This window comes from Sciurus vulgaris, assembly GCF_902686455.1.
Source record: "Sciurus vulgaris genome assembly, chromosome: 1".
Taxonomy (NCBI): domain Eukaryota; kingdom Metazoa; phylum Chordata; class Mammalia; order Rodentia; family Sciuridae; genus Sciurus; species Sciurus vulgaris.
This window is the reverse complement of record NC_136461.1, coordinates 149783378-149905273: the sequence shown is the minus strand read 5'-3', so window position 1 is coordinate 149905273 and position 121896 is coordinate 149783378. Positions and strand designations below refer to the sequence as shown.

Sequence of the window (121896 nt, the reverse complement as noted above, 5' to 3'; positions counted from 1 at the left end):
CCAGATACTTTTCATCTTCTTTTGGCCAGTTGTGGAAATTGATACTAAGGGCCCTTTACCACTGAGTTACACTCACATCCCTTTATTATTGTTATACTATGTTGATACAGGGTCTTGCTAAGTTGCTGAGGCTGGCTTCAAACTTGTGATCTTCCTGCTTCAGCCTCCCAAGTCGCTGGGATTATAGACTGTGCCACTTAGCCTGGCTACAGGTTTTAGCTTTTTAAATAGCTTTTCTTCTAAGGTTGGAATGTATTCCCTAAAGAGGCTTTACTTGAAGTTGAAAACAGACCATTTTCTTCTTCTTTTTCATCTTTCTGCCTCCCTAATATCTTGGAACTGGGGTTGCTTGCAAATGAATCCAATATTAGAGGCCAGATACAAACAGAAAATACTAGAAACCCTAAGGCTGATTGTGGAACTGACTCAGCCTGAAAGCCTTCAGCGCCAGGAAGCGCACAGTAGACTGATCAGGTGAATCCTATTTTCTGTGTTTTTCTCTAGTCTATCAGAACCTCCTTTCCTTATTAGGTAACATTTAACCTATGTTAATTTATTTTATCTCCTCCATGCATAAAATACTATGTCTTCCCTTCTAAGATAAATCATTTTAAACTGACAGTTCCTCATGGAGAATAAACCAGAATTTCCCAAATTAAACAAACTTCTTATTCTGTGGCTCATTAAGCTAAAATGTAGAGATTTGAATGAACTTGTTCCCCACAGTTCAGTCCCAGGGAAGAAAACCGGGCAGGTCCCTCCTCTCCCGCATGCATTGGACTTCTCTGCTGCCTCTGTAGCAGGTGAGGAAAATGGTTCCTGGGCTTTCAGCTGGCTGCTGGGAAGTCTTTGGGGACAGACTACAGGCGGCGGGAGAGCAGGAAGTCAGAGCAGCTGGAGGAGCTGTGGGAATGTCCCCCGGGCGCAGCTCTTGCTCCTTCCAGTTCCTTCAGAGACAGCATATGCATTTCTTCACTCCCTGGCCAGCTTCTGCTTCCGGCTCTCAGACCTCCAGGGCCTGGGCTGCAGGAATGCAGAGGGCAGAGGATTGGGCTCCAGAGTCATGGGGTTCCCTTCCAGAAGCATTTCAAATACCCTTCAGCATCCTGGGGTAAATCTCAGAAAATCCCACCATGCCAAGTCATTGCCTAAGTCAGAGAAAAGGGGAGGAAAATACAGGAAGACCTCTGGACAATACAGACTTCTATTGTTTTTCTTCTTCTTTTCTTGGTGAAGGATAGGATTTCCATTGTCACTTCAAGCCAGGTGGATACAGGGTTAGACTGAAGTTCTCTTTTTTGTGTGTCTGCCTCAGTGCTTGCTCGATCTTTTCAAAACGTGCCTGATTTCTGTATTTACTCCTCAAGTTTTCCACGACTGACCAGGTATTCTGAGGGTTTGGGAGGACTCTCACTGTTTGGGTTGGGGGCAGATTTGGGTTGGTGGAGCTGCCTTACAAATTTCTCTGGCCTCCCCTTTGCATACAGTTGAGGTTGACAAGAATAAAGGCTCAAAGGGCATGTCAACAGTAAATTCCTGGGGCTGGGGCTGTAGGTCAGTGGCAGAGCGCTTGCTGGCACTTGTGAGGTACTGGGTTTGATCCTCAGCATCACATAAAAATAAACAAATAAAATAAAGGTATTCTGTCCTTCTACAACTACCAAAAAATAAAAATAAAAAAAACCCAGTAAATTCCTTTGTCCTCATAGCTACTTTAGTAGTCACAAAGCAGGAGACTTGGGAAAATTCCTTTGTGGGTAAGGCAGAAGTGAACATATTCCTGTTACTGACAAGAGGACCACCAGGTATTTGAAGAGCATACAGGGTCATGTAGCTCAACATTTATTGAGTATCTACTATGTGCTTGGCTTTCAGGTGTTAGGAGTAGCATTGCTGAGATAAATAAAATACGACCCTTGTCCTCAGATGTACAATTAACTAATTGAAGCATAGTAGGTATTTGTGGTATAACAAAAAACATATTTGGCCTTTGTCTTCAGTTTTTGGCAGAGCTCTTAAAACCCTTGGAATTTTTGTAGCAATAAGAGTGTCTCTTGTTATTCATAACAAGCCTCTTACAACCACACCTGAGTTTATACTATTGAGATGGGCACTCATTTTCAAGGCCTCCCTTGGAGGGTGTTGGAATTTTCAACATCTCCACCACCCCACCTCTGGGGAGAAATGAGGGGATAGAGATGGGATTCTGTCACCAGAGGCCAATGATTTGATCAATCATGTCTATGTAAAAAAATTTGGATAAAAACTCTTGCATAGCGAGGTTTGCCCTGTGTAGCTTTTCTACCTGAACGTCCATCTCTGAACTGTACAGTAAGTACTATAGTGTTTTCCTCAGTTCTGAGCCATTCGAGGGAATTTAAACCTAAGAGGTTTACTGGAGGCCCTGAATTATGGGAGGCCTGAATTTACGGGAGGCCCTAGCAGTCAGCTAGGAAGGTATATGGGTAGCCTGGGGACGGACCCAGTTTGCGACTAAAATCCAAAGTAAGGGAAAGAAGCCTTTTGGGATTGAGCCCTCAGCCTGTGGGGGTCTGCACTAATTCTGGGGAGTGTCAGAAATCCAATGGAATTGTAGGACACCAAGGTGGTATCAGAATCGCAGTGTTAGAAACACAAAATAGTACTATAAACAGGAACTTGGATGTAAGTTCTTGTCTCTGCTCCTGCTCATTACTGTTAGGGTGAACCATATGAAGTAGCCCTTTTTGTAGATCAAAACAGTTGAGAAATGACAATTTCATATGATTCAACCTAATGGGATCTATTGAACACTTACAAGGTGTAGGAGGCACAGTACCAGGGCTCTACATGTATCTTTACACTTCCTCACAGTGCTCTCAATACAAGTACCACTATGATCGCCAACTTACAGATGAGGAGACCGAGACACATGGAGGCAAAGACAAAGGCCCAGATAGAAGGCCAGTGAAGGGAAGGGCTGGATTGGAGCTCATGTTGTCTGACAGCAGACCCTGAGGGTATTAGTTTGCTAGACCTGCAGTAATAAAGTAACACAACTGGGTGGCTAAAAAAGAACGGAAACCTAGTCTTTCTATTAAAACAACAACAACAAAAAAATGCTTTTATTAGTGCATTATATCTAAACATAATAGTTGGGTTCATTTTGACACAAACATACTTGCATGGAATTTAATTTCTTCATTTTAGTCCCTCCACCTATTTCCCTTCCTCCACACTATTGGTCTTCCTTCCATTTATTTATTTATTTATTTATTTATTTTTAATTGGTGTTTTCTAGATACACATAAAGGTGGAATTCATGGTGGTACGTATATTTATACTTGCACATAGTGTGATTTTGTCACATTCCATTCTTTCACAGTTCTAGAAGCTAGAAATCTGAAATCAAGGTGTTAGCAGGCTTGGTTCCTTTTTGAAGGCTCCAAAGCAGACTCTGTGCCCTGCCTCTCCCCTAGTTTTTGGTCCTTGATACAATTCCTTGGTGTACCTTGGCTTGTACCTACGTCACTCTAGTCTCTGTCTCTGTGGTTACATGGTGCCTTCTCCCTGTGTTTGTCTCTTCTTATGAGGACATCAGTTATTGAATTTAGGGCCCACTTTAATCCAGTATGACCTCATCTTGATTACATCTGCAAGACTATTTCCAAATAAGGACGCATTTACAGGCCTTGGGGATTTGGACCTCAACATCCTTGGGGAGGACATGATTCAATCCACAATACTGAGCTCTTGAACAGCAGCTCCACAGGATGCTGTGCTGTTGACATATGTATGTGTGTCAGTGTCCGAGCCAGGACCCCCACCTGCCCATTAGCCACCTGGACCACTCAGGCCCTGGATGAGCTGGGTTGGCCTGGGAGACTGCACACGTGCAGGCAGAGGGCTGGGATGGAGGAGCCAGGCTCCGGTTCCTCCCTTGGGGGAGGGGAGCCTGTGGAGTAGTGTCCAGGTGGACCACCCAGGACGTGTGGGCAAGCAAGAGGGCATTTTTCATGGCTGCTATGCACACACATCTCTCTCTGCAGCATGGTTTCAATCACCTTGACAGGAAAACCTCAAACTTAGAATCTGGTCTGAAGATGCTTTGTTTTTCTTGCTAATCAAGTCTTTTGCTTTTGGCTGGGTGGTAAGAAGGGTTTCAACAGTCACAGCTAAAAAGCTTGTTAGAAGCTTCTGGAAGACATTGTGTAAGTTCACTACAGAAACAAGCAGGATTCTTTCTCTGGCTTGTGTGGCTGTACATCCTCAATGCTTCCCCGAGAGATAGGTAAATCATGAACCATGTAAATGCTTTGAGGAAGCTATTGTATTGTAAGGACTGAAAACCACAGGAAGAGTCATAATAAATAGTAACTGGACTATGGTCATGTACTGCTCTACCTTGACCTTTGGTGGGAGATCAGGGATGTCCAGCTTGACCTGGGACCTGCCTGGAAAAGGGCAGATTTTGACCCTAGTTTAGTGTTACAGAGGCCAGATAGGATTCTTGGAGCAGACTGGTAGGAGTTGGTCCTGTCTCATCTTTTTGGCACATTAGAGTTCATTTGAACTAACATGTATCCATTTGATGATGCTTGAAGTTTGTATTTTGTTTTCCCCCAGGATTCTCATGAAAAGTTGCCTGTGCATTTAAGCAATTCATACTTCTGAGGCCAAGCAAACAAAATTGCCAAAGAGCAACAGTTTCCAGGTTTCATTTAGGAAGGAATTTTCCTTTGGTCGTTTTAAGGGTGGATTTTGTTACTAGAAACCCGAGTACAAGGTTAAAGACTTCATGTGCTATCTGTTGACACTGCCCTTCACCTTCTGGGCCTCTGCCCCAGGGCTGACCACACAGACTCTTTTTCTTGGGCCAGACTGAGGTTTCTTTAGTGTGACTCAGCCTGGGGATTAGGTCCAGGAAGAGAGCATTGTTTCTAGTCTGGTTTCTCCTTGGGAGGAGGAAGTTCCCCTCCTAACCTTATCCCATCACCTTTTATGATTTCTGAGGCTGCTTTAGGGTTCCCAAGTTGGGTCCCTGGATCTCTTCTCAAACTATGCCTCCCCCTCCCATGTTTGCTTACTTCATAGCTTCCATGCAGATGAGTCCAGAATCATAGCACCAACCTCCTCCCTGAGAACCAGAGCCAGTTGTCCAGCTGTTTGTCAGTTTTTTGACATCCTGCATCCCCAATGCACCATTTCTAAGTTGAACTGCCTGTGAATTCTGTTCTTCTCACTTAAAACAACTCAGGTGCTCTTGGGTGATAAGCTATCTTCAGTCACCTGAGCTTACAAGTTCAATCTGTGCCATTGGCTGCTCAGCCTGCTCTTCTTCCAGTCTCAGTGCTTCCAGTCTCTTGCAGGCGTCCATCAGATGGACTACTGTAGTATCTGTCCTTCTTACTGGTGTCCCACTTCCTGTGGGACAGGAAATTGTTTATTGCAGCTTAATGGATTCTATTAACTCACAACTCTGACCATGTTACTTTCTTGCTTAAAAAAAAAAAAAAAAAAAAAAAAAAAAATTCCAGGGCTTCCCTCTTCTCTATCAAATGAAGGACACATTTCTCATCCTGTAATGTAGGTGATTCTCAGATGGGACCTCCTTAGAGAATGGATGCCATTCCCTTCTCATGTTTTGTTTTAATCACAATGAATATAAATTTACCTATTTTAATCTCTGTACCTTTCCTGAGAATCCATTCCCTGGGGTACCCAAAAACCCATTCCCAACCCTATTGATTGCCATCACCTCCAGGATTTTCACCTCCACCTTCCAGGATTTTCTCTCCTCCCCACACTCTCAGGCTTCATTTTTGGCACATACAGGTGTACTTATTTGTATCTAAGTTAACTGCAACGAGTCCTTCAGCCTAGAAGAAGCTTGGTGTACCTGCTAAACTATGGATAAATGCTGACTCTATGCTCCCTGGTCCTGAGTCCCAGTCACTTCTGGTCCATTACAGCTTTGCTGTCTCTATCCTCTTTTAAATCAGTCACGTTCAATCAATCTGGCATGAGAAAAAAACTACCCTCCTTCCCCAACCTCACCGATTTTATATTTTGTTAGAGGCAAAAGCATATTTCCAAGTTACAGGTCAACATCAATTTAGAAGTTATTTCTGCCAGTTGGAAAAAAAAAAAACTTTGAAAAAGACATTTAACTTGATTTTTAAATTTTATTTTAACCTTGGGAAAAATTTGTAAGCTATAGCCTTTCAAGGAAACAGGATACTTAAAACACACACACACACACACACACACACACACACAAACTAGCCTGGCTTTATGTAGTTCAATCCTGTCAAACTAATCTAATCTTTTGTGACAGAGCAGCAGACCTGGTAGATCAAGGAGGAACACAATAGTAGGAATTTATTTTTGCCAACTTCAAAACTTTTGATTCCTGAGTTCCACTCAATATGATTATCATTAAAGTAGTTGAAAGGTTAGAGAGAGGGATAGGGCCAACGCTAGCTGGGGACAGAAGTGGTGCTCCCTGGTGGGGTGGGGATGGCAGCCTTGAACCCAATGCCCTGAACACTCACATGAACAGGAGCCCAGATGAGAGAAAAGAGAACACATTTCAAGTCAGCATTAATGTCAAGGTGTGTGTGTGTGTGTGTGTGTGTGTGTGTGTGTGGCATAGGTACAGGTGAGCCACCAGCTGGAGAAGTAAACTTATGATTATGTAAGTGATCGATCCAAGTAGGCAGAACTAGAAAAGATTTAGTGTTTCAGAAAACACACACACACACCAGCAAAATAGCAAATGCTGAAAATACAATACTAGAATGAAGAAAGACAGCATGTAGGAATCCTGCAGTTCCAAACTTGTAGGAATTGTGTCCCTTTCCAAGCCCCACAGCTAAAGATGGGAAGATTTTGGAAAACATTCAAGGGAGAGCCCCAGAAGTAATTAAACTAGACTGGGATATGGGAATCAAAGACTTCTACCAAAAAAATGAATTTAGTTTATTGAACATGGAGATGGACAATCTTATAAGGGCAATAACAAAAATAGTTATAGGTTTAGATTCTAACACATGAGAATAAAATCAAACGTAAAGAAGACTTTCCTGGTTAAGGTTGATAAATGGGTCATTAAATTAATTTGAACCATTTCTCTAGGATGTTAGTTGGGTGGCAGACCTGGACAACCTGAAAATAATTGCTCTTATGAGGCTACTTCAAAGTACTTATTTAAATCCAAAAGTGAAAATTAAGAGGCAGCCAGGGTCTCCATTGTTAAATGCCTTGGGGTTTGGTTATCATTCATAAAGAGAAATTCAAACATGCAATGAAGCTCTTCCTTAAAACCAGCACTGGAACAGTTGCAGTGACCAGGACCTTTCCTGGATGTGGATCCAGTGAGGTTTGATTTGTGGTGCAGCCAGACAAACACAGGTAATGGGAGTCTTTCTGTTTTCCCACTTTAATTTTTTTTTTCTTTTTTTTTGGTGCTGAGGATCAAACCCAGGACCTCATGCATGCTAAGCAAACACTCTACCACTAAGCCACATCCCCAGCCCCATTTTCCCACTTTAATACAAGCAGCCTTTGATGAAGTTATCTTATATAAGTAGATGGTAACAGTATAAATTTGGGTGTATGGTACCCTGAGTTTTTATGTCTGTTCCCAAATGCTATCCCATTCAAACATTTTACTTTAACCAATTGCAACATACAGCATGAAAGAAAAGAATATAATGATTTTCCTTACAACAATGTTGGTAATAATCACAATCGGTGGTGTGTAATTTAATTCTTTAAGTTTAATCAGTCCTTTATAAAACTTCCCAATTAGTAAAAGTTGGCTTTTTTAATAGCCTTAAACATTGGTCACTATTCAAACAAGACATTAAAAAAAAAAAAAAAGCAATCACATAATAGTTCATAGTAATTTACAAGTGGATGGTACACATTTAGATACAGAGGTAGAAGTTCACTTTTACAATGTTTCACTAATACACATATACCAAATTCAAGGCACAAAATAGTTTGCTTTACAAAAAAATACTGTAAAAATGTCATTTGCTGTTCTACAATGTGAATACACCTTCCAAAGGAATCTTTACACCCTTCCGTACATACTCCATAGAATAAGATTTTCCCCATCACTAATCATAGTTGGCACAAAAATGGGGACTTTTTAATGTAGAAATTCCCATTTTTAGAAATGGGTTCTTTGCAGAGCTGCTGTGTACTCTAGATAAGAGTCCAGCCCCAAACACAAAACGCAGCAACTCCTGAGGAAAGGGCACTTTCTATATGCAGCAAAATTCATAGGTAGAAAATGCATGTCTTTTTGGATAACTAGGTCTCTAGATATTTAATGAAGTATTTCAGAGGTCAAAAAAAAAAAAAATCACCTAACACTTTAGTCAATGTGAGTTTAAGAATGAGACCTGATCATCTGTACTGTAATGCTCAGACATCACTGACTTCAAATGGATGGAGATTTCAAAATTCCTTTTTAAAAAGAGCTGAACATACAGATACCATGAAAAAGCCACACAGGCTTTACACTACTGGAACTTAGAAAAGATGAGAAAATATAGCACTACAGTCCTTGAAGTTGCAAGGATGTCAGTTGGCTAGAGTTTACGGACAAGAATGAATAAACTCTATGGAATTCAGAAAAATCACACATGTGAAACACACTGTAGTTATCATTTCTAGACTTTCTGTTCATTAAAAAAATAAGGAAAGCCCAAAGATGTCACACAGTGCTTGTCTAAAGATCAGACTGGTTTTAGGGTCCTATCTAAAAGGATCCTGTTAGCAACAAGCTTAGCTCACTTTGACTGATCACATTTCCCAAGCACTCTAGTCAGTTAATTTACACTTTATTTTTTTAAAAAGTTGATTTTTTAAAAAAGTCAACATGGGGTTAGAATCCACAGAATGTCAGTAACGCTGATGTGTACTGGACTGAAACATCTTGATCGTCTTCTGATAGAAATGATATTTCATACAAAAAGATTCTTAGATTCCATTTTTCGCTTCATTATTGTTTGTGGCTTGTTTTCTTTGAGCAATAAAAGGGTACATACACTTGTCCGCTCCTAGGAACCGATACATGCACACGACTGCTTCGAAAGGAAGGATGCTGCAATAGAAAGTCACAGTTACAAACCTGAAGTCTCAAGTTAATCAGGGCCTGGGGCAGGCAGGGGAAGGCTGGGTCAGTGAGGGAGCCCTTCACAGTTACCTCTTCATGAAGGTCACGATGTACATGAGGCGGGGGGTGCAGATCATGGGCTGGTCGGTGAGGATGGCCTTCATGGCCTGCTTCACACAGTAATCAGGCTTCAGAGGGGGCAAAAAGGGCTCAATTTCTTTCCTATGTAAGTTTTATGTTAAAAAATGAAATTCAGAATTAACACAATAGTGAAGACTGAAAATACATATTAAAACATTGTGACAGGTATCTGAGTGACCAGATTTGGGGTACTTTTTGCTTTCTTTATGGTGCTTTTCTGTTTTATTTATTTATTTATTTTCAAACTTTTCCTACTATAAACATATTTGATTACATATGGAGGAAAACAAGTTAGAGGAAAAAAAAGCAAAAATGGTCTGCTTTTCTATAAAGTGAGTGATGTTTTTAAGATGCTATAAGATGTATTTCATACTATTTTCTGGTATTTTTCTTTTAGTAGTAGTAGTAGCTGTTTGGTATAGTGAATACTAAACCTCAACAAGAGGCAAAGCATTGAGGATTAGGTATAGCTAAAATGTGGGCATGTAAACACTGGCACAGTCTTTCTGAGAGAAATAACAGGTCTACATTTTTCAGGATGCCTGAACAGGAAAAGCTAAGGTATAGTCTCTAGGGACCTCTGAAATGAAGGGCACACAGATATCCTCCCTACAGTTTAATTCATTATGCTACATGTTGAAATAGCATAGTAACACAATTTATTCCTTTTACTATTTATCCTCTCACCACAACTTTGGACGCCTGCACATGCGACTGTGCTAAATAGGAAACGGAGCTCCTCAAGACCCCCAGCAACTGGTTCTAGATACATAAGGGGAAAAAAGGAAGACCAGACCAACATCCACTGACACACACACACACATGCATGGAAAGGGCAAGGCAGAGCTAGAGTTCACTTCTTTTTCCTTTTTTTTTTTTTCTATTTTTGGTGCTAGGGCTAGAACCCAGGCCCTCATGCATGCTGAGCACATGTTCTACCACTGAGCTGCCCCTAGAGTTCATTTCTCAGTCCAGACTTGGAGTCAGCCTGAGATTGGAATGACTCAAATCACCCTCCACAGAATTTACTGCTTGTCCGGTTCAGTATGTGTTAAGAATGGCTCCCGACCAACAGGGAGATTCACTTAAGTGAAGATCTCAAAGTGAGCGTGTCTTCACAAGTATCTTCTTAATGATTCGTGGTTGTGTTTACTCTGCTAAACGCAACTCAGATGGAACTTGACATTTATATTCCCATGTGCTTCCTTCTAAGTGTGTGGGTCTTTCATTTCATCTTTAGTAAATCTAAACGGTTCTTCTCATTCTGTCAGAATGAATCTAGCAACATACACTTGCTGCAAAAGAGAAATTTCTGAATCTGGAGTGTAATATGCAAAGTCTTTTTTAGAAGAAAGGCATGTTACTCCTCTGTGACAGTGACAGTGTTTCATATCCAAACCAAAGTCACATTAAGGACTTTTCTTCTGGTACTCTTATCTACCAACACTAAGAGTAGAGAAAAATAACTCTGGCGAATGCAGCTTCTAAGAAAGATCCTGAGTATTTACACTTTCTCCCTGAAGAGATGGAAAGCCACTTACTATAGGATGCTTCTTGAATTAACTTCTGAAAGTTACTATTAGTGTGGCACAGGTCTCTCGCTTGCCAAAGTTACACAATTTAATAAACCTTTTGAACCCTGACCAATGAAAACTACAGGTTGTCAAATGGCCATTAAAGTCAAAGGCTGTTTGAAAATGCAATTCCACACATTCTCCCAGGGTTATTCTTTTTATCAGTAATATGTTCCCACTGACCTGATTCGGCAGCCTCTGAACATGCCAGTGTCTACCAGGTAAGGGCAAACTAAGGTTGTTTTAATTCCATCCTTTTCAGCAGCCTTTAGTTCATGGCTCAGGGATTCATGAAAACCCACAACTCCAAATTTACTGGCACAGTAATCCTGAGTTAGAGAAGAGAGAAATGGTAAGAACATGCCCAAATCCCGACAACCTGAAGCTTCCCTGGTCCTATCTTCTCTGGCTAAATGTTTGCTAAAAAAAGTCACAGGTAACCAGGCAAAGAAAAGGAAACCATTTTAAAAGACAGATATCTGATGTGGTTCAGTGCAGAAATAATATTTTCAAAGCAACAGCAGAAACAGATAAATGCTTTTTGCCACATCTACTAAGTATCAAATTACTTTGGGGAAGTTACCGCCAAAGATTCTATGAAGGCTAACAGGCTGAAGTTAAAAATGCAGAGAGGTTCACTTTGAAGTGTCTGGAAAATTTACAAATGGTCTCTTGTTCAGTGAAGGAGACTGAAAAACCTGTTTGTTTAAATTAATGCAAGAAGAACAAAGGCAAGTCTAGCTCAGGTTATAAGTTGTTATGATCTTTCTCTTTAGAGTGAAATTAAAATGAAAATGATAACTAAAACTTATAAACTTAAACTAAGGGCACACAGTTCTTGTCCCTGACCCAAATTTAAGTTACAAATGGAAATATAAATCCCTTGAATGCAGAAGCCATCTATTCTGTGTCCCTTTGCATATATGCATGGAATTATCTTTTCAATATTATAGGTACTCATTGGACAAACAGCACAGAACAGATGTACATATGCTTTATAATCTGAACATGAGGAGGAACAGGGTTTGATGAAGTTCAGTATTATAAACGTAAAATGCGGAGCACCTGACATTGGTCCTAACTACCTCATCTGCTGAGCCAACACAAGGTAGCTCACTTTTGGCAAGATGATCAAAACAGACTGTGAACCTTTGGCCTCATTTATCTGTTTCCCACAGCACTACCCTAGCTCTCTGTGGTTCCATTCCTGACCCTGTGCCTCCCGCCATCATCAAGGCTGCTAATGGACATGGGGTACACTTAGGACTGGCCCATCTACTTCTCTTGGCTGCTACTTTGTCAAACCAGTATAAGTGATTTTATGGCAGAAGAGGTATAATTCCATTTCAACAGCTGGCCCTGGCTTATTTGGAAACATCCTATACCCAGCATGTCAACTGCATGCTTTCATAGATGTACAAGCAGCAGGTACTCTGGTGATGTGTTCGTCATGGGGTAAACTGATTCAGTGAAGGAAATGCTTTATATCCGACAAACCTCAACTCCAGCAGTACTGAACAATCCCAAGGAACTTGCAACTGTCACAATATGACCATGATTAATCTCCAGCATTGTAGGAAGAAAGGCCTTAGTGGTCTGAAAGAAAAGATAAGATTCAAGTTTTAGAACTGATGTGCTGAATTTCCTTGAAAACCCAATCCAGTGTCACAGAACAAACTTTGACCCACCCACACAATATTATATCCCCAATTCATTTAAACGTATTTTACGTTTTCCAAAAAGAGAAGATCCTTTATGTGTCTGGTTAACCTAGTACCATATCATTGGCATGGCAGGTCTATTATAGGCCATGATGAACCAGACTGTAACATGAGGACTTTTGGGGACAATGTCCAGAGATGAGAAGAAAGTCATTAGTAGAAGAGTCTTTATCACCTTTAAATGACAGTTATCTGTTAACCTGAAACAACTCCAGGTCAGGTCAGAGATCTTTTTATGCTCGTGACACTCCAGTGCAGCCATCTGCTCTGAGGATCTCCAGCCTACCTATGAACAGGTGCCTTGTATAAATGTTTACCCTCTGCTACGTCTAATTAGTGACAGACCTGGAAACAAAGAGCTGCTCCACTAGAAAGGTTTACTATTGACGTGTACGCTGGCAGAAGGCAAAGTATTTTAGAATGTAGAAAATGGTATGGAAAGTACAGAACCATTTTAATGAAAAATATACCATGATGCTAATGCTGCACTGACAAGAACATGTAGAATTGTGAAGGACCATACTCCACTGTGGGGATCCCAGAAGTGACTCCACAGAGGCAGGAGACTGGCCACCTAGGGTGGCAGACTATGTGGCAGATCCACTGACATGGTGAAAAAAAGAGGTGGCACTGATTTCTTACTAAACTCTTTCTCCTCTGGTCTCTCGCCTTCATAATGCAGAACTGCATTTAAAAAAAAAAAATCCTTCAAATTACTTAAGATGATCTATTAACTATTCTACCAGGCTCCCAACAGTTTTATAACCTGCTTCTTAAAGGAAAGCAGGAAAAGAGCAATCTGTCCTCTATTGAGTTATTGTCTACTGCCAACACAGTTTCCCATGATTTATGAAGTTAAAAAACAAAGCACTACACAGAAGACTTAAAAAAAAAAAAAAAAGAGTTCCCTTCTCAGAGATTTCCTGGCTAAGGGCTCACTAAATTTTTGGGTGAATTATTCTTCTCCGACAATCTATATTCCAAGTCCCTTTCTATATAAGCCAAAGTGTGATATTGATCATGGAGCTATAGTCTTTTATGCTTTTCAAGACTGAACCTAGGCCCTTGTGCAGGCTGAGCTTGTGCTCTGACAAGGAGCTACACTCCTGGCCCATGCGCCTGCCTGTGTTACCTAATACTACTCTAGACCAGCTTGACTGTCCATCTCTTTCTAAGACACATAGTTGGTACCATTCATCCTGACATATAATTGCAAGTTTTTATCATGTTTTGATTAATTGTTTTATACTTATTTGTCTCAGACTAAGCTGGAAGACCCAGGTCAGTCTTCCAGATTTTAAGGCAGAATCGTGACGCTGGGATTGTGCTCACCTTTCATTACTGCACAGGCCCAGCACACTGCTGATATAAAAGACATGTTCCAGCTGGATTTCTTTGTAGTCATAAATGGCAATCATTAGGGCAACTATCACAGTAATTGTTACTTTGGTCTGCCTGATACCCCAAAAAGCCAACAACTGGTACTTTAGGTCATTATAGGTTCAACTTCAGGCTCTATAACTTATATATGGCCATTGTATTCCAGAACTGAAATCAAGTCACATCGCAAAGGAGCTTCTATATTCCAAGCTAAACTTGAAAACATATCTGTAAGTAATCAAGTCTATAAACTGCCTTTTAAGTAAACCTGATTAAAATGAATTATTCCCAGACTAATTAAAAAGTATAAAAGTTATCTTTGATGTTAACCAGGCATCACCTCTAAGGACAGAGCTTCTAAACTTATGATGGTGTTATGTTGTGATAAACTGACCATAGGTTGAAAATATCCTGCACTTAACACACCAAAACTACCAGCGTTCAGGGCTGAACCTAGCCTACCTCCAACCTATCCAGAGCACTCGCATTAGCCTATAGTTGGGCATCAAGAGAGGATCATGCCACCTATCTCTAGCCTGGTAATAAAGTCACACAGTCATCTATATTAAAATTTTGCTTAGTGTTAGAAGAGAGTCCTTTCTATCTTTTTGTTTTAAAAATTCTTAATTTAGGTAAGTACAGGGACTTAATACTAAATCCAAAGAAATTACAAACAATCTAAAATACAAGTAAGAATTTGTTACCTGGCTACCTGACAAATCTGAACCACTGAGCTGCTTGCGTATGTGGCCAGTGTCCACCCTAACTCCAGCTGGCAGTGGGCTGGCTGACTAGTAACTCACAGACACCAGAGTGGGCTGGTTCTAATGAGTTCCCCATATTCATGTGCTGAGGTCCTGCCTGTAGGTGTTAAATGACTAACCCAGATCCTCAGCAGCACATAAAGGTAGGTGATACAAGATTAACAAGTTCCTAACTGTGTTTTAATTTGTTGCAAGGTTCTGAAACTGATTAAAGTTCTGAAATGAGTCTGGTGGTGTTCACTTCTCTATTCAACAAGTCATTCTTGAACATGTTTATGTGCAGGTACTGTGTCATGATCTGGTTTTACAGTGATGGGTAAAACAGGAGTTAGCCTCATTCCTGTCTCTAAGCACAATTTAAACTCACCGGGATTTAACTGGGTTAAACTGATACATCAAATGTAAACCAGTAATAGTTTCTCTCCCACATAAGCAGAAGGGCTGTACCTTCACATTCCAAAGAATATGATTTGGGTCTGATTCTGTGCCCTTGCCCCAAAGCTGTTTGGAGGGGAGTTAAGTTACTGGTTTTATATTGGGGGGAAAAAAAAAGATAAAGGGAAAACTAGAAAGAAAATAATCCAAGTATCGTTATATGATTAAAGTCTTTTGTAGTTGTGAGTTCTAAACATATTTTTCAGGGAAATACGTTTCAACTTTAAGTAGCTAGTGGAGTGTGACACAGGTTGGTTGCTTTGTTTTAATTCAAAGTTTTTGTTTTGAGAGAAAGGATTTAAAATTTTTTAAAAATAGTAGTGGGCCAAGATTCAGTTTAAAATGTGACTTCTTTGCCTAATCAGGGACAAATTTGATCTTCTTTATAAATGACATCCAATGTGTCTCTGCATATTCTACCTTCGAAGACAAAGACAATATTCTTTATGTAGAAAACCTCACCAATGATAGGTAATTCCACAATCACTACAACTTCTAATGCTGTCAATATGTGAGCTGTTGAGGAAACCCTGCAGTAACGCCAGCAGCCTTGGAACCCAGACTGCTTGTTTTCCAAAACTGGTGCCAGACACTCACTCTGTGCTTAACAAAGGCAAGCTGGGCAAGAGCATCCACATCAGGACCACTCAGGTTTCTCTTAAGCCCATGCTCTGGGTCCTGCTGGAACCTAGGACATGTGACTAAAGCTGTTAATCATTTCTTGATGCCTGAATGGACATGAGCATTTGCTCCTTGTACATTATTTCCACACACAAACTCTTGCCTGGGTTCTAGGGTGCATTATTAAATAAACCTTGATCAACACTAATTCTGTTCCTTACTTTGTAAGAAAAAAAAAAAATGCCATAAATGGGTGACTAGAAAGCACTACATTTCAGGAATTTTCCAAAGTAACCCAACTAGTTTTCCTTTCTAATTACTCCTGCCCTCCACAGTCTGGTAGATGACATCTGAGATAGCACAGCATATTCCGTCCTTGACACAGCTTGACAGAACAAAGAAATCTGGCACTTTGCAATGAATTATTAATGTGCACAAATATTGTAGCATGTACGAGGTGGGGACCAGCAAAAGGTGAAGTTCTAGTTGCCATGACACCAGTCAGTTCAAGCTAAGGTTCATGATCTTTAACTTTGTCTCAAAGAGTTGTTAGAAGAACATAAAGGGCAAATTTGAAATGCACACCCAAGTGGTTTAAGTATAATTTCATGGGTATGCTGCCACAGAGGATCCAAAAAGGGCGAGTCAGATAATTCACTGGCCACAGGATTACTGTATTACATCAACTACAAGGACTGATTACCTAGATTAGGACTTAACAACACATGATGGGATCCCTACAGGAAGGGCATTTAATCAGTCTCTAGAGTTAAATGGCACCCATGGTGGTTGGCAAGGTTTGCTAGATGCTAAACCAAAGCCAGAGAACTGCATTCCATTGCTATGTCCTCTTAGTTGAATGTCTAGAAAACAGAGGAGATCTAGTTCTTCACAAGAAAATCTGAGTGACTCTTGATCTAAGGTGGTGTCTAATGTCAGTAACCTATATTTGAACCAGGAAGATTTAGAGAATTCAGAGTTGGAAGGGATCTAGGGTCTTTCTTATTTGCTAAAAAAGAAAAATTGTAATAATTGACTCTGGCTGTAAAGGGTGAATATATAATTTTGATTATCTGTGATTAATTTTATCTCAAGGTTCACAATCTGCTGCCAGCAGACAGGTTGCTTACGTGATTGAACAAAAGAAGGATGTTTAAATGGACACTGACATACGCTTAGCAAGTCTAACATCTCCATAGCTCCTTGGGATTCCTCTTCAAAGCAGTGGGCCCTCTGAAAGATACCTGTAGAGGTCACGTTTACAATATGGGCAAGAACTTCTCAAACAGAAGTGTAAGTGACTGCACAGAGACATGGCATGTCATAGCTTGAGAAATCTTTGAAAGTTGGGTTTACGCCAAATTAACTTCCAACAGTTCCGACCTCCAGATCACTCCTGCTGCTCTTAATGACAGACTGTGCAGTGCGGAGCCTGCAGCTGCAGTGTCAGGACAAATTAGCTGAAAGTTAAGCAAAAGAGAATGTGAAGAAACATGGTGTCTGGCAAAGTCTGACTTGAAATTTTGAGATGGTGTCAGTAAAACACCCATAATGCATTTTCTGTATCTGTAAACAGCCCCAAGTTCACAGACACTAAGGGAAAAGCACAGTTAAGTTTTCACAGTAGGAAAAAACCTTATACTATATTTTTATGCATTTGCCTGACTATCCTGTGATCAATTTTTAAAAAGCCATCTTTTAAAAGAACAGTTTTGAAGTGTTTAACTTTTATTTGAATGTCCAAGAAACAGACTAAACAATCATTTCCAAAGAGAACTATAAATTATATTACACTGGGAAGTGGCATATAAAGAGGATGGCATGCTGATGTAGGTTTAAAGGTTTCCAGATCTCCAAAATGACAGCATTATGTACAATTTGAAAATGAAAATACAATATAGTCCACTGAACAAAAATATCTAACTGGACGTGCTTATGCTACCCCTCCCAGGAAGGACATTCTTTTTGTTCTCCTGCCTGTGTTGCCACCAGAATAACTTATCTTTATCAGAATCATAATGGAATATTCTCCTGAATATTTACAAGGCTAAAATAACATCTGGTGGTACTCTTCTCTGAGAACTCACTCACTGTTTGGGATACAATGATTTTACCATACAAACTTTTGAAGGTATTGGAAATAGACTGAACTGTGTTAAGAAGGTTAACTGTTCATTAATGTGTTCAATGTATCACCAGTTACCCTGTGAGAGGAATATGAGCCTAAATACTCTTAATTTTGGGAATTTCCAATAATAAATATAATGCTTAATAAATATACTGGTCAAAATTTAGAAGTTTCTCTGACCACAATGTTATTTCAAAAAGGCAATCTTCACTATAGAATTATCTTTAATTGGGAGATAAAGCCTACCTTTGTTTGCAAGCAATATACTGACTTTAACTACTTTAGTTGCAGTTGACAGGAGACATTCTGACATTCATACTGCTGCACAATGGCCTTTGTTCCTTTTCCTATTTGGGTATGTTTGCAGACACAGAAAAATCTCCTGATGAATTGTGCAAAATAGCCCCAAGATGATGAAGTCTGGAACTATTGTTTCTGACTTAAAAGTGTTCATCTTAAATTCTATCAGATTAAGACAAAACATTCTCTTTCTAGATAGAGAGGAGAGACTAAGGAATATGTCATCAGTCAAATTTGTACCAATGTTACATTTACCATCCTTAAAAAACATTATTGTGGGGCTACAGGGATTCATTTAACATTCGAACAGCATCAGCAGTTAATACTTAACACACATGCACAAGAATACTCCTACAGTTGCCCTGCAACCAAGAAGCTAATAAAAGAGCTAGGCTTTTCAAATGAACACCTAGATGATGACACCATTAGTTATTCAGCAAAAATAAATGCTTCATTAACTTGTCTTCCCACCGGTAAAGGATGGGGTGAATCTACCCCAAGGCAGCAAGTCAGAGCCCAACATTCCCTTATATTTTAGGGCTTGCTATGCAGAAATACCAGAAATGAGGTGACTTAAAACTCAATCTGTCTAGAAAGCACACTGGTCTTTGGAATCCAGAAACCCGCATGGTTCTGACTGCCGAAGCCTTAACCTTCTTTGTTACCTGACCTCTCTGAATCTTGGTTTAACTCATCTCCCATACCAAAAGAGGAGATCTCCAAGGATCTGTAGCTAAAAAGTGTTAGCTTTATATTTAAGACTGTTTCAGTTCCTACTGTGCACTCAAAATATAAGTCTTAATACTGAGGTATAACTTGCCTAAGACTCTCATAAATGACTCAATAAGGTATCAGCTCCATTAGTGTGGTTGCCAGCACCTGGTGATTAGTAAAAATATCTACTCGTTAAACATTTATATGTTGTCATGGCTGTGCCTTTTAACATAATATAACTTGAATTCATGCCTCTTATTTAATATTACAAATAATCTGTGCAAAATAATCATTTTTATTTTATTTGAATATATGGCAGTTCAATGTGTGAACGAAACTGTGAACAGTGAACACTGTTTCTGAAATGCTGTTTCCCTTGATCTTCCCCTGAGCGGGTCCAAGATGATCAAAGGAGAGAGTTCAGTGATCTCCCTCGGGCCCAGGCCCCTCCCCCTCTTCAATAATTCTTTATGGAATAATGAAAATAACTCACAAAATTGCAGCCAAATCACCTGCCAAACAAGGAGCTGTCTTTAATCCCTTTGCTTTGCCACAAATGCACATCACTTCTCAGAAATGGTAATAAAGACAGATCTTCCAAAGGGCAGAGGCTTCAGTTCTGCTCTAGTGACCAGTAACCACTTTCGTGAGGCATGTGCACACCAGCTTAGCCACTGCTGGGCCATCTGAAGTGGCAGGACACCTTTGCCCCTTCCAAGAGCACAGCCCAGCAATGTCCCCCGTGATCGTCAGCCCTTGTAATTCATGAGTGCAAATAGTTCAGATTCTTTCCTGCTTTCTAGTGTGCTTACCGTGGAATCTTAAAACAAAACAAAACAAAACCATTTAAAAGTAGAATAAACATAATCAAGAGGTCACTCCTGATAATTCATTCTTAAACATGCATTATATATAATACCTTAGAAGTCAATCAACCCTTATATATAAGGGTTTATGGTACCCATATTGAGCTAAGCATTACTAAATTCAATCAATCAATCTTTGTGAACCCCTCAGAGAACTTTAATGATTGCAGAAGCCATCTTTCCTATAAATAAGTGGTTATCAAACTTTGCTAGACATTGGAATTGCCTAGGGAGTTTTACTCCTGGTGTCTAGGCCATATCCCAGACCAGTTATAACAGAAACTCCATGGGAGAGAATCAGACATTAAGAGGAAACATTCCCCTGGTGACTCAAGTAAGGAGCAAGTTTGAGACCCAGTGTTCTAGAACAGAGTTTCCCAGTCTTAGCACCATTACATTTATTGCTAGGTTATCTTATACCACAGGGGGCTTTCCTGGGCATCCCAGGATATTTCAGCAGCATCCTCTCTTCTCTCCACTAGATGCCAGTAGCAGCTTCACCAGTCTAACAAGAGAAATGTATTGCCAATGTCCCTGAAGGCAAAACTGCCCCCTTAAGGACACTATCTAGTAGGGAGTGGGCATTAGCGAAGCAAGTTCTATAGACCAGTGATGATTTTCCCCTAATCTCTAATTCTTACATTGTAATGACATTTTTCTAGGTTTGAAATACATTCCAAGTTGGGGGGAAAAATCACAACTTAAACTGGGCTCCATATAGCCTGGGGATATGGCTTAGTGGCAGAATGCTTGCACAGCATGTCTGAGGCCCTGAGATCTCCAACACTGAAGAAAACAAATGGACTCAAAATCCTATCACTTTTAGTTTGTAAACCTTTAAACCACTACTCCCTTTAAGTGTAGCCAGACTACGTGGAACCATTCCTTCAGACATCCAACAATTCTGAATGTCCATGATGTGCCAGGTACTGGGCTGGAAGTGACACACAGTAACACCGGCAGTGTCCCTGACCTCCCACAAATTAATTCCATAAGTTACTTTGGTCCTGGGCAGGGAGAACACAACCCTTCACTGCATGGTTCCTACCTTCTGCCATGCTGCTCATGGCTGTGGCCACAGCAGCTAGGGAGAGTAGTGAGCTAAAGAGCACCTGGACCTGAATCCAAACTTAAAAAACAAACATAGATCAGGGTGGGGCCCAGAGTGCAGGGTCTGACTTTTTCCTCATGTACAGAATTTTTTTTTTTTTTTTTTTTTTTTTTTTGTAGTGCTCTATGTCCCCAACCCTTTTTATTTTGAGACAGGGTCTTGCTAAGTTGCTGAGGCTGGCCCAGAATTTGCAATCTTCCTGCCAAAGCTTCCCAAATCACTGAGATTACAGGTGTGTGCAAACATGCCTGACTCATATATAAGATTCCTAAAGGGCTTCAGGAAAAAGAGGGGGAGGTACTGAGAAAGTAGAAAGGAAAAGAAGTGTGGAAGAGCTCTTTCTCCTCAAACATTGATGTGCATAAGAATTGCCTGGAAGGTAACCAAATGCAGATTCTAATTCAGAAGGTTTGAAAGTGGGCCAGAGTCTGCCTTTCTAACAGGACCCCAACTGGTACTGCTGCTGCTGCTGTTGCTCTGAACCACAGGCCAAGAACAGGGTTCTAGAGTGAGCCTGGGGAATCTGTCTACTCCAAACCTCAAGTGGCTTCAGATCAATTTCTCCCCCACATTCAGCAAAACGGGCAGACCAATCCTCCACAGTCTGTTCTTACTGCCCCTTGACCTTCACTGTGTTCATTCATTATTAAGTAAAGAGCCCTCAGCGCTTTGTATGAACAACTGTGAGAATTTGTGGACTGTCTGTATATTTGTCTTGGACACACTTTTAGCAATAGCAAGTTCTCAAAGAGACCTCAGGACTTCAAAATTCTCTCCCTCTCATCCATAGCTATGAAGACAATGTAGACCCCATCTGCCTCAGCATCTCCCTCTTTCACCTTTCCCTGGACAAGTGAACCACAGAAACTTTCGTACTTGGCCAAGTCTGTGAGAAAATCCCACCCAGGAAAAGATTACCCCTTTATAAATCAGATGTTTGGATCAAGCTTGGACCTGTTATCAGTTAGCCCACACTGCACAATTTTGAAAATCCATGGTTAACATTTCAAAGGGGAAGCTTATGGAACTTTTCTGAAATTCTTATCCCATAAGATTATTATATAACGGAATAAAGGGTTAACATTTTTTGGGAGATAAGGTAACAGAACAAGCTAAACTGAAACCACACTGTTATTAAAATTTGGGTCCCAAATACTTATGGAACTTTACATAGCCAGTCCTTGTAGAAGATCCCTTTCCATTAACTACCTTCTCAGGTCCAATTTACTAATGCTGACACACACTAAGAAGAAAGGGAAGGAAACTGAGTGACGAAGGATGCACTATATAGGCCACCTCGAATACAGTCATGGAAAATTACAGAAAAGGCTCAGAAAAACCTCGGAGTTGGTCTTCGGTAATAAAATCTAGTGTGTCATTGCTTCTTCAGGCTAGAATTTTACATGCTTGTCTAATTTATAGCACAAACTTTCTGGGGATATTAACCTGGAGTTAATTGGTTACTGCTAAACTAACCATGCTAATAAAAAAAATCAACATTTGAAGATTAATTTTTACATTATACCACAAAAACCATAAGTGACTCATAGGAAAATTTACTTTACCAGGAGCTTTGAACAAGTAGCCCAGGTAAGTACTTGTACACCTTCTAACCTGGAGCCCCACACTGAGGGTCTGGGCCCTAGCTCCTTCCTTCCCTGGTGGTGACCTTAAGAGAAGTTTCAGGATCTCTTATCCATAAAATTGGGATAATGGTTGTACTTAATTCAGAGTTGCCTGTGAAGCTCAAATGAAAGAAAAGTGCTTTGTAAATTTAAGTGTTACATAAAAAGTACAGTAAATGTACACAAGGCTCATTAAGCATATATTTATAGGCTATTTTAATTCTAAGTGCTATCTATTTTTGGATAGCTTGTTTCTCTCTTCAAGTCCCTGCAGTTCCTGGTTCTTACTATGTATAGCTTCTAGTCCTTCCTTCCCTCCACACAAAGCCTGAACATACTTCCGGTTAAAACCCAGTATCTGACCTCAAAAAGAAGACACAAGAGCATGTACCTAAGCAGTTGCTTCAATCACCTCATCCCTTTCTTCCAGAAGCCTGGATGATGCTAGGAAACAACACTTTCCAAACATACCTCCTTCCTAACTCTTTTCTACTACCAGCAGAAAACAACTGTTTAAGTTATGAACCAAAATGCTTAAAGAAGTGTCTAGTAAATGTAAAAACACTACAAGTAAAAATTATTTAAAAATAATTACACTTTACATTTCTTTCCCCAGAGATTGCAGAACTGTCCCAATTAAAAAAAAAAAAAAAAAAAAAAAAAAAAAAATCCTCGAGAAATCAGTAGGGGGCAGTATGTTAATCACAATTTGCAGGTGGGAAAATTCAGGCTTTGAATTTTAAGTTTCACTTGTCCTCAAAATACCCATGTGTTTACATAAGTTACACCACAAATATTTTCCCAGTTACACTGATTTGGGAAGTGTTATTTTGAGCCCCATGGCTTAGAATATCACTAAGAAGCTGAATCTTGTTAATATTCAAAAATCCCAGTATGAAGGTATTTAAAGGAGAGGTAAGAAATTCACATTTTAAGCAAGCAGCAAATAAGAGAAACCCTTGTAAGTTCCCCAAACCAAAAAACAATGTTTAACACCCCTGTTGCCTTTCACATATCTTTGTGTGATCTTTGAAAGTTTCACAGACCAAGTAATGTTTTGTTTCCAAAAGTGAATTCACTGTAAGTGGCTTGTCATTGTAAGGGGCTAATTTGACAGCACTCAAGGTTTCCACAGTAATTGCCCTTACCTGTTAAATATTCTAGCAGCATTTGCTGCACTGTTGAAAGTTTTATGATCATTATGAGAGGATATTCATTTTCCCCCCTGTGGTTCACTTAATTTTAGTTTCAGAGCATTTAGGAAAATGGTCTCTGACAGGTGTGAACTTCAGTTTTAAGAGAATTGACAAATAAAGTAAAGAAGAAAAAAGAGTAGGCCATGCTGGGTAAAAGGTGTTGGCATTCCTAAAGATGAAGTGCTGTTCCCTCTAGAGCAGAGGTGTGTAATCCTGCACAAACCCAGGGATCCAGGTGACTGAAACTGGTTGGCCAGGTATGTCAGGTAAACACAGTTAAATCCTGAGGCCAGGCTCTGCCAACCTATATTCTCAACAATGGTCTCTTAACACAGTGTTAAGACACAATACAGGGATGTTTGTTTTCTAAGGCTACCCTATTAGAGACTATCAGTATGCTCTACCTACCTATTCTATATATTCAAAGAATCAAAAGCATCTGTCTTTTGAGTTATTTTCCAATTATGCTTACATGGGCCTCAGTCAGAAAAGAGCTTCTAGGTCAGCTGACAGAAACTAAGAGAAGGTGATAGGTCTTTGAATAGATAACTTACTATACGAACTTCTGAGATAAGATATCACTAATTAAACCAAAAGAGATTAACCCATTTTAATCTGATCCTTGGAGTTATAGGCTCAAAATCTTGGACTTATCTCATTCATTGAAGGCAGGGAACAGCTCCCTATTTCTTAATCTTTGGAAATTTTATTATACTCCAAAGATTAGTTACAAAGGGACTTTTCTCTTAGGAAAATAATGGTTGTGTGTAAGAAGTGAGATACAAAAGCACCCTGCCAGTACACCCCCTAGTGGAACTTCAGCATAGCACAGTTTGGGGGTCCAAAAGCATTCTAGGTGCAGGTTGAGTATCTCTTATCCAAAATGCTTGGAACCCAAAGTGTTTTGGCTTTTGTAATATTTGCATCTACATAATGAGATGCCTTGGGGATGGACTCAAGTCTAACCATAAAAATCATTTATGCTGCATAATACCTTATAAAACATGGAAGATAATTTTATACCTACATTTTGACTGACCCCATCATGTGAGCTCAGGCGTGGATTTTTCTAATTCTGAAATCATGTTGGTACTCAAAGAACTTTCAAGTTTTGGAGTATTTAAGATTTCAGAAGGGCATGGTGGTGCATGGTCCTAATCCCAGAGACTTGGGAGGCTGAGGCAGGAGGATTGCAAGTTCAAAGCTTGTCTTGGCAATTTAGCAAGGCCTTAAGCAACTTAGTGAGACCCTGTCTCAAACTGAAAAAGAAGTGTTGGGGATGTGGCTCAGTGGTAAACACCCTGGATCCAATCCCCAATACAAAAAGAAAGAAAAAAGATTGCAGGTGTTTGGATTAGATATGCTCAACATACTTGAATGTATTTTCCCAGTTCCAGTGGCTACAATTGTACCATAGTCATGTGCCTTCTACTTATTAAATATAGCAAAACACAAAGCAAATGGGCAAATCATGTCATCTATACACTTATACAGGCAGATATTAAGATTAGACAGAGGCACACTGGTGACTTACCACAAATGAAAGAGGCTTAATTTTAGCTTCAGAAAAACTAAGAAATTTTAGGTGAATCTATGAATATTCCTTAACTTAAAAAATTAATAAAAAAGGAGTTTCCTACCAAAACTTCAATTCTCAAGTGAGGTTATTAAATTGCTTGAAAATAATTTTCTCAGACTGCCACTATTTATTCACTAGTTACTAAATCAATCTACTGGAACTTGGCAAATATCTTGAAAATCCGAAAAGTGATGAGATTAAAAACACATTTAAGAGAGGAAAATGAATTGAGAGAATGTCAGCAGTTATATTTAGCCTATGGCTTGTAGCTCTTGTTTAGGTTCCAGTGACCCAGTCCTGAAATGAATGGCTAGAGTCTGCTGCTGCACTCTCCATTCAGTCTTTTTGAAAAAGCTACTCCATGTTAGCATTAGCATGGGTTAAAGAATATTTACACTTTGACATGTCCTATAGATTAATTTCTACCTGGTCAGACAATGGATAAAGCCCTAGATATAGAAATAAGGGACGACCAGGGATGTGGTGCAAGCCTGAATTCCAGCAACTCTAGAGCCTGAGGCAGGAGAATCACAAGTTTGAGGCCAGTCTCAGCAACTTAGCAAGACCTTGTCTCAAAATAAAATAAAATAAGGGCTGAGGATATAGCTCAGAGGTACAGAGCTCCTGGGTTCAATCACAGTGCTAGTAAAAGAAAAGGAGAGGAAAGAAAAAAAAAATAGAAAGGGAAGAAAGAACAAATACGACTTTGCTTCCAGGAATGGAGACGAATAGCTCCTGTCACTCTCCTCCAAATAAGAAGGGGCTAATCCTTGAATCTAGAATTTGATGATTATTCCATAGGGGCTACTACCTTAATATAAAGTTATTATCAAGTCAACATGAAAATACTTGCAATTTGTGTTTTTCTTTTGCAGGAGCAGTACACTTTTTTTTGAACTATTCAACTTCTGTTGTCTCCCGATGAAATGGGACTCAAATGGCAGAGTAGACAACCAGAAGCTCTTGCATGAAGCATGAGCATGTAGGGCTCTCTCAGGCAGAGTAAAGAGCAGCCTGCCTGGAGTTTATATTTATAGTACAGCAGGAGGTGGAGTAGGTGCTGAGCTGGGGAGGCAGGTGAAATTCAGTTTTGGAAGGTCCAAGATGCCATGCTAATAAACCTGGACTGTGAGTAATGTGGTCACACCAGAATTTCAAGCAGGCAAATAGCAAACTCAGCTCTGCTAAGATAACCCTAGACTGGAGAGCTAAGAATGGAATCAGGGAAAGAAGTTTAGAGGCTCTTTTGAGTCCAGGCGAGAGGTGATAGAGGTACACTGGAGGAGGTGGGAATGGAAATAAGGGGATTAATCAAAGTCCATGGTGGTGCTGGTGACCCATAGAGAGTATTGAAGATTATGCTGTTTTCAAGCCTTGTGATTTCCAACTGGGGGATGCAAGAAGGGGCAAAGAGGAGTTAGTTCAATATTGTGACATGCTAATTGTAGGCAGTTAGGAAGAGGTGCATAGAGACAACTGGTCTGAGCACACAATACTGAAAAGCCAACATTTCAAAGGTGGGGAAGGCAGCAAGAGGAACAGAAGGAAGGTGACTTTTCAGGCAACTAAGGCACTCAGGATTCAAGGAGATAGTCAAGAGGATCACCTTCTGTGGGAAGACCAAGCTGCACGCTGCATTTGGCAATGAGGGAGCACTGCTATCTGTTCATACAGCTTAGAAATTATGCATTGGTTACTTTGCGGTATTTTCCAAACAACAATGACAACTAGACAGATGAGAACACAGATCAAACACGTGGGGAAGTTTCTTAGACGAGGTAGTGTCTGGTTCCCTGCTCACACCAATTTTGTAAAGACACCTTTCATGTCGTGGATTTCGATTTCTAGTAGCAATAGATTAGGGCCTAGAAAAAATTACATCAAACACAGAAACTCAAAATTAATAAACACATGATCCTAGTTTGTGTATACAGATACACAGTCCCAGCTATCCAGGCAGTTATCACCAAAAGAGATTTTTTTTTTCCTGTTTTTGACTATAACCAACAATTAATAAGACAAACTATGCCAATTTATAACTCAGCTCAAGACTTGAAGTCTTTATTTTGAAAGCTCAAACATTTTTATGCATGTGACATTTACTTTTAACAGAAACCAACTCTAGAGCAGACTTTTAAAAATAGGCCATAAGGGCTGGGGTTGTGGCTCAGTGTTTGTGTGAGGCATGTGTGAGGCACTGGGTTCGATCCTCAGCACCACATACAAATAAATAAAATATACAAAAAAAAGGCCATAAATTCTAAGTTTTTTTAGTAGGTACCTTAATAATATCCTATAGGGAAACAATATTATATAAAATGTTTAGTCTTACAATTCTTAATGTGGTATGAAGGAGGAACTATCAAATATTTTATATGAATATTTTAGAAATGACTTTTTATACATTTTAAACCTAAGAGGACTTGGGAAAAAAATAAACAAAAACAAAACAAAACTAGATTTCGCTAAACAGAGAACAGAGGAATTCAGTATGTGAGATTAAAAACCAGTAAATCATGTAAGAACTTAAACATTAATGATTAGAGACCATCCATGAGATATTAGGTACAATGGTAGCACTAATGCATTTAAGTGCTACATTACTCAGATCTAGCTGGTGGGCTTTTACTTTTCCTGGATGGATTTTAACTAAATAGACTTTAGACATTTGGATATAGATAAATGCCTAATTCAGTAATTAGTATTTTAAAACTGTGAAACCTTTTAAGTTAAGTGGTCTATTAATTAACTACCAATTATCTTGTCTGACTAACATATCAATAGAAGTAAATTACCTACTAGCTATTTGACAGATTTAGTCCTTTACCATGTAAAATTTCTTCAGAACATAAAAGGCCTAGAGTTAAATGCTTTTGGTTCCCCCTTTTGGTTAATCAGGGATCAATGTGCTGCTCACGTATAAAGGCCAAATGCGGCTCTTTGATTGAAAGGATCTACAGATAAACTTTGGCTTTTAGAAATAGCAAACTGAGATTCTCTCTGAAAAAAACATCAAGTGAAGCAATGTTAATAATGGGGGGGGGATATTAACAGTTGCTGTAAGATCAACTTTCTATATTTCAAAGTTGAATGGAGGTATTTTCAAGTTTTTTTTTAATCTCAGTGAGATAAAGAGCATATGTGAATGATTTCTATGCTAGTGTTAAAGTGCATTTGTTCTCCATGGCCTTCTCCTGACTGTGTGCTTCATAGATCACACAAACTAAAGCCTATCCCATATCTATCACTTCTTGACTGGTGACCAAGAGAAGGTTCCTGGGAAATCTGGTAGTAGAACAACACTGGAAGATGAAGTGTCACAGCAGACTGAAAGCCTGTGCAGAACAGTGTAAAAGCTTCCAAAGTGTGCAGAAATAATACATGGCTAAGATGGAAAGAAGGAATTATGGTAGAAGTTGTCTCCTTGAGGCTTAGTTATTTTAAAAAAAAATGGTTGCCATATATTCAATTGGAGCTCGATTCAAACTGGATATCAAGTGTGGCTTTCTCAAAGTCCTCAGCTTCAAACTTAGGAGCACAGTTAACACTCCACTGTAAAATTGAGCACACTGGTGGGGCGGGAAGAAATCCCAAGTCCATAGGAAACAAAAGGAGATACAAACAATAGTGAATGTGAGCTAGCCCCCTTTTAAAGTATCAACCTCACAAGGCTTGAGTTAGTTCAACATAATACTTACCTTTTGAAAGTTCACAATAGACCCGCATGAGGATTCTCTAAATAGGTTATCTTCTAAATATTTCAGCAGAAGCCTATTGCGTATTATTAAATATTTATTGAGTGACTTAAGAATAAAGTTCTGTTTTAGGCAGAGGAACACAAACGGATGAATATAACCAACTACCTTCAGAGAGCTTGCCATCTACTTTGGGATAAAGGGCACATTTTAAACGAAGTTATGCCAAAACGCCTACTATGCACCAAAGGATGGCTATGACAACGAATGCTGCACAAAAAACTTGGGAAGAAGAGCCTTATATGAGTCGTTTAAGTGCAGTGTCCTCGGAAAGTAAGGGGCTGAACCAGAGGGTGTCTAAGGATCCTTGTAACTCTGACATCTGAGAATTCCAGGAAGGACTAGAGTGGGGCGGGAAGGGTAGGCTGACAACCTGGACTAGACTTTAAAAGGCACGTGGAGTAGAGAAAGAGGAAATTCCAGAAGGCGGGACCAGTATGAGGAATGGTTTGGAAGTGGAAGCATCCACAGCTTTTTAGTGAAAGTCCAGATGGTTTTCTATTTCACCATTCATAACTTTTTCTGAGTCAGGATCAACATACTATTTGTTATTCTACGAAAACAGACATTAACTTCTACTTAAAAGTCTGGCTCAAGATGATCGGTTCAAATCATTGAATGAACTCTTTGCTCAGCTGATGTACTTTTTAAAATGTATGGAGCAACATTTCTTCCTCACTCGGACATAGTAAAAAGAAAGACACACTCATTATTTTTTCTGAAAGGAAAACAGTATAAGTCAGGCCAACACATCTTTGAAAAATCATCACTAATACTTTTGCCTAAGAGGACTACTGGAAGGAAGTTGAATTCAGGTGGCTCTCCACAGTACTATTTAACCTTCCCATTCCAATCACTGTGAAAATTATAATATACCTTCTTTTAAATTTTAGTTGCTAAATTTCAATTTCTTCTCAAAAGGTTTTAAGTCCTGGCAAGAAGTCAGAAATTCCAACTCTAAAATGAATTTTCTGACTCAATATTGAAAATAAATTCTTAAGTTTAGATGCTTAGGAGAAAAACAGCTGGAGAATTCAGGAGCCTCCCATATTTTAATATGAAGTGACGTCATTACCGCCAAGGCTTCCAAGAACTCCCTAAATTGTGTGGTTAAGCAACATCTTGAGGCACAGTTAAGACGCTAGAAAGGTACCATGTTCCTCCTTGGTATACAGATTCAGTTCCAGAATAATATTTGCGATTCAATTTTCTCCTTATGTTAGAAAATAGCCTAATGGCTGGGTGCAGTGGCCCACATACCTGTAATCCCAGTGGCTGGGGAGGTGGAGGCAGGAGGATTATAAATTCAAAGCCAGCCCTAGCAACTCAGCAAGGCCCTAAGCAACTAAGCAAGACCCTGTCTCAAAACAAAAAACAAAAAGGGATGGGGATGTGACTCAGTGGTTAAACACCCCTGGGTTCAATCCCTAGTACTAGAAAAAAGAAAAGAAAAAAAAAAAATGTAACCTAATCTTAAAAGTATAGTAAATTAGCTGGGCATGGGGGCACATGCCTATAATCCCAGCTACTGGGGAGGCTGAGACAAGAGGATCAGAAGGTTGAAGCCAGCCTAGGCAACTTGAAACTAATCTCAAAACAAAAATAAAACATAGCTGGGGATGTAGAGAAAAAGAAAAAAGCACAATATTTCAATTTATGTACGATTCCAAAGCTGAGGGTATGGATTTTCTGAGCTTAAAACATTAGCACTCATTTTATAGGAATGTCTAGAGAAGATAAGATGCTCTCCTGTTATAAATATTTAACACAAGATGATAAGAGCTTTCCTTAAAAATCTGGTTATAGTCAGATGAGGTGGTACATGCCTGTAATCCTAGCAGCTCAGGAGGATGAGGCAGGAGAATTACAAGTTCAAGGCCAGCCTCAGCAACTTAGGGAAACCTTAAGCAACTTAGTGAGACCCTGTCTTCAAATAAAAAACAAAAAAAGGGCTGGGAATGCAGCTCAGTGGTTAAGTGCCCCTAAATTCAATCCCTGGTACCCACCCCACCCAGCAAAAAAATCTGGTTACATTTGAAATTTTTTAAGTCAACAAAATAATCAGAATAGTCAAGCTGGTGAAACTTCAGAGTACTTGGTGTAGGTAAAGTTTTTATAGTTAGGAAATCTTGCATCATCTCAGTCAAAGATTATTGGGGAAAAAAAAAAAAAACAAAAACAATTCCCAGTGCCTGTGGTGCACACTAACCTACTGACAGCTGTGTACCTGTTTAAGGCTTGATGCATTGGCTGAAATCAACAGTTTCTATGGCAACTTCACCTTCACCAATCTTCAAATATGGAAACTACATTACACCTGCAGTTTAAGTTTGTCTTTCATTTCAAATAGCAGTTTTTGTTTTATTCAGAATTATAAACACACAAGATTCTTGATGGAGTATACTGCCAAGTTTATTCAGTTGGACTAGCCTTTTCCCACCTAAACCACCCCTTTGATACTTGCTGCCTGAATAAAACAACAACAAAAAAAAAACACCTTTAATTCGGCTCCCCATATGCACTGCACACAATCAACACACACCTACATGCACATACACACACAAGCACATTTACATTCCTCTAAACTTTATCCCCTTACTCATTGAAATATGGACATGAGTTAGCTCAGGTTATTTATGTGTTCATTTCTAGAGGTTATGAAAGGAAATAAAGTTCATGTTTAAAAAAAATAAAACATCCAAATAAGCTTCTTCCAGGATCAGAGAAAAGGCTTGCTATTGGATAAGCAACATTTAAATAAGTACTTCTAAAGCCAGATTAAGTTTTTAAGCAGTTGCTAAAAAATTAATGAGGTTTAATGTGACCTATTTAGGAGAAATAGTTCTTTGTTGTGTTAGAAGACTAATCTGCCTGTGGAAAATAAAATAAAATCCTATCTCCTTATCCCCACCTCCTCTTTTTTTTTTTTTTTTTTTTTTTAACAGTGCTAGGGATCAAACAAAGTCTAACACATGCTAGTGATCTACCACTGAGCTACACTTCCAGCCCCCTCTACCTCTTCTTTATTGGATTCAACCTGTCTACAAAAAGGGAAATACTATGAGGAAAAAAAGCAAAGTGGGTCAACAGTGTACAGAATTACAGGGGAGAGTTTCACATCTGCCTTTATTGAAGATAATTCAGCTGAAAAGTTAGTACTTCAGCTGGTTAGAAGTTGACATTGTTGAAGGTCCCATAGCTCAACAGGTCTTTTGATGCCCTCCCCTCTCTGTGGTCCTATCAAGGTGACTTCTGTTCTCATTTGAGAGGTACCTTCCAAGCTGAAAAAGTCCTGTGATGTCCTCCAAAAAGACAATGCTATGGATCCTGGGTATGGCCAGTGTAGGTGAAGTGACGGCCAGGGTGGCCTGATCACTCCCAATGGACTATAAATGCTGATCTCAGAATCTTTGGCACTTTCTAAAATGTGGCTGAGCAGTAATTTGGAAGCCTAAACCCTGACTTTAGGAATTCATAAGAACAACCAATGTTGTATAAACTCAACAGAAAGTAAAATAAACAAACCCAGGGTTTTATACTCTCTCTTGTTATTTTTATGGCAATTTTTCAAACTAGTTCACGATGTTAAGACTTTTACCCTCTCAAGAAATACTGAATTTGGGGGAGGGGAGAAAGTAATGATTTAACAGTAACCAACATACACTGAAATTCACCATGGGGGAATAGCTCATTAGGAGACTTGGTGGTGGAAGTACAGGTGGCTTCGAGGCTGGCATGAGATCACTCTCCTTCTCAAAGAGGGCCCAGGAGTACCAAAAAAAAAAAAAAAAAAAAGTTTATATTTACCCAGAAGTGTGCATGGCAATTGACCATCATGGTTCTCTCAATGAGCTCATCAGGACATTCCAGAAGATGATGTCCAGAAACCACACCAGCATTATTGACCAGGACTGAGACTTCACCAACTTCTTTGCGGACCCTTTCAGCGGTCAAGTAGACATTCTCCCTCTTTCCCACATCACAGGTGTAGGTAAAAACCTGCAAGTTACAGTGGGGCAGAATTTCTTCTTCACCATTCCCAGCTGTCCTCAGAAGCCCAGATGAGGGGAAAAAATGGAACAGAGAAGGAGGTACAGAAAGTGAGTCACATGGCAATCAGTAGGACAAAGATCACACAGAACAAAAGTACTACAGTGAGCTTCAAATTTCTAACACCACAAGGCTTGCCAATGACTGGACTTACAGCTGCCTTCCTCCCCCCAAAGTCTTTGGAAATTGCAGCAATTTACTGGATAACTTTGCTTAGGGGAAAGTCATGTAATTGTGACAAGCCCAAAACAAGTAGACCACATGGGATCAGCTTGCTGGAGCTAAAGACACCTGCAAAGAACAGATTTCAGCCCAGAGAATAACACATACACATTACACATTCCTTTTTTGGGGGGTGGTGGGAGCTGGGGGAAACTGGCTAGAAAAAGCTCTCAATATTCGGTATGAGCACCATCAAAATAGAAATTAACTTTAAAAGTTTATAAATCAAAACTATAAGTAATAATCTGAATTCATTCATAGCCAAGAAATTAACCTAAAGTTTCTCATGAAAAACAGGGGTTCACTGGCTTGTTCTTACTGGGGTAGAACGTATGTAAATGGGCCACATAAGAACTTGAACAGCTTAAAAAAACAAAATCTCTTCTCTGGAAAATGAACATCTTTATCTTTTGGGTTTTGGAAGTGAACACACACGCACAGAGAAAATCTGTATTTGCTACCCCTTCCCAGTAGCATCATTTTAAAACTTAAATCAAGAAAGCAGGTGCTAAGAAGTCCGTAACAAAAGATGGACAGAGGGAAAGAGTGGCACCCAATATGTAAATATTCACATAGTTCAATATTTTTCATGGACATAAAAACTTCTGTCAAAAAGCAAGAACAATCATCAAATTTCCTGGACCAATATTTATGTTTGGTTATGGTTTCCACTTATGCTTTTTTTTTTTTCTTCTAAGTCTCAGATTCAGGCTAGTTAATAAATATACAACAATGCAGATTGGGGTGACCAGAAACATGAAAGAAATTTACATGAATTTCATGAAGCTGAAATCCTTCAAGCACTTTCTCAAGAGGCAGGTCATCTCTCAATCATGCTAGGGTCTGTAAGTAAACTAAAGCACTTACTTATCGCTGGTGAAACAATGTAATTATTTTCTTCTGGCTAAAGTTATAGTGAAACCATCAATATTGCCCTCTTCTAAGGGGTTCAGACTGCAGTAGTACACATACACTGATACAGTCCAGCCTAGGAACAACTTCTCAAAGACGCTTCTGTTTCCCATCATGCCGCATGCAAGCAAGAGCAAGACATTTCTTTAGGAATCCATCCTGAGGTAACAAGTTCCCTCTGCTTTCCCTAGGCTCAAAGGGTATGGGAAACACCAGTTTCGTCCTAGAAAGGGACGGACCTTCCGTTAAGGGCTGGGTTTGGCACACTTTCCTCCTTCTAATACTGAGGTAATCATTCTCTTTTATCAGAGGATAAATTCCACTCGCTTTCCAGAAGACCGGTAGGGTATTCTTTTCCTTGACCCTGACAGTGGGATTTGGGGACCTTCCAAGGTAGAGTACAGGGTAGGGAGAGGTTTGACCCAACAATGCTCGGGCGTGAGTCCGAGTTACCTTGCAGCGCGGCGGCATCGGCTGCCTCCAGGTCGCGGTAGATGTGGCGAACCATGCCCGCCGTCTCCTCGTTGCTCTGCGTGTTGATGTCCCAGAGCACCAGCAGAGCCCGGCGCCGGGCGAACTCCAACGCGAAAAGGCGGCCCAGGCCGCTGCCGGCGCCCGTGATGAGGCACACCTGGCCGGCCACGCTCTTCTCCTTGGGCCGCACCAGCCAGCGCGCCGCGGCCAGCACGAACGCCCAGAGCACTTTGAAAGTGACCACGAAGAACTCCACTACGATGTTCATCGCGACGCCCGGGGGCCCGCGCGAGCCCAGAGCCCCTGTCCGCGCCCACCCCGCGCCAGGCAGACCAGAGAAGCCCTTGTCAGAGCGGCCGGGACCAGAAGGCTGCACCCCGCGCCTGTCCCCGAGGTGCCCGCCGGACCACAGTGCGCGGCGCCGCTCTCTGCTTGCGCGGTGCTGGGCTCCGCGCAGTGGCCCCGGGGTAAGCCCGCCGCGGCTGCCGCCCGGCTCGGCGCCTCCTGCCGGCGGCCGCCCGCCTGTCCTGGAGAGTCTTGCCGGCCGGTCCCGCTGCAGCGGCGGTGACAGCCGTGAGTTAGGCGACACGCACTGCCCTCATGGCCAAGCTGCCGCCGCCCGAGGGTCCCCGGAGCCGGCGCGGCGGCTCCTTTTCACCCCGGGGAAGAAAGGAGCGGTGGAGACCGCACGGGCTGGCCGGCCGCCGCAGGAGTTGTCAACTTGACCCAAGTTGCGAAAGGGTGGGAGAGTGGGGTGCGGGGCAACGGAGCGCCGGAAAGGGGCGACTCGCTAGGCGCAGGCGAGCGCTGCCCAACGGCTTGCAGCTGCCCCTGCGGTCTCGTGTCCCCCTGCCCTGCACTCCCCGCGGCTGTCACTCGGGCACCAGGCTCCGCAGCGCAGTGCCGCTTGCAAGTTGGAGCGCTCCCGGCCGGCTGTGAGCGGGTTCCACGCTCCGCGCTATATAACCCGCGACGGGGAAGAGCCGGCGGCGGCATCGGCTCGGCCCTCCCTCCGCTCGGCCCTCCCCGCCCCCGGGCGCACCCCGCCCCCGGCCCAGCCCCCAGCCCCCAGCCCCCCGCCCGTCGTCCGCCTAGCCGCGCGGGGCAGCCCCTCTCACATGGCCGTGGCCGCAGCCTCCAGCCCTCATTGCACCTCCCTTTGCGGCTCACGCCCCCTGCCACAGGTCGTCCCTGCCTCCGCCTGTCAGGCCGCGAGGTCCGCGGAGCCCCGGCCTTCATTCCCTGGCCGTCTTGTCCTCGCTCTTCCCGGTCTCACCACTTTCGTTAGCCAGGGGACTTCGGACGGCCCAGCCTGCGATCAGGCACTGCGGAAGACAGCCCTGTAGACTAGAGGACGAGGAGAAGGACCTCGGCAGCGCGGCATGGGGGGGTTGGTGCCAGACTCTAACTACGGGCGGCAGAGAGTCGGGGAAGCGGCCAAAAGTGACTTCGAATCGTTGCTAGCTGTTTGGGACATGATCCCAAAGGCTCTCATTTTCCTGGCTGGAATCACCATGGCGGTGGTTAGCCGCACTGCTGGTCAGGCGTCACCCTCCCGTCGGGCTGACTATGGAGTGATGCATGCCGGGGTTTGTAGTTCGTACCCAAGAGGCGTGTTATTTGGTTAAGTTACAACCAGGAACTCGAGCTAAGCCTGTCAACGCAACCTAGGGATTAGGACCCCGAACAGTCAAGGTGTCACCACTCCTAGCTCTTGAATTGATTAAAGCCTAACCAGCGCATTTGCTTTTCCTACACAAATTTTACCCGAAAGTTTATTGGAAGAGATTAAGTCGGGCATTTCTTAATTTTGCAACTGCGAGGTGGGCTCTCAGTTCTCAGTTCTTTTCTGGCTTATTTTAGGACGCCTATAAATCGTGGGGCTTCTCGCGCAGTCTTTAAGTGGAAAGTGCGCATGCGCTAACTTCCTCTTTTTCCGGCTGGAACCATGGAGGTTGCCGAGTAAGTTACTCTTCGTCCTCTCGAGAATCCGTTGCCATCCCCGAAAATATAGGCCATTTGCCTCATTTTTTTCCCTGTTTGACCTTAGCTCCTACCTTTGCCCACTTATCTTTGTGTTTGTGACGCTCCGTGACACCAGTGGGGACCCCAGCCTGGGATGGGATGCGGGCGGCCTTAAGTGGAGGTTTCTGAAGTACCGGGAACGAGGTACCACCGCAGAATTTGTGTGTGCAAACCAAACAGATTGGGCCGAGGTCTTTCGAGGCCCGCATAAAACCTGTTGAGTTGAATGCATCCTTGGCTAGTACGTGGCCCAGGCGTCTTTGCAGGCCGTGGCTTTCAACGTGTGTTGCTTGGGACTTGAACCAGGGTGGAGTTTCATCTTTTTAATATTGAGAATCCTAGGTTCTTTAGACTGAAAATCAAGTGTCTTGTATTAGTCTTTTAGTCTGGTACGTTTTGCAGTATATTTTCTAGATATATTTTGTGTAGATATATTTGTTGGAGGTCAGGATTGGAACTGGAACAGTTAATTCTGCTAATGTCATGTTTGCGATTGCAGTTTATCTAACGTGTGTGTTAAGAGGTGAAAATTACTGGGAGAAATCTGAAAAATATTTTTTAGGCCAGAGCATATTGGGGTAACTAAGATGCCAGTGACCCTGGGTATGTTAGCACGCTGCTCAGTACAGGATGGGAGTGATGCAAGGCTTAAAGGTTTTTGAACTACTGATAATATTCTTTATATGCTAATGACAGAGAGAAGAAAAAGAAGGTCCCTGCTGTGCCAGAAACCCTTAAGAAAAAGCGAAGGAATTATGCAGAGCTGAAGATAAAGCGCCTGAGGAAGAAGTTTGCCCAAAAGATGGTAAGTAAAGTTTTGGATGTACTTAGATTTGAGAAGAGTTCTGTGATTGGGATTGAAAATGAAGAGAATGTTCTTAGCTAGACTTGTGTACTTCACTGTTGTACCAAGTAATGGCTTAGAGCTTATGTGGCATTCTCATATAAATGTAGCATCTGCTTTTTGAAATGTTACTGTACTGTGGCAAGAAAAGTTGAAGGGAAGATAATTTTTAAAATTGCTATTGCAGATTGTGTTTGGGAATTAAGAATCGTGAATAATGGTAATTGCTTTTCAGCTTCGAAAGGCAAGGAGGAAGCTTATTTATGAAAAAGCCAAGCATTACCACAAGGAATATAGACAGATGTACAGAACAGAGATTCGAATGGCTAGAATGGCAAGAAAAGCTGGCAACTTCTATGTACCTGCAGAACCCAAACTGGCATTTGTCATCAGGATCAGGGGGTAAGTTCAGTTTTTATTGCATTTGGGTTTTAAAGGGAAGTTTTAAAAACCTCAGTAAAATTTCCCGTTAATTCGGGAAGGACACTGATTCTGAAACATGGGAATAACAATGTTTTAGGTGTGACTAGAAAAGGAGTGGGTGTCATTTTAAGGGATTAGTTGTAAGCCCTCTGCCTAAAGCTCCTGTCCACTGTAATTGAACCCAGGAGGAATTCAGTGTCTTGTCAGTTGATTTCAGAAGAAATTAAAATGTGCCATTAGTATCATGCTATAACAAAGGTAGAAGTCAGAACCTTTTACGTGTTACTCGTACTTAACAAAAATAGTTGAAGAGGAAGCAAGTTAGTGAATAACAAGTTATAGAATAACAGGAAAAACTGAACTTTGGTCTCTTTAATATGAGAGTATTCTTATGTAATAAGTGGGATGTGTATGGTCAGTTTCTTTAGTTTCTTGTCCATTAATAGAAAAAACACATAAAATTTTTTTGGTCCCTTTTCACTGCAGTATCAATGGTGTGAGCCCAAAGGTTCGTAAGGTGTTACAACTTCTTCGCCTTCGCCAGATCTTCAATGGCACCTTTGTAAAGCTCAACAAGGCTTCAATTAACATGCTGAGGATTGTGGAACCATATATTGCATGGGGGTAAGAGCCTTTGTCCTTTTATTTGTGCTTGGCAAGTAGAATGGCATGGCAAGGGTGGATTTTAGATGTTTTAATAGTGATAATCTTTTTCTTTGATCATTCATGTCTGTTTTTCATATTTCAGGTACCCAAACCTGAAGTCAGTGAATGAACTCATCTACAAGCGTGGCTATGGCAAAATCAATAAGAAACGAATTGCCTTGACGGATAACGCTTTGATTGCACGATCTCTTGGTAGGTTCTCTTTGTTTTGGGGAAAGTTCGATATTAGATGAAAGTGGTATTTTCTATCCTCCCATGGCCCTAATTTTCTCACTACTAATGAACCTTCATATATTTCCTATAATATTTCATTAAAGAAAATGTAAGATAATTTCATCAGCTTAAATCTTGATAAGAGTGCTTTAGCTTTGAGCTACATCCCCATCCCTTTTTAGATATACTTGATTCTTTTTACTTTTTGCATTTAGCTCAGCCTATAATTGTGCTTGTTGGATGCCTTAAAATGTAATTTTTTTTTTTTTTTAACTTTAATAACCATTAATTTTTTCCAGGTAAATATGGCATCATCTGCATGGAGGATCTGATTCATGAGATCTACACTGTTGGAAAACGCTTCAAAGAGGCAAATAACTTCCTGTGGCCCTTCAAATTATCTTCTCCAAGAGGTGGAATGAAGAAAAAGACCACCCATTTTGTAGAAGGTGGAGATGCTGGCAACAGGGAAGACCAGATCAACAGACTTATTAGAAGAATGAACTAAGGTGAGAAACTGCATCCTGAGAGAAAAAAGTAGTCTTAATTGAGTGAATGTGGTAATTTGGAATATGATCAGTACTGCTCAGTGGGGTGGGGTGGGGGAAGTGTGTGATTTGTTGTCTCTTAAGAGTCTTCCTGGAGGGAAGGAACCCTCCATCTTTTTTTTTAAATCCATTTAAAAATGGAAACTGGGTGTCCTTTAAAATATAACTTACTAATGTTCATTTTTAGCTGCTATGGTCTTTCCTTAATAGGTTTATTTTGTTTTTCCTTTCAGGTATATACCATCATATTTTTGTAATCTGGTCAGTTAATAAAACAGTACCTGCTCTCAGTGTATTGGTGACTTGGTAGTCTGCCTCTGCCTTCCTTCAACTATCGTGCTAAATCTTGGTGTATGATCAAATTCAGTCATATCAACAGAAAACCAGGATCAAGTTTTTATCTTATGAAAAAAAATTTTTCTTGGGTTCGTTGAAGGGTTTTCATATTACCATACACATTTAATTGCTGAAGTTCCATGTCTCTCAGACAGTGACTTGCCTGAAAAACTACCATGTAAGTGTGTTGTTATCCTTTTGTATACCACTTTTACATTCTTATTTTGCATCTTTTACCCAAATTTAGATGAATTATTAGTAATTTTATTATACATTGTGGATATTATGTAGAAGAAATTGGATTAAAACACTTGCAGTTGAAATGAGTGAGCAAAAATTTGAAGTACAAAGTCTTTACATGTAGAGTATAGCATAAAGTATACAATGAAAGCAAAATTTTTGTAGTAATTGAATTTTATTACCGAGAACCTGATGGTAGCAGTGTGAAACATATCCCTTGTTGATTTTTTGGCACCAGAATCATTAACTGATTTTTAATAATTGAAAGTATCTAGAACAATATATTAGGAATTTTTAAAAAAATTTCTTCTGATACTGGAAGGTAGTTCTATGGCTAAGTTTCTTTAGAGTTCATGGAGAGAAAACAAGAAGATAATTTCATAAAACCATGTTACATGTTTATGAGAGTGTTTTGTCAGAAATTTGTTTTCTTAGTGAACTGTGGGATCAGTGTAAAAAAAAAAATTATATGTTAATCTCTAGGTGGAGCCAAAGAGTTTAAATTTTGAATCTTGCCCTCTTTTGCTGTTAAATATGAGTACAAGACCCTGGTTTTTGCACATCCTCTGTCCTAAGATGTAAAGGTGTCTCAGAAGATGTTAGAGTCTGGTTGATTTCCAGATTTTTGGACAGTGGTGAGGGCCATCAGTGGCTTTTGCAGGATCAGAATGAAGTTGTGTAGATGGCATTATTGCTAACTGCCTAGGTGGGGGTATGTACAATGTTAGAGGAAGTTTTTAGGGGAATGGAAATAACAAGTGTTTAGATACAGGGTTGTAGTATTTAGCAATTTTTCTTAAAGAGCAGTTTTAGGTTTACAGCAAAATTTAGCAGAAGTGTAAAGGGTTACCACGCATTCCGTCTCCATACACAGCCTCCTCTGCTGTAAACTCCCTACCACCATCTCAGTGGTATATTTGTTAGTCACTGAATTTATATTGATATATCACCCAAAGTAGCAAAAAAAAAAAAAAAAAAAAAAAAAGGTAGTTGATGAGGTGTAGGAGTACCTGGGATGAAGAAGTAGGGTGCTGATTTGATCACTGGTAAATAGGACCAGAGAGTAGGGAAAAGTGGGAGGGATTGCAGAGATCCAGATGGTCCACTCTGAAGCTCTTGCAGGGGGATTAAGAAATTGAGGCAGTTGTAGAGAGTATGGGGGTAAGTAGGAAAAATTTACAGCATTGCTGTCAGGTGATGACAGCAGTTTCCTAGAGTATAAAGTGAGATCTGCCATCCTAGAATTGTGAGGACAGAAATAAGTGGGTATGAAAGTATTTTGTGAACTGTGGAGATGAGGTTTGGCACCTTATTTTACTTAGGAAACCTACCTCTAAAATGATGCCATCATTTACAAAGGGTGCTCCCCCAATTAATTTGAGTCTTGGCACATTACGTTCAAAAAGTCACCTCATCTTGATTTCCATTTGTACCTTTTTAAAGCTCTATCTAATAAATCTTCCCCTAGCTGTCTTCATAAAAGGGTATTAGACTCATTGGCCTTTGACCAGTTTTACTTACCTTTTGAAGGTTCATTTTTGGTTTGCTAGATCCAGTACAAGTTTTGGCACCAGGCTCTTGGGTTCATGTCTAGTCTCAGTCTGGGCCAATAAGTCCGGCTCAGTTTCTTCATTAGCAAAATGGGGGAAATAATGGCACCTGGTTTCATAAGCTTCAGTGAAAATTTGTTTCATGTTTCATGAAGTGTTTGGTATTGGTAGTGAACTTGAGCACTTAGTTCAAATGTACAACTGGGAGCAATATAAAATAGCCTCTACTTTTGTGTGTCACTCTGATGGACAAATATGGTAAGATGAGTGCTACAGGGAGGTACATAGAGCCTCTTACATCTTTTGGGGGCCCAGAAAGATTGACAACTTTGTTTTTTGGTTTTAAAAATATTTCTTTTTATTTATTGATACTGGGGATTGAAACCAGGTTGCTGGGGCCCTTGCTGAATTGCTGAGGCTGGCCTTGAATTTGGGATCTTCCTGCCTCAACCCTCCCAAGTAGCCAGGATTCCAGGCATGCACCATCCCTACTCTCCTTACCCCACCACTGTTTTCTTTGACACATTTGGTGTTAAAGCAGTTTTGGTTTTGTTTTTTTACTGGGAATTGAACCAAGGTGCTCTACCTTTGAGCTAGTGTTTGACACAGGACATGACTAAATTGCTGAGGTTGGCCTCAAACTTGGGGTTCCTCCTCAGTTGCTGGGATTATAGGTGTATATCACTGCTTATAGCTATAGCATTTCTATCTGGAATTTACTTTTCCCAGCTACTCCCCAGTGAAACACTTGATTCTTAACCTCTTAATGAGGTGCATTGTAGGCACTTCACTCTTGATTGAGGGGCTCTGACCTCTTAAGCCATTTAAAATTTCGAGTCTCCAGTTGCATATTGCAGTCATTGGGTATTTGGAAATGGGGAACGTAAGAGAAGGAGTGGGGTTTCATGGAAAAGATGATGTATGTAGTAATAGAACGTTAAGAGAATACAATTCATGCTATGTAAACTGAAAAATTTCACAGAGGAGGTAGAATTTGGACACCTGATGACAACAGAAAAGGCAGAAGTTTCAAGTAGGATTGTAATAGCCAAGAGGGTGTGGAAGGAAACCAATAAAGGTTTGATCAATGCCAATGTGATATTAATCCACATAATCCTGTGTAGGTGGTTCTCTGCTTTGCAGCCACAGAGCTAAATTCATAATGTTTGGGATGGGTCCCAGACTTTTAAACTCCTGAGTGGTTTCTAGTGTGCAGTCTGGGTTTTTTTTTTTTTTTTTTTTTTAGATGAGAGGTTAATATTCCCCCAACCTGGGCTACTTCAATTCCAGGTCTAATTTGAGTTGGAAGATTGAAGTATCCAGTGTTGAGCAGTTTTCATGGGCTTCAGAGGAGTCAAACCGTATCACCGACTTTTTGCAGTTCAGTAGGGGGACGCTCAAAGAATGAAAATATAACTTGAGTACTGAGGCTTAAGATCCTACTGTACAAATTAGTGTACTTTGTCTCCACCCTAGGAAGGAGACAACCTAATCTTTCACAGAAGAACAAAGATGGTGGGGTGAAAGGGTGTGACCTTGGCACTTGGCTAAAAAACCCAGTATCCAGGAAAGCCTGATTACTTTGAATCTGAAAAGTTAGCCTTTGGTACAAGTTGATGCGCTAACAACCCAGAAAGCTAAAACTTCATGTACTTTACGACTGCCATTATCCACCCTATTTACCTCTCGTGTTGTGTCACAACTGATGGCTGTTAAACCGGCCTTGTTTCTGCTTTTGCCCACCTCAGCTCCCCAAAGCAGCGACCTTGAGGGCAGTGACACTCGGGTGCAAGTCCTGGGAGTACTGACAGCCTTCTGGTCTTACCCAATCATACACCCTGGACCGGGTTCCTTTGCAGGACTGGCCTGCACCCTCGTGGAGTGCAGCCCGAAGCCCCAGGCAACAGGCGCCTAGCAACCGATGCGCGGGTTGGACGGGCGTGGCAGCAGCTGCCCCCGGCCGGGCGGGGCTGAGCCACGTTCCCCAGCATCGCAGGGCTGCCGGCCGCGGAGCATGAGCATGCTTGTCCTGAGAGCAGCTCCCATGCGTGTGCGCGGCCGGCTGCCTCGTCCCACAGTTACGGACACCACCAAAATGTGGCCAGTCTGGACCGGGGGCTCGGGTCAGCACAGGGCCGCCGCTGGCTCCCGCGATGCCCGTTGCCCCCACTGCAGTCGTCGCTGCCAGAACCACCGCCCTTTTTACCACGAGCCAGGCACAAGAAGCTCCTCCCCTCTTACGCGGAGCTGCAGGGACAGTGAGTGCGGGTGCCTGGCCGGCTGGCCAGTTAACCCCCAAGAGCTGGATGTTGGGCGGGCCGGGGCATCGGAAAAGGGACATTCCTGGGTCAGGCCTGAGAGGGAGGATGGATCCACTCCCAAGAAAGGGTAAAGGGCCTAGAGAGGCACCTGGGCCGCTCCCAAGTATTCTCTTGAGACCTTCTAGAGGGGAGCTGCCAGAAAAGATTAGTCAAGAAGGACCTGACTACGTCTATTCTGAAGGGTCAGGTGACAGGAGGGAGAATGAACCAGGGGAAGAGAGCTTGCTTGCCAGAACTGTATAGGCCACTCCCACTACCCTTCTGGTACGGGCAGGCACATCTATTCATTAAGTGGGCACACCTTTACAGGTTCACTCTCCACCCCTCCCAGAACTTAAACCTTAAGGGGGTGTGGGATGTGTTCACTTCCTTCTTTGATTACGAGTGTCTGAGTGTCTGCCTTTCTCCCACACTTGGCACCCAGTCAGATGGTCCAGGACTTTGGAGGCTGACCCTATTAAGTTGTCTTAACCCTGTTTTCATTGATAATTTTGCTTTGTACCATTTCTGATTTATCTATAATTTGTGTGCTACTTTTTTCACTGGGGCTTAAAGCTACTAGAAAATAATTGTATGGCAGGTAGGCTTCTATTGTACTGGTCATATTTTCAACCAGCCTTTTTTGGGGTCATGGGGTCATAGACCACATGGAAACTGTAGAGCCTCTCTCCAGATAAATGCAAACAATTTCACAAACAGTTTTAAGGTATTATTCTTCCTGAAGCACAAAAATCTCTGCTCTTCAAATATGACTGTGTGTGTACGTATATATTCTTAAGAGTGTTAAAATCTGTTAAAATTTTAAAAATACTTCTGATATTTCTATTTTAAAATTCTTCCTTACATATTTTTGAAATTACATTATAGCACCTTGGTCCTTCTCATGAGAACACCACAAGTATAGAGGTGAATGTCTTCTTCATTTTCCACTACTTTCTTTTTAATTTAGTGTTCATCCTCATATTCTTTTTTTTTTTACCAATTTCACACAACTTTATTTAGCACATGTTTCTAGAGACTTGTTGTATATGAGAAGGGGGAGGAAAAAAAAAAAAAACCAGATCTTCCCAGCCAACAAAATACTAAATTGCTTTAACCTCCTCATTATTATGATATTCTTTTTTCTTTCTTTTTTGGTCATGAATGAAATTATGTATAGATTCTTTTGAAAAATTTCTTTCCATTTAAGATACAGAGAAAACCTTTCATACAACTTTTTTACTTAGGGGTGTACCAAGAATTTCATACAACAGATGTATCAATTTATGTAACCACTCTTCCACTTGAGATTATTTCCTTTTTTATTTTTCCTCCCTGTTACAAACAATGCAACAGGGAACATTCTTACACCCAGGAACAGTTCTATAGAATAAGTTCCTTAAAGCAGAATTGCAGGGTCAGATATATGTACATTATAAATTTTGATAGGATCTTGCTTTCAAAAAATTGGTTCTATTATATATAACTATAATGAACTAAATTTTTTTTTAAATTATAAATCTAAAAGAAAATAACGAACAACCTTTTCCCACTATCCTTTACTTGTTCCAGTATCAAAATACACTATTTATTTATTTATTTAGAGCAAAAGGAAAAAGTAGGTTTATTGCTTTGCTAGCAAAGGAGAAACACAGGGGACTCCTGTCCCAAAGGCTGTGAGTCTGCCCATCAGCAGGAACAGGGGACTTTTTAAAGAGGGGATTCAGAGAAAATGAGATTAGGGAGGAAAGGTAAGAAGGAGAAGATCAAGGAAAAGATCAGGGTGGAGAAGGTTAGGGAAAAGAAGATCTGGAAGGAGGTCAGGGGAAAGGTTGGGGAAAAATGAAAAAACCATGTAAGTTTCAAAGCAACAAGGGATATAATCAAAGTGTCAAGTGAACCCCTGATAAATTTCCCCATTGTCAATTTCTACCTTTCATTTCTATGGAAAATTGGCAATAACATCTCCAAGCTACTTCCTGAAAGGGGACATAGTTGAAGGAAGTAACCTGAAGTTCTTATTCTCTTATCAGGTGGAGTGTGGACCGTTAAGGGCATTTATCATAAGAGCAATCCAGAGGTTCACAGTGGCAGATGGCAGGTGACTGGAAAAGGCATACATAGGGCAGAGATCATGCTAAGACAACAATAAAGACAGCAAAGCATTACTTTTTTGTAAATAGCACAAAAAATTGCACAAATTTTAAAAAACATCTTTAAAGAAAAGATTCTGAATAACCTTTTCATCAGCAGGCTGTGATAAGGAAAAAATGTTTATTAGTTTAAAAAATAGCTTCTGCTTACTGTTTAATTACGTCAGTCAATGTGCTGAACACTTCGAGAGTGTTTATAAAATTCACTCTTCACATACCTTATGAGAGTCAGAGGCATGACCATGGTTATGTTGCTATTGAAGGGCAGAGTTAGTATTGGAATCCAGGTTCATTTTACTCCAATGCCTGTTCTTTTAGGATTTGAATTCTGCTCAGTAATTGCCTGGAAATTGTGTTTCTTTGATGTGTTAGTTTTTCATCCCTGTGTCCAAATACCTGACCAGAACAACTTAGAGGAGAAAAAGTTTATTGTGGCTCAGTTTCAGAGGTTTAGGGGACCATGGTCGGCCAACTCCACCACTCTTGACCAAAGATGAAGCAGAAAGCTGCTCAGCTTATTACAGTGGGGAAGCAGAGAGAAAGGAGGAGGGAGGAGTCAGAGGGGACATGATATAACCTCTGAGAGCACACCCCCCCCAACTCCTTCCAGTCACCCCACACACCTTTAGCACCCAGCCCATTCAAGTTAGGATGGATTGATTAGGTTATGGGTCTCATGATCATTTTGCTTACCGCATTAACACAGGAGCTCATATTCAAACCATAACAGTTGGGCAGTTTGAGGATGAAATGAGATCCTGTGTTTGGTGTTAATTTCCTTACTCCATATCTCTTGTGTAATTGGATATGGTCTAATGCCTCCCATGATGCTGGTTCCTCTGGACTCTGTCTCTTCAGTCACTCCTCTGCGTTTTCTTCATCTTTCTGTTTTGCATATATTTTAAGGAAATCACTGGGTTTTTATTTTGTTCTTTTTTGGAACTTCTTAGCTAACTTTAATGTAGCTTTTGGCCTCAATTCTTACCTGTAAATAGGTAACATTTTTCATCTCCAAACCAAGCCTATAACCCTCCTGCTACTTGGGTCCGGGTTATGTATCTCCACTGGATGACTTGTACTTCAATTGTATCTAAAACGGGTCTTATTGCCCTCTAGCCTGAAACTAACATGTTCTCTTTGAAATTAGTTCATGGTTCCATAATTGTTTTAGTCATTCCAGTTCATCTTTGACTCTTCTTTGCCAAACTTTCCACATTCAATGTACTATCATTCTCTCATTCTCACTGCCACACTGCTCTAATTTGGGCTCTCTGGACTATTATTAAAAGTTGCCTAACTAGTCTCCTACCAGATTAATTTTCCTAAAGCATAGCAGTGAATATATGCCACACCCCTATTCCAAAACCTCCAATGGTTTCCCATTCCTCAGAGAAGAAAGTATAGCCACTTGCCCAGCATTCAAATTTGATCTGTAATCTCATCCCAATATATTGTTTCATTAGCTCTCACAATGCCCTTATCTGAACCCCCTTTTCCAGGCAAACTAGAATGCAAACATCCCAGTCTCCATGACAGCTTTCCCTTCTATATCTGGGTAGAATGCCTTTCCCCACATTTCAGCCTGTCTGAATCCTGTTTAAATGCCATTGTCTTCTTTCTTGAACCTCTACCTGAAAATATTCTCTCCCTCCTCTTAACTCATCTAATACTTTATCTCCTAAGGCTTTAATTTTACATACCCTGCCTTCCAGTTATATAAGTGACTGTTTTCCTCCTTCCATATTGGAAATTGCATGAAGGCAGAATCTGTATTTAGTTTATCTTTGTATTTCTCATACATATGGCACATTGATTTGTACATAGTACATGGGTAGTGAATACATTTGAGTAAGAGCTAATATATTACTTGGGAATAAAAAAGTCACAGGTGTTAGCATAATGCTAGCTGGAGTGACAAACAGGTCCCAATATGTTGTGATTTAACATATAGAAGTTTGTTATTCACAATACAACAATTCCAAGACAGATGTCCCTGATCAACTGGTGGCTTTCTTCCATTTGGTAAAGAGACCCACGCTCTGCCATTCATTAGCGTTTCATTCTTGTCTAAATCCAGTCAGTGCATAGTAACCATTTTAAATACACACACATACACACACAACAGGTTGTACACCTAAAATAGACACAATAACATTTATATTTGGAAAAAGAAGTCCAGTAAGCAGAAGGAGAAAGATAAAGTGTTAATAAAGCAGATCTACTTCTTTAAATCATGTAGAAAGTTATTACACCTTGTGTTTGCTCACATTCCCACCTCTAGGAACAACTCTTAGAAGGAGAAGCAAAAATTTGAGAGACTAGTTAGACTTCTCTGCTGCAGTTATTTTCTACTTGTCAAAACCTCTGGGACTTAGCTTGTTGCCCCACAACCAAAACCCCAGCTACTTCCCCAGTTCAGTTAGTTCAGCAAAGGTGCAGGTTTACCACAGAAAGCAAATGTAGTTTCATTATTAAATTTATCATAATGAACTGTCATTGTTCATTTTATTTCCCCCAATAGGTTGCACGTTTTTATATCCCAATTATGTTGGTATTTGGGCTCCTAGCACAGTGCTGGCATTGTAAATAAATAAATATCTTTCTTAATGAATGTATAATTCTCTTTGTCTATGTCCATTTGATAATTATTTGGTCCAAAAAAACTAAAAATAAAGATGATCTTACCATCTCTTGCTTTTTTGATGTTTGGGTTATTTTCAGCCTCCTTTCTATTATAAAAGTACAGGGTTTAACATCCTTGAAGATAAATATTTGTGTGTATCAGTGATTATTCCTTTCAGATAAACTGCTGGAAATAGAACTTCTGAGTCAAAAGTATTTAAAATTGCAAGGACATATATATTGCTTGATTGCCTCCTGGAAATAAACCAACACATGCTTCTACTGAAACTTTTTAAGAGTGCCTATTTCCTTGAACCCAATCTTTTACTGTCTGTTACTGATTTAAAGAAAAAAATCCCTGCCATTTTCATTGGCTAAAGTAGTAGCTCCTTATTATTATCTTGCTTTTATTTGAACACTAGTAAGAATGAACTTTTTAATGACTTTGTATTTTTTCTGTAACAAGTTAGCTGTTCTTTAATAAATTCACTATAGATTATTTTATGATTTTAAAAAAATCTTTATAAAACTCTTTAGTTATTTGTGTCATTATTAGAAAAGTTATTCTAGGAAATTCTGGGCATTGTGGCAGAGTGGGCTGACATGGAAGACTCTCCATTTTGCTTCACTAGTTTTCAAGTACTGAATAAAACATAAGATAATTTATGGATAAGTGGTTGAGAAGGAAATCCCCAGGTGCCTAAAATGAAGGAATGTTCACAAAGAAAGCCACCATTGAGCCATCTGCTGAAAACTGGGAGTCACAAAGGAGTACTGTTTCAGTTACTATGACTGCATAACAAATTTCTCCAAAACTTAGTCGTGCAAAACAACCATTTATTGTGCTCATGGATTCCATGGGCCAGGAATTTGGACAGTGCAGAGCAGGGACAGCGTGGCTCTGTTCTACCATGTCTGAGGCTCAGCTGAAGATTTGAAGGCTGGAACCTGGAATCACCTGAAGGCTTATTCACTCCCATGTCTGATAGTTGATGCTGACTGTTGACATCTATGGATGTCAGTTGGAACATTTATATGTGGCCTCTACACATCACCTGACGTCCACACAAAATGATGCCAACGTTTTGAAGGTGCATATCCCAAGAGAATCTGGTGAAAATCAAGTCACTTTTTTATGACCTAATCTTGGAAATCACATTGTGTGACTTTCTTTGCTTTTTTTCTTCTGAGAAAATTAGTTTCAGGGAAAAGAACACAGATTTCATCTTGTAACAAAGGAGTGTCAATGACATTGCATTGGAGGAAGAGCATGTGGGATTGTATTAGTGCATGTATCTTTGAAAAATATAACATGTCACAAGTACCTTGACCCTGAGATGGTAACTTGAAAAATACTCACCATTGGACCAAGAAGTTTGCTGAGAAGCTTGCCATCCACCTGAACTGCAGAAAGAGTCAGTTGCTAGAGATCAGAGCTTCTTACCTTTTACCTGCTCAGTTCTGGGGTCTACTTTCACATTTCTACACAATCAGGGACCATAGTTCAAGAAAATGACTTATTTGCTAATCTGGTACCTCTGAAACTCCAGACCAGTCAGAGATCAGTGAAAAGCCTCTATGTACAGAAGCATGTCCCTAGCTCAAGCAAGTGTTGACTTCTCCAGACAGCGATTTCTCTAAAGATAAAACCACAGTCAAGGATTACAAATTATATGAAGAAAGTAACCACAAAGAAGGAGACTTAGCAGATGCAGTAAATGGGACACTTGTATCCCCAAACTAAAAGTAACAGAAGAGCATGAAAAAATTATAATATTCAAGGACACGAAGGAACCATGTGTGGTGTCACACATCTATAATCCCAGTGACTCAGGAGGCTAAGACAGGAGGATCACAAGTTTGAGGACAGTCTTAGCAACTTAGGGAAACACTGTCTCAAAAAATAAATAAAATAAAATAAAAATGGCTGGGGATAGACCCTGTCTCAAATAATAAATAAGTAAGTTAGTAAGTAAGTAAGTAAGTAATAAGGTTAGGGATGTAACTTGGTAAAGTACTGCTGGGTTCAATCCCCAGTAATACATATACACACACACACACACACACACACACACACACACACATGCACACACAAAAGGAGATGAAGGAATGGACATGATAAGGCAAGGATGAGACAGTATGAAAAAGAACAGGAAGATTAGGAAAATATCCTGTAACATTTGGAAAATTTGGCACAACAAAACGTTGTCCCACCTTCAAGACTAGTAGTATTAGGTTGAGATGTCCAGTATAGAAAGCTAAAAGGGAATACAGATGACTTAAATGATTCTGGTTAAAGAGAGTGATTGAGCACATTCATCGTCTCCCTCCTAAAATCCTATTGAAATGATTGGGAAAGGATTTAAAAATTAAAATGGCACAAATTTATAAAAGAGTATCAACAAAATTTTAGAAGTTGGAATCGGATGGCATTGAAAATGATTGTAGTATTGGAAAAATGAATGATTCATGGGACCACCTGTAGGAAAACGGACAACTGCATACTCATTTACTTGATACAGACAGCAGTTAAAATGAGCACACTAGATCTAAATGTATAAATAGGACTCAATTTCAAATGAGTAGGGAAAAAAGTTGTGAAAAATTTGTCACATATTCCCAGTGGAGGTCAAATGAAGCAAGACCTTTCTTGTTTTACTTCTCAGACCTTAAGCAATTGTCCTTTTCATTGTCTGGTTGGTGTCATGTTTTTCACATTTTTGTGCTTTTCATTGTTGATTTTGTTACATAAAATGAGCCCTAAGTGTAATGCTGTCTCGCGCTCCTAAGTATAAGAAAGCTATCTGTGCCTCGTGTAGAAAATTCATGTCTGCAATAAGCTTCTTCAGGCATGGGAAATAATGCTGTTGGCCAAGAGCTCAATATTAATGAATCAATAATATAGTAAGTAAGGTATCTTTAAACAAAAAACAAGGTTAGGTATTGATTGGTTGCTGGAAATGAGTAGAGATTGGTAGGATCCTAACCCAGTGTTTCTCCCAGGAACAGTGGTTCAGAATTCACTAATTGAGTTTGCAGTGACTATGGAACATAATACCGCTAATAATGAAAATCGACTTTCATGGTACTTCATCTGAAATAAACTTTATTTGCTTATTTAGACTTCAAAGCCAGGACCTTATCTGATTTGCTTCCCTATTATATCCTCAGTATCTGACATGATTGCCATTCAAGAAATTGTGATTAAATGAATGAATGGAAGGATGGATGAATAATGAGTAAGCAAACAAACATTTATTGAACTTTTCCTCCTAATTCTAAACTAGGTTACAAAAAGAAAATCTTGCCAAGCACAGTGGTACACATCTGTAATCCCAGATACTTGTGAGGCTGAGGCAGGAGGATCTCAAGTTTGAGACCAGTCTCAGTAACTTATTGAGACCCTGCCTCAAAATCAGAAGAAAAAGTAGAGAGGACTGGGGGTATATCTCAGCGGTAGAGAACCCCTGGGTTTAGTCCCGAGTGTCACACACACAAAAATAATAATAATAATAAAATTTAGAATTTAATTATTTCAGCACATGCCTGAAGTTATACATACTTGCAAATGTAGTTTTAAAAGTTTTTTTATTATGGGAAATTTCAAACAAATGTAAAAACAGAGATAAGAGTATAATGAATCCTTATTTATTTTATTTATTTTGGAATTAGGGATTGAACCCAGGAGCACTTAACCACTGAACCACATCCCTAGCCCTTTTTATTTTTTAGAGACCGGGTCTCACTAAGTTGCTTAGGGCCTTGCTAAGTTGTTGAGTGTGATCTTGAACTTGTGATCCTCCTGCCTCAGCATCCCAAGCATGTGGAATTGCAGGTATGCCCAGTCTCATAAGTTTATTATACAAACATTCTAGAAGAATCCAGTTTTAAGGAAGCTTTCTCCTGACATGCAAGATAAAATTCCTCAATAAGACTATCTTGGAGCAACTCCAATGTGGGATGTTCAGAAACTCAAGTGTCCACCGGAGGGTAGCAGGCACTTACTGTTAGTTGAAGCCTCTTCTATCCTGGAAGAGGGCTTCTAAGAGGCTGCCTTGAAGCTAAAGAACATTCTCAGGTCATCTCCACCTCTACAGATGAAAGAGAAAGAAGTTCCTTGGATGGTGTCTGGAGTGTGATTCTAAGAGTCCTTTAAGAGTGTGGAAATCATAATTTACTCCATATTTCGGTTTAGTTTTGTTACCATTTTCGTGATGTTTGGTGCTCTTGTTTGTTTATTCAAGTCTTTAGCAACAAATCCTATGAAATTGAAAGAGCTTAAGAGTTTGTCTTTAAGAACATCAAAGAAAGCATGAACCACTCTTCTTTCTTTGTTACTTAGAAGGAGGATCAACCCAAGAATAGAGAGGGTGGTGGCCTCCTTAGACAATAAAACTCTGGGACGTGCTGCAGGGGAGGAAGCCTGGGCCAGAGCCAGAGCACTTGGCAGGTCAGACTGGAGAAGTCCAAGTGGGCCCTTGGCGCTGCGCAGAGTTGGATTCTTCTTTCCCTTGCTTTCCTCCACTCTGTTACCTAACGCGCTTCACTCCCACCCTGTAGCTCATGACTGTCGGGTCACCACCCTCACTTTTAAGTGCCAAGGCTACAATTCAAGCAGACCTAAGAGCTCGTCTCCAAATCCAAAGACTTTCCTCCTGTATTCTTAGTTTGTTTTCTCCTGTTTTAATAAGTAGCCTCACCAGGACTTGACACAGCTGACTTCTCAGGAGAAGCCCTCCTTGGAGGTCACCCCCTCACCACATCGCCACCTCTGAGGCGCTCTTCTGGTGTCCTTCTTTCCTCTCCCCTCCCCTTCCCCCTCTCCTCATTTCCTGTGCCCTCACTTGCCTCCCTCTAACCCCGTACATTCTTGTCCTTCTTCTTTTTTCTCCCTCCTGCTGTGTGCAATGTGCACATGCACTCTCCAGTCATACACCCTTGAGCCTGTTGTCTCTCAACTCCTGGTGATTTTACAGGCATCCCTTCTACTAGGATTCCCTCCTGTGTGCTCCCTAGCCCCCCGCCCCATCACAGTGCTGACTAAATGGTGTTATCCATTTCTTTGTGTTTCCTTTACTGGACTCTAAGTCTATCATAGGCAGGGACTATTTGTTTAGTAGGTTAATCCAAAAGCGTGGGCAATTATTGGCATAGAATCAACCTCCAGTAAGTTATTTTGTACAAGTGAAGAAGCATAGGTGAATCTGAGTCTTGCTCATGGCTGTTCTCTTTTGGGGGTTTAGTCATGCTTTGAACATAATAGTCACCTAAGATAAATTATTGAATTGAATATATATTTAATAAATAAGCAAGATATGTGATTGGTTAGTCTGTGTTTAGTATAAATTTATGAGTATCTTGAGGACAGTTTATTTTCTGTGGGACATAGACTTTGATTTATTTTTTCAGGCACAAATGCATTTTATATTGGCAGGATTTTTTAGAGAATCCTAAGCTTTCTATTGTTTTGAAGATGACAACTTGTTGGACTTCACATTTTTTTATATTGCCAAATATCTGTCTCCTGGAATTTGAAAGAATTTGAAAAATATTTAACAATTTTAAAAGTTCTGACTATACATTTTGCTTTTTTCTTAAATGCCTCATTTTAAAATCCCAAGAATATGTATTTATAGGTTAACATGCCTATGTTAATACTTGATCTGCGTGATGAAAAACAAATGAGAAGATATTTACAAGCAATGCCTTGTTTTCTTTGTATTTTGTGTCCTGTGTCTGGAGCAGCATCTCATTTTCATCAGCACTGTTGAAAGAAGAAAAAATGTCAGTGTTATCTCCTGAAATCAAATTTGAGACTTCTAATGTCACCAGAAGTTCCCTGAACAGTTGTTTTCTTTTTGAGAGTAGTTGGAGGAAAGCAGTTTTAGAAACACAAAAGATAAGGAAAGGTAACTTTATTTTTATTGTTATTTTACCCAAGAAAATATAGAAATAGTGCCTTGAATTTACATATTTTTAAGCAGTTGAAAACACTTTATAATTTCTATGACATTTATATAATGAGAATAATATGTTGTTTATGAAAAAAATGGAAGCAAATTAATATTAATTAATGTAATTCTGTGACTAATAGATAAATTTTAGAGCATTCTCCAAGCTGGGTGTGGTAGTACATACCTGTGATCCTAGCAGCTGGGAGGCTTGGGTAGGAGGATTGCAAGTTTGAGGCCAGCCTGGACAACTTAGCAAGGCTGTGTCTCCAAATAAAAAATAAAAGGTCTGGGACTGTTGTTCAGTTGTAGAGCACTTGCCTAACATGTGTGAGGCCCTGGGTTCAATCCCAGTACCTCTAAAGGAGAAAAAATAATAAAGAATTACTTCTCTTCATATTTAGTGTACTACTCTCTCTATTGGATCATGCCAATTTTCATAAATAGTATATCCTTTTAAATATCTCAAATTGACTTTTTATGTCTTAGGGCACCCAAATCTATCTCTCTCTCTCTCTCTCTCTCTTTTTTTTTTTTTTTTTTAACCAGGGATGGAACCCAGGGGCATTTAAACCCTGAGCCACATCCCCCGTCCTTTTTATTTTTTATTTTGAGACAGGGTCTCACTAAGTTGCTTTGGGCCTCACTAAATTGCCCAGGCTGGCCTTGAACTTGCAAATCCTCCTACCTAAGTCTCCCAAGTTGCTGGGATAGCAGGTATGCTCCACCATGTCCAGCAGGATACCAAATCTTTAACAATGTCTTTATGTATCAATAATTTGAACCAAAACTTTATTTTGAGTACATCAAATGGAGAGTATCTTGTATTCTGTAGTTGCTCAATAAAGATTAGTTTAAGAATGACTGATATATGTATGAATAGTTTCCCCCTTACTTTTAACTTATAACTGTATTATTATTTATTCTGAACTCTGCCTTCAGCTTTATTGATGGAGATGTAATTCTTGAAAACAGTGAAATTCAGACTACTCAATCATTTCATCCCTTCTCGTTTTAAGTGTGTTGCCATACATATATATTTTTACAACTTTTTCGCCAGGTTCCCACTAAAGGTATTCAGAAAATACTTGCTTATCCACCCTCCTACCCTATAATCTAATGTTGAAAAGTGAATCTATATGATTTTTAGTTAAAACATTTTTTTCCCAAAAGAGGAAAAATCAAAGGTTGCTAAATGGAATTTTGAACATTTAATGGAATAACTTGTGTCTTAAATACTATGTTGCTGCTAGACTTGTTTAGTAGAAACACAAAAGCAATTCTCCAGGTTTAAAGACCATCCAAACTTTAAACTTCTTCATCTACCTTTTCCATTTAATGCCTTTGTTTTGAATTTTTAAAAATGATTTGACAATCTCTTTGTCCATTGATATGTGAGGTCACAGAATCAGCAATCTGGATACTCAGTGTTGCTGTTTATAGATGTTATGAAATTTTGTGGAGAGAAAATTAAAATCGATGCCTAAGAGAATTCTTTTATTTCTCATTGCTAGCTCAGACAATCATGCACTTCTGTTATTTACACAAAAGCAGAAAAATGAAAAGATTCAAAGTTGTAGATGATACCAGACTCTTGAAAGTGCTTTTATTTAAATGTGATGCTAATATTCGAGTAATTCTAATTAAATAAAGTAATAAAAGATGTGGATAGTAGTACTGGAAGTTCAACCCTAGGCCTCCTACATGCTAGGCAAGCACTGTACCATTAAGCTGCATTCCCCAGACCTTTTCCTTTGAGACAGGATCTCACTAAATTTCCCTGACTGACTTCAAACTTTCAATCCTCGTGTTTCAGCCTCCCGAGTCTCTGGGATTTCAGGTGTGCTCCACCACACCCAGCTCTTACTCTTGCTCTAATTCTTAATCAGTCCCTTAACCTACTACTCCCTATTGTCCCTGGGACAGGAATCGAAAGACATTTTCTTGGTAAAGATACTAGATAAATTATAATTGCTTAATTTACTTAATGGCTAATTTGATGTATTTTGTCATGCATTTTAGTATGTAGTAAAAGTAATATTCATTTAACCAAGGTGATTATGATGATATTTTAAATTAGAATACTCTTCAGCGTTTGGTCTAGCAGAATTCAAAGAATGTGTCAAAATGCCATATTTACCAGGACTGCCAACCTGCCAAAAGAGTATAAGTTCAACTCCACTGGAGATTCATAAACGACTGCTGCACACGGACACCCAGATGCCTGTAATCAGGTAGATCTTTGCGAGGTCACTTTCTTTTGTGTAACAGTTATTTGCAATAATACTGTTCAATGTAGAGATTTTGTTCTGGCTAGTGAATCTCTTTCTTGCCTAGTGATTTTTTTTTTTTTCATAAAGGATTTTTTTTAAATCTAAATTTTTTATTCAGATGGACAAACACTTTATACTATATTTTCAAGCGTAACATTGCCAGAAAGGATTATGGACTTACTTTGAAAAATCTTGAGTACCTTACCCTAGATCATGCCCAGGAGAACATTGAAATATTTAGCAATAAAAAAAATCTAACTCTGTAGTATTAACAAGTTTCTGCATCTTGAATGTAGGACCTGTGATTCAATTCTAGAATGAGGTCTAATGTGGTGGCACACACCTGTAATCCCAACAATTTGGGCAGGTGAGTCAGGAGTATTGCAAGTTCGAGGCCAGCCTCAGCCATTTTGTGAGACCCTGTCTCAAAATAAAAAATAAAAAGGGATGGGGATGTAACTCAGTGCCCCTGGGGTCAATCCCCAATACCACACACACACACACACACAAAGCATTTATGGTATCATATACTGCAACTTTTTGAATGGGATGATTTGTATATTATCTTCCAGCAATAATGAACTTTAAAGTCATCCAGGTATACAAGTACTGAAAATTGGTGTTTTAGAATATATTTCTTGAGTTTTCGAACTGATATTGTTGTTAAGGACTCTTGAAATAAATTGTGGTAATGCAAATAGATATCTAGAACATGTTAAAAATGAAAAGATGTGATAATATTTATCTAAATTAGGAAGATAAATAAGAGCTTTGGAGAAAAAAATAAAATAATTACTTGATTATCTTCCCATCCTAAAATGCCCAATTTTTACTGTTAGGCATTTTCTTCTATCCTTTTTTAGTTTCATGGATTTTATTTTAGTTGTGATTTTAGTGTACTGGCAATTTTTTATTATGCCTTTTTAAAACCTAACACATTATATATTTTTTCATATATAACCTTCAAACGATATTATTGGCTACCTTATATTTCATTGATATGTCCATGGTTTGTCCATTTTGTTTGGTGCTGGGGATTGAAACCAAGGACCCTTTACCACTGAGGTACATTTCCAGCTCTTTTAATTTTTTTAAAAATTTTGAAACAGGTCCTCACTAAGTTGCTGAGGGTGAACTTGCAGTCCCCCTGCCTCAGCCTCCCCAGTGGCTGGGGTTGCAGGCATGTGCCACCATGTCGGGCTTGGTTTTTAAAATAATACCACAATGAACAATAACCATAAATACAACATTTCTCATCATTTTTAATATTATCTGAAGACAGATTTTTCAAGGCATAAAAATATAAAAAACAAAATTACTATTTCTGAAGTGAGACTATAATAAAATAAAACAGCCTTAGCAATGGTGGAAGAGAAACGGTGAATTGCTGGCAGAATAGTTGGTGGATCCACAAGGAGGGAGGGTGGTATGCTAGAGATGAGGCAGCTTTTGAAACATAAGCATAAAACCTATTGAGGACAGTCAGTGTGCTTCATTACCAAAACCCCAGTCCCTGATCCCCAGCCTACTCCTCTCGTGTTCCTCTGTGGACACAGTGCCCTGCCAGTGGCAACACTTTGAACCAGTAGAGACCAGAATTGTTACCTTCCTTCAACACGCAGTCATCTTAAAGGAGTGGGAAGCCAGGAAAGCACCCCCTGAACTAGCCCATTCTGTTTCTTTATTTACATTCCATGTGATGTCATTTATCAAGTGACTTCTGGGATTAGAGCTGTAACTCAGGGGGTAAGCACATGCTTTATCATGTGCAAGGCCCTGGGTTCCCTCCCCAGCACCAAAAGGACTCTTAATTTGTGTGTGTGTGTTTGTTTTGTGGTGCTGGGGAGGGAACCCAAGGCCTTGGGCATGCCAGGCAAGCACTCCACCACAGAGCTGTGCCCCCCAGGCCCATTTCTAAACCTTTTATGTTGACTCGAGTGTGCATTAACTTAAGCCAATGAAGGATGATCTGAACACATTTTATTCATGTTATGACAAGCTTCCTTCATATGTAAAGTGAAATTGTGGTGACTAAGGGACAGAATGTACACAAAGTACTTGCCAAACATAAATGTTAATTCTTTTCCTTGCCTCTGACAAAAGTGTGTTCGTTTTAGCCATTCTAGTGAGAACATGTCAAGTTGCCTACAAGTATTTTATTCTCCTCTGCACATTGCACAGCGCCCTGTGAAAGAACAGTCTTGGCAAAGCAGGAAAGTACTCTTTTTGATTTGTTTTGTGTACAACTCCTTACCCTCTTTTTTTCTCCATATGTGAATATTTGAAATTAAATCTGTGATAAGAATCGAATGTTTTTTCAAATTTATTTAATGATCAGAAATTTCCAGTGACTTTCATGGTACACTCTGGAAATATAACTGATAATGGTCATCCTAGCGATGAGAGGTGAAGAGTATTTAAAAGCTGCTGCTGACTTTTAAAGTTTAAAATAGCTATAAGAAATTGAGAATTCTTATGATGGAGTATCTCATCCATAGCAGATTCCATCATCATGTATTTCCCCTAATAATCACTTATTATCTAGGCCTATTCCAGCAAGAACAAAAGTTAAATATGGCAGAATTCCAATTGCAGTGACTGATAGGTAAAAAGTGCACAAGTAAGGAATAGTGGGCGTCTGACACTTCCAGATATCCTGTTAATCTCCATTCCCCTCCTTTTAGTATTTCTTGGGTCATAGTGACAAAGTGTTATAGGAAAGATCTGTAGGAAAATTTAGACACAGCGCTCATCTAGTGGCAAAACTTACTAGGAAAATCCAAGGCATTGGGTTGGTTTATATCTGCTTCTAATTGGATTAGTTAAAATGGAAGGAGTCTCCTTTCTTTAACGTTTATTCAAGTTTCATATGATATCATGTAACAAGTGAGTTCTGGGATTGGAGATGCAGCTCACTGATAGAGCACATTCTTTGGCATGTACAAGGTCCTGGGTCCCTGCCTGCCCCCAACATGAAAACCAACAAAACCAAGCAATGAGTTTCACTGAAAGTGTGTTGCTTACCTCTTATTGTATCCTTTAAAGTCAAAGTACCCTGGGTTTATATACATGTGACTTTATGATCATATATACTCTTTTAGGATAAAGAAGACAAAGGGGACATGCACCATGATACCACTTCAGGAGAAATCAAAAGGTAAACTGGCTCATCTTTTTTCCCATCAAATGTTTTGTTAGGGTGTCACATACTTACCTGTTTTACTTCCTTTTTATTTTTTCATTGATTTGTCTTTGTTTTATTAATATTTCTTTTAAGCTTTGTTTATTTCATGAGCTTAGAGGATGTTGGGTTCATTATAAACATAACTTTATAATCTCAGGACGCTGGGATAGGCCATCATCATATCTCACTTGGGCCATGTAGTAGCCTGTAAACTGATCTTGTTTTTAAAATTATTATTATTATTATTTTGATTCATTGTACACAAGTGGAGTACAACTTTCATTTCTCTGGTTTTAGTTTCTGACTTTTGAGATTCTTCAACTTGAGGTGACAAAGCACTAAAACCTTGATCTCTAATCACATTACTGCCTTCTTCAAAAACAACAGTTTCTCATGACTGCAGATTAAAATATGACTTTCTTAATCTGTCATTGAAACCTTTACCAGCTTCCCCTAACTTTCCATTCTAGCCTTATCTTCTAATTTTTTCTTTTTCCATGAATCTTGTGTACCAAAGACATCTCACTACAGAAATGAATCCATATACCAACAGTTTGGGTTACAAAAATACCACTCTTTTTTAGTTTTTTTTTTTTTTTTTTTTTTTTGGTGTGTGTGTGTGTGTGTATGTGTGTATGTGTGTGTTTGTTTTGTTTGTTTGGGACTGGGGATTAAACTCTGGGTCACTTTTCCACTGAGCTACATCCCCAGCCCTTTTTATTTTGAGACAGGGTCTTCCTAAGTTGCTGAGGCTGACCTTGCTCTTGTGATCTTCTGCCTAGCTGGGACCCACTGCATGGGTCCCCAAAACTATTCTGTAATCAATTTATTCTAAAGTGCACAGTGACTAAGAGGGTTTACAGCACTGTGATATAGTTTTGCCATATTCGGAGAGAGAGCTCTCCTTTGAGACTTAAAAATCAGGCATCCTCATCTCCTCATTTTTAATAGTTTGATCAGAATTTTATTTTTCTAAAGTAGACACCAAAAATCTGTTGTCTCAGATTTTTCATGATGTGTTCAAGGACCTTCCTAGAAGTCCTGGTGTCTACACTTACTGCCTCATTCCTTCCTTTTACATGTGACTGATTTATGAAATTATACCAAAGGAACCATATCTAGCACATGATATAATACACATGACTAGCATTTAAGTTCTAGTCATTCCCTGAGGTAATTTTGCCCAAAGTTGATGTTAGAAGATTTGTGAGCCATACTGTCAAAAGTTTCCCATTTAAAAAAGTTTGGGAGTCTTTCGTTGATTATTGTCTAAGCCAGGGATTTTCAACAGTGATAGTATTAACATTTTGAACCAGATAATTCTTTATTATAAGGTGTGTTTTGTGCATTGTAGAATATTTAGAAGCATCCACAGCCTCTACCCACTACATGCCACTAGCACCTGCAGCTGTGAAAATAAATAAAAAGTCTACAGATATTAACAAATGTTTTTTAAAAAAGTATAGTAAAAACCTTCAGTTGAGAAGTACTGGTCTAAGCATGACACCCAGCATTATATGTTATTTACTATTTGTCTTTCAGGCTATCAAATGATCTATTCTTTACCTATGTGCACCAAATATTTCCTTCCAAATTTAAGACTTTTAAACCTTATCTATTTATTTATTTTTGTGGTAGTGGGGATTGAATCCAGGGGTATTTTAACCCAGGGACAGGGTCTCACTAAATTGTAGAGGTTGGATTTGAACTTGTGATCCTCCTTCCTCAGCCTCCTGAGTAGCTGGTATTATAGGAGTGTGCCACCACACCCCGCTTTATCTTTAACATAAACATGGTTGTCATCTTCTATCACATTCATTACTTCAGACAAACAACAAAAACTGAAATTATAAGGTCCCTATCAAGAAGGTTGGTAGTAGTCAGAATTTACAGTAGCTTTGCAAATACATCTATGGAAATTCATCAGGTTAAATATTCCTAAAATTTTCCTTGGCTATTTCCTTACTCTGAATTTCCATAAGTCACAAAAACTTCTATTATCAACAATAGGCATAAAATAAAAAGAAGAATGTTAATTGGAACAAAAGAGATGTGTTTTGCATCTTGGCCCAAACAAACATTTGTCTGCCTGTTTTCCAATAGACCAACTTTATGGCTCTTTGACAATAGGTGTGAATACATGGGGCTTTCCAGAATCCATATGTTGTAACCTAATACCTGATGCCATGAAAGGAAAAGCTGGCACTTTCTGGGAATGATTGTCATGAGGATCTTGTTCTCATGAGTAGGTTAGTGCTCTTATAGAAGAAGGCACTTCTGAAGCACTTTTGAAGGGGGCACCCTAGTGCCCTTCCATCTCTTCCCCTCTGTGAGGACTCAGCACTCATCCCCCTCTGGCCTTCCCCCTGGTGCCACGTGAGGACACAGCAACAAGGCGCCATCTTGGAAGCAGAGAGTAACCTTCACCTGCTGGCACCTCCATCTGGGACTTCCCAGCCTCTGAAACCATGAGAGATATAGTTCTGTTCTATAAATTATCCAGCCTGCATAATTTTGTTGTTGCAGCAGGAATAGGACAACACAGGTACTGTGTCTTATTTACCTTTGTAAACAAGTATCTTATTTACCCCACAGTGCTATGTAGGTTTCTTCAACAAATTTCCAGCAAGCATTTTCATTATTTTCCTTAGAGACATATAAGAAAATCGTCTTCTTTAGCGACATATAAGAAGGAAGTTTATTAATTTTTTCACCAAATACCGATTGAGTATCATATACCAGGTAGTGTTCTAGGTGCTAGGGCTCGGGGATACATCCCTGAACAAAACAAAGACTCCGTGCCATTGTGGAATGTATATTCTAGCAAGAAATAGCCCACAAACGCTCAATAAAATCAGTAAGTCAATTAGGTAGCATATTAAAGATTAAACACAGCCTGGCACAGTGACTCGTGCCTGTAATCCCAGCTTCTGAGACAGGAGGATGGAAAGTTTGAGGCCAGTCTCAGCAACTTAGGAAGACCCTGTTTCAAGATACAATATGAAAAGGACTGGGGATGTAGCTCAGAGGCAGAATGTTCCTGGGTTCAATCCCCAGTACCACCAAAAAAAAAAAAAATTACGCACAATAGAAACAAGAAATAGAGCAGGGTAAGGAAAATCATGAGATATGGTTAAAGAAGGGTGATGTAGATATATATTTTTTCTCCTCATTTTTTTTAATTTTAGAGAGATATTTATAAATTCATATTCAAAGAGAACTGGAAATGCACTTGGATTCTTCATATTATTCAATTTTATTAAAGTTTTATACTTAGAACTTCATAAAGAAAATAGGATGACTATGCCAAGGTATGTAATTATAGTTTGAGGACATTTCTCAGATTAATAAGTGAGAATAATTTCCAATAACTTGGAAGAATGACTTCTTCCTGCTTAAAAATATTTTAATTGTTCCATCCAAAATATCAAAAGTATTATCCTCATGTAGTTCTTATTTGATAGATTAATGAGAAATAAGTACTCTTCATCTGTTGGTCTTTAATAAATTTTATAGGAATGTTGTACTAATTATTGAGGATTGGCACCTTACCCTAGTAGTACCTGAATCAAGAGGAAACATCAATCTTGGTGGGCTAATTAGTATTGTTTGTGTGTGTGTGAGTGTGTGTGTGTGTAAATTCCTCTTTATTATTTGAATTTTTTAATTTTCTTTTTTTTATTGGTTCTTTTTTGTTGTATATGACAACAGAATCCACTTTGATACAATTACACAAGCATGAAATATATCTTATTCTAGTTATAGTTCCATTCTTATGGATGTACATGATTCACTGTGTTGTTTTCATATATGTTCAAGGGAAAACTATGTCAGATTCATTCCACTGTCTTTCCTATTACTATCCCCCTCCTTTCCCTCCATTCCCCATTGTCTAATCTATTGCACTTCTATTCTTCCCCTCACCCTTCCCTCTATTGCGAATTAGTTTCCACATATCAGAGAAAACATTCAAATTTGGTTTTTTGGAACTGGCTTACTTCACTTAGCATGATAGTCTCCAGACCCATTCATTTACTGGTAAATGTCACAATTTCATTCTTCTGAATAATATTCCATGGTGTATATACCACAATTTCTTTATCCATTCATCTGTTCAAGGGCACCTAGGTTGGTTCCATAGTTTAGTTATTGTGAAATGAGCTGCTATAAATATTGATGTGGTTGTGTCACTGTAGTATGCTGATTTTAAGTTCTCTGGGTAAAAACCGAGGAGTAGAATAACTATGTCTAATGGTGGTTCCATTCCAAGTTTTCTGAGGAATCTCCATATTGCTTTCCATAGAGGTTGTGCCAATTTGCAGTCCCACCAGAAATGTCTGAGTGTACCTTTATCCCCACATCCTTGCCAACATTTATTGTTACTTGCGTTCTTGATAATTGATAATTGATAATTTCTGACTGGAAAGAGTTGAAATCTAGTGTAGTTTAATTGGCATTTTTCTAATTGCTAGAGATATTGAACATTTTTTCATATATTTGTTGACCATTCATATTTCTTCTGTGAAACATCTGTTCAGTTCCTTAGCCCATTTATTGATTGGGTTATCTGGTTTTTTGATGTTAAGTTTTTTGAGTTCTTATATTTTATTTTGAGACAGGGTCTCACTAAGTTGCTGAGGGTCTTTCTAAATTGCCAAGACTGGCCTCCAATTTGCAATCCTCCTGCCTCAGCCTCCTGAGTTGCTGGAATTACAGGTGTGTACCATCCCACCCAGCCCCTGATCATATTCTTAAGATTTCCCTCTCTCTCTCTCTCTCCCTCTCAACTTCCCTTTTGTTTGTTGGAAGCAAAACAAACAAAAAATAACAATTGCATTCGAGAATTGAAAATATCTTTTTACACTTGAAACTATTCAAAGTGAAGTTACATAATGGTATTTTAAAGGAGGCTGAGGCTGGAGAATCACAAGTTTGAGGCTAGCTTCAGCAATTAGTGAGAACCTCAGCAACTCAGCAAGACCCTGTCTTAAAATAAAAACAAAGCTGAGCGCAGGTGCTTGTAATCTCATTAATTGGGAGGCTGAGGTGAGTTCTCAAATACAAGATAAAAGGGACTGGGACCAGAGTTCAGTAATGAAGTGTCCCTGTGCTCAATCCCTGGTGCAAAAGAAAAGAAAAGAAAAGAAAGAAGAAAAAGAAAATAAATAAAAAGTAAAAAGTGTTGGGGATGTACAGCAATAAAGTGCCGCTGGGGTCAATCCCCAGGACCTACATAAATATGGGTCAGTATGTTGTTTTCAAAGACCAATATGTTTGTCAATAGAAAGATTTACACACATTTATATATTTAAGGCGATATGTAGTGATTATGTGGGAACTTTGAGTTTAATGGTTCCGTGATTAAATCCTACAAATGGTAGTTACTAGGTATTGCCCTTGGACTTGTTACTTGGCCTCCCTAAATCATGTTTTAAAGCTCTGGAATCTGGGATAATACTACTTACAACTTTATTTTGTTGTTGTATTGATGAAATAGATGTAAACTTGACAAAGATAATTCAATAAGTGCCATTATTATTATTACTACTCCATAATAATGCTTGGTCAATACTGTTTCACTTAAGTGAATAATTTACTTAACTATATAATTTTACTATGTTACTTAACAGCATTCATAAGAATCTATTTTATTGGAGAAAATAACTTGATGAGGATGTAAGTCATGAAACAAGGTATTTATGGAGAGTGTGACTTTTACTTTGAAATAAATTCTATAGCATCCGTGTTTTAAGAAGCACGATACAGACTCAGAATTAATTTTAGATAATTAAATAGAAGTATTATTATTACTTTGCAAAAATAGTAGGAATTGAACCCAGGGGCATGCTACTACTGAGCTACATCCCCAGCCCCTTTTATCTTTTCTTTTGAGACAAGGTCTCACTAAGTTGATGAGGCTGCCCTAAAATTTGCGATCCTCCTTTCTTAGCTTCCCAAGTCTCTGTGATTACAAGTGTATGCCACAATGCCCAGGCAAAAGCATTATTATTATTTTTTTAATTTTTAGATTCAAGAAATTTTATTAACAGCTACTACAAACAGAAAGATAACTCAAATTAGATTACCAAAGTACAAAATCAACATACAAAAATCAGTAGTTTACATATATTCAAACAATATTTTGGAAGATTCAATGGAAGAAAGGATTTCATATATAACAGGAAAAATATATTAATATGTTTATCAATAAAAATGTGAGACCTATGAAAAATAAAAATTAAAATACCACGGAAGTAAAAAAAAAAAAGCCTTTCTACAAATAGAAGGGCCATATTATTGTGTAAATTAATTTGTAAATTAAACAAAATCTCAATGAAAACTTAACAGTTTTAAGCTATATCACCTGACGCTAAATTTAGTGAAAAAAAAAAAAAAACATAGAAGTGGGACCAGCACTAAAATACATTAAGGCATTTTAAAAAACTTAAATAATTTGAGTATCAGACTGATCTATTAGCAAAACAGAATATGCCCAGATGTAAGTACACTCAGATACATATAGAAATTGAATGTGCAAAGAGGACATCATCTCAAATCACTGGGAAAAAAGTAGTAGTCAATAAATGTTATAGGGATAAATAAAGTAATATCGCTGCCTTACCTCATATACCATGATAAATTCCATATGTACCAAAGATATTTTTTAAATAACACAGCCATTAAATAATAAGAAAACTTGAAAATTTTTTCTTTACAAATCTGGAGTTAGCAAGAACTATCTAACTTTTCATGACTCAAAATTCCCAAGTCATAAGTTATTTCACTGATACTTTTTGTTAAATAAAAACCAATTTTTTATGGAAAGAAGCATCATAAACAAACTTAAAAAAAAAAAAAAGACAACTAAAGGAGATATTTACAGCCCATATCACAAAGCGCTATCCTTCCTAACCTGTAAACTGACAAAATCATAACCCTTTCGAAACATAGAAAAAGGAAATAAAATTTGCTATTAATAACAAGATAATTAATTTGTTAAATTAACTAATTTAATGTAAATTACAACTGTGGATGAAAGACCATTTTCTCTCTCTCCATTGGCAAAAATCCAAAGTCAGCTAACATACTCTATTGATAGGACTCTGGAGGGGAAAGCATTTTCTCATGCCTTCTCACAGTGGTGTGTTAAAGTCACCCAAAATTTTTGTGTTGTGGTCTATTTGATTCCGGGAATTGAGAAGGATTTGTTTGATGTACATGGATGCACCATTGTTTGGGGCATAAATATTTATGATTGTTATGTCTTCCTGATTTATGCTTCCCTTAAGCAGTATGCAATATCCTTCTTTACCCCTTCTAACTTTGATTTGAAGTCCACTTTATCTGAAATAAGTATGGAAACCCCCGCTTTTTCACTGAGTCCGTGTGCGTGGTAGTTTTTTCCCCATCCTTTCACCTTTAGTCTGTGGATGTCTTTTTCTATGAGATGAGTGTCTTGAAGGCAGCATATTGTTGGGTCTTTATTTTTAATCCATTCCACCAGTCTGTGTCTTTTGATTGATGAGGTTAGACCATTAACATTCAGAATTATTATTGAGATATGATTTGTGTTCCCAGTCATTTTAGCTTATTTTTGGTTTTTAACTTGACTTGGTTTCTCTTTTGATTGACTTTTCCTTTAGGGTAGTTCCTCCCTTTGTTGACCTTCATTGTTGCTTTTCATTTCCTCCTTATGGAATATTTTGCTGAGAATGATCTGTAGTGCAGGCTTTCTCTTTGTAAATTCTTTTTCGTTTATCATGGAAGGATTTTTATTTCATCTTCAAATCTGAAGGTTAGTTTTTCTGGGTACAAGATTTTTGGTTGGCAACCATGTTCTTTCAGAGCTTGAAATGTGTTGTTCTAGGCCCTTCTAGGTTTTAGGGTCTGGGCTGAGAAATCTGCTGATGTCCATATTGGTTTCTCCCTATATGTAATCTGATGCTTTCCTTTCACAGCCCTTAAAATCCTATCTTTATTTTGTATGTTAGGCATTTTCATTATAATGTGCCTTGGTGTAGATCTGGTGTAATTTTGTGCATTTGGTGTTCTGTAAGCCTCTTGTATTTGATTTTCCATTTCATTCTTCAGGTTTGGGAAATTTTCTGATATTATTTCACTGAATAGGTTGTTCATTCCTTTGGTGTGTATCTCTGTTCCTTCCTCAATCCGGATGATTCTTAAATTTGGTCTTTTCAGATATCCCATAGTTCTTGGAGGTTCCAGTCATGATTTCTTACCATCTTCTCTATTTTGTCAACCTATTTTCAAGATTAAATATTTTATCTTCATTGTCTGAGGTTCTGTCTTCCAAGTGATCTAGTCTGTTGGTGATACTTTCCATTGAGTTTTTTATTTGGTTTATTGTTTCCTTAATTTCAAGGTTTCTGTTTTTTATTTCAGAATCTCTATTTGTTAAAATGATCTTTTGCTTCCTGCAATTGCTCTTTTAACTGTTTATTGGAGTGATCATTCATTGCCTGCATTTGCTCTCTTATCTCATCCTTTGCTTCACAGATCATTTTAATTAAGTATGTTCTGAACTCCTTCTCTGAAATGCTGTCATTGGATTCTATTAATATAGAATCTTGGTTTGTTTGGAACACTTTCTTCCCTTGTTTTTTCATATTGTTCACGTATCTTCCCCTCTAGCAGTGTGGATCTGGGGTACTACAGATTTCCCCCTGTAGGCTTATTGTGACCCTGCAGGTTTCCAAAACCTCTTCTTTAAGGGGGAGATCAATATTAACAGCACCCAGTACAGACAATATGCAGCCCTAAACCAAATAGCCCCTATGAAGATATTAACAACATTATCATAATAAACAGAGAGAATGAGTTCAATTTATTATCTACAGCATAACAAATAGATTTGCAATGACGTCTACAGTTTCTTATGGTGGACAAAGAGAGTGTGGAGGGGTGTAGGATATAACTGTTAATGGGATAAGAAAAGAGCATATAGAAGTACTAGATTGTAGGAAGAGTGAAAGTAGAATCAAAAGAAGTTGCTTGTTAGCATGAGAAAAGGGAGAAAGAGACTCTGAGGGAACAGGTAAAAAAAAAGGAAAATAGAAAGAGTGAGAAAAATAAAGAAACAAAAACTTAAAACTTTTCAAAAAGGAGGAAAAAAATCTACACTATAACAAACATATACTATTCAAACCTCCCAGTCTTCAGTAGCCTGAAGCATGAGAGGTACCCAACGATGAGCTTCTAGTCTCTAACAGGCGTCTCAGGATGGGATTGGCCCCAACTAAAGATGGCTGCTTCCACTTCCAGGATAATACAATGACTGCACTGGCTTCCAAACGTGTTGGAAAATGGGGAGCAGCAGCATAGGGCCTGGGTGCTGTGTTGGCATGGGGTGCGGTCAGTCAGGCTGGGCGTCCTAGAGGTGGGGCACAGTCAGTCGGGCTGGGGATCTGCAGGTTCTGCTGTTGTCCCAAAATGGCAGCAGCCATGTGTAGCCAAACCTGTGGGTACTGTAACAGTGGACTTCCAGACAACAGCAGGCATCTGGTGATCCGCCGGCTGTCTGTGGATCTGCGGATGATCGACAGGTGGACCTCAGGTGGTGGGTGATGGGTAGGTGAAAGGCAGGTGATGGGCTGGCAAGAGGCAGGCAAACAGGTAAATGGCAGATGATAGGCAGCAGTTACTGAGCAATCTTCACTCAAAAAGTAGTCAATATGCTGGCAGACTGCAGGTGATCAAGATGGACAAACGGGGATCAATGAGCAGCAAAGACTGCCTCACAAAGAAACAGATTTTTCTCTGCTAAAAGCCCAAGTTACGGAACGAGGAGGAATGCAGCCTCCCTTTAGTCCGCCATCTTGAATCTCCAAAGCATTATTTTTTAATTAAATATTTTTTAGGTGACTTTCCGTCACAGTTACAGTCATTGTGAGAAGTCGGCACTGGCATTTCTAATCCGCAGTATTGATTATATGAAGATCTAGTAGTGTTTTATGGTCACTTATGGAACAAATATTTTGCTCACTATATTTTGTAAACTGTTTATGCATACACACCTAATTTAATTTGAAAAGCTGATTTTCTCACCCCAGATTCTGACTTCAGCGACCCTTTTACTGGAGCACCATCTCAGTACTTACAGAGACTTTCCAAAATGGCTCTATTGGAGTGTAATACCATTCGTCAGGAAACAAGCAAAAAATCAAAAAAAGGCAAGAAGCGAGAGTTACGAGACTGCTGATAAATGCCATACGGTGTGATGCTTTTCTCACTGCTTTTAAGGTTGCCTTTTTTTTTTTGATATATGATATGATGTGCAATGATTTACATAAAAATGGAAATGTAAATAGGAAATAAATATTTTATGTTATATGTGGAATGGTTTTTTATTTTGTTAACACCACAAAATTTACATTAAAAGAATATAAGCATGAGAGAAATTATATTCCATGAATTTTATGCACATGGATTGTTCCTTTAGACTTAACTGAATCAACATTTTTAAAGTACCTGGGGGGGGAGGGAAGGGTTAGAATTAGGGTTAGGGAGGGGGGCAAGAATGGAGGAAGGAAGGACTGTATAGAGGGTAAAGAGGGGTGGGAGGGGTGGGGGGAAGGGAAAAAATAACAGAATGAATCAAACAACATTGCTCTATGTAAATTTATGATTACACAAATGGTATGCCTTTACGCCATGTACAAACAGAGAAACAACATGTATCCCATTTGTTTACAATAAAAAAAATAAATAAATAAATAAAGTACCTGTCTGTGCAATGAACTTTGCTGCAGAAAGTCGTCCTAGAAGACAAAAGAAGAATGAAGAGGAGGAGAAAAAGGAGGAGAGTTCATGTCCTTGCATGTTTTATATTAATTTACACAAATACTCTATTCATATGTGTTTGTCTCATTATTACAATGAATTAGTTCCTAGGGGGATAACTAATTTAAATGGATTTGTTTGTGCTTACATACAAATTTTGATTGAGAATGATTTAAATACTACCTGTACTTTTTCTTTTCTTTTTTTTTTTTTAAGCTGAGATTGAACCTAGGGGGTGGGTGCTCTACCACTGAACTATATCCCCAACTCTTTTTATTTATTTTTTTTTAATTTTGAGACAGGGCTTGCTAAGTTGTTGAAGCTTATCTTGAACTTGTGATCCTCCTACCTCAGCCTCCCTGGTTGCTGGGGTTACAGGCATGCACCACTGCACCTGGCTTTTACCTGTCCTTTTTTCGCTCTTCTTGTCACTTCCTCCAGTGTATTCAATAATTTAAGAAATGGGGAAGAAGGAAAAAAGTTACTCTGAAACAAAAATTTGGTGATCTTTCTTGGACAAGTACTTCTTTGTCAGGTAGATTTCATTTATTGAACTACTACTATGTCCTCTTGAAATTTAGTATTATTTATTAACCTTATGAAAACCCTAATAAATAAGAAAATCTTATTCCTGTTTTATAAATGGAATAAACTGAGGGTCTTTGTTATTTACTATATCTCTAGCTATAAAGTGGAAGAACTAGGATCCTAACCTAGTAGGATTCAAAACTCATATACAAAGCTCCATGGCATAATAATTTTTAAAATCTTAAGTTCAGTTGATAAAGTCATGGTTTAATTACTTAAATTTTAGGGCACAATAGTACTTTCACAGGCAAACATATTTCTTAATATTGAGTTGAGTTTGCAAATTCTGACATTGAGATATCTTGGAACATTTATACTGGTAAGTGGAAGTTGGGATTATGTACGTGGATAACCATGTCCGCCCTTACCCCTCCATCTTCCCTGTGAAAGAGTTCACTCCAGTCAGTTCAAGAAAGGAGTGGAATGTTTATGGAATGTTTATTTCTTTTTAATAAATGAGATGTGCTGACAATAATTAATCACCTTTTCAGCCTTGGGATATAATTTAATTTAACTTATGTTTTTCATTAAATCTTAAAAAAAAAAAAAAAAAAAACCACAGGCTCTACTTCCATAGATCACTTTATTTTTTCCCTCAGGAAGTTTTTAGAAAAACTAGTATGTATTTAGTCTACAGAAGGCACAAATCACCCCCAAGTAAGATAAACCCAAGATTTAGAGATAGGGATGGGAGGCAAACTTCTGAAATTGCAGCCACCATGCATAATAAATTTATGTTTGGGATTGAAGACAATCTTTTGCATCTGGGATTTGGAAATCCCCTCCAGTGTAAGCAATATCAATCATAACTGTGGAGAACTGTACTTTCTGATAAATATTTAGGATGAGAAGATGGAGTCTTGATTTTAAGCTGAGAAAATAGTTTTCTATTAAGAATAATTACTTCAGTGAAGGACAAATTCTGTCAATGATAGTTCCAAAGAAATGTCCTGACTCGTTTTCTTCTAATTCTCTGCTCACCAGGTCGTCTTCTTATATATAATTTAGATTCCTGAATAAATATATTCATTAAAAAACAATGCCTTCTCTAGATGATATGGCTTTGATCTGGGAGTGGGTGTGCTGTTTTGGTTTTTGGAAACAGGACCTTGCTATGTTGCCCAGGCTGGCCTGGAGCTTCCGAATCTCCTGCCTCGGGCTCCTAAGTAGTTGGGATTGCAGGTGTGAGACACTGCACTCAACTTGGGTGTGTTAATTAATGTGGCTGTTTTTTTTTTTTTTTTTTTTTTTTTTTTTTTTCATACTGGGAATTGAACCTAGGGCTGCTCTACAATGGAGCTACATCCCCAACCTGTATCATTTTTTTAAAAAATTTTGAGATAGGGTATTAAATGCTGGGGCTGGCCTCAAACTTAACAATCCTCTTACCTCAGTCTCTGGAGTAGTGGGGATTATAGGCAAGCACCACCATGTCCAGCTCTCTTCTGGTTCTTGAAACTGACTGGGACGATGGTTCACTATTGGTTGCATATGGTTTACTATGGTTGACCTGGATCAAAATTTACTGGAACACAGTGTGTCCAAGGTAGCAGATACCATTCTTTCTGCATTTGGGGAAATTTTTCTCATTATATTTTCAAATACTCAATTCTTTCTGTCCTATAGTTTTGAGTTCTCTGTTTCAGGGACACAAAATATCCTTATTTGGGATCATCTTCATCTGTTCTAAGAATCTGGAGTGTTGAAGAATAAGAATTTGTGAATATTTTCTATTTTCTTTCTGATTAATCAGTGGATTTTTTTTTTTTCTCTCCTACGGGCATAATTTAGTGTTTCCTCAAGGTCGATTCAGTCTCTAGCTATGCCTCTTTTCTTCATTGCCATTTCTAATTTATTAATTCTGCAATGATACAATTTATGTCTCCAGTTTGTTTTCTTAGGTCTATAATCACTCGTTATCTAATTCTATGTACAGGAATTAGCAAACCTTTTTTTTTTTTTAATTTTAAGGCTAAATAGTAAATATTTTAGGCTTTGCAGGCTGTACACTATTTATTGAAACTACCTAACCCTGACATTGTAGCATGAAAACAGTTATAGGCAATCTGTAAATTAATGGACATGACTATGCTCCTAGAAGAGTTTCATCCTCAGTAATAGTACTATGTTTAGCAATAATGCTCTTTAAGTTAAGTTACAATGTTCCTCCTGCTCCTCTGTAAGGCCAGCTGTGAATTCACTGCCTTTGGGGTTAGTTAACAAATTTTCCTGGGAGTAGGTGCCTCTTTGGAGGATCTTAATCACTACCAGGTTAATTTAATAATAACTAATTTTTTTCATGCCCAAACGTTTTTCATCTACCATCTTATTGCATCTTCCCAAGGGCTTAATTTTAAAATCCTTAGGTATCTCATTTTCACTCCATTCCCCTTGGTAACTGTTATACACCTTCTCTTTTTTCTTTAAATCTCCGAGGCTTTCCCCAAGTTCTCACTGAGTTAATGACCCTTCTTAATTCAATTGAGAAAACAAGGAACAATTAGGAAGAACTTCCATTCACTCCAAACCCTGATCGACAAACCACCTGCTCTGTACTCATTCACATTCTATCCATGAGCGCCCACAGAAGGGCTAAGGTCCCCTTCGCTTGCACAGCAGGTAAGTCCCTATCTCCTCTCGCTACAGCAATTGCATCCCTGAATCATTACAATCTCCCCTCTTATCTCGATCATTTCCGCCAGAGAAAAACCTTGTTACAAAATCTCCTGTCTTAGCACACAGACACACTTCCTGTGATCCGCGACTCCATTTGTTTCCCTTTATAGCAAAGCTCCTTTCAAGTGTGGTCTGTACACCATCTGCATTTCCTCCACCTGCTTTTCTCTCTTGAAATTGCTCCAGTTAGGCTGTTGGATATGAGGTGTCCCCCCAAAGTCATGTGTGAAACAGTGCAAGATTTTTCTGAGGTGAGAAAATTAGATTATGAGCGCTGTAACCTAATCAGTGAATTAGCCCACTGATACGGATTAACTGAGTGGTAACTGTGGGCAGGTAGGGTGTGGCTGGAGGAAGTAGGTGACTGAGGGCATGCCTTTGGGGTTCATATTTTGTCCCTGCTGAGTGAAGCTCTCTCTGCTTCCTGGCTGCTCTCTCTGCCATTCCCTTCTGCCATGGTGTTCTACCCTGCCTTGGGTCCAGAGCTGTGAAGACTGAATCCAGACTGAATCTCTGAAACTCTGATCCCAAAATACACTTTTCCTCCTCTAAATTGTTCTTGTCAGGTATTTTGGTCACAGTGACACAAAAGCCAACTAAAACAACAAACCACTTACTAAAATAGCTCTTGTCTGATAATCTATGTGTATCCCAAGCCAATAGAAATTCTCATCCTTATTTTATATGATGTATCAAGTGGCATTAGACATAGTCAATCTCTCCCACTACTTGAAGAGACTTTCAGGATATTCTCTTTCAGTCTTCTTTCTACCTTTCTGGTCACTTCTTTTCAGCTTCCTTTTCAAAGTCTATAGCTAGTAAAGCAGCAAAATTGAGATGTGAACCACTTAAAGGCAGAAATTAATTCTTATTCTATTCCATCTCCTCCTCCTCCTCCTCCTTATTTTTATCCTTCCTCCTCCTCATTTTTTTCTTCCTCCTCTTCCTCCTCTTCTTTTCTTTTTTCTTCTCCTCCTCCTCCCCCTCCTCCTCTCCTTCTCCTTCTCCTCCTTCTTCTTTTTCCTCCACATACTGGAGATTGAACACAGGATGCATTTGAACTGAGTGACATCCCTAACCCTTTTTAAAAAAATTTCCATCTGTTTCATGTTTTTTTTAATTTATTTTTATTTTTTCTATGGTTGTACACAATGTAGATTCACACCATTCATGTAATCACACATATATAGGGTAACACTGTCTGTTTCATTCTACTGTTTTATCCATCCCCACCCCTCCCACCCCTTTTTCCTCTACACCATCCAAAGTTCCTTCATTCTTCTCTTCCCCCCCATCACCCCAACTCATTATATATTGTCATGCACTTATCAAAGAAAACATTCGGCCTTTGGTTTTTTGGGCTTGGCCTATTTCATTTAGCATTATATTTTCCAACTTCACCCATTTACCAGAAAATGCCATCATTTTATTCTTCTTTATGGCTGAGTAATATTCCATTGTATATATATACCACAGTTTCTTTATCCAGTCATCAATTGAAGGGCATCTAGGTTGGTTCTACAATCTAGCTATTGTGAACTGAGCTGCTATGAACATTGATGTGGCTGCATCACTGTAGTATGCTGATTTTAAGTCCTTTGGGTATAGGCCAAGGAGTGGGATAGCTGGGTCAAATGGTGGGTCCATTCTAATCTTTCTGAGGAGTCTCCACACTGCTTTCCAGAGTGGCTGCACCAATTTGCAACTCCACCAGCAATGTATGAGTATACCTTTATCCCCACATCCACGCCAACACTTATTATTGCTTGTGTTCTTGATAATAGCCATTCTAATTGGAGTTAGATGAAATCTTAGGTTGGTTTTAATTTGCATTTCCCTTATTACTAAGGATGATGAACACTTTCTCATATATTTGTTGCTCACCTGTATATCTTCTTCTGTGAAGTGTCTGCCCATTTCCTTAGCCCATTTATTGATAGGTTTCTTTGTATTTTGGGTGTAGTTTTTTAAGTTCTTTATAAACTTTGGAGATGAGTGCTCTGTCTGAAGTGTGTGTGGCAAAGATTTTCTCCCACTCTGTAGGCTTTCTTTTCACATTACTGATTGTTTCCTGTGCTGAGAAAAAATTTTTTAATTTCAATTTATCCCATTTATTGATTCTTGTTTTTATTGCTTGTGCTATGGGGGTCTTGTTAAGGAAGTCTGGTCTTAAGCCAACATGATGGAGATTTGGGCCTAATTTTTCTTCTATTTGGTGAAGGGTCTCAGGTCTAATTCCTAGATCCTTGATCCATTTTGAGTTGAGTTTTGTACAAGGTGAGAGATAGGGGTTTAATGTCATTGTACTGCATATGGATTTCCAGTTTTCCCAGCACATTTGTTGAACAGGCTATCTTTTCTTCATTGTAAGTTTTTGGCACCATGTCTAGTATGAGGTTACTAACTTATGTGGGTATGTCTCTGTGTCTTCTATCCTGTACCATTGATCTACCTGTCTATTTTGATGCCAGAACCATGCCATTTTTGTTACTATTGTCCTATAGTAGAGTTTAAAGTCAGGTATAGTGATACCTCCTGCATCATTCTTCCTGCCCAGGATTACTTTGGCTATTCTGGGTCTTTTATTCTTCCAATGAATTTCATGATTGCTTTTTCTGTTTCTATGAGAAATGTCATAGGGATTTTAATTGGAATTGCATTAAATCTGTATAGTGCCTTTGGAAGTATAGCCATTTTGATTAATTCTGCCTATCCAAGAACATGGGAGATCTTTCCATCTTCTAAGGTCTTCCTCAATTTCTTTCTTCAGTGTTTTGTAGTTTTCATCATAGAGATCTTTCACCTCTTTGGTTAGATTGATTCCCACGTATTTTATTTTTTTTGAGGCTATTGCGAATGGAGTTGTTTTCCTCATTTCTCTTTCAGATGTTTCATCACTTATATATAAAAATGCTTTAGATTTATGTGTGTTGAGTTTATAGCCTGCTATTTTGCTGAATTCATTGATGAGGTCTAGAAGTTTTATAGAGGAGTTTCTTGGATCCTCTAAATAGAGAATTATGTCATCAGCAAATAGTGACAGCTTGAGTTCCTCTTTTCTTATTCGTATCCCTTTAATTTCTTTTGTCCGTCTAATTTCTCTGGCTAGTATTTCAAGTACGATGTTGAATAGAAGTGGTGAAAGAGGGCATCCCTGTCTTGTTCCAGTTTTTGAAGGGAATGCTTTCAGTTTTTCTCCATTAAGAATGATGTTGGCCGTGGGCTTAGAATAAATAGCCTTTACAATGTTCAGGTATGTTCCCATTATCCCTATTTTTTCTAGTGTGTGAGCAGGAAGCGGTGTTGTATTTTGTCAAATGCTTTTTCTGCATCAATTGAAATAACCATATGATTATTAACCTTAAGTCTATTGACATGATGGATTACATTTATTGATTTACGAATGTTGAACCAACCTTGCATTCCAGGGATGAACCCCACTTGATCGTGGTGCACTAACTTCTTAATATGTTTTTGGATACGGTTTGCCACTATTTTGTTAAGGATCTTTGCATCTGTATTCATCAAGGATATTGGTCTAAAATTTTCTTTCCTTCATGTGTCTTTGCCTGGTTTAGGTATGAGGGTGATATTAACTTCATAGAATGAGTTTGGTAGGGTTCCCCCCTTTTCTGTTTCCTGAAATACATTGAGAAGTATTGGAATGTGTTCTTATTTGAAGGTCTTGTAGAACTCGGCTGAGAATCCATCTGGTCCTGGGTTTTTCTTGATTGGTAGGCTTTTGATGGCTTCTTCTATTTCATTGCTTGATATGGATCTGTTTAAGTTGTTTATGTCCTCCTGGTCAGTTTGGGAGGATCATATGTCTCTAGAAATTTGTTGATGTTTTCAGTATTTTCTATTTTGTTGGAATATGGATTTTTGAAGTAACTTCTCAATATGTTACATATTTGTTGGTGTCTGTCATGATATTTCCTTTTTCATCATGAATTTTAGTAATTTGAGTTTTCTCTCTCCTTCTCTTTGTTAGTGTGGCTAAAGGTTTATCTATTTTGTTTACTTTTTTTAAAGAACCAACTTTTGTTTTGTCAATTTTTTGATTGTTTCTTTTGTGCGAATTTCATTGATTTCAGCTCTAATTTTAATTATTTCCTGTCTTCTACTTCTTTTGGTGTTGTTCTGTTCTTTTTTGAGGATGTTGAGCTGTAATGTTAGGTCATTTAGTTGTTGAATTTTTATTCTTTTCTTGAATGTGCTCCATGCAATGAATTTTCCTCTTAGTACTGCTTTCATAGTGTCTCCGAGATTTTGATATGTTGTATCGTCATTCTCGTTTACCTCTAAGAATTTTTTTATCTCCTCCCTGACGTTTTCTGTTATCCATGCTTCATTCAATAGCATATTATTTAGTCTCCAGGTGTTGAGTAATTTCTGTTTTCTTTTTGTCATTGATTTCTACTCTCAGTCCATTATGATCTGATGGAACACAAGGCATTATCTCTATTTTTTGCATTTCCTAAGGGCTGTTTTGTGGCATAACACATGGTCTATTTTCAAGAAGGTTCCATGTGCTGCTGAGAATAAAGTGAATTCACTTGTTGATGGGTGGAATATTCTATATATGTCTGTTATGTCTGATTGTGTTATTGAGTTTTATGGTTTCTCTGTTTAGTTTTTGTTTGGAAGATCTATCCAGTGGTGACAATGGTGTGTTAAAGTTACCCTGAATTATTGTGTTGTAGTCTATTTGATTCCTGGAATTGAGAAGGATTTGTTTGATGTACAGGGATGCACCATTTTTGGGGGCATAAATATTTACAATCATTATGTCTTCCTGATTTATGGTTCCCTTAAACAGTATGAAATATCCTTCTTTATTGCTTCTGACTAACTTTGGCTTGAAGTCCACTTTATCTGAAATAAGGATGGAAACCCCCACTTTTTTACTGAGTCCGTGTGCATGGTAGGTTTTTTCCCATCCTTTCACCTTTAGTCTGTGGATGTCTTTTTCTATGAGATGAGTATCTTGCAGGCAGCATATTGTTGGGTCTTTATTTTTAATCCATTCTGCCAGTCTTTCTTTTGATTGACAAGTTTAGACCGTTAACATTGAGGGTTATTATTGAGATATGATTTGTATTCCCAATCATTTGGGTTTATTTTTGGTTTTTAACTTGACTTGATTTCTTCTTTGAATGAATTTTCCTTTAAGGTAGTTCCTCCCTTTGTTGACCTACGTTGTTGTTTTTCATTTCCTACTTGTGGAATATTTTGTTGAGAATATTCTGTAGTGCAGGCTTTCTATTTGTAAATTCTTTTTTTTTTCTTTTTTCTCATTTTATTTCTTTTTTTTTCCTTTACTTTTATTTGTAAATTCTTTTAACTTTTGTTTATCATGGAAGGATATCATTTCATCTTCAAATCTGAAGGTTAGTTTTGCTGGGTATAGGATTCTTGGTTGGCAACCATGTTCTTTCAGAGCTTGAAATATGTTGTTCCAGGCACTTATAGTTTTTAGAGTCTGGGTTGAGAAGTCGGCTGATATCCTTATTGATTTCCTCCTATATGTAATGTGATGCTTTTCTCTTGCAGCCTTCAAAATCCTATCTTTATTTTGTATGTTAGGCATTTTCATTATAATGTGCCTTGGTGTGGACCTGTTGTGATTTTGTGCATTTGGTGTTCTGTAAGCCTCCATTTCATTCTTCAGGTTTGGGAAATTTTCTGATATTATTTCTTTGAATAGGTTTGTTCATTCCTTTGGTTTGTATCTCTGTGCCTTCCTCAATCTGGATGATTCTTAAATTTGGTCTTTTCATGATGTCCCATAGTTCTTGGAGATTCTGTTTGGGCGACTTTATTTTCAAGATTAAATATTTTATCTTCATTGTCTGAGGTTCTGTCTTCCAAGTGGTCTAGTCTGTTAGTGATGCTTTCCATTGAGTTTCTAATTTGGTTTATTGTTTCCTTCATTTCAAGGATTTTCCATTTGTTTTTTTTGTTTTGTTTTGTTTTGTTTTGTTTTTTTGAGAATCTCTATCTCTGTTAAAATAATCTTTTGCTTCTTTCAACTGCTTATTGGTATGATCATTAATTGCCTGCATTTGCTCTCTTATCTCATCCTTGGCTTCATGAATCATTTTAATTATGTATAATCTGAAGTCCTTTTCTGACATTTCTTCTACCATACTGTCACTGGATTCTATTAATATAGAATCTAGATTTGTTTGGATCATTTTCTTCCCTTGATTTTTCATGTTGTTCTTGTATCTTCCCCTCTAGCAGTACAGATCTTGGGTAATGCAGTTTCCTCCCTATAGGCTTATAGTGATCTGATAGATTTCCAAAAACTTTTCTTTAAGGGGGAGATCAATATTAGCAGTGCCCAGTTCAGACAGTATGCAGCTCAAATCAAATAGCCCCAATGAGGATGTTAATAATATTGTCATAATAAACAGAATGAGTTCAATTATTATCTTCAGTATAACACATAGATTTGTAATAAGGTCTGCAGTTTCTAATGGAGGACAAAGAGGATGCAGAGGGGTATAGGATGTAGCTGTTATTGGGATAAGAAAAGAATATATAGAAGTTCTAGATCATGGAAAAAGAAGTGATAGTGTAATCAAAAGAAGTCAGTGGTTAGCATGGGAAAAGAGAGCAAGAGACTCTGAGGAAATAGGTAAACAAAAGGAAAAGAGAGCAAGAAAAGTAAAGAAATAAAAACTTAAATTTTTTCCAATAAGGAGAAAAAAGAAAATCTACACTATAAGAGTCATATAGTATTCAAACCTCCCAGTCTTCAGTAGCCTGATGTATGAGAGGTACCTAACAATGAGGTTCAAGTCTCCGGCAGGCATCTCAGGATAGGATTTGCCCCACCTAAAGATGGGAGTTACGGCTTCCAGGATTACCCAAAATGTCCACTCTGGCTTCCAAATGTGTTGGCAAATGGGGAGCTGCAGCTTGGGATGTGGGCATGGTTGGGCAGGGGTCCTGGAGGTGGGGTGTGGTCATTCTGGTTGCAGGGGTGTGGTCGGTCTGGTTACAGGATCCTGTAGGTGGGGTACAATTGGTTGGTCTGGGGGTCCTGGTAGTAGGGCACAGTCAGTTGGTCTGGGGGTCCTGGTGGCGGGAGCAGTCAGTTGATGTGAGGGCCCTGGAGACAGGGAGTGATTGGTCAGGCTGAGGGATCCTGGAGATGGGACTCAGTCAGTCTGGCGAGGGTCCTACAAGACCTGGCTGTTGTCTCAAAATGGCAGCAGCCATGTGTAACCGATCCAGCAGGTACTGTGACAGTGAACTTTCGGGCAACAGCAGGCAGCTGGCGCTCCACTGGTGGTCTGTGCTCAGTCTGCCAACTGCTGCCAGACGATTGGGAGGTGAACCTCAGGCAGTGGGTGATGGGTAGGTGAAAGGCAGGCAATGGACGGGCAAAAGGCAGGCAAATGACAGATGGTAGGTTCCAGACAGTGGGCAATCTGCACTCAAAAAGTAGTTGATATGCTGGGCAGACTTCAGGTGATTGCGGTAGACAAATGGGGTAAACAGCAGGGGATTGATAAGCTGTAAAAACTGCCTCACCAAGAAACAGATATCCTCTGCTTGAAACTCAAGTTATGGAGTGACAAGGAATGCAGCCTCCCTATAGTCCGCCATCTTGGATCCTCCCCCTAACCCTTTTTATTTTGAGCAGGATCTTGCTAAGTTGTGGAGGCTGGCCTCAAACTTAAAATCCTACTACCTCATCTTCCCAAGTCACTGGGATTATAGGCATGTGCCATTGGACCTGGTACATTTATTGATTTCTATATCCTGAGTACCTATCATTGTGTCTAGCACATAGTATAAACTGAGAAGTACTCTTATTATTTTGCAAGAAAGAATGTCAGAGACAGAGTTGGTGATAAGACAGTTCAGACCAGAGACACTGGACTCTCTGGGTAGTATGAAGGATACAGGATCAACTAGTGGAATTTCTGAAGAGAAAAGGGGGAAAAGGTAGCAGACCCAACTTTGTTTAGAAATGACCAACTTTGTTTAGCACCTGATAGAAGAAGGAAATCAAATTTTGTTAAGAAGGCACTATTGTCAAAGCTTAGTAGCATGTATTTGAGAGACCATTTCCTGGTACTTTGAAAGAAACCAACTGGCTAAGAATAAATCCCCTGATAATCAAATTGGAGATAAGCCTACAGGAAGTTTATTGGGAATGCTGCCAGTAACTCCCTGAGGAGGGAGAGACAGAATGATGGGCAAAGGACTTGAACAGAAGTGTATCTCCTCAAAGGCTTCCACCACCCCTTGTTCATCTGTGGAGCTGAAAAGTCCTTCAGAGATTTCTCATCCTAAAGCAAAGAAATTTCACCCATTTCACTTCTGTATCCCACACAGATCCATCATTGGATCATGGGATGTGAACTGCCTCCAGAGCAGGACATGACCTTGGGCAAGGTGCTCTCTTGCTGAGAGAAATTCCTGAGAAGGAGGCTCCATTGTGAGTGCTGCCAGCAACTAGTGAATAAGGACCACACCCCTGCAGGGCAGATCTGGGTTGCACATTACAGTGTCCACTACAGTTCTCTCCAGAGAAACTTATGTATTAGGTAAGGAGTTGTTTTAGTCAGCTATTTCACCACTGTGACTAAAAGACCCAACAAGAACAATTGTAGAAGAGGAAAATTTTTTTAAGGGCTCATGATTTCAGAGGTCTTAGTCCATAAAAGCCTGGCTCCATTCCTTGGGGCTCAAGGTGAGGCAGAACATCATGGCAGAAGAGTGTGGTAGAGAGAAGTAGTTTACATGATGATCAGAAAGCTGAGAGAGAAAAACTCCACTCTCCAGATACAAATATATACCCCAAAGTCACACCCCTGATTAACCACATCCTCCAGTCACACCCCACCTGCCTCCAGTTACCATTGTTAATCCCTCAGGAATTAATTCACTGATTAAGTCAAGGCTATAATCCAAACATTTCTCCTCTGAACCTTCTTGTATTGTCTCACATGTGAGCTTTTGGGGGACACCTCACATCCAAACCATAAGAGGAGTGAAACTAAGCACCCAAAAGTGGAAAAGAAAATGGCCTGATCAGGTTTTGGTAAGGCTCCCATTAGGAAGTGGCTCAAATGAAGACTTTAGACAGAGTTAAGGAAACAGACAAGATTGTGATGTACCCAGATGGTAACATGGTGGTAAGCTATTATCACACTTAGGGCTAAGGGATGGGAAAAGTATCAGCTGTTCCCAGTGGGAATAGGTGCTGTAGAAGAAGAGCAGTCTGATAGGAGCTGTAGTTATGAGGGATGCCAGAGGTGGTACATCACAGGGAGCAGATAAGTACCCAACTCTTTCCACCCCAACTTGCCACCTCCTGCCAGGGTCTTCCACCAGTCAATCCCAATTGCAGGTCTTTTAGTCATGAAGCCTGAGTGCTACATTGCACAGGCATCAGCACAGAGCTGGATGAACAGAGATCAGGTGTAGGGCAAGTAGTCAGAGAACAAACAGCAAAGAGCACGTGTTAAAGAGTCCAGGAATTTGAACCAGGGGTCAAGGTGAGTATGGGCAAAATGTCCTCTGCCATACCTTTCAGGCTTTTCTACTGACCAAGAATGAGGCTGACCTGAGGCAGCACAGGACTGAGTTTGTTGTGTTTCCCTGATGTGAGGATTGAACACAAAGCTTGGGGGCAAAATTGAGCAATAGGCAGGGCTGAACTGTTCCCAGTGGAAGGGACTGCAGGGAAAGGAGGAATGAAGAAGGATAGAAAGCCCAAGTAAGAAAGAAATCAACAAAAACCCCACAGAATTCAAAAGCCATTTGATCTTGTTTCCATCCATAGTAGGTGCCCCATTTTTGTTTAGTTCCAGCTGACAGATCAGATGGAGAATAAGATCTTCCTCCAAGGAGCCCTTGAACAAGAATTATGGTTTGGAGATGAGGCAGTCTCCCAAAACTCCTGTGTTAATGCAGACATTTTCAGAGGTGAATGATTAGACTCTAACCCAATCAGTTCATCTTAGTTTGAATGCCTGAGTGGTAACTGTAGGCAGATGGTGTGTGGCTGGAGGAGCAGGTCACTGGGGGCATGCCCTGGAAGGATTCATCTTCCTTGTGGCTCCTTCCCGTCCCTTTGTCTGCTTTCTGGCCACCAGGAGGGAAGCAACTTCCTTCCACCAGGCCCTATCACCGTGATGTTCCACCTCACCTTAGGCCCACGGCAATGGAATTGGTTGACCGTGGACTGAATCTCTAAAACCATGAGTCAAAATTTCCCTCCTCTAAGTGGTTCTTGTTGGGAATTATGGTCACAGTGATAAAAAGCTAACACAAGTGAACTTGAATATGCTCTGCAGCCTGAAAGAATCTATGAGAAGCAAGAAGGGAGAATGGGGAGAGCAGGAAACCTTTAAAGTGAGGCGTGGATGGGAACAACCTCTGCATGGAAGGGTGTAACCACAGAGACAGTCACGGGTATCTGGTGATGGACACACTGGAGTCCAAGAGATGGTGGAAAACATTTTTCACTTCTCCTGTACTGTCAGTCTGCATTGGGTGCCCAGGAATCCCATCTTGGTGCTTTCCCTTGGTTTTAATTTGAGTTGTTTTGTCTTTGGGGGTGCTGGGGCTCCAACCCAAGGCCTGGCCTGTGCATGCTAGACAAGCACTCCACTGTGGAGCTGCACCCCCAGCCGCCTCCCTTTGCTTATCACCCCTCTCTCCTTCCTCCTTCCCAACACTGTCTTGGATCCCTCTTGGTGTGGGAGGTCAGGGCTCTGAGATTCTTTTCCTGAGAAGATGGGAAGGTAGCAACTTGTGAATGGTCGTCCTCCTCCAGGGCCAAAAGTCTTCTGGACTTTCCTCAGTGGACTCCCTGCGAGACTAACACACTTGCTCTGGTAAATGTGACCCCTGCCACAGCACTGCTTGGGTGTGAAGCATCATTTCATCACTTCAAGAGAAGGTCCCCTCCCACCGCAGGTGAGGCAGGCAGGAAGGAAGGGGCTGAGGAGGTACGCAGCCTTGTCTTTCCTTGCTAAAAATAGTTAACGATGATTGTCCAAATGGTTAAGTGCTAAGCCGTCGTAGCTCATCTGAGCTCTATGACTGCTCTATGCCAGGTACATAACACCATCATGAGTCGAAAGGTTTTTCTCCCCAAAGATTTGTCTGTGTCTTGAGCCCTGCAACCTGTGAATGTGAACTTCTTTGGAAAAGGGATTTTTGCAGATGTCATTAAGGTAAGGATCTTAAGATGAGATCATCCTGGATTGTCTGGGTGGGCTCTAAATCCAATGAAAAGCTTTTTAAAAAGATAGATAAAAGGACACAGGGGAAGAGGATACCCTGGGAAGACAGGAGCAGAGCTTGGAGTTACGTGACTCCAAAGCCAAGGATCACCTGCAACCACCAGAAGCTGGCAGGGGCAAGGAGTGACTCTCCCCTGTTGCCTAGGGAGGGAGGGTGCCCCTGAATTTCAGAAGCTGACCTCTGGGACTGTGAGAGAATTAATTCCTGCTGTTTTAAGCTACCTAATTTGTGTTTATTTGCTTTGGCAGTTCTGGGAATCTAAAATTTTAATGCTTTGCATGCATTATTTCTAATCTTCACCATGACTGGTAAAGGGAAGATATTATTTTACCATTTTATAGACAAAGAACTTATAATTTAGTAACTTATCCAAGTTGCCACAGCTGGCAAATTGCAGAGCCAGGATTAGAAGCTGGACTTGTCTGAATTCTGAGTCTGAGCCTCTCCAGCACAGATAGATCGCTCTTAAGATGTCCCTCTTGTTCCAAGAGTGCTCCTCTGCATTCCTGGCTCCTGGGCAGGTTCCTGCTTGCCCTACTCAGGCCACTCATTTAGCAACACTTAATAGATGAGCTATTTGTGTTGGTCACTAGATTAGGACTGTGGTCACAAAGTTGATTTTTACTAATTCCTCCTTCTATACTCTATTGACGGACTTAAGGTTCAGGGAAGAGAAAGTCTCACCTTCCTACCTCCAAAAATAAATAGAAACCCCAAGTAAGAGTCTAAGATATTAATAACAACAGGTATCTGTACAGTGATTCATGAATTAAGAAACCATTTCATTCCCTACCTTAGTCTGTTTTATGCAACTCCAACAAAATACCTGAGACTGGCTAACTTATAAACAGTAGGAATTTATTTCTTACAGTTCTGGAAGCTGGAAAATCCAAGATCAAGACATTGGCAGATCCGGCCTCCAGTGAATGATTAGTCTCTATTTCTAAGCTAGTGTCTTTTATGTTCCAGAAGGGAGGGGCACTGTTCATACCTGAAGAAAGGCAGGAGGGCAAAGGAATCAACTCCCTTGGCCAGCACCCACCCCAACTTTTATTGTCTTTTGTGGTACTGGGGGTGAAATTCAGGGGTGCTCTACCACTGAACTACATTCCCAGCCCTATTTATTTTATATTTTGTGATAAAGTCTCACTAAGTTGCCCAGGTTGACCTTGAGCTTGCCATCCTCCTGTCTCACCTCCTAAATCACTGGGATTACAGACTGCACCACAGCACTCAGCCTGCCAGCCCTCTTAGAAGGACACCTAATCCCATTTACAAGTGGGGAGTCCTCATGGCCTCATCAGCTCTTGAATACCACACCTCTTGACACTAGCACGTTAGCAACGTCTGGAGTTTGGAGAGGCCACGTTCAATTCACCGTGCCCACATGGTTTTGTTTGAGCCTCAGAAGACAAGCTACGTGTGCAGGTAACATGTGGGTGATGGCGTGGATGAAGACCAAGTCTAGTGGATCCCTCAGTGCCTCAGTTTCTGAGAGGAAGTGTCCCACAACACTGTCCTTATGAACTCTTTATAAGCCCCCTTTAGTTCCATCTGAGACTCATGAAATCAACTAGATGATTTCAAGTGCTTCACATTTCACTGGTTTTTCGATCCAAATTTTTCTGCATTTGAAAATAAGGGGGGATTGCCACTTGGAATTATGAAGCACTGACTCCCATTTGCGTGAGCTTGGGGTGTTGAATAAATGACTGGTATTAGCAGCCCCAAGTCAGAAGAAAGCTGAGCTAAGACTGGCCTTAGAATAAATATTTGTGATTCCTTGAGCAGTTCTTCCTTCTTAATGTATGGTGTTTTCAAAATACTTACAGTCTGCGTCCTGATGGGTGTTTATGTTTAAAGAAATATAGAAATTGCCATCAGCACACATGGTGATCCCACCACAGTATTAAGTAAACACAGAAAATGAATGTGTTCACAGTCACAGGCACGATTTACAGTTCCTGGAATACAAGTTGATACCTACACAAAGTGGGTATGTGAGGAGGAATGCTTTTTGATTCATTGAGAGTGTTTTATTCACGCATTGTTTGTTCCTGAAACTAAAGAGACATTGGTCTGTAATTTTCCTGGGTGTGTATGTGTGTGAGATTGGGGATTGAACCTAAGGGTTCTTGACTACTGATCTATAGATGCCATCCTTTTCATTTTTTATTTTGAAAAAGGGTCTCACTAAGTTGATCAGGCCTCAAACTTTTGATCCTCCTGCCTCAGCCTCCTGAATAATTGGGATTATAGGCATGCACCACCCTGCCTCATGGTCTGATTGTTCTACAACTCTACACACCTGAGAACAATCTGAGATAATGTGTGCATCAAAAGAGACCAAAAGGCAGTCTTCCAACAACCAAATCTGGTGAAATACTTACTCTCAGTGACCTTTTCCTAAAACAAATAGTTTCTGATGTAGCTAACAGACTTAAAGTCTAGTACTACAGGGAGTTATTTTGATAATAACAACAAAGATAGAAGAAAAGACTCCTTTGGCCATAGCAAGCAAATTCCATTTAATATAAAGATTCTTTTTGCAGATGAAATATATTCACAAATTGGCTTGCAGATTAGCAGATTTGACACATACACTTGAAACAATTTTTGATAACTGGCTTCTCCTCACTACAGGTTTCTAAAAACCTTTGTGAAAAGGCATACAAAAAATCATCTTAATCTCTTTTAAAAAGGTTTTCTTTTTCTTTCTTTCTTTCTTTCTTTTTTTTTTTTTTTTGATGCTGGGGATGGAACCCAGGGCCTTGGTTATGCTAGGTATGTGCTCTACCATTGAGCTACACTCCAACCCATATTTTTTGTTTTAAATTGGTACCAGGGGGGGTTTTTCAAGATGGCGGCCTAGAGGGTGGCTGCATTACGTGTTGCTCCAGAACTCAGGATTCAAGAGAGGAGATATTGAGACGCTTGGGACCAACTCAAAGTAGCCGGGTGACTCTCACCCCCTGGGGGGCATCCCGGATGGGACGGGGGTCCCGGAACGCAGGAAACTTTGTGAAGTAGAACTGCCGGCGAGACGCCCCTCCCCCCACTGGAGCGCCATAGAGGAGGCCGCTCGGCACAGCGCTGGGACTCGGAGCAGCCACTGGGGCTCCAGCGGCTGCCCGGGGGAGGAGTGGCGGGGAGAACTGTGTGGACTCAGGACACCGGGGCCTGCCCTGAGGAGGAGGAGAGGAGCGTGGCCACTTGGATTCGGAGAGACTGCGCCAGAGCTGCAGGCGGTTGCCAGAAGAGAAGCTGCGCGGCGAGCTGTTTGGAATCAGAACGACGCTTCTGAACCCCGGGGCCTGCCCTGAGGACAAGGAGGAAGAGGAGCGGCCGCTTGGATTCGGGTGACTACACGGGAACTACAGGCGGTTGCCAGAGAAGGGGCTGCGTGGCGAGCTGTTTGGACTCTGACCACTTCTGAACCCCGGGGCCTGCCCGGAGGAGTAGGAGAAGGAGGAGAAGGAGCGCGGCGGGTCCTTTGGACTCGCAGTGACTGCATTAGCGCTCCAGGCGGCTGCTCAGAGGAGAAGGCGAGTGGTGAGTTGTTTGGACTTAAAGTGACAGCTCCTGAACACAGGGGGGCTGCCTGGAGGGGAAGCGTGGTGGGATGCTTGGTCTTGAGGGGCCACACCAGAGCTCCGGGTGGTGCCCAGAGGACCCGTGCAGCGGGTCACGTGGATTCAGAGCCACTCAGAGGGACTGCTCCTGAACACCCGGGGGGTTATCTGGAGAAGGAGGAGGAACGGGGAGGGTCACTTCGACTCGGAGTGATTGATTGCCCCGGGCTACGGGTGGTTGGTGGGAGGAGGAGGCACGAAGTGAGTTTCTTGGACTCCTAGTGACCGCACCGGCATACTGGGCGGCTGTCTGGAGGAAGAGGCCTGTGGCGGGTCTCTGGGACTCAGAGCGATTGTTCGGGGCCACAGGTGGCTGCTCAGAGGAGGGGCCACGCAGCCAGGCGATTAGGTGCAGAACAGGGTCCCAGGATCTAGGAGGCTTCTGGGTGGAAGAGCCACACAGAGACAGGCTTAGGGTGGAGCGAAGGTTCCAGGCCTATGGGCAAATTCTCTGAGGAGGGGCAGCCTAAGGAGATTCATCTGTGAAGGGTGAGGCTCCCAGGCCCAGGAGGTAGGGCCGGGCCCCTGGAAACTTTGCAGAGGAAGGCAGCCCAGCCCAGGCAGTAGCTGTAAATTGAGGGGAACCTCTAGGAGGAAACTGACCAGTGAGACCTCCCCACTGGGTGAGTCTTCCCTGCCTGGTGAGGTTTCCCCACAAGGACGGTAAAACCAGAGACACAGGCCCAAACAGGCCTTGCCTCAGCCCACAGCCTAGGTCCCCTTTGGATGACCATTGGTCAACAAGTGGAGGCACCTCTGCCCACTAGCAGGGAATACACCCCACCTGAAGGCCACCACTCCTAGAGAGGCAGCTTCCTTGTGGAGCACCGCATTATCAACCTCCTCCAAGACTTCAGCCTAGTGAAGGCTAAGAGGGGATATATATAGAAATCTTCAGGGTCATTGTAAATCAACAGAGGAAATCTGCAATATCTCAGCGGTCCACTGATATCTGAACAACGTGAGAAAACAAGGAAAGAAAATGCTGCAAACAAATCTAGATATTACATCAATAAAACCCAATGACAGCATGGCAGAAGAAATGACAGAAAAGGAGTTCAGAATGTACATAATTAAAATGATCAGAGAAGCAAACGAGGAGATGAAAGAGCAAATGCAAGCATTGAATGATGAGATGAAAGAGCAAATGCAAGCATTGATTGATCGCACCAATCGACAGTTAAAAGAGCAAATACAGGAAGCAAAAGATCATTTCAATAAAGAGTTAGAGATATTGAAAAAAAACCAAACAGAAATCCTTGACATGAAGGAAACAATAAACCAAATTAAGAACTTATGCTTTCCATAGAAAGCATATCCAATAGGATAGAACACCTGGAAGACAGAACCTCAGACATTGAAGACAAAATATTTAACCTTGAAAACAAAGCTGAACAAACAGAGAAGATGGTAAGAAATCATGAACAGAATCTACAAGAACTATGGGATATCATGAAAAGGCCAAATTTAAGAATTATTGGGATTGAGGAAGGCCTAGAGAAACAAGCCAAAGGAATGAACAACCTATTCAATGAAATAATATCAGAAAATTTCCCAAATCTGAAGAATGAAATGGAAAATCAAGTTCAAGAGGCTTACAGGACTCCAAATACACAAAATTACAACAGACCCACACCAAGGCACATTATAATGAAAATACTTAACATACAAAATAAAGACAGAATTTTAAAGGCTGTGAGAGAAAAGAACCAAATTACATTCAGGGGGAAACCAATACGCATATCAGCAGATTTTTCAATCCAGACCCTAAAAGCTAGAAGGTCCTGGAACAACATTTTTCAAGCCCTGAAAGAAAATGGATGCCAACCAAGAATCTTATACCCAGCAAAACTTACCTTCAAATTTGACGATGAAATAAAATCCTTCCATGATAAACAAAAGCTAAAAGAATTTACAAAAAGAAAGCCAGCATTACAGAACATTCTCAACAAAATATTCCATGAGGAAGAGATGAAAAACAAAGAAGCAAATCAGCAAAGGGAGGAATTATCCTAAAGGAATTGTCAAATAAAGGAGGAAACAAGTTGTGTCAAACAAATAAATAAACAAAATTTTAAAAATGAACAAATGACCGGGAAACCAAATCATTTCTCTATAATAACCCTGAATGTTAATGGCCTGAATTCATCAATCAAAAGACATAGACTGGCAGACTGGATTAAAAAGAAAGATCCAACAATATGTTGCCTGCAAGAGACTCACCTCATAGAAAAAGATACCCATAGATTAAAGGTGAAAGGATGGGGAAAAACATACCATGCACATGGACTCAGCAAAAAAGCTGGAGTATCCATCCTCATTTCCGATAATGTGGACTTCAAGCCAAAGTTAGTCAGAAGGGATAAAGAAGGTCATTTCATACTGCTTAAGGGAAGCATAAATCAGCAAGATATAACAATCATAAACATCTATGCCCCAAACAATGGCTCATCTATGTATGTCAAACAAATCCTTCTCAAATTCAGAAACCAAATAGACCACAACACAATAATACTAGGTGATTTTAACACGCCGCTCTCACCACTAGACAGATCTTCCAGACAAAAATTGAACAAAGAAACCATAGATCTCAATAACACAATCAATAATTTAGACTTAACGGACATTTATAGAATATACCATCCAACCAAGAGCGAATACACTTTCTTCTCAGCAGCACATGGATCCTTCTCTAAAATAGACCATATATTATGCCACAAAGCTAATGTTAGCAAATACAAGAAGATAGAGACACTACCATGTATTCTATCAGATCATAATGGATTGAAGTTAGAAATAAATGAAAGAGTAAAACACAGAAACTATTCCAACATCTGGAGATTAAACAATATGCTATTATATGATGAATGGATAACAGAAGATATTAGGAAGGAAATTAAAAAATTCTTAGAGGTAAATGAGAACAAAGAAACATCATATCAAAATCTCTGGGACACTATGAAAGCAGTACTTAGAGGGAAATTTATTTCATGGAGCGCATTTAATAAAAGAAGTAAAACTCAACAAATAAACAACCTAACACTACAGCTCAAAGCCCTAGAAAAAGAAGAACAGAACAGCACCAAAAGTAGTAGAAGACAGGAAATAGTTAAACTCAGAGCTGAAATCAATGAAATTGAAACAAAAGAAACAATACAAAAAATTGACAAAATAAATAGTTGGTTCTTCGAAAAAATAAACAAAATTGATAAACCTTTAGCCACACTAACAAAGAGAAGACGAGAGAAAACCCAAATCACTAAAATTCGGAATGAACAAGGAAATATCACAACAGACAGGATTGAAATACAAAACATAATTAGAAGCTATTTTGAAAATCTATACTCCAACAAAATAGAAAATTTCAAAGACATCAACAGGTTTCTAGAGACATATGAATTGCCTAAACTGAACGAGGAGGACATAAACAATTTAAATAGACCAATTTCAAGTAATGAAATAGAAGAGGTCATCAAAAGCCTACCAACAAAGAAAAGTCCGGGACCAGATGGGTTCTCAGCCGAGTTCTACAAAACCTTTAAGGAAGAGCTCATTCCAATACTTCTCAAAGTATTCCATAAAATAGAAGAGGAGGGAACCCTCCCAAACTCATTCTATGAAGCCAATATCACACTGATACCTAAACCAGACAGAGACTCATCAAGGAAAGAAAATTTCAGACCAATATCCTTAATGAACATAGACGCAAAAATTCTCAACAAAATTTTAGCAAATCGCATACAAAAACATATTAAAAAGATAGTGCACCATGATCAAGTGGGTTTCATCCCAGGGATGCAAGGTTGGTTCAACATCAGGAAATCAATAAACGTAATTCACCATATTAATAGACTTAAAGTCAAGAATCACATGATTATTTCAATAGATGCAGAAAAAGCATTTGATAAAATGCAGCACCCCTTCATGCTCAAAACACTAGAAAAAATAGGGATAGTGGGAACATTCCTTAACATTGTAAAGGCCATTTATGCTAAGCCCATGGCTAATATCATTCTAAATGGTGAAAAACTGAAAGCATTCCCCCTAAAAACTGGAACAAGGCAGGGATGCCCTCTTTCACCACTTCTATTCAACATCGTTCTTGAGACTCTGGCCAGAGCAATTAGACAAACCAAAGAAATTAAAGGGATACGAATTGGAAAAGAAGAACTCAAACTATCCCTGTTCGCTGATGACATGATTATATATTTAGAGGAACCTGGAAATTCCACCAGAAAACTCTTAGAACTCATAAGTGATTTCAGTAAAGTAGCAGGTTACAAGATCAATGCCCATAAATCCAACGCATTTTTATACATAAGTGATGAATCTTCAGAAAGAGAAATTAGGAAAACTACCCCATTCAAAATAGCCTCGAAAAAAATAAAATACTTGGGAATCAATCTCACAAAAGAGGTGAAAGACCTCTACAATGAGAACTATACAACACTAAAGAAAGAAATTAAAGAACACCTTAGAAGATGGAAAGATCTTCCATGTTCTTGGATAGGAAGAATTAATATTGTCAAAATGGCCATACTACCTAAAGTGCTATACAAATTCAATGCAATTCCAATTAAAATCCCAATGACGTACCTTACAGAAATAGAGCAGGCAATTATGAAATTCATCTGGAAGAATAAGAAACCCAGAATAGCTAAAGCAATCCTTAGCAGGAAGAGTGAAACAGGGGGTATTGCAATACCAGATCTTCAACTACTACAAAGCAATAGTAACAAAAACGGCATGGTATTGGTACCAAAATAGAAAGGTAGATCAATGGTACAGAATAGAGGACACGGACACAAACCCAAATAAATACAATTTTCTCATACTAGACAAAGGGGCCAAAAATATGCAATGGAGAAAAGATAGCCTCTTCAACAAATGGTGCTGGGAGAATTGGAAATCCATATGCAACAGAATGAAACTAAACCCATATCTCTCACCATGCACGAAACTAAACTCAAAATGGATTAAGGACCTCGGAATCAGACCAGAGACCCTGCAGATTATAGAAGAAAAAGTAGGTCCAAATCTTCACCTTGTTGGTCTAGGACCAGACTTCCTTAACAGGACTCCCATAGCACAAGAAATAAAAGCTAGAATCAACCACTGGGATAGATTCAAACTAAAAAGCTTTCTCTCAGCAAAGGAAACTATCAGCAATACGAAGAAAGAGCCTACAGAGTGGGAGAATATCTTTGCCAATCATACTTCAGATAGAGCACTAATCTCCAGAATCTATAAAGAACTCAAAAAACTCTACTCCAAGAATTCAAACAGTCCAGTCAACAAATGGGCTAAGGAAATGAATAGACACTTCACAGAAGAAGATCTACAAGCAATCAACAAACATATGGAAAAATGTTCAACATCTCTAGTAATAAGAGAAATGCAAATCAAAACCACCCTAAGATTCCATCTCACCCCAATTAGAATGGCGATTATCAAGAATACGAGCAACAACAGGTGTTGGCGAGGATGTGGGGAGAAAGGTACACTCATACACTGCTGGTGGGGCTGCAAATTAGTGCAGCCACTATGGAAAGCAGTGTGGAGATTCCTTAGAAACCTTGGAATGGACCCACCATTTGACCCAGCTATCCCACTCCTTGGCCTATACCCAAAGGACTTAAAATCTGCATACTACAGAAATACAGCCACATCAATGTTCATAGCTGCTCAATTCACAATAGCCAGACTGTGGAACCAACCTAGATGCCCTTCAATTGATGAGTGGATAAAGAAACTGTGGTATATATATACTATGGAATATTACTCAGCCATAAAGAATGATAAAATTATGACATTTGCAGGCAAATGGATGAAATTGGAGAATATCATGCTAAGTGAGATAAGCCAATCTCAAAAAGCCAAAGGACGAATGATATCGCTAATAAGTGGAGGTTGACACATAATGGGGGGGGAGGGAAGGGTTAGAGTTAGGGTTAGGGAGGGGGGCAAGTATGGAGGAAGGAACTACTGTATAGAGGGTAAAGAGGGGTGGGAGGGGTGGGGGGAAGGGAAAAAATAACAGAATGAATCAAACAACATTGCTCTATGTAAATTTATGATTACACAAATGGTATGCCTTTACGCCATGTACAAACAGAGAAACAACATGTATCCCATTTGTTTACAATAAAAAAAAAATAATAAAAAAATAAAAAAAAAAATAAATTGGTACCAGGGATTGAGCCCCAGGCATCCTTAACCACTGAGCCACACCCCATCCCTTTTTAATATTTCATTTAGAAACAGGGTTTCACTGAGTTGCTTAGGGCCTTGCTAAGTTGCTGAGGTTGGCTTTGAACACATAATCCTCTTACCTATCTCCTGAGCTACTGGGGTTACAGGTGTGCACCACTGCATGGACTCCCAACACTATCTTCCTCATTCCTAAGGGCACAAATCAGTGGCATTCAGTGGGTTCACATCTACAGATTTGAGTTTTCTTGGTATTTTGTTTGGGACTGACTTCCTTTTTTCTTTTATACCTTTTTTCTTCTTGGATTTGCTCCTACAACTCTAATAATTGGGCAAAAATTAAAAATAAATAAATAAATCTATCTATCTATCTGAAGTTTCCTGGCATTTGTGACAGAATATCTCATGACAATCTTACTGAGTGGGTGAGCCACTGAGGCCTCTGGCTTGTTTTCCAGGGCTGTAATAGGAGGGCTGTCTCCTGTGGGCTGGGCTGGGCAAGGGCTGGGTTAGGGGAGGGCTGGGCAGTCATGGGGAGGGAGGGAGCATGGTCCTAACTTCTCCCAGTGAAAGTGGGAGGCTTTTCGTTCTCTAAAGCCAGGTTTTCCTCAACCTTTTGGAGGCCAAGCAGACCTATTTGTGCCATAGGCTCTTTCTATTGCCAAACTCTAACAGACTCTTGGGTTCTACAAATGAGAAGGACAGGAATGGGCTATTTTGTGTTGGAGGACTGTGATCTGAAAAAAGATGATCAGGGGAGAAGAGAAGGGTCACTGTGTTCTGAGGATCTGAAGCTTGAACACCCCACATGACACAGGTCTGAAAGCTGGCACAGGGCCAAGACCCTGTGGCTGGTAAATGCTTCTTCCTCTGTCTAGGAGGAGTGGCTGGGTCAGAGGATTCACCCATCTTACCCCCAGTTTTGGGAAAGGGGCTAGTCACAACTTCAACACTGATGGAAACTGGTCTTAGGGACAGGTTTCCCTACATACCAGGGAATGTAGGGACTCTGGTATTGCTTATGTGGGCTGGATAGGACTGATGGCAAAATGTGGCAAGCCTGGGTCTTAGGGGTACCCCCTGCAACAAGCAGAGAATGAAAGGGAGAAGATACACTGCAGAATGAACCCATGGATTCTGTGAAAGTTACAGTTGCTCTGGGAGTCTTTGTTACAATTTGGCAGGATTAGGGAGAAGGCTACTCTCCAGTTCTTTACTGGCTGTTGTAGATGACTTTGAGAGAATATTTTCATTTGAACACTGTTGTGGAGACATTAAGCAAATCAACTCAGCAACCACTGGCCTCCTGCATGAAGTCATTACGGTGGACATTTAAAGATGAGTAGGGTCTTGCCTTTGAGGATTTTATACCCTGGTATGAATGGGTGGAATGACATAAATGTAAACTAACATAAATGTGCAGTACTAATTTTCTTTAAGGCTTTACTTCTGGTGTGAAAGGTAGATTAAGACAGGAAGTGAAATACAATGACAAGGAAATCTATTAGGAAAACTATAATTAATAAATTGATTTCAATATACATAGATCTTGCATGTACTAAGCACTAAGTTAGTCATTGAAAAGCCAAAGAAAAATAAGCACAGTTCCCATCGTGGAAGGTCTGATACCCAGAGAGGGGAGACAGAGAGCCATCATCACTGAAGTTTGAGGGGAGGTGTCTCTGCACCTCTTTCTTGGGTGGGATTTCCAGGACCACTTGGACACTGGAGTATCCTGATTGTGAGGTTGTTGAAGGATCCAGAGTCACAGACCTGCAGTGCTTTGGTGGACCGGGTAAGGGAGGTGCAGGATGGTAAGGGGGAAGAAGGAAGGAGAGTGCAAGAAAAGGAAGGGTTGGAAGACGATCCCCCAAGTGTCTGCAGCAGTGACCACTCTGCATGGCTGGACTTCTCTAGACAGAATGGTTCATTTAAAGAGCAGTTCTCTAAGTGGCCTGAGAATGTCTCTAAGTCCAACCCTATTGTTGGACTCATCCACCACTTCCTATTTCTTCGAAGGTTCGTCACAGCTTGTCTGGGACCCAGAAAGGTCACTAGAGTGTGGACCAGGGCCTGAAGTGATTTCCAGTCCCTCTTAGGATCCAACCAAAGGGTCAGAGGTAGCCTTAGGGGACAGAATGGAGTCCCAGATGGCTGGCTGGTGGCCAAGTGCCACATCCGTTGCTTTCAGAGGCAGCTGGGGAAGTGGAGTGTCATGGACCTTCTCACAGCATCTTAACCCACCACGACTGCGTCAGCTCAAGCTGCTGTAACAAATCATCACTGCTCTGGAGTTAAATAGCAGATATGTCTCTCAGCTCTGGAGGCTTGGAAGTCTAAGACGAAGGTGCCAGCTGGTCTGGTATCTGGTGAGAGTCTACTTCCGGTTTACAGATAGATGCTTTCTTCCTCAGAGTAAGTAAGAATGTGGAAGTGTGACATTTCCACAGGGGAAGCAGAGAGAGATAGAGTTGGATAGGGAAAGAGGGAGGGAGGGAGAGAGAGAGAGGGAGGGAGGGAGGGAGGGAGAGAGAGAGAAAGAGAGAGAGAGAGAGAGAGAGAGAGAGAGAGAGAGAGAGAGAGAGAGAGAGAGAGAGGGAGGGAGAGAGGGAGAGAGAGAGTCTTTATCTCCTCCTCTTTCTATCTCATCCAGAAGGACTCTGCCCTCACAACTTGTTTCTTCCCAACGGCTCCACCTCCCGATACCACCACACTGGGGAGTAGGGGCTATGGTTTGAATGTGTACCCACCCCCAAAGTTTGTATGTTAGAAACTTAATTTCCAAATTCTTATGTTTATGGCATTTAGAGCTGGGGATTTTGGGAAATCAGTAGGGTTAAACAAGGTCATGAGGGTGGGTTCTCCATGGTAGCACTAGTGGCATTATAAGAAGAGAGACCTGAGCTAGCAGCTGGCTTTGATTGGCCACAAGGTACCTCCGCCATGTTATGATGCAGCAAGAAGACCCTCACCAGATGCTGAGACCAAGACAGCTCCATGCTTTTGAGCTTCCCAAGTCTCCAGAATCGTGAACCTAATAAACACCTATTCCTTATAAATTACCCCAGGTATTTTGTTGTACCAATAGAATACTAACTAAGACAGAAAGCATATGAATTTAGGGGCTTCAATTCAAGCCATAGCCTGGCAAGATGGAGTTTTGGAAATTCATGTTGAATACAGGTTAACCACAGGGGTTCTGATGCTGGACTGTCTGGGGTCAAACTCCCACGATGAAAGTTGCTAGCTGGTTAACTGTGGCCAGTTTTGTGCCCTTAATTGTCATCTGGAATATGGGGATGTAAAAAATAAAATAAAAAGTAATAATAATGATAAAAAATAATAATAAACACCCATTTCTCAGGCATGTTGGGAGACTTCCATTAAATAAGGTATGCAAAGCTCTTCACATGGTGTTTACTTACATTATTATAACCCTTCAGTTTCCACCTCGCCTCTCAGGAATGGAGCTAAAGTCTTGGAGTGTCAGGGGCAGTTGTAGGAAACAGAAAAACCACATGAATAGCACAGTAACTCTAGAAGGGCTGATGGGCCACTTTCCCTCAGTTGAGTGCGATACAATTACCAATCTTGGTTTTCTTTTCAGTCTTAGCAGAAAGGCTATAATTTAAATAAGATGAAAGGAGGCTTGCAGGCTTCTGATAACAAAGAACATTCCAGGCTGCCCTTGAGAGTCTACAGCTTCTACCACCATCGGAAGGAATTCAGATTGAGGGATCTGCCATGAAGGGATGACACCTGTGCACACCAGTGAAGGGGTCCCTGGCGGGAGGGTGGAGAGGGGAGGGGAGCCCTCCAGCCTCCTCCTTCCATTAGAGTGGTGGTGGTATGCCAGTGTTTAAAAAGATTTTTATGAGCATTCCTGAGCTCTGTTCCACTAGGGTGGCAGCTCTGTTTTTTGAAAAATTACCTGATAATATAGAGTTTCAACTCAAGGAAAAATGGTTGCATCATCTAGCTCAGTTTTTGGAAAAGAATTAGAATTTTAAAAAGACTGTTTATATATATATATATATATATATATATTTTTTTTTTTTTTTTTTTTTTTAAGTAAAGTTTTACATTTGTCTCTGCCTTTCCCCTTCCCTTTTCAAGGAGAGGATACCCCTATCTAACTCTTGTACTTATTATTTTGGTTCAGAATCTAGGACTCCCTCACCCACCCACACCTCTCTTCTGCCAGTGCCATAATGGCTTTCTCCTCCCTTCCAGTAGTGTTTTCTTGGTTCCCAGCCCTATTGCCCTCGGTTAGCACTGACGGAGGAAAGACATGAGTATATGTGTTTGAAACCTTCAGTCAGTGAGTGGCTGACTGCATGTTGCCTCCATCTTGAAAAGAGCAGTGTTCACAGACTCCCCACATTGTTGGGTAGGTAGGAGTCTGAGAACAGCGAACAAAGAGAGGTGTTAGACTGCTGAGAGACACTGTGGCACATCGCCATAAGACCTGGGAAGTGAAGACAGGTCCAAGGCCGTCACAGCCCCTCTGTGTCAGGTACTGGGCTGAGCAGTTAACATACATCATTTCATTTGTTCCTCACAACAAGCCCAACAAGATAGGAATTACCATTAGCACTGTGAACACTGTTTTCTGATGAGCTTCAGAGCAGTGATGTGACTTTCTTGAGGCCTCACAGCTAGTTAGGGCAGCACTGGGATTTCAACCAAATCTGTCTTATGCTATAGCCTGCATTCTACAGCACCCCGGAACTGGGACCCTCTGCATGGTTAGAGCAAGACAGGCTTTTTTTTTTTTTTTTTCTCAGACCGTTTATAACCTAGAATGAATTGGACTATAATAGTATCTCACCTCTGTACCTTAAATTATCTTCACTATTTGTTTACAAAGGAGATATATGCAGAGTCTGATTTTGTGATGTGAGGGAGATGCACATGGGTATAATCATGTCCTAAGGTATAGTTCAGATTCATTTTCCTCAGAGGTGGTGGTATGGAGACATGAGAGACATATGGAAACATACAGGGTTCGGTTCCTCCAGGTGGGCACCAGGGAATTATTTGGCTTATGAAATGTTGCAGCTAATTCCCAATTTTTTTTTTTATTGAATCTTGAGTACTATTTCCTCCAGGAATACCAAAATCACTGGCTGCATTGTGGGGCAGAACATGGCCCCCTAATTATTGCTGATGTACTACCTTCAAGAGCATGATTTACCACTGGTTGTGTTACAGAAGCAACATGGGATAGATACTGTGATAGAAATGAGAAGAGATGAGTCGTCCCTTTGGCTCTTCAATGATGGAAAGACAGACACACAAGCAATCAGTTGTGGTTCTGAAGGTCCAGTGCCTCTATGATTCTGCGTGAGCACAGAAGTCATAGGGCCTATTCCTGCTTGAGTTATAGAAAGTTCTCAACATTTAGCAGAGACCTTGATAAACAGAAAAGAGTGAGGAAGGTCATTCAAATCAAGGAAGCAACGTGTTGGCTGGCTTGGAGGAATGAGAGTGGATGTTGTTAAGGCAGGAGAGTGAGGAATCCACGCCCATGAAGTTGCACGTGGGGAGCTGAGGGAGGTGGATGGGGTGGCAGATAGGATCATGACGGACATAGCAAATCTCTTCCTGTTTTAAGCCTGGCTTTAAAACAATAAAAGTAAGAAAGAAAACAATGCAGTGTAATTTTCACGAGGATTCTTTTTTTGCGCGGTGCGGGGGATTGAACTCAGGGCCTTGTGCTTGCAAGGCAAGCCCTCTACCGACTGAGCTATATCCCCAGCCCCTCATGAGGATTCTTTTTATAAAAAGTTTTATACTTCCAAGTGGGGTATAGTGATGCACCCTTCAGCCTCCAGCAGGCTGAAGCAGGAGGATCACGAGCCTCAGCAAGTTAGAGAAACTCTGTCTAAATAAATAAATAGAGTTGGGAATGTGGCTCAGAGGTAAAGCAAACCTGGATTCAGTCCTCAGTACTGCAAAACAAACAAACAAACAACAACAAAAAGTTTGTACTTGCAAATATTCAAGAGCATAATAATTCCTTTGGATCATGGTCAATTTTGGCCACTGACTTCCCTATTACAGTAGAACTTTAGAAAGTAAAGATCTTTTACAATTATAGAGGACAAAACTGTTGATAACTTCTTGTGGCTTAAGAAGTCTCTGGCAAATTGGGGTGAGAACTTTGAATATTTTCTTGATCTCACAAGAGAAATTAAAAAAAAAACATATCAAGAAAAAATAGGAAAAAAAGGCTTAATCCATAGATGTCTTTGTTTCTTTCCTCTTATCATCCATTACTTCCATTTATATGTGTCTGGGCAAAAATAATCCACTGGTGGATTATTTGTAGAGATTTGCAAGAGTGCTTTATTTGTAAGCTTTCAAATGGACATTAGTGAAACCTTCAAATGTCAAATAAAAGAACAATGCATTAATAATTCATAGGGCTTCTAGGCCATTCCAGTCTTTATCCACTACCCAGTTAATGGTGATGCTTAAGCAAGTTAGACACAATAGAGGAAAAGAGATTTTGAGAAAAACTCTTTGAAATCAAGTTAAGGCAGTATAAAACTCTCTAGGTTGAGATAAAGGTCCTACCCAGAGAGTCCCACCAGGACACCTTCTCAGACATTTGAGGGACTTGGGTACTTTGATCTCAGGTTCAAATCTCTAAGCCTCTCCTGGAGGGCATATTCTGTCCATTTCTGGCTCCTGGTCCACTCAGGAAGGGTCCCTAGAGAGAAAGGGTCCAGAAACTGGAGACGTTGGGATACAACCTTTCTCCTTTGGGGGTCACCAAGAGAAGTGGAACACAACAACTGTAATAGGAGGGCTTAAGTGCACATGATAAAAGGAAAAAATGAAAAATAAATATAAAAATATACTTCACAATCCTAGGAAGAAAAAACTAGCAGCAACTCCCCACTTTGACCCTTGTATATGTGTGAATGGAGTCTACACAGCCCAAGGAATCACAGGGCTGTTCATTATTTGGGAAAAGGAATTTGTAATTAGCATATCCATGTGTGTTCTCAATCATCTTGTGGATTTTATTTTTCAATGCCCCTCTTTCATGTTCTTGCATTTTTCTGGGACAAGGCCTCTGCATCCTACAAGGCCTCTGCATCCTACAGGACACATGGCCAAATTCATCCGTCGGATGACAAACCACACTTGAATTTGTCAGGTTGAAAGGTCAGGGCCTTTGTCTGTTAGGCAGTCAGCTCCCTCAAAGTGTCTCAGTCATGAGAACATGTTGGAATCCCCAAGTGCTCTGTGCCTCTGTGGCTCAGCCCCTTGTGGACACTGAACTCTGCACTGACTTGGATTCCTAAGGACTGACTCCTTCCAAAGGATGGGCACAGCAGGGGACCCACAGAGGAAGCTGCCTATCATCTTGAGGCAGGTGATAGTCAATGATAACCTGCAATTTTGAAAAAGATCTATTTCCTGAACCCTAAGTAAGAGAGATTTTCTCCAGGGTACTACCTTGTGAGAATAAGCCCCTTCTCCAAACAAATGTCCAGAATTGTTAGGAGAGGAACAAAAACATAGTTCTATACTTTTAAAACACCCAAGTAACAGAATTGAAGCGTTGCCAACTGTAAAATGGATGAAGGATGTTTCTAATCCAAGTAGCTGGCAGGTCTACCAGCTCTTAACATGCCTGTACCTGGTGGAGAAGGTTTTATTGTGCTAAGTTTACATTAATTTGGCTAAAAGTGACTGACTAACCCCAAGGTGCTTGGATCTCCTGTGAATTCTGTTTACATCTCTGTGTGTGCCGTAGATAAATATCATGCTACACACCTATAAAAGGACCTGAGAAAAAACACATTGTTGCAGATTCTGCTAACTAAATTTGGTGTCATTCACACTGGTAGTGATTAGAATTTAATTTGGTACTATTTGTAATAAAATGAATCTTCATAGATCTTTTATAGTGTAAAGAAGATTGTAATAAAATACTCAGGAAAATAGTTTTTGAAATATTTTTTCAAATACTTACAAACTCTGGTTCACATAAAAACAACTGAAAGGCTAACTCAATTTGTTTTTTGCCTAATCATTTAAGAAGATTCTTTCAAGACTTTACTAGGCTATATTGAGATCTGATTCTTCAGCTAAGTAATAATTTACCTCTTTCTTCCTCAGCCTATGGTGTACCAAGCACCCTGAATAAGTTCTTGGAAACAGCTGTTGATAATTACATTGAAAATTATGATAATTAGTCATGTAGTTTAGTTATTAAATGTATATTAAAGTAATAAATCTGTAATAAAATGCTACAATTCAGACTTTTCCTTTCATTAAGTATTTAGTAATTACTGTCTTTACGAAACTGTTATTTTAGTGGGATGCAAAATACTTTATATCCATCATCTTGTTTAATTTTCCACCATCCTAATGAGGTAAGTATACATAAGATATTGACATCACAGATGAGATTTGGAGAGATTAGGTAACTTGCCCCAGCCTACACAGCCTGTGAAGGGCAGGGTGGAATTCAGACTCAAATCCTCTTGATTCCAAAGCCAGGGCTCTGAACCCCTGTGATGAACTGTATTTGTGGTGTGGAAACTGGGTCCTGGAGTGTCTGGGTGGGAGTTTTGCTGTTTCCATGCTCCATAGCACCTGGCCCCCCTGAAGTACTCAGCATACACTTGTCCTGCCCTTGTGGGCACTTTCATTTGTAGGGTTCTTTTTGTTTATTTGTTCGTTTTCTGTTTTGGGCACCAGGGATTGACAGGGGTGCTTAACCACTGGGCCACATCCCCAGCCTTTTTCTATTTTTTATTTTGAGACAGGGTCTCTTGAAGTTCTCCAGATCTACTTGCTTTTGTTGAAATATGAACATATTGACTGAAAAACTCAGCACCTGTTACACATGCTTTTGAAGGAAGCAGGGGATGCCAATAAAAAAGATGATTAATGTTGAAAAGAGAAGTGTAAATAACATTTTATATTTTTAAAAATGCACACTTTAGTTCTTTCTCAGGAGGTTTCAGATGATGGATCCTAATGACTGAATTTTGAGTTGAGGCTGTTCTTTGTTCCTTAGGTATAACCCATACATAAAGATGTTGGTGCAGTTCAACTCTCCGTTTTGCTTTCCAAATTAGAATAGAGTAAAAAATGTTAATGGGTCGCTCAATCTGCGGCATGTGTGGTAAGGAACACCCTGTAGTAGAGGTTAGAGAGGCTACAGCTCACAAGGCAGCTTCACAGCCAAGGGCAGAGCCCTCAGGTCCCACGCTCTCTTAAGAATCTCTCATACATCTGTTACCAAGTGTGAAGAGGCACAATATGTGAACTGGGAATCAGAGAGTTGGATTGGGCTCCTGACTTTGTCCCCTCGTAACTCCATGTTATGGGTTAAATTGTGTTGCCTCCACATTCACTTGTTGCATTCTGAGGTTTCATCTGGAAAGAGGGTCATTGCAGATGTGATTAGTGAAGATGAGGTCATGCTGGAGGAGGGTGGGACCCTAATCCAATATAAGTGCTATCTTTATAAAAGGGGAAAATCTGGACACGCACACACACAAACACACATGCACACACCTACACACACACACACAGAAGAAGAACCATGTGAAGATGAAGGCAGAGATCAGGGTTGTGTTTCTGGGAGTCAAGGAATACCTAACAGTGTCAATGAGTCATCAAACTAGGTGAGAGGCAGGGGACAGATTCTCTTTCACAGAGCTGAGAAGAAGCTGACCCTTTGATCTTGGACTTCTGGCCTTGCAGCTCTGAGGTGGTACTTCTCTGCTGTGAAAGCACTCAGGTTGGGGTGCTCTGTGATGGCAGCTCTAGCAGACAAAGGCACGTGTAATTCTGAACGAGTTCCCCAATCTCAATCGTTTGTGGTTTCCTCATCCATAAAATGATGATGCCAAACCCCATCAGGTTACAGGGAGCTGAATAGTACTTACCAATTGTGTTAGAATGATTTCTCATTTGTTATACACTACTAATTTATTGCAAGCTCAGAGGGTAGTGACCCTGGCTGTTGTCCTTCGTTTTGTTCCCAGTGGCTGCACAGCTGTTCCATTAATATTTGTCAAATGGAGGAGCAAGACATTTAATTAAATTAGGAAAAACATGCAGTATAATAGCACATAGTAAATGCTTATTTTATATCAGGCATACAGTTAACCTTCTTAATCTATACTTTTTTTTTTTCAATCTAATCCTCCCAACAAGTAAGTTCTATTTTATTGAGAAAGAAACAGAGAAAAAGAGATTAAGTTATTTATCAAGAGTGATATTACCAGCAAGCTGGACTTAGAACCCAGTCAACCAGGTTGTCTGGACCCAAAGCCCCATGTGTTAACAACTGTACTACCTTTGGGGGGGCTGCTGTGTGTGCTCTGTAAATATTGGTTCTTGCTCCTCTTTACTTTCTTCCATAATTATTCATTAGCCCCTGTAATGGCTTCATGGTGTACGTGAACTTGGCTGGACAGAACGACAGGCCCCAGAGTTCCCTTTCTAGCATGTTATTAGAAGGGGTCCAGAAGTCTCAAGAGGATCAGAGATGGAAGGGCAGCCACAGCCTTTGGTAACGTACACATGTACTTTCTCCCACTTGTTCAACCAAACATATCCACATACTGCTCCAAAGGGACTTTGAAGATGTAATTAAAGCACCCAATTATTTGGCTTTAGGTTGGGAGAGTATTCCTGACCTGATCCACTGGACGATCTGACAAGAGTTCAAGACAGCCCAGAGTGGTGGCTCACACCTGTAATCCCAGCAGCTCATGATGCTGAGGCAGGAGGATCATGAGTTCGAAGCCGGCCTCAGCAATTTAGCAAGGCCCTAAGCAACTTCACAAAAGCCTGTCTCAAAATAAAAGATAAATAAGGGGGTTGGGCTTGTGGCTCAGTGGTAGAGCACTTGCCTAGTATGTGTGAGGCACTGGGTTTGATTCTCAGCACCACATATAAATACATGAATAAAATAAAGGTCTATCAACATCTAAAAATATATTTTAAAAAAAGGTGGGGCTGGGATGTGACTCAGTGATTAAGCACCCCTGTGTTCAATCCCCAGCACCAAATTTAAAAAAATACAAAAAATAAGTTTAGGCCATCCCTGGAAAGAGAGTGGCATGCGGGAGAAGTAATGTCCATGGGGTTTCAGCCTGCTCCTGGTCTTTCCTTCCTGATGTCCTTCCATATGGACTCTGGATTTGCTTGGCCAGCTGTTATTATCTGAGTGTTGGTGTCTCTCCCCAATCCAAGTTGAAACCTAACCCCCAAGGTGATGGTGTAAGGAGTAGGGCCTCTGGGAGGCAGTTAGTTCAGGAAGGTGGTGTGCTCCGAACGGGATCAGTGTTCTTACAAGAGAGACCCTGGGAGTCAGCTCATCCCTCCCACCAGGTGAGGAGGCTGCAAGAAGGTGAACTCGAAAGTGGGCCTTTACATCGGCTGGCACCCTGGTCTTGACTTCTGGACTGCACAACCTAAGAAGTAAACTCCTGTAGTTTATGAGCCACTGGGTCTGTGACATTTTGCTGTAGCAGCCTCAATGAACGCCGATATGAGCTTCACCTAAGTCAATTTCTTGGTTCTGTTCTGTGATTGATCTCACAGATACAGACCATCTTGAACTTGGTCATAAGTGTAGCTATTATTACAGTTCTGATTAATTAACTGCTTTTGATTTGAATTTTTTGCATTCCTCAATTTTTTTTTTTTTTTTTTTTTTGGTTGTAGATGAACATAATACCTTTACTTTATTTATTTTTATGTGGTACTGAGGTTCGAACTCAGTGCCTCACACCTGCTAGGCAAGCGCTCTACCACTGAGTTATAACCCCAGCCCCCATCCTTCAAATTTTGATGTTTTCTTTTTCATAGTCTTAAAAATATACCCTGGGTTGGGGATATAGCTCAGTTGGTAGAGTGCTCGCCTCCAAAGCCCAAGGCCCTGGTTTTATCCCCAGCAAAAAAAAAAAAAAAAAAAAAAAAAAAAAAAAAAAAAAAAAAGAAACAACCTAATTATTTCTTGTACATTCCTATTTTAACCAAAAAAAAAAAAAAAAAAAAAAAAATTAGAAGGATCTTATTTAATACATAGTATTTTGAGAATTTTCTGATTAGTTTTCTAGTTTTAATCTGTTGTTGTTAGAGAACAAATTTGACATGATTTCAACTTTAAAAAATCATTGAGGTTTAGTGATGCAGGAGTTATCAGGATACCAGAGCTTCAAGTATATACGACAGAGTAATAATAACAAAAACGGCATGGTTTTGGCACCAAAATAGACAGGTAGACCAATGGTACAAAATACAAGACACAGTGACAAACCCACATAAGTACAGTTTTCTCATACTACACAAAGGTGCCAAAAACATACATTGGAGAAAAGATAGCGTGTTCAACAAATGGTGCTGGCAAAACTGGAAATTCATATCAGCAAAATGAAATTAAATCCGTTTCTCACCCTGCACAAAACTAAACTCAAAGTGGATCAAAGACCTCAGAATCAGACCAGAGACCCTGCACCTTATAGAAGAAAAAGTAGGTCCAAATCTTCAACATGTTGGCTTAGGACCAGACTTCCTTAACATGATTCCCAAAGCACAAGAAATAAAAGCAGGGATTAATAATTGAGATAGATTCAAACAAAAAGCTTTCTCTCAGCAAAGGAAACTATCAGCAATGTGAAGAGAGAGCCTACAGAGTGGGAGAAAATCTTTGCCACACAAACTTCAGATAGAGCATTAATCTCCAGAATCTATAAAGAACTAAAAAAATTTTACACCAAGAATACAAATAACCCAATTAATAAATGGGCTAAGGAAATGAGCACACACTTCACAGAAGAGGATCTACAAGCAATCAACAGATATATGAAAAAATGTTCAACGTCTCTAGTAATAAGAGAAATGCAAATCAAAACTACCCTAAGATTTCATCTCACTCCTATTAGAATGGCGATTATCAAGAATACAAGCAACAGTAGGTGTTGGCGAGGATGTGGGGAAAAAGGCACACTCATACATTTCTGGTGGGGCTGCAAATTAGTACAACCACTTTGGAAAGCAGTGTGGAGATTCCTTAGAAAACTTGGAAGGGACCCACCATTTGACCCAGCTATCCCACTCCTTGGCTTATACCCAAAGGTCTTAAAATCAGCATACTACAGAGATACAGCCACATCAATGTTCATAGCTGCTCAATTCACAATAGCCAGACTGTGGAACCAGTCTAGATGTCCTTCAACTGATGAATGGATAAAGAAATTGTGGTATATATACAAAATGGAATATTACTCAGCCATAAAGAAGAATGAAATTATGGCATTTTCTGGTAAATGAATAGAGTTGGAGAATATCATGCTAAATGAAATAGGCCAAGTCCAAAAAACCAAAGGCCAAATGTTGTCTCTGATAAGTGGATGATGATACATAACCAGGTTGGGGGACTGGGGGGTGGGGGGCAAAAGAAGAATGGAGGAACTTTGGATGGTGTAGAGGAAAATGGGGTGGGGAAAGGAAAGATAGTAGACTGAGGCAGACATTATTACCCTATGTACATGTATGATTACATGAATGGTGTGAATCTACATTATGTACAACCACAGAAATGAAACGTTGTACCCCATTTGTGTACAATGAATCAAAATGCAGTCTGTAAAAATAAAAATTAAAAAAAAATTTTGAGGTTTGTTTTATGACCCAGAATATGATCTATCTTGGTGAATATTTTATAAACATGTCGCGTGAACATACAGTCAATAATTATTGATTAGAGTTTCTAAACATCAATGAATTCAATGGTGTTGGTCACTATTGTCTTATTGATTTTCTAATTGTTCTATTGATTCTTGAGAGGGGCTAACAGGTATACAAAACAGTGCTCAACATCACTAATCATCAGTGAAATGCAAATCAAAACTACAATGAGATAGTACCTCAGGCTTGTTCGAATAGCTATTATAAAAACAAAACAAACAACAAGAAGAAACAAGAAATAGGTATTGACAATTGTATGAAGAAAAGTAGATTCTGGTATATCGTTGGTGCAAATGTACCTTGGTGAGGCATTATGGAAAACAATATGAATATTACTAAATATTACCACATCTCCTGACACTCTGTCTGGTATATACCCAAAGGAACGACAGCAGCACCTCATGGTATATGCACGACATGCTCATCACAGAGTCACAACAGTCAGCATGTGGAAACAAAGTGTCAGTCTATAGATGAGGGGCCAATAAACTTATGGCATACACACATGCAAATATTATTCAGCTTTAAGAAAGGAGATCCTGCCATCTGGGACAGTATGGATGAATCCAGAGGTCATTATACTATGTGAAATAAGCCTGGAACAGAAAGAAAAATCCTGCATGATCTCTCCTATATATGGGATCCAAAAGATTCAATTAATAGAAACAGAGTAAAAGGCAAATCACCAGGGTGGGATAGAAGTAGGAAGGAAATGGGAACAAGTGTGTCAAAGGATACAAAGTGGCCATTATGAATGAGTCTAAAGATATAATATATAATACAGGGAACCATAGTTAACAATGTTGCAGTATATGTAGAAGGTGGCTAAGACAGACTTCAGTTGTTCTTAAGACAGCACACACACACACACACAGACACACACACACACACACACACACACACACAAAGGGGGGTTAAAATGTGAGAAGATGGATATGTGAATTTGTCTGAATCTAGTAATGACCATTTCACTATGTTCAAAACATAAATCATAAACATATATAATAAAATAAAAAAATTATTGAAAAGGCTTATCAAGATCTCCAATTATAATTGTACATCTGTCAGTTGCTTATTTTTTAAAAAATAGTTTTTCATTGTAGATGGACACAATATCTTTGTTTCATTTTATTTATTTATTTTTATGTGGTGCTGAGACTTGAACCCAGTGCCTCACGTCAGCTAGGCAAGTGCTCTGCCACTGAGCTACAGTCCCAGCCCCTTTCAATTTCTTTCTTTCTTTCTTTTTTTCTTTTCTTTTCTGGTACTGGGAATTGAACTCAGGAGACTTCAATCACTGAGCCACATCCCCAGACCTTCTTATATTGTGTTTAGAGACAGGGTCTCACTGAGTTGTCAACACTTTGCTTTGGCTGAGGCTGGCTTTGAACACTCAATCCCCCTGCCTCAGACTCCCCAGTCACTGGGATTACAGGCATGAGCCACTGTGGCCAGTTCAACTGCTTATTTTTTTAATCAATTTATAGTTAATATATTTTGAAGCTCTGTTAAGTGCATGCACATGCATGATATGTCTTTTCGATGAATAGAATACTTTTCCCCATAATTTTTATTGGTACATTATAGTTGTACATAATGGTGGGGTTCGTTGTTACATATTTAAACATGCACACACTGTGACAACCTAATTTCGCCAATATTGTTCCCCAATACTTTCCCTTTCCCTCCCCCTTTGCCTCCCCCTGTTCCTTTCTTCTACTCTATTGATGTCTCTTCAATTTTCATGAGATCCCCCTCCACCTTTCTTTTCCCTTTTCCTCTCTAGCTTCCACATATGAGAGAAAACATATGACTTGATTTTTTTGTGTCTTTGGATTAATTTTGCTAGGATGATCTCAAGTTCCATCCACTTTCCTACAAATGACACCATTTCATTCTTGTTTATGACTGAATAAAACTCCATTGTGTATATATACCGCATTTTCTTTATTCATCAATTCATTGATGGACACCTAGGCTGGTCCATAGTTTTGCTCTTGTGAATTGTGCTGCTATAAACATGGGTATGCATGTATTGCTATAGTATTATGGCTTTAATTCTTCAGGATAAACATCGAGAAGTGGTATAGCTGGGACATATGGTGGTTCCATTAGTCTTTTGAGGAAACTTCATACTAATTTCAATTTCCATAGTATTTGTACTAATTTACAATCCCATCAACAGAGCAGAAGTGTGTTTCTTTTTCTCCACATTCTTTCGAATATTTAATGTTGTTTGTATTATTTTTTACAAGAATTTTTTATTAGTGCCTTATATTTACACATAGTGTTGTGGTTCATTTTGACATAATTACACAAGCATGGAATATAATTTGCTCCAGTTCAGACTCCAGTACTTCCTCTTTCTCTCCCTCCTCCCATCTCCCATTCCCTGCTTCTTTGACTCTATCAGTCTTCCTTCTCTCTCTCTCTCTATATATATATATATATTTTTTTTTTTCTTTTTTCTTTTTTTTTTGGTACTCGGGTTTGAATCCAGGGTTGCCTTACCACTGAGCCATATCCCCAGTCCTGTCCTTTTTTTTTTTTTTTTTTTTTTTTTTTTTGAAACAGTGTCTCATTAAATTACTGAGGCTGGTCTTAAACTTGCAGTTCTACCTCAGCCTCTGGAGTCACTGGGATTATAGGTATGTGTCACCAAGCCCTACTTTTTTTTTTTTTTTTTTTTTTATTAGTGCCTCACAGATACACATAGAGGTGAAACTCACTGTGGTATTTTCATATATGTATATAGGGTAGTTTGATCAATTTCAGTGTATAGTTCCTCCTATTTCCTATCCCTCCCCTCCCCCCTCCATCCCTTTTCTCTGCCCCACTGATCTTTCTTCTATTTTCATGGAATTCCCCCGTTCCCAGCCTGGTCTTTCCCCCTTACTTTGGTCTAGCTTCTGCATATGAGCGAAAACATTCAATCCTTGATTTTCTAGTCTGATTCAGTTAACTTAGCCGATATTCTCCAGTTTCATGCATTTACCAGCCAATACCATAATTTCTTCCTTCTCAATGACTGAGTAAGACTCCATTGTGTATAAGTGCCACATTTTCCTTATTCATTCATCTGTTGACTGGCATCTGGACTGGTTCCATAACTTGGTTAAGGTGAATTGTGTTGCTTTAAACATTGATGTGGCTGAATCACTATAGTACAACGATTTTAGTTCTTTTGGACAAATACCAAGGAGCAGAATAGCTGGGTCACATGGTGGTTCCATTTTTAGTCTTTTGAGGTCCTATTAATTTGCAGTCTCACCAACTATGTATAAGCATACCTTTGCCTGCACATCCCCACTAGCATTTGTTGTTTGTATTCTTGATCATTGCCATTCTGACAGAAGTGGGATGAAGTCTCTGAGTAGTTTTAATTTCCCTTTTCCTAATTGTTAATCATGTTGAGTATTTTTTCATATATTTATTAGCCATTTGTATTTCTTGTTTTGAGAAGTATCTGTTTAGTACATTTTCCCATTTATTAATTAGAGATTTTTCTCCCATTCTTCACATTTTTTTTTTTTTTTTTTTACTTGGGATCAGGCCCAGAGGGGCACTTTACTACTGAGTTACATCCCAGCCCTTTTTGTTTTTTTATTTTTGTTTTTTATTTTAAATTGCTAAGGCTGGCCTTGAACTTGTGATCCTCCTGCCCCAGCCTCCCGAGCTGCTAGGATGACAGGCATACACCACCACTCCTAGCTCTCTTCACATTCTTAATTTATTTCTTTGCTGTGCAGAAGCTTTTTAATTTGATGCATCCCATTTATTAATTCTTGCCACTATTTTCTGAGCTTTAGGGATTCTATTAAGAAGTTGTTGACTGTGCCCATATCTCATAAGGTTGACCCTAAGTTGCTTTCTGGAGTTATATAGTTTCTGGTACGATTTCTAGGTCTTTGATCCATTTTGAGTTAACTTTTGTGCAGAGTGAGAGAGAAGGTTCTAGAATTGACCATTTTGTCATTATCTAATATCTTTTTGTTTGTTTTGTGGTCCGAGGGATTGAACCTAGGACCCTATGCATGCTCAGTAAGTGCTCTACGACTGAGTTATACCCCCAGCCCCTTTTTTTTTTTTTTTTCCTTTTTTAAATAAAATTTTGTGGCAAGGTCTTACTAAATTGCCTAGGCTGGACTCACACTTACAAACCTCCTACCTCAGCCTCCTGAGTAGTTGGGATTTCAGGCATGTGCTCTTGCACCCAACCAGGTCTTGTTTTTAAAATCCCGCCTGATACGCTTGACATTATATAGTTAGGTATCAGTTACACCCGTACCACTGAGATGGGCCTCTCTCTGGTTGTTCACCTTTCCCTAATCTTTCTCATGAGTACCTGCTACAGGTCAGTGGGGAAGCGCTCTCAATGGGTGTCAAAACCCCTCCCCTCTGCTGGTCCTATCTATAGCAAACCAACATGCCAGCCCTCATTGGCTTTTAAAAATAAACTAAAATTTGAGAAATTTTCTTTCTCCCACCTGCACAGCAGTCACCCCTTCATTCCTTTCGCTGCCAAATGTGAAACAATATTTTCACACCACCTCCCTCTCACAGGGGCTTCTAGGTTCTGGAATTTAATGTATACGGTTGCCCTGTGACCTCAGATCTCTGATGAGCTCAAAGAAAAGCCATGATTTTGTAGATCGTCTGCTCTTTTCTGGTTGTTGGGGGAGCTGTGTTCTCTTGATGCTTTCTACAACCTAAGTGGAAGCAGAAACTTCCTGGAGGGCTTGAAGCAGCAGAGCAATATTATGGGATTCACATTTTCAATGTTGCCTCTGGCTGCTTTGTGGAGACCACATTTTAGCGGGGTAATAGTAGAAGTGGGGAGACCATTGAAGGGGGTAGCAAGCCAATGTAGCCAGAAGAGCAGGGCAGCCTGGGCTAGGATGGTGCCAGAGGAGAAGGGGGCATTTGGGACGTATTTCAGAAGGATATTAAGAGGACTTGTGATGGACTGAACGAGGAGAATGAGGGGTAATTAAGAGGGACTCCTGAGCAGTGGAATGTATGTGTTGGAGCCTCTTACTGATAGGAAACAGCTCTGGAAGGAAAGCCAAGGGTCTAGACCAGACCTGTAAAGTTCTAGATCAAATGGAGGTAATAGGTCAGCAGTTGGATTCTCAAGTCCAGGGCACAGAAGAGCATTCTAGTTTGACTATGAGAGTAATGACAGCCTTGGGGTTGGGTGGTGTGACCTAGGGAAAAGATGTAGATAAGAGACTGCCCACGGCTGAGCCTCAGGACATTCCAACATTTGACATAAGGTGGAGGAGGAGGAGAGAAAGGATATAGGAGACACAGAAGCAGTGGCCAAAGAAATAGAAAAAAGATGTAAATGGTCTCTTGATTTTAATCTAGATCTGGTCGGAATCCATAAATCCCCAAACACTGCATTTCATTCAAGTTAAACTCGAGATAATAAAACTCCATTAACTCTTCTGAGTATCAAGTGAATTAGACCTCCAATTGCTTCTGGAATCTTGGACCTAGGATGTTTCATTGGATGCCCAGCAGAGCATCAGAACAGCTGTAAGAACAGCTCTTGTCCTGAAAAGTTAAATTTCTTGAAAGAAATGCTGTTCCAAAGTCCACAGGATGAGAGTGCACCCTCATTTGGAGGTGGGTGAGAAGCTGTCATGTGATATTCTGGGAAGCCACACGGAAACTTTGTTAAGCTTTACAGATGCGGGCAAGGTGTCAGAAGCTTGCTGTTCCTTCTCCCTCTGAGGCAAATGCTCCCTGGTCTGATGGTAGTAGCTGCATTACAGAGATTCCTTCTTTGGTCTTTGCATGTGTTATTGCGAAATTAACTTGTTCTTCAGAGGAGATTCGCTCTGTTGAATAAGAGAAATGTGGCTGAAGAAACACTAATGAGGCTGATTAGATGCTTTTATGGGTTGTGACCTTTCTACTGAACCCTGAAAATATGTTGTTTTTAATTTTAAAAATAAATCTCAAGTCTCACGTTTCTTTCATTTGGCTTCTGAATTGCACATAGACTTACTATACTCTGTTAGAGGGTTTAAATTTTTTAACAAATCTTAGTATGATTGAATTTTTCCCCGCAGGCCATTGATTGAGAGAAAAATGAGACAAGCTCAAGTTGCATGTGGGAGGGCAAGTTTTTGACTGGGAGCAGCAAATACCATTGATTCTATTTGTTTCCTAGCAAGTATGAAAGGTTGCCAGTTTCAACATACACCTAACATACCCCAGTCTGATCCAAGCATCTGTCAAGAAAACGTTTAGAAATGAATTTTGTTGGACTACAGGGTACTTGCTCAGTTCCCAAATTATCATTTTTCTCCTTTCCTGAGACACATAAATTTGAAACCCATCTTGATCTTTATCCCCTCCTTGGCATCAAGAATACCATTTAGATTTAGCTAATTATTTTTCCCTAGTTCAGGCATTTCTATCATCTTGTCCAGTCTTAAGGATCTTGGTTTCTTCTACTAACCTTAGGGAATGAGTTACGTGGTGGCCCCACGGTGGGCGGCCCTCTTGCCAACAGTATCCCAAGAAAGCTCTTCTCCCTCCCTCCTTCCATCCCTGCCTGGGAACAGAGCTGCTGCCAAGCCCAGGAACTTCCCAGCCCTGGCCGTGGAGCACCTGGGACCATGCTGGGAGGTATTTTCCATGTTTACCCTTCTATATCCAGCTACATCACTCATTCTCTTTGAACATTGCCTCTCTAAGTGTTTTATTTTGTTCTGGTTTATTTGCTATGGTTTTCTTCATTTGAGAGAGGACTATGAATAACTAGAAGCAAGCCGTGATTACTAACAGTTTCTCCACCTAGCTCTGCTTCTTAGTGTGTTTGCTGAAGCAGCCGGTGAATTTTTTCCTTTTTCTTTTTTTTCTTTTGGTCTGTGAATTTAAAAGAAAAACAAAGTTTTGGTTGCTATGGAATTCAGATGCCCAGCTTGATGGGGAGTGGGGTGGAGGTAAGGCATGTCAGTCTCCCTTCCTGTCTCTTAAGAGCTCCTTGAATTTGGCCTAAATATATTGCTTGTCCCAAAGCTGTGCAAATTCCTGGAAAGGCAGAAGAAATTCTCATTTTCATGGTGCATCTAGTTTCACAGTTTGCCTTTCATCACAGGCAGCCTAGAGGGCTGGAAGACCCTATTGCTCTTTAATTCTGCCCTGGATTAGTTCTGCCTCATGTCCGGTAGCTAAAAACATCACATTCCCAGTCATTACTGAGTGGCCAGATACAATAACTGCTTAGAGGTTGATTTGGGGCAGAAAAGATTGTTTTATCCCCCTCCCCCTATGATTGTATTTTTATCCTTGTTTTTTGCATTAATTTATTCAGATGATAACAACTAACTTTTTGAGTGCCTGCTGCGTCAGAGCCCTGTATTAAGTACAATATGCACCATGTCTCACTTACATATGAGGAAATGTAGGTTTAACTGTGGTTCACAATTGGCTTAGGGTATAACTCAGAGGTTGAGTGTTTTTCTAGCAAGTGTAAGCCCTGGGTTCTGTCCCCGGCACTAGAAAACAAAAATTACTGTTTGTAATGTCATATAGCTGCTTAATCCTAAAGTTGAGATTAGCTCCCAAGAGTAACTATCTGACTCCAAACTATCAACTCTAGGGTAGATCTCTTGCCCAGAATGCATGTGGCCCTGGGTTTGATCCCTGGCACCACAGAAAAGAGGAGGGAGGGGAGTTTCATTCTAAAGAGTAATGAAACTCCTAGAGTTAGAAAGGAATTGTCAACTCTTAGTCAATAAGCCAGGTTGACTGTGACCATGTGCTGGTGTCCTATTGGACTCATCCCCACAACAAACTTGTGACTTCTGTGAAACCTTAGCAATTCTATCATATTGCAGTAGTCTCTCCTTACCTATGTGGAATACATTCCAAGCCTCCCAGTGGATAGCTAAAACCATGGATAGTATCAAACCCTACACGTACTGTTTTTTCCTATACATACATACCTACATTTAATATATTTTCCTTCTTATTAAGCACATAATGGCTGTGACTTTTGCAGTTTGAGATTGTGACAGTGAAACTAGCACACATTTCTTTTTTTCATAATTTCATGGACAGAAGATTTTCTCAGCGTAGATCTTAATAACTTCAGCTTATCATTTTTTTTTCCTTCTTAAGTCAAAAACGTTCACCTTTTCACTTAAAGGAAGCACTTTATGGATCCTCAAAGGCATAACTGAATCACCATCATCACTAGTTTTGCACTGTTGAGACATTATTAAGTAAAATAAGGGTTCCCTAAACACAAGCACTGCAGTACTATGATGGTGGATCCAAAATCAATGACTGCTCCTAAGTGACTAATGGGAGAGTAGTATATACGGTGTGGATATGCTGGACAGAGGGATGAGTCTCATCCCAGGCAGGACTGTGTGAGATTTTATCATGCTGCTCAGAATGCTGAGCAATTTAAAACTCACGAGGGAGGAGCTTATTATTGCAGAAAAGTGGGGGAAGGGCTCTGTACCATTTTTGCAACTTTTTTGAATCTGCAATCATTTCAAAAGGGAAAAAGAGTGAAGGAAATTTCATGTTTTAACTCCACAGAAATCACACCCATTAATATTGCAATATACTTCTTCAGTTACACAAGTGTGTCTGTATAATTTGTCATAATTAACAAAGAACAATAAATTGAATGATGCCTATTACAAAGTAGAGCTGGTCATTCTCATCAAATGTTTTCTATCTTTGTAACATCACAGTTCTACTGTAGAGAGCTGAATAGAGTTCTGGATTAAAAGGACCCCATTTACCATTAAAGTACAGATTCTGCTGCCCCAAATGGATAAAACTCCCAGAAGTCACAAATAGAATTATGACTTAATAGTTTTTTTTTTTTTTTCTGGGTATATCTTAATTTCTCCCAGAAAATATCCTTGCACTGAGAGGTTCAGAAGCTTGCTGGTGAGGTAGGAAACTGTTCTATGTGAAAGCAACTGGTATCTCCAGTGAAGGAGGATACAGCAAAAAGAACCAGATATAGAAAGGGATCAAAGAGAAATCCATATCCTCAACACAGAAGATGTAAAGGAGGGAGATGGGTGTTGGGGTGAATGCAGTCAATGCCTAGAAGGCTCGTAGTTTCTGAAGGTGAATTAAAGACTCTTAAGGATGTGTTGGGAATGGGACAAGGAGGAGGAAACTGGCCACTTTCCTTATCTCCAATCTTCAGGTGGGGAACCAAAGCAGAAAGACTGTGGCTGTGAAGTCATGTGTTCATAAAACATCTGAAGAAACCCATCTGAGCCATTGGCAAGCAATCTGTCCTGTATATATTTATTTATTTCTCCTTGCTTGCAGTAGTGGTGCAGCTCTCCATTTTGTCCTGGCCTGTCACCACCACCCAGGAGCACTTGGGTAATAAAATGTCCAAACCCTCTCAGCTGAGTCCTCCAAGTTCTTTCTTTGGGATCTGAAAACAGTACAGTACATTGGGGCTTTTGCAGCCCTGGGGTTGAACATGTGGCACAGGGTGTGTGTGAGGGCTTAAAATTAAGACCCAGTATTACATACTGCTTTGACATCTGAGGCCAGAATGGCATCATGGCAAGTTCCCCCTTCCCACTCTGCTGCCATGGATAATGTCCCTCAGGCGGAATAACCCTCACGTCAGGGAACCGGCACAGTTCCCGCTTACCCCTGAATATTGGGCTTCAGTTCGCTACCGACCCAAGCAATTCTTCCACGGAGCCCAGGCCAACCTCCACTGGGAACCAGGGCACCCCACCCTCTTGCTAGAGGAGTCCTGCCTCCCACACAGTCCTTGTTGGTTCTCTCCGCTCCCAGGTGCAACCCTCGCGTGGTCCTGCAGGACATGTGGTCCTCAGGGTCTGGGCTGAGTATATGTGACTAATGAGCTGGTGTGGATTCCATCTGTCCAGTGTCAGGAATTGCGTGTCCAGCCATCCCCAGAAGCTAAGGCGGGACTCCTCCACCACCAACAGCAGGAAGAGGAGGCGCTCAAAACAGGGTGGAGTGCGGAGTCACCAGCCAGAGTCTTGCAGGTTCAAGGAGCCTGGTGGCCTTGGGCGAAGTGCTTCATCTCCTGGCTTCATCTTTGTGTGTTCCAAGTCCTAAAGTAGAAGATGTAGGAGCCGGTTGAGTCACTTCTGTTTGCCTTGATTTACTTACATTTCCTCCCTTTGTAAAGTAAATGTCAACAAGTCAGGGTGTGGGAAGGACTGCCCTGCAGCCGCGGGCTGCAGGGTAGCACCGCTAACGGCAGAGCGCTGCTGGGCTTCAGGGGCCAGAGCGCAGCCCAACTGCTTTGCGAGGAGGGCCGAGGCTCATTATCCCTGCGTGTCCCTGTGTTCTTGTTAGCGAGGGTTTTCCACATTAAATGTGTAAAAGGACATCATCATAAGCATGCTGTTGGGTTCTAGGCATAGTGAGTAATTCAAAACAGGCTTTTACTATCCAAAGCAGCCAACAAAAGGAAAGGCTAGCAAAACAAGCTATTGAGATTATCTTCCCTTCAGGAACCAAAGGAATGAGAGTAAATAACTTCATTAAACAAGAAAGCCTCCTCCGCTATGTTGTGGATCATTATTACTATCTGTCCTTTCGAAGACCTTTGTTCTTTTAATCATGGTATTTCATGCTCCCCCGCCGCCTTTTCTTTTTTTGCCTCTTTGTGTTCACAATAATTCCATGAGGTAGAGCAGCAACGAAATTTGGTTGAAGATAGAAACAGGCAACGCAGTCTCATTATTCTTCTCAGCAGAGAAGTTTGTGGCATAACCAAAGGGAACAAGAGCTCTCATTCCTTGTAACCTTCATATTGCAAGGGGTACATGTGTTGTAGCTTGAGAAAACTTGGAAGGAAACAGAATGGATTTTTTGTTCTATCCATACAACATTTTACTTGGAAAACATTTCAACTTACAATGTTTTTAAAACATTTCAGTGAGTACCTATATTTTCTTCACTTAGATTTTCTAGTATTATTTTAAGACATTACCTCTCACTCTTCATGTTTTTTTTTTTTTTTTTTTGGTGGGGGGGCGTGGGGAGGGAGAGTGTTTTTTGTTTATTTGCTGGATTATGTGAAAGGACATGTAAATAACATGACACTTCACTTCTAAGAACTTCATCAAGAACCTTTTAAAGAATAAGGCCATTTTTCTAAGATATATCATTATCACAACCAAGAAATCTCATATCCTAATTTCAAATTTCTGCCTTTTTCTTTTGTAAGAAATGCTGTATTCCCCACCCCAGGAAGGAAGGAAGGAAGGAAGGAAGGAAGGAAGGAAGAAAGAAAGAAAGAAAGAAAGAAAGAAAGAAAGAAAGAAAGAAAGAAAGAAAGAAAGAAAGAAAGAAAGAAATGCTATATTACCAACATTGTTGAAGGTCCAGAAGATGTTATTGTGTAGGGAAAAAAAGACATCAAAGACACCACGTTTAAATATGATTCAGAAGAATCAGATATTGAATAGGAAGAATTTTTAGGATTATTGTAGTCATTTCATTTCAGTTAAATTTTCTTTTCATATATGCACAGGTTTGGTATAGGATAAAATTTACATCCAAATAAGCTTAGAAGAGTCTAAGAGATTAAAAGTTGAAGTGATAAGAAAGCATTTTGTTATAGTGTAATTGGTACTATTGTTTTTCTTTGTGGTACATAAAATAATATCTTGTGTTACATGTGATGAAACACTTTAGGCAGCTGGGGCTTCAGAACCAACTAGAAAACATGCTGATACATGAACTTAATTGAGCATCCTGAACTGTGACTCTTTGCTTGGTGAGCTCCCCCTCCTAGATCTGTCTGGCTGGAGACTCTCTCTGTCTTCCTTCTCAGGACTCCAAGCAACCTCTGCAACCCTGGTCTGTGGCAAAGAACATGCAACCCCCAAATGTGTCACATTGCCATAAGGATTATTTGAGCTGAAGGTAATTGAGAGGAAGCAAATGCAATAAAAGCTCTCTGTCCTCCCCTTATTTACCTAAAATCACAACATAAATGTACAAAGATCTGTCTCTCTTTTCCCCTCTGTACCAGGAAGGACAAAGGTTGATTCCTGAAGAGAACTTTAGACCCCCATCAGTCTGGAAATGACAGAGAAGTCCATATGACAGACTTCCATTTATGTGCCTTCCTACAAGTCGCCATGCTAGAGACTCAAAGAAGTATGCTGTCAGTTCTTAAAAACTTTTCTATTCTTTGTTGAAGATGCTATATAAGCTATGTAAGAGAGTTCTAAGCCACTTCTTTGAGAATTACTCATTTCCTGGTATTTTCCAAGCATATATGAAGTACACATGTCAATAAACTTGTTTGCCTTTCTCTTGTTAATCTGTCTTTTGTTACAGGGGTCCAACCCAATAAGAACTCAGAAGGGCAGAGGGATAATTATTGTCCTTCCCCTACATTGTGGTCACATTTCTCCTTCAAATTGTTACAATTAATTTAAGTTGCACTTTCACTCTGAATGAATGGTTCCACATAGCTATTCCTAAATCAACTTTGAGCCCTTCTTTAGGCTCTCTCTCAGTTTTCTTAACTGGCTAATTATGGTCAATTTGACCCCCTCACCCCTCCTCCTCCTCCTCCTTCTTTTCTTTGCCTGCTCTTTTGAAAGGCAGTAGAATTTCTGCTTTTAGGAAACACCTTCGTCATATCCTTCTAAGCATCTCTACCATCTCTGCCAAGTTGCCCTGGACTCTACTCCATATGCAGTGTGAATCTTCTTGAGATTAACTGGAACTTCTCTAGTCCGTACCAATGGATAGCCCCGGGAAGCCCTGAGCCAGTATCTTTTGGACATTTTCTTTCTTTCCTTCTTTTTTCTTTCTCCACATTTTTTATTGGTGCATTATAGTTGCACAAAATGATGGGATTTATTGTTACATATTTGTACGTGCACACAATATAACAATGTCATTTAGGCAATATCACTCCCCAGCACTTTGGTCTTATTTTCAAGGAAATTTTCGAAACA

At 39.9% G+C, this 121896-nt stretch overlaps 3 protein-coding genes across 5 annotated transcripts; 2 read left to right on the top strand and 1 right to left on the bottom strand.

Moving 5' to 3' along the window:
• Window positions 1–7740: 7740 nt before the first annotated feature.
• RDH10 (retinol dehydrogenase 10) lies at window positions 7741–35707 on the bottom strand. The gene is made up of 6 exons (XM_079140666.1): window positions 34657–35707; window positions 32827–33062; window positions 12322–12420; window positions 11008–11153; window positions 9200–9331; window positions 7741–9097 (listed from the first exon to the last, which is right to left on the bottom strand). The coding sequence occupies exons 1-6, from the start codon at window positions 34943–34945 to the stop codon at window positions 8974–8976; spliced, it is 1026 nt and encodes a 341-aa protein (XP_078996792.1). The 5' UTR covers window positions 34946–35707; the 3' UTR covers window positions 7741–8973.
• Window positions 35708–36610: 903 nt separating this feature from the next.
• On the top strand, window positions 36611–40372 carry RPL7 (ribosomal protein L7). The gene is made up of 7 exons (XM_079140702.1): window positions 36611–36639; window positions 37399–37507; window positions 37782–37948; window positions 38456–38593; window positions 38718–38827; window positions 39148–39357; window positions 39630–40372. The coding sequence occupies exons 1-6, from the start codon at window positions 36626–36628 to the stop codon at window positions 39354–39356; spliced, it is 747 nt and encodes a 248-aa protein (XP_078996828.1). The 5' UTR covers window positions 36611–36625; the 3' UTR covers window position 39357; window positions 39630–40372.
• Window positions 40373–54260: 13888 nt separating this feature from the next.
• Window positions 54261–70232, top strand: LOC306645895 (uncharacterized protein C8orf89). 3 transcript variants are annotated; one of them, XM_079114068.1, is made up of 4 exons: window positions 54261–54506; window positions 56692–56782; window positions 59923–59978; window positions 70076–70232. In XM_079114068.1, exons 1-4 carry the CDS (start codon window positions 54380–54382, stop codon window positions 70222–70224), a joined length of 423 nt encoding a protein of 140 aa, XP_078970194.1. In that variant the 5' UTR covers window positions 54261–54379; the 3' UTR covers window positions 70225–70232. The 3 variants fall into 3 exon arrangements, with proteins under 3 accessions (XP_078970194.1, XP_078970192.1, XP_078970193.1); XM_079114066.1 differs by having other exon boundaries at window positions 56629–56782; XM_079114067.1 differs by lacking the exons at window positions 59923–59978; window positions 70076–70232 and adding an exon at window positions 58939–59571 and having other exon boundaries at window positions 56629–56782.
• The last annotated feature ends 51664 nt before the right edge of the window (window positions 70233–121896 follow it).

Excerpts from the sequence above, each read along its gene's own strand:
- RPL7 (XM_079140702.1), top strand. Across the intron at positions 37,508-37,781 it reads AGAAGTTTGCCCAAAAGATG|CTTCGAAAGGCAAGGAGGAA; the intron begins GTAAGTAAAGTT and ends ATTGCTTTTCAG. Across the intron at positions 38,594-38,717 it reads GAACCATATATTGCATGGGG|GTACCCAAACCTGAAGTCAG; the intron begins GTAAGAGCCTTT and ends TTCATATTTCAG.
- LOC306645895 (XM_079114066.1), top strand. The coding sequence starts at position 54,380 with ATGTCAGTGTTATCTCCTGAAATCAAATTTGAGACTTCTAATGTCACC. Across the intron at positions 54,507-56,628 it reads AACACAAAAGATAAGGAAAG|AATACTCTTCAGCGTTTGGT; the intron begins GTAACTTTATTT and ends ATTTTAAATTAG. Across the intron at positions 59,979-70,075 it reads ACTTCAGGAGAAATCAAAAG|ATTCTGACTTCAGCGACCCT; the intron begins GTAAACTGGCTC and ends TTCTCACCCCAG.
- RDH10 (XM_079140666.1), bottom strand. The coding sequence starts at position 34,945 with ATGAACATCGTAGTGGAGTTCTTCGTGGTCACTTTCAAAGTGCTCTGG. Across the intron at positions 12,421-32,826 it reads ATTGCCATGCACACTTCTGG|ACCACTAAGGCCTTTCTTCC; the intron begins GTAAATATAAAC and ends CTTTTCTTTCAG. Across the intron at positions 9,332-11,007 it reads TTCAGAGGCTGCCGAATCAG|GAAAGAAATTGAGCCCTTTT; the intron begins GTCAGTGGGAAC and ends AAACTTACATAG.